The 126,507-nt window shown below is 45.8% G+C and overlaps 3 protein-coding genes and 1 pseudogene across 5 annotated transcripts; 3 read left to right on the top strand and 1 right to left on the bottom strand.

The window, feature by feature from the left end:
• Window positions 1-14,290: 14,290 nt before the first annotated feature.
• Window positions 14,291-14,678, top strand: LOC122440965 (annotated as a pseudogene).
• Window positions 14,679-46,563: 31,885 nt separating this feature from the next.
• SNAP47 (synaptosome associated protein 47) lies at window positions 46,564-113,775 on the bottom strand. 3 transcript variants are annotated; one of them, XM_043467062.1, is made up of 5 exons: window positions 113,471-113,775; window positions 103,136-103,680; window positions 75,424-75,914; window positions 68,863-68,987; window positions 46,564-50,126 (listed from the first exon to the last, which is right to left on the bottom strand). In XM_043467062.1, exons 2-5 carry the CDS (start codon window positions 103,633-103,635, stop codon window positions 49,980-49,982), a joined length of 1,263 nt encoding a protein of 420 aa, XP_043322997.1. In that variant the 5' UTR covers window positions 103,636-103,680; window positions 113,471-113,775; the 3' UTR covers window positions 46,564-49,979. The 3 variants fall into 3 exon arrangements, with proteins under 3 accessions (XP_043322997.1, XP_043322998.1, XP_043322999.1); XM_043467063.1 differs by having other exon boundaries at window positions 103,136-103,438; XM_043467064.1 differs by having other exon boundaries at window positions 103,136-103,360.
• Window positions 113,776-113,884: 109 nt separating this feature from the next.
• On the top strand, window positions 113,885-119,072 carry JMJD4 (jumonji domain containing 4). Its single transcript, XM_043467061.1, has 6 exons — window positions 113,885-114,409; window positions 114,641-114,806; window positions 116,822-116,947; window positions 117,251-117,518; window positions 118,032-118,178; window positions 118,635-119,072. Exons 1-6 carry the CDS (start codon window positions 114,145-114,147, stop codon window positions 118,935-118,937), a joined length of 1,275 nt encoding a protein of 424 aa, XP_043322996.1. The 5' UTR covers window positions 113,885-114,144; the 3' UTR covers window positions 118,938-119,072.
• A 138-nt stretch (window positions 119,073-119,210) lies between these two features.
• LOC122440608 (protein yippee-like 5) lies at window positions 119,211-125,609 on the top strand. Its single transcript, XM_043467065.1, has one exon. It carries the CDS (start codon window positions 124,526-124,528, stop codon window positions 124,889-124,891), a length of 366 nt encoding a protein of 121 aa, XP_043323000.1. The 5' UTR covers window positions 119,211-124,525; the 3' UTR covers window positions 124,892-125,609.
• Window positions 125,610-126,507: the final 898 nt, after the last annotated feature.

Raw genomic sequence — 126,507 nt, 5'->3', positions numbered from 1 at the left:
TCAGTGATGCCATCCAATCATCTCATCCTCTGTCATCCCTTTCTCCTCCCGCCTTCAATCTTTCCCAGCATCAGGGTCTTTTCCAATGAGTCAGTTCTTCCCATCAGGCGGCCAAAGTATTGGACTTTCAGCTTCAGCATCAGGCCTTCGAATGAATATTCAGGACTGATTTCCCTTAGGATAGACTCATTGGATCTCCTTGCAGTCCAAGGGACTCTCAAGAGTCTTCTCCAACACCATAGTTCCAAATCATCAATTCTTCACCACCCAGCTTTCTTTATGGTCCAACTCTCACATCCATACATGACTACTGGAAAAACCATAGCCTTGACTAAACAGAATTTTATTGGCAAAGTAATGTCTCTGCTTTTTAGTATGTTGTCTAGGTTGATCATAACTTTTCTTACAAGGAGCAAGTGTCTTTTATTTCATGGCTGAAGTCAGCATTTGCAGTGATTTTGGAGCTCAAAAAAATAAGGTCTCTCACTGTTTCCACTGTTTCCCCATCTACTTGCCATGAAGTGATGGGACTGGATGCCATGATCTTAGTTTTCTGAATGTTCAGTTTTAAGTCAATTTTTTCACTCTCCTCTTTCATTTTCATCAAGAGGCTCTTTAGTTCTTCACTTTCTGCCATAAGGGTGGTGTCATCTGCATATATGAGGTTATTGATATTTCTCCCAGCAATCTTGATTCCAGCTTGTGCTTCATCCAGCCCAGCATTTCTCATGATGTACTCTGCATGTAAGTTAAATAAGCAGGGTGACAATATACAGCCTTGATGTTTTCCTTTCCCAATTTGGAACCAGTCTGTTGTTCCATGTCCAGTTCTAACTGTGGTTTCCTGACTTGCATGCAGATTTCTCAAGAGGCAGATCAGGTGGCCTGGTATTCCCATCTCTTTCAGAATTTTCCTCCGTTTATTGTGATCCACATAGTCAAAGGCTTCGGCATAGTCAATAAAGCAGAAATTGATGTTTTTCTGGAACCCTCTTGCTTTTTCAATAATCCAACAGATGTTGGCAATTTGATCTCTGGTTCCTCTGCCTTTTCTAAAACCAGCTTGAACATCTGGAAGTTGACGGTTCACGTACTGTTGAAACCTGACTTGGAGAATTTTGAACATTACTTTGCTAGTGTGTGAGATGAGTGCAACTGTGCAGTAGTTTGAGCATTCTTTGGCATTGCCTTTCATGGGAATTGGAATGAAAACTGACCTTTTCCAGTCCTATGGCCACTGCTGACTTTTCCAAATTTGCTGGCATATTGAGTGCAGCACTTTCACAGCATCATCTTTTAGGATTTGAAATAGCTCAACTGAAATTCCATCATCTAGCTTTGTTCGTACTGATGCTTCCTAAGGCCCACTTGACTTCACATTCCAGGATGTCTGGCTCTAGGTGAGTTATCATACCATCGTGATTATCTGAATCATGAAGATCTTTTTTGTATAGTTCTTCTGTGTATTCTTGCCACCTCTTCTTAATATCTTCTGCTTATGTTAGGTCCATACCAATTCTGTCCTTTATTGCTCATCTTTACATGAAATATTCCCTTTGTGTCTCTAATTTTCTTGAAGTGATCTCTAGTCTTTCCCATTCTATTGTTTTCCTCTATTTCTTTGTACTGATCACTAAGGAAGGCTTTCTTTGCTCTCCTTGCTGTTCTTTGGAACTCTGCATTGAAATGGGTATATCTTTCCTTTTCTCCTTTGCTTTTTGTTTCCCTTCATTTCTCAGCTATTTGTAAGGCCTCCTCAGACAGCCATTTTGCTTTTTTGCATTTCTTTTTATTGGGGATGGACTTGATCCCTGTCTCCTGTACAATGTCATGAACAATGTCATCCATAGTTCTTCAGGCACTTTGTCTATCAGATCTAATCCCTTGAATTAATTTGTCACTTCCACTGTATAATCATAAGGGATTTGATTTAGGTCATACCTCAATGGTCTAGTGGTTTTCCCTAATTTCTTCAATTTAAGTCTGAATTTGGCAATAAGGGGTTCATGATCTGAGCCACAGTCAGCTTCCGGTCTTATTTTTGCTGATTGTATAGAGCTTCTCTGTCTTTGGCTGCAAAGAATATAATCAATCTGATTTAAGTATTGACCAACTGGTGATGTCCATGTGTAGAGTCTTCTCCTGTGTTGTCAGAAGAGGGTGTTTGCTATGACCAGTGTGTTCTCTTGGCAAAACTCTATTAGCCTTTGCCCTGCTTCCTTCTGTACTCCCAGGCCAGATTTGCCTGTTACTCCAGGTGTTTTTTGACTTCCTACTTTTGCATTCCAGTTCCCTATAATGAAAAGGACATCTTTTTTGGGTGTTAGCTCTAGAAGGTCTTGTAGGTCTTCATAGAACCGTTCAACTTTGGCTTCTTCAGCATTACTGGTCAGGGCAAAGACTTGGATTACCATAATATTGAAGTCTAAAGGGACAGTATTAGACCTCCTTAGTGGTAACGAAGCAGTTCTATATCCTGATGGTTGTTGTGAGTCTATTAATGACATCCAATTGCAAAGAACTAGATGCATGCACATGTGAACCATACTCACACAAATGTAACATTTTAAAAAGGTCAAGATTGATTAAAGTCTGTAGTCTAGTTCTCTGTATTGTATCGATATCAATTTTCTAGTTTTGATATTATACTAGTAAAAGATGTCAGTCTTTGATGAAATGTACCTGGGTCACTTTAATTGCACAATAAAAAGTAAGAGGGGACATAGGTACACTTGTGACTAATTCATGTTGATGTATGGCAGAAATCAAACTAATATTGTAAAGCAATTATCCTTCAATTAAAAATTAATTTTAAAAAATAAGTAAAAGAAAAAAATGTCTTTCCCAAAGAAGTACTTTTAAAACACTTATATAGATATCAGTTAGGTCTAACTGGTCCATTGTAACATTTAAAGTTTGTGTTTCCTTGCTAATTTCTGCTTAGTTGATCTATGCATAGGTGTGAATGCCACAGCAATCAGAGAAGAAAAAGAAATAAAAGGAATCCAGATTGGAAAAGAAGAAGTAAAACTCTCACTGTTTGCAGATGACATGATCCTCTACATAGAAAACCCTAAAGATTCCACCAGAAAATTACTAGAGCTAATCAATGAAAATAGTAAAGTTGCAGGATATAAAATTAACATACAGAAATCCCTTGCATTCCTATACACTAACAACGAGAAAACAGAAAAAGAAATTAAGGAAACAATTCCATTCACCATTGCAACAAAAAGAATAAAATACTTTGGAGTAAATCAACCTAAAGAAAAAAAAGACCTATATATAGAAAACTATAAAACACAGATGAAAGAAATCAAAGATGACACAAATAGATGGAGAAATATACCATGTCCCTGGATCAGAAGAATCAATATAGTGAAAATGAGTATACTACCCAAAGCAATCTATAGATTCAATGCAATCCCTATCAAGCTACCAATGGTATTTTTCAGAGAACTAGAACAAGTAATTTCACAATTTGTATGGAAACAAAAAACTTCAAATAGCCAAAGCCATCTTGAGAAAGAAGAATGGAACTGGAGGAATCAACCTGCCTGACTTCAGACTATACAACAAAACTACAGTCATCAAGACAGTATGGTACTGTCACAAAGACAGGAACATAGATCAATGAAAAAACATAGAAAGCCCAGAGATAAATCCATGCACCTATGGACATTTCTCCAAAGAAGATATACAGATGGCTAACAAACACATGAAAAGATGCTTAACATCACTCATTATCAGAGAAATGCAAATCAAAACCACAGTGAGGTACCATCTCACGCCAGTCAGAATGGCTGCTATCCAAAAGTCTACAAGCAATAAATGCTGGAGAGGGTGCAGAGAAAAAAGAACCCTCTTACACTGTTGGTGGGAATGCAAACTAGTACAGCCACTATGGAGAACAGTGTGGAGATTCCTTAAAAAACTGGAAATAGAACTGCCATATGACCCAGCAATCCCACTTCTGGGCATACACACCAAGGAAACCAGAATTGAAAGAGACATGTGTACCCCAATGTTCATCACAGCACTGTTTACAATAGCCAGGACATGGAGGCAACCTAGATGTTCATTGGCAGATGAATGGATAAGAAAGTTGTGGTACATATACACAATGGAATATTACTCAGCTATTAAAAAGAATGCATTTGAATCAGTTCTAATGAGGTGGATGAAACTGGAGCCTATTATACAGAGTGAAGTAAGTCAGGAAAAAAAACATCAATACAGTATACTAATACATATATATGGAATTTAGAAAAATGTTAACGATGACCCTATATGAGAGACAGAGAAAGAGACACAGATGTAAAGAACAGTCTTTTGGACTCTGTGGGAGAAGGCGAGGGTGGGATGATTTGAGAGGGTAGCATTGAAACATATATATTATCATATGTGAAGTGGATCGCTGGTCCAGGTTTGATGTATGAGACAGGGTGCTCAGGGCTGGTGCACTGGGATGACCCTGGGGGATGGGATGGGGGGGAGGGTCAGGAGGGGAACACATGTGCACCTGTGGCTGATTCCTGCCGATGTTTGGCAAAAACCACTACAATATTGTGAAGTAATTAGCCTCCAATTAAAATAAATTAATTAATTTTAAAAACAAACCTAAAATAAATAAATAAATGCCTATATTATCAGAAAATAAGAAAGCAAAAAAGTAAGCAAAAAGATTAACTTTTAAACTTTCAAAATATTTAAAGGTCATAAAGTGGCATAAGTTAAAGCTCACACTATCCATGGGATTAAAATTAATCCCATAAAATTAGAAAAAATTATTATTAGCAATGAAGTGCCAGTAATAACAGATATCATGAAATGTTGGGGTATAAAGAATGTTGAGCCATTAGAGATGGCAAATGTTTTTAGCTTTCCTTCCTCTTTAATGCGTGGTTTTCCATAGTTTATTGATTGATATACATTTATATTAATATATCACCACTACAAATAATGTTTTAGTGAATTTTCTTATCATATGTCTTATTATGGTAAGGTATACATAATTTTTAAAATCACTTTTAACAATTTAAAAGTATACAATTAAGTGGCATTAAGTACATTCACAATGCTGTGCAACCATCACCACCATTTATTTCCAAAACTTTTTCATCACACCAACTAGAAACTGTGTATCCATTAAATTATCTGTCACCCTCCTCCTCCTCCCAATCCCTAGTAATCTCTCTTCTACTTTCATGTCTATGAATTTGCCTCTTCTAGGAACTCCGTATAAGTGGGATAATATAATATTTGCCATTTTGTGTCTGGATTCTTTCAGTTAGCATAATGTTTTCAAGGTTTATCAACACTGTAGCATGTATCAGAATTTTATCTCTATTTAAGACTGAATATAATATTCCATCATATGGATATACCACATTCTATTTATCCACCCATCAACTGATGGACACTTGGGTTGTTTTCACTTTTTGACCTGAGGCAGAGAGTTCTAGGATAGCTTGGGTGAGGCAGGTAGTTTTGAGGCATGAGGGTTGCAGGGAGCTCTGAACTTTCCTGGGAGGCAACCAGGGCTTTTGTTTGGTTCAAACTTAGAGTTAAAATAAGAGTTGGGGGGAAAGGCAGGCCACTCAAGCTCCCAGCATGGTAGGTCCACCTTGCATCTGCCTTGTGGGGACACCACGTAAATATCCTTTTATTGGTGAGGTGGCCATGGGTAAGCGGAACTGTGGAGGCCTGAACCCTGAATTTTAGGTGAGCACGGAGGTTATGGGAGGATCTGCTGAGAAGATCTGAAAGCTCAGAGGCCCTAATTGTGGGTCAGCCAGGAACTGAGTCAGTACAGAGAACCATGTTCTGGCGTCCAGCTGAGCCAGAGCTGCTCTAACCAGCTCAGAATCTGCATCAAGTCTGCTGCTAGGACCCTGGTCAAAGGGCTCCTGCAGCACCTTCATGGGTCAGAGTCCTTCAATCAGAGCAGAGCAATGGACAGCACAGAGAAGAGACCCTGCCTCACAGGCCAGTGACCAAGACCTGGGAGCCAGGGGCAGCAGGGGCAGATACACGCAGATCAGCCATCTGCCTTTGAACTTGGAAAAATAGGGGGCAGACATCTGCAATCAAAACGGTGTCTGATGATGGGATACTGAGGGCCAGTAGCTGGCTATGCTGACTTCTTCCTGGTGCTTTCATCCCTGTTTTCCATTAAGCCTCCATGAGTCCTGGGAATTGGGATTGGAGCAGCAGTGATGACAAAATGCAGCATCATTGCAAAGACATCTGCTACTTTGGGGCTGGCAGAGGGACTTGCCAGGGCTGCAAGGGTTCTGTGCACTGCGCTGGCCTGTGCCCTCACCCAGGACACCAGGCAGCTATTCACGGAGCTGTCAGAGACTCCTGTCCCTAGGGGCTGCACAGACAGGCAGTCCAGGCCTCCTCTTCCCTCCTCCGACCCCTCACCTGGCAGAGTTCCCTCCCCAAAGGCGTTCAGAGATGAGCATCGCATTGTGAGGTGGGGCCCAGCCAGGTGCTTATTGACGGGAACTCCTGGCTGCCTTCCGAGGAGGAGCCAGGAGCCAGGTCAGCCAGAGGTCTCAAAAGGCTGCCGCCAGGCAGGCTAGAAAGGCCGGGCAGTGGCATCCGCGGAATGTTCTTTAATCCGCCTCCCGGGTTAGCCAGCCACGGGTGAGGCCCCCTCCCCTCCACTGCTCCAGCTCCACCATCTCCCAACTAAGACTGTCCCAGTTCCTCCACGACCAGGGAGAGGCCCCAACCCTCATGCCCATCACTAGGGGGATAATGTGTAGATACAGGTGGAAGTGGATATGGACCCACTTAACATACAGAAGTATGCTCCACATAACCAATACATCCTTTCACAGATATTATCTCAACTCCCTAAAAAAATCACAGTTTTCTACTTTTACAAATGATGCCACATTCTTGCACTCACAACACATATTCCTGTGGGATGGATTTTTTGAAAATGGCAGTTGCTGGTTGGAAGGACAACATATTTAAAAGTTGGTGGGCACTGTCAAATTCCCCTAAAATGACTGTTCTAGCTCAAACTCCCACCAATACCCTGCCAAGGACTTTCCTAGAAGAATCTGGGCTGCTTGACAACATTTACCAGCAGTGCACACAGTTGCACATCTCCATGGCCAGCTGAGTATCGCATATTGTTACATTTGCATGTTATTACTTTTAAAATCTTTACTATTCTAACTCAAGTGAACACTCTGGTTTATACCCGCTTTGGGATTTCTTGCCATCTAAGAGTGATTTTATGTTTTTAGGTGAATGAAAAAAATATATTATGATGTGAACATTACATGAAATTCAAATTTCAGTGTGCATGAATAAGGTTTTATTGAACTGAGTCATGCTCAATCACTTATGCTTTTCTGAGACAGCCATGAAGGTAAGGGTTGTGACTGTAGGGCCCAGGTCTCTGGCCCTTCAGAGAAAAGATTTGCTGACCCCTGACACAGCTCATGAAAACCGTAAGAATTCACTGTTGTTTGTGAGACTGGGTCCTCATGTGAAGGCTGCTCCTTCCATCCCCCATTTCCCCTACTGAACCCCTAACTCTTTCCCACAGGCCTGTTCCTTCCACCCCGCGTGTCTCCTTCCCTTCCCACTAACTTCCCTGCAGGCCTACCCCCTGCCACCCAAGCCCCTCCTACATATTTCATGTCTCCTTCCATCCTCGTGGGGAGGTCCTATGCCTTCAACCCTAATGCCCCCTTTTAACCTCTGACTTTCACCCACAGGCCTACTTCTTCCATCTTCCGTGTTCCCTCCTCTTCCCTTCACTGTCCCCATAGACCTGCTCCTTCCACCCCGGGCTATCCCCTACTAGTACTTCCCAACCCTGCGTTATGGCTCTTGCTCTGTCCACCTTGGCCTGGGAGTCCACTGTGGACTCTCTGAAAATGGAGCCCACTGTGTCCATAGACTCTCCTGACTGCTCTTTCCACTTCATGTGCCTATTTCTGCAGAGCCACCCTGGCCTCCAGCTAGTACAGATGATGCCCCGGGATGGGACGACTCAGGCCATCCACAGGAACCTGCCCTGTGGAGGCTTTCTGCTAGGCGACCTCTCCCAGGATTAATATTGAGGATAAGGCTGGGCCTCCTGGGCCTTTGTCAGGGTGGATGGGGTGTATGAGCTGCAAGGTAGGCTCAGATCAGGCTGACCCTGATCTCCCGAAGTCACTGTCTGAGGCCAGCGTAGCAGGAAATGTCATAAACAGTACTGGGCTCCTGCACAGGGACCAAGGCCCACCAAGGGTCTCGCCCTCTGTGTCCTCTGCCCACCCTTGCCCCCATGAACTCCATGCCAGACAGACCCAGGACATACCTAGAGGCCAGAAAGGAGAGGCCTGGTCCTGCAATAGGTCCTGCATGACTGTGAGTGGCCGGAGCATCTCAGGTCCAGGCATGAGTACCAGGAGTGGTCATCACTGCTCCTCAGGCCTGATGCAGGTCTGATCCATGCCCCTCTATTCAGAGCCTGGACACAGACTGGGCACATCAGCTCCCCGCTGCCCCCTGCTAGGAAGCCCCTGCATCACGGCTGCCAACCTTCCCAGAAACAACCCTACACAGACAGACCTGTGAATTGCTCCTGAGTGCCCTAACATGAGGGGAAGCTGCGACTATACTAAAAGGAAGTGAAGCAAACAGGAACAAGCAGAACATCCAGGTCTCACCCTGGGGAGCACTCACGGAAACCAGAGGGGCACGGAGGGCCAGGTGGGAGGTACCCAGACCAGGAGCCAGGTCAGCCCTGTTGAAGAGCTTTGCTGGGGCCTGAGGACAGTCCCCCTGGGCAGTGACCTCAAAGAGAAGCCATCTGGAGGCCTGGCCGAAGGATCCCCGGCTACAGTCTGTGTGGAGGAGCCCTGGACATGAATCTCTTGTGGCTCACCTCCCTGGACCTCAGTTTCCCCAGCTGTAAAAGGAGGGCTAACAAGTCTTCCCCGGGAGATGACTTGAGCAGAGAGTACGTGGCCTGTGCTCCTTCCAGACACAGCTTCCCCCTCCCACAGCTGGTTCCCATTAGAACAAGGCTTGGATCCCACTGGTTAAGCGAACTTGTCAGGCAAATGAGGAAACCTGATCCTTCACTCATTCCACATTCCAGCCTTGGGAGCAGGCAGGAGCAGCATGCTCCTGTCTCCTCAACCCTGCCCTTCTGGACCTTGACTCTCAGCCGGCTCCAGAGGGCAGACAGGGACTCTTCTCAGGAAAAAGAGCCCTGGATCTGGCCCATTCCAGTAAGAGAGCTATTTGGAGACCACCTTCTTATAGCCTCCTCCTCTAAATGGCAACCCACTCCAGCTTAATCCTGTGGAGAAGAGCCTGGTGAACTGGAGCTCCATGGGGTCGTAAGGAGTCAGACATGACTGAGCAGGTTACAGCACACAGCACAGCTTTTGGTAGCCTAGCTTTTGGGGCCACTGGCTTTTGACTGGATTCCTGTTGACCTAAAACAAATAGATGCCAGCTATTTCTCCAGCAAAGATGGGTTTATCTGGGATCAATAGAGAATTGAAATTCAGGGTCTGCAACCATGGCAGGCCATGTGCAAGTTCTTGCTCAGCCAGGGGAGGAGAACTGTTTTATAGAGGGCAAAAGAAAATCTGGAGGGTTACACTAAACAATGAGTCTATGACTTTTCATTGGCTGAGTTCTGGCCAGAAATAGAGAGGAGTTTTTCTTCTTCCTCTTGGGCTGTATTGCTGTCACAGAGAGGGAGAGCTCCTCTTTCTGGTGGCCCAACTCTATTTAAGTGAGGTTTCTGTTCATTAGTTTTTCACATTTCTCCACTTTTGAACTTTGAAAGTATCACAGATCAAGAGTCAGCTTTTCCAGTTTCAGCAGCTTTTTGTCCCTCAGTGCGAAGAAGGACCTTTCCTGGGTTGAGTGCCCCGTGTTGGAGGGTAAGTACAGAGGTTGGAAACCTATTGAGGTTACACTTGAGTAACAAGGAAGGGTAAGAGGCCTTTTTTTATCCAAAGTCCATATGTTATCAAGAGTATATCAAGGAGATTCAGATTGACATATATACACTACTATGTGTAAAACAGATCACTAATAAGAACCTACTGTATAGCCCAGGGAACTCTACTCCATGCTGAGGTTGTGACAAACAGGGGATATATGTATACATATAGCTGATTCGCTTTGCCGTGTAGCGGAAACAACACAGCACTGTAAAGCAACTAAACTCCAACAACAACAAGAGATCAGATGAAGGCCCAGTCTGAATATCTTAGGAAGGTTGTCTGTTCAGGTGTCATTGGCTTCAATTCCAGGGAATACTTCCAGGTCACCAGATGATGTGCAGGTCCAGTCAGTTGCTTTCTTTACGTGTGTCATGTGAATCCAAGGATCTATTTCTTGGAGGGTTTTGGCACAAGAGTTGGTTAGAAATATTTAGTGGGGCCTTTTTAGTGAGGTTGAAAAGAGTCCTTCTGGAGGTGTCTTTTCCAAGAGAAAAAGTCTCCAGGTTTGATGGTATGATGCTTAAAGTCTTCATCTCTTGAAAATGCACTGTGAAAAGATTGTTCTATCAAAACATGGCAATTTTAAATGGAAACAATTAGGTCTTTGCCATACTGGAGTATCTCCCCTTTTATCAGTAGTGGGTAAAAAGTGATAGGAGGTAAGTACATTGGGCAGGCATCCTGTGACTATCTCTATGGGTAATAGTTCATGAGTTCCAAAATGCTTTTGACATTTAGAGAATCTCTATGAATGTTACCAGTTGAGTCTTAATAGCGCCACTAGTGCATTCAAGTAAACCAGAGTACTGAGGGTGGTAAGTGCAGTAAAGGGGCTGCTTCAATGGCTCAGCAGGTAAAGAATCCTTCCACAATGAAAGAGACACTCTTTGACCCCTGGGTCAGGAAGAGTCCCTGAAGGAGGAATGGCCACCCACTCCAGTATTCTTGCCTGGGAAAAAACCCGCATGGACAGGGAAGCCTGGCAGGCTACAGTTCTAAGGATAGCAAAGAGTCAGACATGACTGAGCACACACAGGCATGCAAGTCCACTAAAAGTGTCATAAAACCAGCCAAACTGCTAGAGACCTGTTGAAGGACCTGACCCATAAAATGGGTGCCTTGATCACTATGATTCAAGAGGAATTCCTCATGTAGGATAATTTTTTTCCAAAAGAGTTTTAGCCACAAGAGGTAGTAGCCTGTCTGCATGGGAAAGCTTCAGTCCAAAGTGAAAACTGACCATGATTAAAACATACTTATATCCACTCGACAGAGAAAGTTATATGAAAGCCATCTGTTGCTGAGTCGGAAACACGTCTATTTGCAACCCCATGGACTGCAGCAGCCAGCCTTCCCTGTCCTCCACTATCTCCTGGAGTGTACTCAGATTCATGTCCACTGAGTCAGTGATGCTATCTAATCATCGCATCCTTTTGCCGCCCTCTTCCCCTTTCGCCCTCAATCTTTCCCAGCATCAGGGTCTTTTCCAATGAGTCAGCTCTTTGAATCAGGTGGCTAAAGTTTTGGAGCTTCAGCTTCAGCATCAGGCCTTCTGATGAATATTCAGGATTGGTTTCCTTTAGCATTGACTGTTTTGATCTCCTCGCTGTCCAAGGACCTCTCACGACTCTTCTTCAGCACCACAATTTGAAGGCGTTAGTTCTTCGGCACTCAACCTTCTTTATGGTCCAGCTCTCACTTCCATATGTGACTGCTTTGCCAGAACTCAAATGGTCCATTAGGCAGTTAAAAATGCCCAGGAGCAGTATGAACAGGCTTCCTTGGACTGTGTTTTGGACAAGCAGGGCAAGTGAGGTCGGTGCTTTTTGCAGCCTTGTTAATGCTTCCCCACCAATACAGATTCATGATTCTTTTTTCAGTAGATCAGTGGATTACTGCAATGTACAGTGGTGAGGAGTGGGAATTTTAGAGTCTCTAGTAGGATTGGGCTGTTATTTGGATTGAACCAGAGCTTTCTCTTTTTATTGAACCAACAGTTGTTGGATTTCCAATCTCATTTTTTCCTTTCTGAGGCCAATTATTGGGCTTCTCGAGCCAGTTTTTCTAAGTTTTCCTTTGGGGGAAATATTCCTTTGGACCATGACAGAGGTTTGGCTGCTGTTGGTTCCTTTAAGGACAACATTCCTTGCAGAAATGTCAGCAAGGTGATTCCCCTTAGCTTCCAGAAGCCAATTTTAGGATGCCCCAGAATCTTAATAATAGCTAAAACATCAGGTACAATGTTTTATCCAGTAATTCCTGGACCTAGGGGCCATTTTAAATTTTATTTCTGCTGGAAGTAAGGAAGTCACGTTGCTTCCACAATATCCCCGAATCATGGGCTACTCTGAAAGCACATCTACTATCACCACAGATATTGGCAGTTGGTCCTTGGCTAAAGCCCATGTAAGAATGTATCAGGCTGAGGTAGCCATAGGTAAAGATGCTGCCTCAACAACATCAAAAGGAGTTGCAATAGCATACCCAGCACAATACTTACCACTGTTACATTTAACTTTTAAAAAAAACAAAAAAACTTTTTTTAATAAAAGGCTGCTACTTTTTTTTTTTTTTTTTTGATGCTGTGTGCAGACGTTTCTTTAGTGGCAGCAAGCAGGGGATATTCTCTACCTGCGGTGCATGAGCTTCTTCTCATTGCAGTGGCTTCTCTGGTTGCAGAACATGGGCTGCAGGGAGTGTGGGCTCAGCAGTTGTGGCCCGCAGGCTCTAGAGTGTGGGCTTCAGTGTGGCACACAGGCTTAGCTGCCTCATAACATGTGTGCAATCTTCCTGGATCAGGGATCAAACCCACGTTCACTGTATTGGCAGGAAGATTCTTAACCCCTGGTTCACCAGGGAAGTCCCAAGGCTGCTACATTTTAATCCTGAATTATGTGATTATCCCCAGAAAGGCAAAAGAAAAATGTATAAACTGATGACTATCTGGCATTATAATATAATGATATTATTTCTAAGATGATATTAAATCTCATTTTAAAATTTACTTTTTATTAATTTTTATTGGCGTATAGGGGCTTCCCAGGTGGCACTAGTGGTAAAGAACCCCCCTGCCAATGCAGGAGACATAAGAGGCCTGAGTTTGATCCCTGGGTTGGGAAGATCCCCTGGAGGAGGAAATGGCAACCCACTGCAGTATTCTTGCCTAGAGAGTCCCATGGACAGAGGAGCCTGGCGGGCTACAGGTCACTGGGTCACAAAGAGTTGGACACGACTGAAGTGGCTTAGCACACATGCATAGCTGCTCTGCAGTGCTGTGTTAGTTTCTGCTGATGGCAGAATGAGTCAGCTGGATATACTTATATCCCCTCTTTTCTGGACTTCCTTCAATCCCATTCCTGAGCATATACCCAAAGAAAACCGTAATTCAAAAAGACACATGCACCCGAATATTCACTGCAGCACTATTTACAATTGCCAGGACATGGAAGCAACCTAAACGTCCATCCAAAGAGAAATGGGTGAAGGTGTGGAACAGGTATACAATGGAATGTTACTTAGCCATAAAAGGAACAAAATCATGCCATTTGTTGTGGATGGACCTGGAGACTGTCATACACAGTGAAGTAAGTCAGAAAGAGAAAAAAAATATTGTATAATAGTACTTATATATGGAATCTAGGAAAATGATACAGGTGACTTTATTTGCAAAGCAGAAATAGAGACACAGATGCAGAGAACAAACATGGATACCAAGAGGGGAAGGAAGGGTGGGATGAATGGGGAGATTAAGACTGTCTGTCATAAACTCACTACTATGTGTTATAAAATAGATCAGTAATGAGAACCTAGTGTATAGCACAGGGAACGCTCCTCAGTGCTCTGTGGTGACCACTGTTACCTTTTAAATAAGAACTCCGAACCATGAGACTCAGCATTACCCCGAGGAGCTTCATCACAGGGGTCAGGAGGTGACCCATCAGCATTCAGCAACTGAAGAAGAGGAACAGGGTTAAAGTCATCTCAGCATAACAGCAGTACAAGAGGAGCAGTTAGCAAAAGGACTTCACAGGATGTGCGGCAGCTGGCTGAGAAATGGTAAGTGTGATGAAAATCCAGGAGGGCTTCTACTGATTGAGGTACAAAAGTGGTTAAAGAAGATCCCACAATGATTTTCTCAGTGGCCTTAATCAAAAAAGCAATGGCAGTAATGGCCATAAGGCAAAGTGGGTTATCCCCATGTGGCCAGGTCCAGCTTCTGGCTATAATACTCTATGGGTTGCTCTTTCCCTGGAGGCGGAGGCTTCAGTGCATTCAAGATTCGGCTCTGCCCGTAATCCACTGCCATGGCCAAGGAAGGCATTGCTGCTGGAGGTGTCATGGACATTCATACTGCTCTGCAAGAGGTGCTGAAGACCGCCCTCATCCACTATGGCCTAGCACATGAAATTCACGAAGCTGCCAAAGCCTTAGATAAGCGCCAAGCCCATCTGCGTGTGTTTGCATCCAACTGTGATGTCAAGTTGGTGGAGGCCCTTTGTGTTGAGCACCAAATCAACCTGATTAAGGTTGATGACAACAAGAAACTAAGGGAATGGGTAGGCCTCTGTAAAACTGACAAAGAGAGAAAACCCCCGTAAAGTGGTTGGTTGCAGTTGCGTGGTGGTTAAGGACTATGGCAAAGAGTCTTGGGCCAAGGATATCATCGAAGAGTACTTCAAATGTAAGACATGATGAAATTAAAAAACTGGGTTCTTGTTTAAAAGAAAAAATGCTCTTTGGGTTGATGATGGTTCCTTTGTTTTTGGGTGAGTACCTCAAGGGCATTCCCTTTCTTTTCACATACAAAAAAGAAAAATGAATCTGATAATTACTATGCCCAAGAGTAAGGTTCATCAAACTCTCCTTTAAGGCCTTAAAGGTTATATTATTCAGTTGTTCCCATAAAATTGGGTAGGGGTTATTATTCTTTAGTTAAAAAAAAATGCAGAGGTTTGGCCATAAAACAGAAATTTGGAATCCAATTTCACTAATAACTGACTACGCCCAAGAAAACCTTGCAGCTGGGTTTTGGGAAACTTAGGACACCATGAAGCCTCTCTGGATCAAGGTGTAGCCCTTCTTCTGATATCAGATGCCCTAAATATCAAACCTGGGTTTGGTCAAATTGCAATTTTTCTTTGGTGATCTTATATCCCTTTAAGCTAAAAATTTTAGCAAGTGGAGAGTGTCTTCCTGTGAGGAGGCTTGAGAAAGAGAGCAAAGATGCAAATCATGTACATATTGCAATTGAATAGAACCTCTTGGAAACCTAAGTCATAGAGCCTTTAGGATTTGTGAGACTCCCAGTAAAACCCCAAGGCATTACTGTTCCAGGTGAATTAATTTTCTTCCCAAGTGAAGGCAAAAGGTATCAGCTAGCCCTACCAACTGAAGTGTGGAAGAACTGAAGCACAGCACGAATCAATTACAGTAAAGAATTGGCTTCCAGGGGGGATGGACGTTAGGACGAGGGTTAGGAACAACAGGGTGTCAAGGGATAACAATGACAATGTTGTTTATTGCTCAGAGGTTTGGACACACCTCCACCCTTGGCCCTTAGGTTTTATCACTGGTAAAACAGGAGTGCTACAGGGGCTAGTCCAGGAGATAACAAGGCCTTGAACTTGTAAGCTTCTATAACGGGCTTTATGCCTTTAAGGGCTTCTTATAGTGCTATATATATACATTCTTGGAAGAGGTTTTGAAGGATATATTTGAATCTTGATGGGAGATACGTGTGAATTTTTCCAAAATCAGTTGGACATTTTGCCCAAAGGAAGATGGTACCTAATTCAATAAGGACAAATTATCAGTGTTTCCAGAATCAGCTCTGCCATCAGAGACAGAGCAAATAAAAGGTGTCAAAAGGTCATTTAATTTACCTGATAGACCACTTTGATGACTGCTGCCAAGTTCTGGAATTATTTTCTCTTTTTCTGAGAAAATTCCAGCATGATACTTCTTTAAGAAATCTCAGCCTATTGCTGTCCACCTGGAACTATCACAACATTGTTAATCGTCTATACTCCAGTGCTAAATAAAAAGCAAAAAAAAAAAGTCTTGGCCGAATAAGTAGATGGGGCAGAGAAACTAAAGAGAAAAGGGTGTGGACCTTTCATAGTGCTTAAGCAAAAGGGACTAGGTTCATTAACAGGAACCTGTAGTGGTTCATGAGAGAGCCCCTCTATTTAAGCTGCTTTGGGACTCCAGGGTAAGGACCGCTTTATTGTAGTAGGTTGAGTACTGAGAGTGTGGTTCTCTCGTCAAGTAGGACTGGAAGAGACACATTCCTAATCTGAACAAGTATTTCTGCATGTTGATTAAGAGGATACATCAGGAAGTGCCTTTGTAGTTCCTTCAAACTTGTCGTTGAAAACTGGAGGGACGTTGGAAAGATTCGTTAAAGGGCTACAGGAGCCTAAAGCACCTAAATTTGTAACAATCTCTTTTCCAATATCATGCGTGTGTGCTGTCACTTTAGTCGTGTCTGACGCTTTGCGACCCAGTGGACAACTGTCCACGGGCTTATCCCAGCAAGAATACTGGAGTTGGTTGCCATTTCCTCCTCCAGGGGATCTTCCCAACCCAGGGATCAAACCTGTGTCCTCCTGAGGCTCCTGCATTGGCAGGCAGATTCTTTACCACTAGCACCACCTGGGAAGCTGTCTTCCTTTTAGGTGACTCATTTAGAGTGTGATAAAGTTTGTTTTCCTGATTAACTAAACGTGGATAGGCATAGTTTCCCATTCTGTCCTGGTTCATTTTACTAGAAAAGAAAGAGTTGATTCAGTCCATTAATAAACATAGAATTAAAAGCTACCCTGGTGGAATCAACATCTGAAGGAAGACCAGAATTTTCTTTAAAAATAATCTGAAGTAAATTATAATAGTCATGAAGATGTTCTTCAGATATTTGTGTTCAAGCCTGACTTTTATTCTAATCAAAAGGCTTTGAAAAAGCCCTAGGAATTATTTGATGAAGCTTCCTAGTGATTGTTAGCAGGCCGATCTCCTGGTTGTAACACTAGAGCCCTTTCAAGGTTTTCCCAGTTAGCAGTTCTCATCCATTGCTGGATCTGACCCTCAATGACAAGCACATGAATTAGCCAACGTAAGTCAGAGAAACCAGGATGGTAAGTTTGAATGACTATATTAAATTCCTCAGAAAATATCTGAGGATTTTTGGTCACTTTGGGAAATTCCTTAACTATGATTCACAGTTAGGCTTTAGTCTAGGGAATATAAGAAATTAAGAATTTAGCCTCTGGGTCCTCAGAGGCTTAATTTTAAAGGAACAGATTCTAACAACTTCAAAGGAAAGGGGAGTGGAGAGAGTTTCAGAGAAAAAGGAAATTTGGTGAAAGAATTACGATAGGAGAATTGAGAGGATGGCTGCAAAGTACCAATCAAAATAGGCATTCCATTCAGTTTGGAAAGTTTTAGAGCTATGATAGTCTAACTTGGTTTTAAGAAAATTAATTTTGGGGATTTCAAATTTTCCCATAATGGTTATTAATGTTCTAAATTGTATTGGTTAAGTTTGTCCATTTAGTTAGAATTGTGCATAAGGAAGGACTGTGGTTTTTAAATATAAAATTACCCCAAGTCCCTGTGTCTCGGGACAAGCTCAAAATATATAGGTAACTAGCATCCCATTTATTAGGATTTCTTCTCTAGAGTGGAAGAATGATTTTCAAATGACCAAACAGCCTACGGCTCAAACAGCTTACAGTTCAAACAGTTTAAACATTTCAGATAGCTCAGGCAGCTTGCAACTCAAATAGCCTGCAGGCCTAATACCAGCCAGTTCTAAGGAAACAGCTTTGTCCTGAAGGAGCCAAGCTGAAGGTTTAGCCCAGTTCCCAATGGCCAACCCCTACGACAAATGAATAGGCCAAAGGCTAAACTGGCACAGCTCCAATGAATTAGCCTTCCACTCTCCTCCCCACCTCCATCCCATTCCCAAAGGAATGTGAAGACTAGCCAGTTCCAGGGGAAACAACCCCAGTTCCAAAGGGAATTTGTCGAAGGCTAGCACATGATGCCAAAAATGAGTACTCATGTACAGAACAGGCCTTAACCAGAAACGATAAAACTTTAAATTGATCTCAAATAAAAACTGGAGAGCTTCAAAATACAAAGACAGCATGAATTTGAATCCAGGAGAAAGATGTATCTTCAAGCCCCAAGGTCAGCAAGAAAAGCCATGAGTGACAGTGGGACCCTACACCTGTTTGCTTCCCAGCTCTGGAGCCTTCTCTACCCCCTTATGGGCTACCAAAATGTTGACTGCCAGTTATTTCTTCAGAAAAAATGTGCTTACTTGGAATCAGCAGAGAATTGAATTTTGCGGTCTGAAACCATGTCGTGCAAGTCCCTGTATGGCTAGTGTAGGAGAACACTTTTATAGAGGGGGAAAGGACCTCCGGAGGGCCATAGTAAACAGTGTCTGTGATCTTTCATTGGCTGAGTCCTTGCCAGGAAAGAAGAGTTGCAGGGTACAAGAGCTCCCCCTTCTGGTCTCTTGACTATTTAATTAAGGTTTCTGTTTATTACTTTTTTTTTACAGCCCTAAGAGAGGTTGGGATGCTTGCCCCTGTTCCAGGAACCAAACACCACCCTGTCCCCTTACTCTGAGAGGGCCCACCCCGTGATAAGGAAGAGCAGAAGCTGCCCCAGGACCCCTGGAAGCCCACCATTCTTGTGCCTATAGAGTTACAACTCAGCACTGCACACATCTCTCCACCTGCCCCAGCCTGTCTTCTTTCCCCATTCTGCCTACCCGGCCTGTGTCTGCCCCCAGCCTGGCCAAGCCATGGGGCAGTCTATTGCCCAGGACCCCCGAACTGGAATGACCAGGACCCAGTGTCCTTGCTTGCTGCAGAGCTCCCTGCCCCACCTGCCTGGAGGCTGCTACATCTTTCCCATACCACTGTGGGGGCTCTTTGGCATTGTACAGGTGAAGGTTAAAGGGACAGAGAAGAACTGACCCCAGGGAAGCTGGTCCTCAGGACCCGCCATACGTGCACAGCAGGGATTGTGGTCATGCTTTGCACACATGTGTGAACTGCGTGTGGGTACCATGTGTGGGTACAGGGGTTGGACCTTGTGTGCTTTTCTTGGGGGGTACTTGGTGCCTTGACCCTGGCTCTTAGCCCCTAGATTGACCTGGTAATGGGGAGGTTCACACTGGCACATCCCTCCAGAGAGCAGAGGCCTCGGTCACTCCCTCTGAGGCCCATGAGGGAAACTGCCATGAGTATTCATTCTCTAGAACAGGAAATGAAGCTTGCACCTGGCCAAACATGCTGCTCCTCCTGGGGCACAAGCCCAGGGCTCTCTGGCCCCATGGCCTCCTAGTGTTGCACTAGGTCTCACGGGAGAGAGAGCTGAAGACTGTTTTAGGTCCTAGGACCTTTTGTCTTCAGGCACCGGGGCTCTCGTAGCTGTAGGGGAGGACCTGAGGCAGCCCAGGTTGGGTGACTGGTGATCCTGGGAGGTCGTGGGGCTCAGGGCTCTGGAGACAAGAGCCTCCGGGCTGTGTTGAAGGCTGACGCCACCAGGGACTCAGGAGGTGGGGTTGGCCTTGGCCCACCGCGCCGCACAATGGAAGCCAGTCAGGACCCCTCCTTGAGCGGGACTCTGCAGGCCCAGGTCCACCCTACTCATGGCATTCTGCGATCCCAGATTACTTAGGACCTGGCAGGGCAGGGTCTCTAGCTGCCAAGTCCTGAGACCTCTTGACTTTCAACTAAGGATCGCCATTTCCCTCGGGTACCCACCTACCTGTCCACGTCACTTGTGCTCTGGGCATGTGCCTCTTACTGTTTGGACCCTGGCTCCAGGCCTCTGCCTGACCCTGGTCCCCACCCCCTGACTCCTAGGAGTCTGTCTGCACCAATCCATAGCGGTTCTGCTCCACACCCTAGGAGGCCTCACTGATGTTGCAGGATGTCCACCTCGAGGGTTTTGCTGGAGCCCCTACCCTTTATCAACCATCTAGAGCATTGGTCCATACTGGACACACAGGCAGGCACTTGGGAATGCACACCCATGCTCGTGTGTATGCACTGTGCACACATGTTCACACCCTTGCACTCACACATGTGCAAACAAATGAACACTTGCATATGCACACACATGCACTTGTATGTGCACTCACACCACACACTCACACCCTTGCACTCACACAAGCCTTCACTCACACTAACACACTTGCACGTGTGGGCACAGCGGCACACATGCAGTCAAGTGCACACAGTACGCAGCACACACACATGAGGATGTTCATGGATGCACTCACCTGCATGAACACATATTCATTGCACACTCTGGCATGCTTGCACACATGCAATCATATGTACACATTACACCCACATACATGCTATCACACACAAACACCTGCAAATATGCGCACTTGTACACATGCATGTATGCACGCATTTGCACATGCACAGGCCCACTTACACGCATGTGATGACATTCACAAGAACTCATAAGAGTTCAGGTTCACTTGTGCTCTGGCCACACCAGCTGTGCCCACCTTCTCCCATACAAGCCATCCTCTTTCCTTCTCTGGACTTTGAGTTTCAGTTGCCTCCTGTACCCTACCTGTCCCCTCTATCTGGTCAGCTTGTGGTAAGCCCACAGGGTCCAGTTCCTAAGAGCTTCCACTGTGCAATGCCAAGCTTCTCAGGTGAACCCCTATAGCAGTGGTTGTCTGTCTGCATATGCCTCTTGAGGACAGGACTGCTCCAGACATATAACGCTACCCAGAAAATACCTGCCTAGCTTAATCAGTAGTGACTTACCCTGACTGCCCTCTGCCAGGGGCTCAGGCCCAGACGGGAGTAGAAATGATGGGCTCAGCCCCTCATGGCACTAGGTCACCCTCCGCTACAGGGTCAGCAGCCGGGGTCAGACCACAGAAGCGGTCGGGCTGGGAGCTGAGCCCGTGGGTGTGGCTGTCAGAACTGAGCCTTTATGTATGCACACTCGCGCTCACCAGCAAGTGCTGCATTCCCAGAGCTGGGGCTTCCCCATAGCCCCAGGGCTGCGACGGGGCCACACTTCCAACCAAGATGGCCATGGATGGGGGCGGCTGGACCTGTGCTCTGGGCCTTGAGCATGGAGCAGGGACCCAGGCCCAGGAAAGGGCCAGCTGCATGAAGGGGGGAGGAGGGGGAAGGGGGAGAAGAACTCAGGGCCCTCATTAGTGGGGCACTACTCGGGATGGACACAGGTAACCGTGGCAGAGAGGGGCCAGCACAGATGGCCTTAAGCCACAGCTGGAATGGACTCAGAGTGAAGCAAGTCTAACCCCTCTTCTTGCAGATAGAAGACGGAGGTCCAGGCAGGGACAGTAAAACAGAGGTAAAGCTGAGCAGAAGCTCAGGACCCAGACACCCAGGAAGAATGGGGGTCCTGGTGAGGCTGAGGGGACAGCGGTGGTTCAAACGCAGGGCAGGTCATCGCATGGGGACAGACACAGGACCAAGGGATGGTGCTGGGAGTCCAGGGACACACCGAGCCTCTATGGCCAACGGATTTCACCAGGAATACAAAGATCATTTGGGGTAAAGAATCTCATCCGCAAATGATGCAGAAACAGCTGGATGGCCACACACAGAGGATGGAGTTGGACCCCAATCTCAATTAACCACCCACCCAGTTAACCGAAACGGATCATAGATGTAAAGCTATAAAACTCTTAGGAGAAAACACAGGGATAAATCTTCATGATCTGGGATTTGGCAGTGAATTCTTAGGTATGATGTGTAAGTAATAAAAGAAAAATAAGATTTCACCAAAATAAACTTTTGTGTATCAGAGGATATTATTAACAAAGTCGAAGACAATGCACAGAATGGAAAAAGTTTTGCAAATCATACATCTGAAAAGAGTCTAGTATGCAGAATTTAAAAGGATGTCTTTCAATTCACCAACAAAAGGACAAACAACCCAGTTAAAAATGGGCAAAAGACTTCAACAGACACTTTAAGGAAGATATGACAAATGGTCAGCAAGTACATGATACGAAGTTCATTATTATCAGTCATTAGGATCATACAAATTAAAATCACGACAAAATACTACTTTACATCTGCTGAGATACAAAAAAAGGAGGAAAGTAACAAGTGTCAGCAAGAATGTGTAGGAATTGGAATCTGTGTAACTGCTAGTGAGAATGTAAAGTGGTGCATTCACTGTGGAAACAAGAATGGTGGTTTCTCTAAATGTTAGAGAATAACCATATGATCTAGCATATGGTTATTCCTTAGGATTCCTAGGTAGTGGAATCTTAGGACTGAAAGCAGGGACCTGAGCAAATACATATACACCCTTGTTCACAGCAGCGCTATTCACAATAGCCAAAAATGCAAACAGCCTACCCATCAGTGGATAAGACATGCAGTGGAATATCACTCAGCCATAAAAGGACTTCCCTGATGGCTCAGATGGTAAAGAATCAGCCTGAAATGCAGGAGACCCAGGTTCAATCCCTGGGTAAGGAAGGTCCCCTGGAGAAGGGAATGGCAATCCACTCCAGTATTCTTGCCTGGAAAATTCCAGAGGAGCCTGGCAGGCTACAGTCCATGGGGTCGCAAAGAATCAGACACAACTGAGCAACTAACACCCACACACACACACACACACACACACACACACACACGCAGAGGAATGAAATATGACACATGCCATAACATGGATGGATCTCAAAAATATTGTACTAAATGAAAGACACCAGGTGCAAAAGGCCACATATTATTTGATTCCACTTATATGAAATGTCCAGAGTAGGCAAATCCACAAAGACAGAAAGCAAGTTGGTGGCTGCCAGAGACCAGGGGGAAAGGAATAGAGAGAAACTGCTTACTGGTGTTTTATTTGGGGGTAACAAAATGTTCTGAAACTAGATAAAGATGGGACTTCACAAGACTGTGAATGCACCAAATACCACTGAACTTGAAATGGTTACCTAAAAATAGTTACTTTCATTTTATACAAATTGGACTGCAAGGAGATCCAACCAGTCCATCCTAAAGGAGATCAGTCCTGAATATTCATTGGAAGGACTGATGCTGAAGCTGAAACTCCCAATACTTTGGCCACCTGATGCAACTAACTGACTCACTGGAAAAGACCCTGGTGCTGGGAAAGAGAGAAGGCGGGAGGAGAAGGGGACGACAGAGGGTGAGATGGTTGGATGGCATCACTGACTGTATGGATGTGAGTTTGAGCAAGCTCTGGGAGTTGGTGGTGGACAGGGAGGCCTGGCGTGCTTCAGTCCATGGGGTCACAAAGAGTCGGACATAACTAAGCAACTGAACGGAACTGATCACCTCAATAAAAAGTGTAAGGGCATGTGGAGTAGTTGGGGGTGACCAAGACAGGGTACACAGAGAGAGTGCAGGAGAACAGGGACAGAAACTGTCCCGTAGGAATGAGGGGACCACCAGGGGGTCCCCTCAGAAAGCCTGTTGACAGCCCACTCAGTGTGGGCCGCAGTCCCGAGGGGTGGGCCCTCTCCCATAGCACCTTGGCCTCACCAGCACCTCTGCACCCCAGGCCCCACAGGCGAGGAGCTGGAGAAGAGTCAGACAGGGCCAGGCCACAGCTGCCTAGGGGAGGGTAGAGAGCCAGGGGGCAGAATGGTGGGGGGAGTGTCAGCAAAGCTTTCCCACAGTGTTGGCTTGCTCCAATGGACACCAGACTGCTGCCTGAGGGTGGGGCCCAGGCCTTGGGAGCCCCTGGCCCCTGTGCCCAGCGTCAGGCCCATCTAGGTCTGCCAAGAGCCGTCTCCCACCCCAGGCAGGCGAGCTGGCCATGGAAGCTCAGTGCTATCTGCCTCAGTGCCTCTGGGCCAAGCCTCAGGGGGAGCTCAGAGGAGTCCACCCTGGCCAGCACTCTGAAGCGCCCTCCCCTCCCAGGGCCCTGGCCACTGTCTGGCCTTCTCAGCAATCTCCCTTGGCCCCTCCACCACACCCCACGGCCCCGGGCCACCCCCTCCACTCCCTACTGCAAGTGAGTCCTCTAGCCCACTGTACCCTGACCCCAGTCCTGAAGCCCATGGCCACGGCACACTGCCACAGTGGGTGACCACTCCCTGACTGTGCGGCTCATATGGAGCGAGGAATACTTCTGTTGGTCTTTCTTCGGGGGATGGGTCTTAGCAGCTAGGTTCTTTTGCTTCTGGAGAAAGAGGTTCACATGTCACAGGCCTCAGAATCATTAGGCTCCAGATTCATATCTCTGGGACCCATAGGGTTCTGGCCCTGGCCTGTTATTGAAACCCATGTGAAGTCAGGGTTGGGGGCTGTCTGAGCCCTCACTCTGAAGGGCTGAGCCTCAGGGACTGGAGGCTGTCACTCCCTCCCCTGCCATCTTAGCTGCATCCCTGAGCACTTTTCCTTCGTGACCCAGAAGTTCCTGCTGCTGCGCTGGGCGCACCTGCTCAGGCTCCTCTTTCAACTGACTCTCTGAGTGAAGGGTGTCCAGAAAACCACCCCTGCCCTCAGCACCCCACTCTGGATGCTAAGACAGGCTTACTCCAGAGAAACAAGATGAGATCCTGCCACTCCCGTTCTTGAAGTCTGTGGAGGATATGTGAAATCAGACACTTTGATTATCTTACCAGCCGGGACTTTCCAAGACTTTCAAGAAATGATACAGAGCCAGAGGCAGCAGCATTGGGTGAGACCCTAGACAGCAGCCCACCTCTTTTCAGGCCTTCTGAGGGATGAGACTCTGGGGTCCAGTGGGCCAGGGGGTTACACGGAGGAAGAGTCTGAGCTAAGCTCTGAGAGAAGGAGCTGTCCAGGTAGGCTGGGGTCTTGGTCAAGCTTCTATAGCAGGAGAGGGTAGGAGCAGGGGGGCCAGGAACTGCTGGCAGAGAGAGATAGGGTTCCCGCCTGGGAGGGGTCTCTGGTTAGATGGGGCAGGGCCAAGAGGGGCTGATGAGTTTAGCATCCTTGGGGTGCAGAACCCAGGCAAGAGTGGGGCAGGGCCTGGGTGGGACATGGTGGCCAAGTTGGGGCTGCAAGACCCACTGGCCCAAAGGACCAGATGCTGGGGGTACCTGGGAGATCTGAGCTCCTGACCACCTGGAGCAAACTTGAGCCTCTCTCCAGCTGGTGGCTCAGATGCTGAAGAATCTGCCTCCAGTGCAGGAGACCTGGGTTCAATTCCCAGGTTGGGATGATCCCCTGGAGAAGGGAATGGCAACCCACTCCAGTATTCTTGCCTGAAGAATTCCATGGACAGAGGAGCCCAGTGGGCTTCAGTCCATGGGACTGCAAAGAGTCAGACACAACTGAGTGACTAACACTGTCACTTTTCACTTTCCTTCTGGTACAGTTAGTTCTCATTCATGCATCACCCTCTCATTCATTCAGGAGTCCCATTCCTGCCCAGAGAGAGTGCAATCAGCCTGGGGCATAGGAAACCCTCCAACAGCAAGAGGGGGCAAGTTAAAGGAGGTTATGTGTATGTTAGTCCCAGCCAACCCAGGGGCTGCCTAAACACATGAAAACCCCCCACTGCAGAACCCAAGCATGATTACCTAGGAAGCAGCATAACTCAAGGCTGGAACTGGCTGTGGGCCTGTGGCCCTCCTGTGAGTCATCTCTGGGGCCCCAATGGTCCTGGCCCACCCCAGGGGACAAGAGGGCAGCTCCACCCTTCCTGGGAGCAGCAGGCCTGTCTGGTTCCAGTGATGTCATGTGGATTTTCCAAATTACGTTTTCTGGATCCATCACACGGGTCAGAGGAGGCATGAGGAACAGGCGGGACCTGGGCCCTTCCCTCTCTCCTCCAGACCACAGCCCAGGCCCTGAGGTTCCACTCCTGCTGCTCTGCCCCACAAGGCCTGCCGGGTGCCCCTCCAGCATCTGGGGACCTGAGTCTGGATTCTGCCAAGAGGAACTGGGATTCAAGGTGACTTCCCAGTCCCTGGGCCTGGCCTCCCCTGCTGTCTCTGACTAGGGAAGTTCCAGCATGTCTTCCTGAGCCAAGGCCCCTCTGCCACCCCCTGCAAGCCCTGTCACAACCCAGCACTTCATGGGCATCCAGGCTGCACCCCTTGGTCAACACCCAGAGTCCCACACTGGACAGGAGCTCCCAGGCCTCCCCTTCCTCACTGCAGAGAACCCTACTGAGTGCGCACCTCTGTGTGGGAGTGCGCACATCCTAGATCCTGTTGCTCAGTCCCTTCTAAAGACATCACAGGCAGATGCCATGAGTGGAAGCCTCCAAGCACCTCACAGGTAGGTCTTAGGTATCAGGGGATGATAGGGATAGGAGCACGTCTAGAGGGGGAGGTTCCCGGGTCGCAGTTGGGAGGCTAGAGTGGAGAGGACGGTGAGGATGTGGGAAAGGTGTTTGTTTTAGGATGATCTAAGGGTGTATGGGTAAACTGATGAGATGATCTAGGACAGGGATTGTCATGGACCACGTCTGGCTGCCACCTGTTTTATAAATGAAATTTTATTGGAACAACCACACCCCTTTGCTTTCATTTTGTCACTGGCTGCTTCTACTCCACTGCGGCAGAGTTAAGTATGTAGTAACAGAGACCATAATCAGCTCGATTAAATTCAGCGGGGGCCACTGGAGAGGCTGGGAAAGATTCGCAGGATCTGCTCTTGCGCTAATTAAAGGAAAACGAGTGGTTGATGAGCTTTGGATGGAAACAGCCAAGTGTGACGGCTGAGCACCTTCACGTGGCCCCTGGGGGGCTGTGGCTGTGACTCAGCTCAGCGAGCTGATGCTCAGAGACCGAGGCATGCATGTGCAGGCCTTGGGCCTTCTCCTCTTCCAGGACCTCTGCTCCTCCTCACTCAGGCTGCAGTGAGGCCCTATGGGCACCTGAGGTGGAGGCTCCAGCTCAGTCATCAGTAATATCAATAGTTTTGGATAAAGTCTCAGATCCTATGGGTTTTACACTGCAGTTGTTGGGTGGGGACAGATAAGGATTTAAACAAACAGGGGAACCTCAGACAGGATGACTGCTACAGAGACCCTGGCGGGACCCTAATCAGACACCTGCCCCATGAGAAGCCTATTCACCAGGTAGGTAGCTACCTTCGTTTTTCTGCTCCCCCACAATAACCTTTCCAGGCTGTCAGATGGCATCTGCCAGTTGAGAACTTACACCTGTTCTGGTCTGAGGTTCTGCCTGTGGTTTCTATTCCTACTGTGTGAGTGTGGAGGCTGGCCTGACCAGGAAAACAAGCTCACCTCAAGGGCTCAAGAAGTAGCAGGCCCTTACTGACCAGATGGCCAGGCTGGGAAGGCCTGGAGAGGGAAGGAAATGCCTGGAACCACAGGGCTGCCCAGCTGGGACAGGTCTCTTGGCTACCAATCATTGCTCTGAACAAAAGGGGCAGATATGGCGACACAGGGGGTGTCCCAACATGAGCCCCCCGCCCCCATCCCTCCTTAAAATGCCCTCTCTGATCTCCAAACCATATCTGGGCCTAAGAGAACAGCCCACAGTGTGCGGCCAATGGCCTTTGTTAACACCAAAGCCTCCGTATTCGTCTGGGGCACGAGAGACGCCAGACACAGGCTATGGGAGCAGAGTGCACCCACAGAGGCCTCAGGAAGGAATTCTGTTCTCTCACCAAGCGGCTCGGACACGTGCCAGGCACTGCTTGGTGCTGCTCACAGCAGGGCTTGGGGGGCGGTTCCTGACGGAGGGGCCTGTACTTCACATGCAGACACCATCTAAAGATGCCAGGACAGGTGACTGGGCGTGCAGCCTCTCACCTGCAACATGCAGGATAATCACACAGACCTCAGCCCAGGCACATGGTGAGTGATGCTTTCTGTTAACTCATTCCTACCTCCAACCTGATGTCACTATACTTTTCCCAAATTTTCTTTCTTGTAACTTATTTTGTGAGATATTTTATGCATCCTTTACAAGCTGCTCCAAAACTAAACAACAAGGTGCGCTGAGTATATGGTGTGTGTGCCTGTCTGCACGGGCCTGCAGGTTTCCGTGCGTCTGTGTGCGTCTGCACGTTTCTCTGCGTGTCTGCGGGTCTCTTCATGTGTGTGTCTCCATGAGCATCACGTGCCTGAGTCTGCCGGCACATGTGTGTCTCTGTGTATGTATGTCTCTGTGTGTGCACATGTGAAGAAATAACTGCGCAATGACATCTGAGTTGCTGGGGGATGATCCCAGAGCAACTCTCCCACATTGATTTTAGTGAGTGAGCACGTGCTCCAGGAGCCCAAGTGATGGAAGGCTTGCTTCCATGGAGTGGCCACCAAAGGTAGCTGAGACACAGTCTCCTCCTTCTGGGCCCAGTTCCATGGGAAGTTTGTGTGACAAAACCTTGAATATACATAAACACTGCACAGCAATACAAATGTTCCTGACATCACAGGAAGACAGGAGACTGGCCAGCAGCCCATGGTGGCCATTGCTCCCCAGGGCATGTGTGGCCAGAAGGTTCTTCTGACGGCCCTTGGAGCATGGATTTCTAGACTCACACACTCTAGCTGTGTCTACAAGTCAGAGTTTTGCCTGAAAATAACCTCCATTTCCTGATATAGATTAAAAAGTAACTAGGGAAGAAAACTATATTTCCAGCATAAATTTCCCCTCTTCTTTCCTTTCACAAAGACTATCTGCTAACATAGGTTTTGAGAATATCACTCCGAGGTGTACTAGAAAGCAAACATCAGTTTTGGAGAGGAGGTGCAGGCTCCCACCCTACAGGGTACCTGGTGAGAATGTGTCTGCAGGATTACTACTGCAGATGGTCCTTTGGGAATTAGTGTTTAATGGTCAACCCATAAATGAGATAAAAATTGCAACTGAGGAACAATCCCAGAGAGGAGGTCATGGATTTCAAATAAATCTATTGGTGATACGTTTAAACTGTGACTTTTACAGAGGTAGTCAAGGAAGAGGCTGTTTTAGGGCCAGTCTCAGCTACAATTTATTTTGTTGGTTTTACAGTAAATTCAATGTTTTGTTTTTAAGTTTGCCTTGCAATATCAAAACAGTGATCCAGAAGCTCCAGGGAAGGAAAACTTGTGTTGCAAAGCTCCACACAGCTGCTTGTATTTTTAATTATAAATAACAAAAGTCAGCAAGAAGCACCCAACACTTGCAAGGACCATGGAACCATCCCTAATCCATGCACACATTTAGTTCCAATGTGTGTGGGTCACGGAAGAACCAAGAGAGCTCCAGAAAAGCAGTACGCAGTTAGCACCTTAAAGAAGGACTCCAGACAGCTCTGCGTGGAAGGTGGCAGGTGGAAAAAAACCCACTTCTCCCGTAAACTCTTCAGCTAGCCCACACCCACCCAGAGATACGACGAAAGTAGGTATTTACATGCCCGCTTGGCCTTGGCCCAGCCTCCTGAGGTGACTTCACCCAGTTTCCCGGTTTGTTTCCTTCTCCACAAGACAGAGTTTCCTAAGCTTTTTTCCAGTTTTAAGTGTTCCATATACATGTTTTTATTTTAAGCCAGCATGATCCTTTCTGAGAGAAAGTAAACACAAACCATTAATTTGTTGACTGGTACATTATCTAGTTATAATGGCCCCTCATTATTTGCAGGGTCTGTATTTGTGAATTTTTCTACTTTTTAGTGTTGGTTTCCTTAAATTTTTTGAAACTTATTTGGCCCCTTTCAGTGAAGACCTGAAAACACAGGACTGGGGCTGGGGAGAGGTGCCTGACCTGGGCGGGCTGGTTCTGCCCAGAGGATGGACTCAGAAGCCATCTGCCCTATGGTCCTTCTCAGGATAAGACTGTGTGTTTTTGGCTCTCACCACGGCGAGGCCCTGGGCAGCCTTGGGGACAGTTCACTCTACCTCTGCAGAGCCTCAGCTCTGCCAAGGGTGGGGATGAAACCAGGCGCTTTTCTTCCTCCTCAACCCTGCTCGGCTGCCTCTCCTTCAGCTCTTGCAGTGTCGTCCATCACTCAAAGAGAAGATGAGCCAGGCTTAGGACAGGAGGATGGACGGCAGCCTCCCTGTCCTCAGTGGAAACTTGGCCCAAAGCCTTGCGCTGGCTGTGGGAAGCACTGCATGCACTGCAGTGAGGAACTGGAGAGGAGCTGACCGCACTCAGGGAGGACGGGGTCTGAGGGGTGAGGGTGTGAGTGTCCTGCTGCCCCTCCAAGTGACGAGCTGGGTGTAGGCCACCTGTAGGGGCCACCGTCTCCACTGGAGCCTGGGCCTAGGTGAGATCGTGTAGCTGCCTCATTGAACCTTCCCTTCTCCCATCCTTGCTTCTCAACCGGCTGGGAGTCAAAGCCTGACCAGCTCGAGTGGCAGCCGCCGCGGGGGCAGGAGGATAGGATGATACGGAGGGTGGGCCCAGCGGCCGGCTGCCCTGGGCTCCCTCTCGGGATAAGACTGTGTGTTTTTGGCTCTCACCACGGCGAGGCCCTGGGCCGCCTGTGGCCAGTTCACTCTACCCGAGGAAGATGGACTCCTGCTGGCCTGCAGAAAGCATGGGGTTCCACAGCTCCTGTCCTTCCAGGAGAAATTCCACGTCTGACCCAGCCTCGTCAGTCTTCCACCGCTCGCCCCAACTTTCCCTGGGTGGTGCGTTGAGAACAGGACTCCCGGTATCACATGGGGCCTCGGGCCTCTCGAAGCCAGCCGCAGATGGGCCGAAGGGGGCCCCGTGGTGTGCACACCCCACGCCCTTCTAGCTAACCCTTGGGGTGCTCTGATGAGGACACAGTCCCTCCCCCATGCAGGGAGGAAACAGCTGGGGTGGGGTTGGGAGAGCACAGGAAACTAGTGTGCCTTGCTTGAGAAACCCAGGTGGGAGGTTTGAGTTCTGTGAAGTCATTCTGGCTAATGATTTCTTTACCACTGCGCCCCTCCAAGGGAACTATGTGGACCTTGCATTCACTAGGGTCCCTCAGGTCCCAGGATGAGAATGTGCCATCGTAGTGTTCATGTAAAAGTCCAACACGCTGAGAAGCTTCTCCCAGGCGTGCAAAAGGTGCAGGGTCTTTGACTGAAGCAGAAGACTGGGAGAAGAGTAAAAGGCCCCAAACCTGGTGGGGCCTAGTGGATAGGGCAGACTGCTGGTCTTTCACAGGGACAGGATGCTGGGGCCTGGGACCCACACTGGCGGGCCCCTTGGCTGGAGAGATGCAGTCCGAGGATTCGCCGTTGCACTCTGCGCTGAGGTGGTACCAGTTAACTGTTGCATGAGGAATCACAGAGGATGAAAAAGAGAGTGATGCTCACTAGCGCCAGCACAACCTGGCTGTCACCAGAAGGAAGGCTTCAGCGTCAGACGGAAGGACCACACATCTGGGTGGGAAGCTGGAGCTCACCTGGAGCACACGCACCACATGCTGGGTCTGGAGTGGGCAAGGAACAAGAGTTGGCCACACACGTGGAGACCAAATCCAGTCCCTCCGACGGCAGCGCTTCCGCCCCAGGCATGGGTTTTCATCTCCCTGAGAGACACCACTTGCAGTGAGAGTGGTGGCTGCTAAGCGTCTAGGGCACACCACCCAAACGAGCACCATTGCCTCTCCACCGCCCCGGCTGAGAACACTCACATTTCCTAATTCACATGTTGCGACTAATGTCCTGTGGGTGGCAGAGGGGAAACTTTGGAGTAGACAGCCCCAGATGCCCAGGGCTGCACAGCTTCTTGGGGAGGTGCTGCCTGACGACAGAACGGGACATGGCTGACCTCAGCCACTGGGAAGCAGAGCTCCTTGTCCTGGCACAGGGCACCCTGGGCCAAGCTCCCAACCCTTCTGGACTCGCTCACACACCCACCTGCACACACTCACACCCCACCCCCTTCATATGCACATATACCCACACTCAAACCCATGTACATACTTATGTATACATTCATTCACATGCATGCACACACCCAAACTCTTGCATACACATATACATACACCCGTGCACATACACATACACACACATATACATACACCCATGCACATGTACGACTTCGCTGATAGCTCAGTTGGTAAAGAATCTGCCTGCAGTGCAGCAAACCCTAGTTTAATTCCTGGGTCAGGAAGATCTGATGGAGAAGAGATAGGATACCCACTCTAGTATTCTTGATCTTCCTTTGTGGCTCAGCTGGTAAAGAATCCACCTGTAATGCGGGAGACCTGGGTTTGATCCCTGGGTTGGGAATATCCCCTGGAGAAGGGAAAGGCTATCCATTCCAGTATTCTGGCCTGGAGAATTCCATGGATGGTATAGTTCATGGGGTCTCAAAGAGTCGGACATGACTGAGCGACTTTCACTTTCACGCACATACACTCATACACACCTAAACTCACACACATACCCTTGCACATACACCTCCAAATCCACTCACACACCCTCCATTGCACACACCTGACTCCACAGTGTACACACACACCCCACACACACACACACTCATGTATCCACACTGCTTGTCCTGTGGTGTGTACACACACACACACACACACCCCCAAACACACTCTCATGTATCCATACCACTTGTCCTGTGGTGTGTACACACACCCTGCCACACACACACACACACACACTCATGTCCACACCACTTGTCCTGTGGTGTGTACACACACATACCCTCCCCCACACACACTCTCTCATGCACCCACGCCGCTTGTCCTGTGGTGTGTATACACATACACACCCTCCCCCCCACACACACATGCTCATGCATCCACGCCGCTTGTCCTGTGGTGTGTACACACACACGCACGCTCATGCATCCACGCCGCTTGTCCTGTGGTGTGTACACACACACACGCACGCTCATGCATCCATGCTGCTCGCCCTGTGGTGTGTCTTCATCCAGCATCAGGAACACCGACAGCAACAGCACCAAGGAGCTGGCTGAGCTACAGGTCACAGCACTGTCTCCCACTGGCTCTCCTGCCCTGGAGCCAGGCCAGCCCTCCCTCTTCTGCCTCACAAGGCTGTTCCCACTGCGTGCTTGGACAGCCCTGGGCATGCATCCCCAGACCAAACCCAGCTCTGGAAAGAGGAGGAAAAGAAGCCAGTGCTGAGCAGGGCTCCTGGTGTGTGTAGGATCCTGGTGACCAAGGCCCGAGGCGCTGGAGGTCAGAGACTGACGAGGCCACAGGCTCGTCAGAAGATGGGACCCTCGGGAAGGAGCTGGAGCTCCCTACAGTCAGCTGATGTCTGCCCAGCCCGCATGCAGACACCTTGTCTGGAGGGCTCCACAGTGTGAGCGGGTCCCGCTGTGTCACCTCAGTGACTGTTTCCAGAACACCGCCAGGGCTGCACCCCATCTCCCTGCCTAAGCTTGGTGCCTGCAGGGTGCGGACCCTTTGCTCCCCCTACCCTGCTGCTTACCAAAGACCTCCCTCCTAAAGAAAGGGAGCTCGGTGGATCCTCCCTTCCGACCTTCCACACCTTCAGACTCCAGCTGCTGGGAGGTGCCACCTCAGCGCTACATGCTGCCCCTCTATCACCTGTCCCCTCCACTTGGACACCCTCCCTCTGCCCATGTCCAAACCCCCTGCCATCTGACCATTCACTGCCCCTGCTCGGTCCCTTCTGCCTCGCTGCAGCTGTGAGCTCACTCTCACGCCTTCCCAGTGGTCTGCAGACCAGTGGGGCTCAGGCAAGCTCATGTGCAGAGGTGACAGAGCTCAGCATATGAATGAGCAAAATATTAATACTCCCCGCACAAAATTTTCATCTGGATCCTTTAGCACTATACAGATAGCAGGACTGTATTAAAATAGGCCTCAGACTGTACCTAATTTTTATCAGACTCTGAACATAAGGAAAGAATTAAGCTTTGAAGGAGGTATCATTTCCAAATTTAAGCAGATTTTTGTTTTGGAACTTTCTCCCTTGAAAATTACCGAAAGCCAAAACTGACAGGCATGCTTTCTTCTGAAATTGCAGAGTAATTTATTTATTTATTCAGGCCATGTGCTCGCTGGGATGGCATCTGGAGATAAACATCTGCTTTTGGTGAGAGTCTGCAATTTAGTCATGCCAAGCACACAGCAACTTCAGCCGTGCAAACGCACAAAATATCTGGCCCTCTTTCTAAAATAAGGGACTGGTCAGAGGTAGGGGCCGAGTGTGGAGTCCTTCCACATCCTCCTGTGGCCGAGCTGGCCCCAGGCAATGGGTCTTCTTTATAGCAAGGGGCCTTAGGAATGCCTACCCTGCCCTCTCCCCAGGACCCTATCCCAGGCCTTCTGCTTTCTGCCTCCTCACTCCTGCAATTCCATGCTCACCACTCCCCTGCTCAGAGACACACCCAAGCTGAAGGCTTAAGGTGTGGGGCAATAAAAAGTAACCTCTCCCAGTGGCATACCCCTCAGAGGCTCTCCCCTGTCCCATCCATCTGATCTTCATGTAGCCAGGACCCTAAGTGGGGTTTGGTACGAACTGTGTGCCACGCATGCCCTTAGGGGTGCAAACGGTGCCCACTTGACCCCTGGGAGGCCCCACTGGAAGAGTGGAGAAGCCCAGCTGCAGGCGGGTATAGCTGATACACCCGGACCCTAATGAGGGCTCCAGTATCACCTCTGGGCCTGCCTCGGCTCACCCTGACTGCCAACACGCTGCAAGCTACCTGCCTGATCTCCTGTCCCCCAACATGGAGTCCCTGTAGCCCCAATGCAAAGAGGAGAGGGAAGACTGTAGTCCTGAGGGCTTGCGAGTCTCCATCTCTGTCTCCCAGAGACGCGTTTCATGGCAATTTTCATAAAGTCTCCCAGGCACTGATCAGGCGAGCTTTGCTCCATGCAGTGAGTCAATCCATCCCAAGGTCTGTCAACAGCACTAGTCCTCGGCACACACAGAACTTCAGACACCCCGGCTTGTTCTCTCCATTCTGTCTCATTCAGAGGGGGCTTCCTAGTGCCCTGGGTGCCATCAGATGACCTCCGCCCCATTGTGGCCTCGGCCCCTCTCTCCGTGGATGGAAGAGCCTCTCTTCCCTCCCAGAGGCCAAAGGGGTTTTGTTGAACAAAGTGATGATCTCAGGACCAGCCAGGAGGGCCAGACTTGTCTCAGGTTTAAACATGAGCAAATTTGAGTTAGGGACCCTCTTGACTGATTGGAAAAGACTCTGATGCTGGGAAAGATTGAGGGCAGGAGGAGAAGGGGATGACAGAGGGTGAGATGGCTGGATGACATCACCAACTCAAAGGACATGAGTTCAAGCAAACTCCGGGAGATGGTGAAGGTCAGAGGAGCCTGGCATGCTATAGTCCATTGTGTCACAAAGAGTCGGACATGACATAGCGACTGAACAACAAAAATACCATTTTTCTAGATTCTACATGTATGCGTTAACACATGATGTTTGTTTTTCTCTTTCTGACTTACTTCACTCTGTGTGATAGTCTCTAGGTCCATTCATGTCTCTGCAGACAACACAATTTTGTTCTGTTTTATGGCTGAGTAATTGATGGTGATTGCAGCCATGAAATTAAAAGATGCTTACTCCTTGGAAGGAAAGTTATGACCAACCTAGATAGCATATTAAAAAGCAGAGACAGGAAAAAAAAAAAAAGCAGAGACAGTACTTTGTCAGCAAAGGTCTGTCTAGTCGAGGCTATGGTTTTTCCAGTGGCCATGTATGGATGTGAGAGCTGGACTGTGAAGAAAGCTGAGCGCCGAAAAATTGGTGCTTTTGAACTGTGGTGTTGGAGAGTCCCTTGGACTGCAAGGAGATCCAACCAGTGCATCCTAAAGGAGATCAGTCCTGGGTGTTCATTGGAAGGACTGATGTTGAAGCTGAAACTCCAATACTTTGGCCACCTCATGTGAAGAGCTGACTCATTTGAAAAGACCCCGATGCTGGGAAAGATTGAGGGCAGCAGGAGAAGGGGACAACAGAGGATGAGATGGTTGGATGGCATCACTGACTCAATGGACATGGGTTTGGGTGCACTCTGGGAGTTGGTGATGGACAGGGAGGCCTGGCGTGCTGCGGTTCATGGGGTCTCAAAGAGTCGGACACGACTGAGCGACTGAACTGAACTGAATATTCCATTTTATATATGTACCACATCTTCTTTATCCATTCCTCAGTTGATAGGCATTTAGGTTACCTAGATAGCATCACCAACTCAATGGACCTGAATTTGAACAAACTCCAGAGATAGTGGAAGATAGGGAAGCCTGGGGTGCTAGCCCATGGGGTTGCAAAGAGTTGGACACAGCAACTGAACAACAAACACCCTCTTGTAACAAGCAGGTATAAGATGGGCTGTTGAACCACAGCATTACATGACGTTACATGATGTACAGGTCCCTATGGCCATTTCTTAAAAAAAAAAAAAAAGGCAAGGCCATCTCCAGCACTGTCAGGAGTGCCCTGGCTTCTGAACACCTCCAGTGATGGGAACATGTCAGAAATGCTTATGTCCCTAGTGGGAAGGAACTAAACTCAGGGGATCCTGCTTTCAAAACAGACAAGATGCAAGCCCCAGAGGGCAGGGTGCTCTGAATTTGCTCTCCCATCAGGCAGCATCAAAAACGCTTGGCCAGCATTAGCCTGCCTGTCTCACCCATATAACTGCAGTGTGCAGAGAGTCGAGGGACCCCAAATGAGCAGAGTGAGCTCCATCAAGGCCTCACCACTCTTCCTGCTGTCTTCTCCCTTCACACTGCCCTGCTGACGGAGCCAGCTGCACCCACAAACAGCAGCAAACCATGATGTCCCCTCTCAGACTTCCTGCCCTCGTCACTGGCAACTGGACAGTGCCCTACTCACTCTGTGGGGGTCCTGGGTCCACTATTACTTCCTCTCTCTCCTGACTTTACTGCTGTAAACACCATGCACCACAATGGAAACCATTAAACTCAAAACATGCTGAACATGGGGAACAAATAGGAACATTTCCATAGATGGGGCTGGTGTCCAGCTGACCATCTGCATTTTAAGTCCCCTGCTGTACCTCCTGGCCCACTGCAGATTCTGGTCTGGCTGTCACCTTGAAAACAGCCTGCTGGAACCACAGCAAGAGGTTCCTTCTGCAACGACAAGGGCACCTGACCACCAGGCTGAGAGGGTGAGTGGGTTTCCTCCCCACAGCTGCAGCCCTCATGACTGGCTTCATCATACTCCTTCTGTCCTCAAATGTGTGATGGAGGAAGGGGACTTCTCCCAGGACCTCAGCATTAAAGATCTCCTGGAAAAGGGGTGGCTTCACAAAGCCCTTTGTTCACTGTCTCCTAGCTCCTGAAGCCACTGGGAGGACATCTCACAGCCACCAGGGGTGGGGGAGTCTCACAGATAAGCAGATAGGAGGTAATGGCTTGGGCCAGGGGCTCTTGCTGGTTGTAACAGTGCGCCTTTAGAATCCATATGTTATAGATGCAGAAATGAATCTTCAGAGGTGGGAAGTAACTTACAGAAGTCCTACAGACAGACGGCAAGGAGAACAGCCCTGTGAGTTGATGCATCAGCTTCCTGGGGGTGAGGAATGGGTGATGGACCACCGCTTTCCTGGATGCAGGAAACAGACAGGGGTAGATCCTAAGACACCCTCAACATTCCTGCCCCTGTGTACACACAGGCTCACCCAGTTATTTGATCAAACACTAATAAGGTGTTGTTGCATAGAGATTTTGTAGATAGGATCAGGGGACCTTAAGACAGGAAGATATCCATGTGGGCCTGACCCAATTACGTGACTTCCTTTAAAAGTATTTTTCTCTACCTGGGTGCAGAGGAAGAGTCCTAGGTTCACAGCATGAGAAGGATTTGGCCTGCTTCTGCTAGTGTGCAGATGGAGGAGGCCGTGGGGCAAGGAGCATGGGTCACCCCCAGAGGCTCAGAGCAGCCCCACTGAGAGCCGGAAAGGAAACAGAGACTTCGGTGTCACCGCTGCAAGGAGACGAACTCTGCCAGCAACCTGGATGAGCCCCAGATGCGCCCAGATGAGGGTGCAGCCTGGCTAACACCCTGATTTCAGAATTCTGGCCTCCAAAGCTGTGAGAGGAAATTTCTGTTGTTTCAAGCCACCCAGTTTGTAGCACTTTGTTATGGCAGCCCTGGGAACCAAATACAGATTCTATTACTTGGGAGTGGTACACCACTGCAACGAATACCTAAAAATATGGAAGTGGCTTGAGAATTAGGTAATGCCTTGAAAAGTTTAGAGACACATGATAGGAAAAGCCTAAACTGCCTTGAATAGACTATTGGTAGAAATATGGATGTTAAAAACTCTGCCAGTGAGTGCTCAGAAGGAAATGAGTAACATGTTATTGGAAACTGGAGGAAACTTATTATAAAGTGGCAGAGAACTCAGCTGAACTGTGTTCTACTGTTGGGTGAAAAGCAGAACTTATAAACGAACACAAGAAGATTTCTAAGCAAAGTTTTGAAGGTGCAGCCTGGTACCTCCTTGCTGTTTATAGTAAGACTTGAGAAGGAAAAGATAAATGGTGGAAGGGACTGTTAAACAGAAATGATGAGCATCTGATGATTTGGGAAACTCTCAGCCTGTTCAGATAGCAAAAGAGGCTAAAATTAGGAGATTCATGGTTAAGAAGGTGTCCACTGGTGAGAAAGCCAAGTGTGCTGAAGAGATTTAAGGGTGTGACTCAACCATCTCAGCAGAAGCAAGGAACAGAGATGGGGTTACCCAGGAAAGATCTAATGGACGATCTTCTTGTCTATGGTGTGGAACCCCATGACAAACACAGGAGACCCACAAGTTTTTTGAGAATGTTAATCAGCAGAAACACTGCCAGCTGGGACTGAAAAGAATGAAGTGGAAAAGGGCTATTGGACTTCTAAAACTTTACAGGCAGGAAACAGGCTGATAGAGCTACTGAGCTATTGATGTATTCTACCCTTCAAGAAAAAGGAAGAGTGTGTTGGGCCCAGAGGACAAAGCCTTGAACCACAGAGGATTATTCCCAGGTCTTGAAACTGAATGGAATTTGTCTTGCTGGACTTTAGTACTGCTTGGGACCAGAGAGTGCCATCTCCTCCCCTCTTTCCCTTATTTTTTTTTCCAGTGGTCTTTGTTTCTTAGAGTGGTTTTACATTCATAGCAAAACTGAGTGCAAGGTATAGAGAAAGTAATCCATGGCCTCACATACACAGTGTCTCCTACAACCAAAATCCCACAACAGTGGGGCACATGTTATAATCAGCAAGCCTACACTGACAATCTCTATCATCCAAAGTCCAAAGTTTACATGAGGGTTCCCTCTTGGTGTTACACACTCTATGGGTTTTGACAAACATCACCTTATTTTTTAGCAGTATCATACAAAGTAGTTTCACTGCCCTAAAAATCCTCTGTGCTCTGCCTAACCCATCCTGTTCTCCACCACGCCCCCACCCCCAACCCCTGGGAACCACTGACCTTTTTACTGCCTCCATGGCCCTGCCTTTTCCAGAACATTATATAGTTGGAATTATATAGTATGTATATTCTCAGATTTTCTTTCAGTTAGTTAATATACATTTAAGCTTTTTCCATGTCCCTTCATACTTCATAGCTCATTTCTTTTTAATGCTGAGTAACATTTCATTATCTAGATGTACCACAGTTTATTTGTTCGTTTTGTCCTTTGGATTACAGTCCTTATCAGGTATGTCTTTTGCAAATATTTTTTTCCCAGTCTGTGGCTTAACTTCTCATCCTCTTGACAGTATCTTTCACAGAGCAGAAGATTTAAATTGTAGTGAAACCCAACTTATCAATTCTTCCTTTCATGGATCATGACTTTGGTGTTGTATCTTTCCTAATATCTAGGTTTTCCCCTATGTCATCTTCTAGGTATAGTTTCGTGTTTTACATTTAAGCCTGTGATCCATTTTGAGTTAAATTTTTCTGAACAAAGTCTGTGTCTAGATTTTTTTTTTCATGTGGATGTCCAGTTGTTCCAGCACCATTTGTTGAAGAATATATTTGCTACATTGTGTTGCCTTTGCTCCTTTGTCAAAGATTCATTTACTATATTCAGGTGAATCTACGTCCGGGTCTTCTACTGTCTCATTGATTTGTCTATTTCTTCAACAATACCACATTGTCTTGATTACTATCGCATTATAGTCATCTTGAAGTCAGTCCTCGGACTCTGTTCTTCTCATTCAATGTTGAGTCAGGATTATAGCCATCTTGAAGTCAGGTTATGTCAGTCCTCAGATTCTGTTCTTCTCATTCAGCATTGAGTTGCCTATTCTGGGTCTTTTGATTCTCCACATAAACTGTAGAATCAGTTTGCTGATATCCACAGAATGACTTACTGGGATTTTGATTGGAATTGCATTGAATTTATAGATCAAGTTGGAAAATACTGATATCATAACCATAGTGACTCTTCCTATCCATGAACATACAGTCTGTTTAGCTCTTCCTTCCTTAGTATATTTTAATTTCTCTCATAGAGCTCTTACATATGTTTTGTTAGAATTCTACCTAAGTATTATATTTGGGGAGAGTGTGCTAAAGTAAATGACATTGTTAACTTCAAATTCCACATGTTTATCAATGGTATCTAGGAAAGTGACTGACTTTTGCATATTAACACTGTACCCTGCAACTTTGCTATAATTGTTTATTAGTTTCAGCAGTTTGTTTTGGTCAATTCTGATCTTCTACATAGAAAATCATAACCTCTGCAAGCAAAAAAAGTTTTATTTTTCCTTTCCAATCACTATACTTTTTATTTCCGTTTTTAGTTTCATTGCATTAACTTTCAGAACAATATTGGACAGGAATTGTGAGAAAGAACACTTTTGCCTTGTTTCTGATCTTAGCAGAAAAACTTCAAGTTTCTATTATGTATAGTATTTGCTTTAGAATTTTTTGTAGTTGTTCCTTATGAAGTTGAGAAAATTCCCTTCTGTTCCCAGTTTGTTGGAAGATTTATTTTTTTTATCATGAATGAGTATAGGATTTATCACATGCTTTTTCTAAATCTATTGATATGATCACGTGATTTTTCTTCATCTGTTGATGTGATGGGTTATATTGATTTTTTAAAATGTTGAACCAGCCTTGCAAACATGGGATAAATCCCACTTGGTCATTGGGTATAATCATTTTATGCACTGTTGGTTTGGTTTGCTAACATTTTTGCTGAGGATTTTTGCATGTATTGGTACCTTGTAATACTTTTGTCTGGTTTCGTATTAAGGAAATGCTGGCCTCATAGAATGAGTTAGGAAGTTTGCCCTGTGAGCTCATTTCTTTAATAGATACAAGAAGGGTTGTTGCTTTTCAGTTTGTTCAGCTTTTAACTTGTTAGGATGGAGAAGTGACTTCCCAGCTCCTCTCATGCTGGACAAGAAACAGGAACTCTGGTGACCCTTCCTAACTTACATATCCCCTTCCCCCCTTTTGGAGCAGGAACAGCCTATCACTTATCATATGCCTGTCCCACTACTGTATTTAGAAGCAGATAATCTGTTTTCTGGTTTCACAGGTCAGAGATGGAGAGAAATTTTGCCCCAGGATGGACCATACCAAGCGTTTCACCAACACTAGATGTAAATGATTCAGATGATGAGATCAGAGCTGATGATATTTAGATGAGATTTTGGATGAAGAGCTGTTATGTAATGGGTTGAGACTTTCGCAGATGTTGGGATGGACGAATATATTTTCTATGTGGGATGAATGTGAATTTAGGAGGAACAGAGGACAGATTATAATAGGCTGAACTACTGCCCTCAAAAGATATGTCCAAGTTCTAATCCCAGGAACCTCTAAATATGACCTACTTGGAAAAAGTGTCTCTACATATGCAGTTAGGTTATAAATCTTGAGATAATCAGATCATACGGGAGTTTTTAGTGGATGCTAAATCACTGACAAGTGTCCTTTTAAGAAAGCAGCACTGGGGATTTTGAGGCAGAGGCGATGGGAAGACGCGGTGGAAATGGAGAAATGTGGCATCAGAGTGGAAAGGCAAAGACTCTCCCCTAGAGCCTGAGATCAGGGCTCTGCTGACACCTTGATTTCAGAATTCTGAACTGTAGCACTGAGAGAGCTTACGTTCTGTTGTTTCAAGCCACCCAGTTCGTGGTATTTTGTTACAGCAGCCCCAGAAGACCATGCACCTCCATCTACTCTTCTGTACAGTTTGCAGACAGGCCAGGTAGTGGGGAGATCCTATCCTATGCTGTGAGGTCTGTGAATGAAGGGCTGGGTGATGGGGAGGCCCCACCCATGCTGAGGTCTGTGGGCTGTGAGAGAGAGCACATGGACACCCCACCCATGATGATGTTCCTGTGCTGGGCAGTGTGACAAGGCAGAGCTGAGCAAGCAGGAGTGGGTGGATCTGTGAGCAGCCTCGGGCTAGTTTATGATGCCAGGAGGGCAGAGTGCTTACTTCACAGGACCCAGAGGTCAGAGTGGGCTTGAACAAGATGCAATGACCCCACACTCCAACAAGCACACACAGCAAGTGAGGCTGCAGCTTCAGGCATCTCATTTTGGGTTAAGCTGACAGGAGAGGGAGGGACCAAGAAGGCCTCCCCATCTATTGCTTCAGCCCCCTCTGTGACCCTCCCATGCGGAAGCAATGTTCTACATGCATAAGCCAGCTGGGAAGAGAGGTGGTCTCTAAGTTTAGCAAGCAGCTACTGCTTTCAAAAAGAAACCAATTTTCTATGACATGGGGCATAAAATGGGTGGATTTGGATCTCTAAGTAACCCTGGTTTGTTCAGACCACACCCCATGACCTGGGACACTTCCCTTCTCTCCACACTGTTCTTCCTGTGGGTTCACTCCTGTTGGGCGTCAGGACCTCAGCAGAGTCTTGACTAGACCCGGGGTGGGTGTTAGGTTATTTGTTTCCTCACTTGTCAGAAAGATAAACAGAGCTCCCCTCTGGGGAACTTCTGTGAGCAATCTGCAAGGCCAGCAGGCTTGAGCAGACTCGTGCGTCTGATTCGCAGATGAGCCACTTCCTGGGCACTTAGGAATGGGATCCCTGGTCTCACCTTCTGACCCACTTCCATCATCTTCATTCCTCACCTCCACTCACAAACTGTGTATCTCAATGCTGCCATCACATTAGGAAACAAACTGCCCTCTAGAGCATCACTTCCACTGGAAAGTGCAGCAGAAGGTCCAAACAACTACATATAAGGGACTTTACAAGGCTGTGCATTCTCTGCTTGTCCTCACCTTCCATGGTAGGAGAACCCAGTGCCTGCACCTCGCCTGCACTCCTTTCCAGGGCATCTGCCCTGAGCCTCTAAAAAAGGGTCCAGCCTCATTAATCCCAACCAGCTCCATAGACCAGAAGTGGGAACAGAACAGCCACTGTTCGGTGGAAGCTGCCTGAGGGTGGAGGAAGAGGCCTGGGCAGCAGACTTGGGCTGTCTGGGAGGGCCCGATCCTCCTTTATGGAGAGCTGGGTTTCTGCACCCTGCCCTTCACTCATTCTAGGGAACATGCCCTAGACCTACCTAACCCTCCAACCTCCAGGAGAGAGAGATGGCGGAAGTGAGTTGCCATTCCCCAGCTCACACTTCCCTCACCGGGGTGAGAGGGAGGGACAGAGGCTGTGTAGAAGATGAAGGGAACATCCCGAGGTCACTGAGGACCCGGTGCTGCCTCAGACCTGGTGGGAGAACACACTGGACAGAGTGGCACCAGTGCACCCAGGACAGGAGCTGCTCGTGGTGGGATGGCCGGAACACGGCTGCCTGCCCGCCCAGCGAGAGCCCAGGACGCGAGTCAGGCTCCACGGACACAGCCTCGACCACGGCCGTGCGCACCGCGCCCCACTCCTGAAGCCAGGGCCTCCTCGCCTGGACGCTGCACAAGGGCCTGGAGCGGCTCCGGGTGGATGAGCAGCTCCTGCCGTCTTTGAGTTGATGCCCCTGCCGCTCCGTTTCTCACCGAGGAGGCTGAGGGATGAGACTTCTGGGAAGCAGGACCACCCTCGTCTTCAGACTAGCTGAAGGACCAACCCTGTGGCTTTTTACTTTCAAAATCAATCAGGGAAAATTACCTCCTGGGCAAACCCACTGCTGTTCTGTTTCCAGATGGGTGCCAAAATCTTGAGATACTATGTGGCTGTGGAAATCAGTTGCAAATGCGAAAACTGATTACAATTTGCAAGTTGTTTTCAAACCCATAGCTAATAATTAAATCAGGAGCAGTGAGAGTGGAGGGGACTCCTCATAGGTGAGGCCAGTGGGGCCGTGGAAGCTTGCAGCATGGTCTAATGCCATGACTGACATCCCATTCAATACAACTTCCTCCAAGAGGGCATTTCATCAAACCCCAAACCAAAGCCCCCCTCCCCAACTGACTGCCTGTAGTCAAGTTTCCTGTGTTACTGGAAAATGTTTCTAGGATTGACTTCTATCTTTTTCTCTCCTAAAATTTCTGTGTATGCTATTCTGGGGCCTCCAGAGATTACTCGTGGAAACCACTACCTGCCATCTCCCATCTCATTCTGTCTCTACTGTCCCCCATTTCTGCCTCATAAAGGAACGGGGCTAACTAGTGCCATCAATGCAGGCTTTGAAGCTCTGAACAGCTGGGCAGAGTCGAGAAACAAGGTGGTGGGCATCTCCCAGCCTGACTGGTCCTTGTGTTGTAAGCAGCTTTGCTGCGAGCAGTTTGGTCAAACTGTAAGGCAATTGTTCCATAAAAGATAATTTACTACAGTCTTGCAGAGCATTAATTCTTGATTCTTTAGCTAATTTAGATACAGCAGCTTGTCCTCTAATGCTTTCTTAACCAAATTATGCAATATTAGAAGCTGGAAGGAAAGAAGAATCAAGGACCTCCTATTCCCCTCAACCCCAAAATACATGGTTATGTGATTCCTCACAAGCATAAGTTTCTTAAAAATGGTGATGTTATTTGATAACAGAGTACATGATGTAGCTAGAATTTTGGTATTTGGCACAGAATCTGTCTTAGATGATTTGGTTAAATATTAATATAAGGACTGGACATATGATGGAACATTTAAATATAGTCCAGGTATGTATTACCAATTATACACAATATATTGATAATAGCATCCTTCATCCGTTCACTTACTTCCAGAAAAATGTCAAGAGATTTCAGATTTTTTTATATCATAAAGAACTTAACAACTGACATTAGATCCTAAATCCTTAAATGACTGACTTTGAAAAAGGAAGTATCATCACTTTCTCTAAGTTACACCCAAATACAACTATAACCATGAATCTACACACATTTTAAAGATTTTGTCATTAGTTTTTCATGTTTCATTATATCATTTTTGCCTTTTTATCTTTTATGGCAAAAATACCCAAAACCCTCCCAGCCGCAACCCTAGACTCAGTGTTGGCCACCATGAACACCATTGTTCACAGCAGCAGTGCCGTGTGAAGGGCTCCAGCCGTGCCTGAGTTTGGGGCTAAGGAGGGAAGTGAGATGCCCTCCAGACAATGCTCGAAGACTCTGATGTGAAACTTCAAAGGAACACACCCATCTGGCAGGTGAGTGCAAAGTCCTGCAGTCTGTTCTCCTACGACTTGCAAGCCAGGGACATGTCTAAGTGTTCAGATAGCTGAAAGAAGAAAATCAAAACAAGAATAACATTTTGGAACACATGAAATAAATGAAATTCTAACCTCACAGGTAGTTTTAATGGAACATAGCATGACCATTTGTTCCTAAGTCCAGGCTGCCTTCATTTAACAGTAGACCTGAGACATTTCAACAGATACCACATGGCTTGAAAGATGAAGTATTTTTTACCTGGCCTTTTACTGAAAAAGTCTGCTGACCTCTGCCCTAAACAAACAAAAGAATCAGCCATTTTTGATGAAATGTCAAAGCAGTTTCATTTCAGCTCAGTATCGGTCTCACAGCTGCATTAGATGTGGGTCTTTATTTTGCCCACCTTTATAGAGTGTAAAACTGAACTTAAAGAATTACATGTTTTAAGAAGTGCAAACACCTTATAAGGTGACAACAAACTTAACACAGTCCATTTCCTCAGTAAGAGGTTAAAGGGCAAATAGATTTTGTTACTCACATGTGTGAGCTTGACACCCCCCACCCCCCCCCACAAACCCGAAGTCAGTGTTAGAGGACAAACTCCACATCAGGAAAATAAAAAACAAAATAGGAGACACAACAGGTCCTGATCCAAACACCGGTGGTGATGACAACGGGCTCAGCATGCCTTTCCTGCCACTCTCCAGGGGGTCTACTCACCTGGTAGGATCCACTTGGCTCCAGCCATCACGACACTTACCACCTAGGCCGCCTGAGGATGGCAGGAGAGATCCCAGCTGACCTGCTCGTCTCCTTCCCTTGGTACTGCTTCTAGGAGCGTCTCAACAGCTGTCCCCCCTCGTGGCCTTCCCATGTCTAAAACATGGAGGCAGAGCCAGTGCACCATAATTTGAGGGAGCAGTGGGAGGTGGAATTAGTTCCCCTGGGGTGCTATTCCCCTGGGGTAGGAATTACTCCCCTGGGATAAGTGTGTCGTGGGAGCCAGCGCCTGGTTTTATAGAGTTCTTGGCAATTTTGCTTCAGCCTTGGTGACTAACCATTTGGCAGATGGATTTTCTGCTACGGGAAGGTGTTAAGGTTAGAAAATTAGTTCTGGGGTCAAGGTTTAAAAAAAAATAGCATAAAATGGTCTTTGATGGCTTTTTATTATTATTATTTTTAAAACACTCTTAAGTCTCCACATCAATTTAGCTATTCATGGGCGAGAAAGGGCTCAGAGAATAGATCTCTAACAGTACAATGTCTTCTGTACCACACACCTTCATGCTCAGGGTATCTGGTGATGGATAGAGAGAGGGTGAGGCCCACAGAGCGCAGGGCTTGTTCCTGGCAGGGGATCACCGGCAGAGTCCTGGCCCCCGCTTTCCAGAGGCCTGTTAGCAGCCGAGGTGTCTATGGGCCTGATGCCAGGGGAGTTATCTATTTTCAGGATAAGCAGAGGCTGGCTGGCTGCTGGAGACTGAGCTGGGGACCTCTGACCAGTGCCCACCTGTATTCAGAAGAGCATCACGAGTGGCACAGATTCGTGCTCATTTCAGCTGCTCAGGGCTCTCCAGAGCTGGATGCAGAGAGCAGGTCTGACGGCGGGAGGGCACTGCTCACTAGAGACACCTGGGTGATGCATGCACCCTCAGACGTTCTGACTCCAGGCCTGGGCTCAGTGTGTGTTGTGTGCATGTCTGTCTGTCTTCTCTGAGTCCCGGGCATGAGCCCGGTGCGTGGCCATGGTGAGAACCACGTACTCTTGCCCAGGGGACACATCTTTGAGGGATGCCATGAGAAGCTACGGTATCTGGGTGCAGCCTACCCACCTGCACTTGCCCGTACCCAGGGCACACGTGCTAAAGCGCTTCAGTCGTGTCCAACTCTGTGCGACCCCAGGGACTGCGGCCCACCAGGCTCCTCCCTCCATGAGATTCTCCAGGCAAGAACACTGGGGTGGGTTGCCATGCCCTTCTCCAGGGGATCCTCCCAATTAAGGGATCAAACCCGTCTCTCCTAAGTCTCCTGCACTGGCAGGCAGGTTCTTTACCACTAGCGCCACCTGGGAAGCCCACCCCCAGGGCACAGGCTGCCTTTCCTCAAGTGTTCCTCCAAGTTCCATGGGGATGTGATCCAGCGGCTGCTGCCTCTAGGCATGGACTCTCAATAACTGTCCTTGCTGACACACCTTCACGTCTGCTATGTTCTCCCTGACCTCCCTGGTATTATGCATAAGAAAGGGTGGCATGGGGCTGAGACCCCATGGAATGGGCATGAGCTCTGAGCTCATCCATCACTTGATGCACAGGAAAGGTCAAGAGCAACTCTTGGTATGAGAGACCTTGAGAGAACAGGCCCACTTCTCATTTTGGAGGTTAGTAAGTAAAAACCAACTAAGACAAACAGAGACTAGGAATATAATTTACCAAACTGAATAAAGAAAAGAACTGAAAGACCCTTATGACCATTACTTTCTAGAAATGCTACTTTCCATGTCTTTTTGGAATGACACAAGGCTGGGCATCCCTAGGTGTCACAAAATCCATGCCCACTGGGAGTCTCAGACCTAATGTGGAAATGGGGTCTCCGTAGACATCATCAAGGTAAAAAGATCTTGAGGTGAGATGACCCTGGATTAGGCTGGGTCCTCATAAGAGGGAGGCCAGGGAGATCTGAGACACAGAAAAAGATCTTGAGGTGAGATGACCTTGGATTGGGATTGGTCCTCATAAGAGAGAGGCCAGGGAGATCTGAGACAGAAGTGTGGGGAGATGGCCACAAGACAGCGGAGGCAGAGATCCTGGTGATGTGGCCACAAGCCCAGGGCCACCTGGAGGCACTGCTGACTTGAAATGGCACAAACGATCCTCTCCTAGAGACACCAGGATCGCAGACCGCCCACACCTCAGTCCTGAATTTGTGGCCTCCAAACGTGCATTCCTCCTGCTGTAGGCCCCCTGTTTGTGGTACTTTGTTAGGGCAGCCCCAGAAAACGAACACTGTATCTGTGACTTCGTTCCTGAAACCATCCAGGACTCAGCACGCACGGGGAGTGGGGCAGCAGGGCCGCACAGGGCTTGCAGGCAGCATCCCTGGAGGGCTGCAGCAACAGCTTCAAAGTAACATCCGTACAAGGCCTAAGGGAGCTTCTCGGGCAACGCTCCTTGGGCTGTTATCTCAAAGCAGCCTGGACGTGGCCTGTTGTGAGCATGGGAGGATGTCACCCACTTCTCTACTTTCCCCTCATCTTCCCATGAGGGGTTCCCAGGCACACACTGTGCTGAGTCTCTCAGCCGTGTCTGACTCTGTGCGACCCCATGGACTGCAGCCCGCCAGGCTCCTCTGTCCATGGGGATTCTCCAGGCAAGAACACTGGGGTGGGTTGCCATGCCCTCCTCCAGGGGATCTTCTCAACCCAGGGACTGAATCCAGGTCTCCCACATTGCACGTGGCTTCTTTACTGTGTGAGCCCCCGGGAACGCACTAAGACACCCCAAACCAAGCAAACAGGCATCAATGCATAGCTTCAAACAACATTCTAATCCGATCCCCCCTCGGGATGGGGAATACGTGTAAATCTATGGCTGATTCATATCAATGTATGACAAAACCCACTGAAATGTTGTGAAGTAATTAGCCTCCAACTAATAAAAAAAAAAAAAAAAAAAAAACAACATTCTAAAACTAGCATTTCTGTCTCTGGATAGTAACGGGGCAGAAAATCAAAAACTAACACCATTTAAAACAGGTGCAATCTGTGCTGTTTTCACGTTTGACTGAGAACTGAGCAGTAAGAATATCTCAGGTGTCTAAGGATGATCTCGATGTGTACCAGCTGTTCTCTCAGCTTCTGTTAGAACTTACAGTGTAACCAAAAAGAGACTGACCTGTCCATCAGAGAAAAACGGAACCAGGTGAAGGCAGTGGGGTCTGTGCTGAGCAGGCCGTGCAGCAGAGGCAGGCTCAGGACTGAATGTGGTTCTGGAGGAGAGATTTTCCTGACAAAGGATATGCCTGCAGTGTTCAAACAGGCGGAAGTTTAGAAATAAGTAGGTTTCTCTCATAGACACATAAATCATCCTTTTCATGGTTATCAAGAACAGAGACAGGATGAAAATACAGCTAGCTGTGCAGTGGAGACCCGGACTGAGGCCATGCAAAGTGGTCCCTGAGGCCGGGGTCCAGCTCACCCTCAGAATGGAGACAGCTTGCTGCCGTGGCCACCTCACAGGGCTCAGCCTGTGTTTGAATGTGTGTGTGCTCCTGACTCCCCAGGCAGCCTGAGAGGGCCATGTGGGTAGGCAGCTCACCGCATCTGCAGGCAGAACTCCTCCCATGCACTTTCGGCTCCCTACAAAGGAATCCCTTGGTGGCAGCTACGATCACCCCAGGCAGCTTCCTCGGCAGCCCTTCATCCTGAGCAGCTGTGCACCTCCCGGGACAGGGCACCTGGAATGACTTCCCAGGGTCTTCATCTCAAAGGAAGCATGCAGGATCTGAGAAAACGTACTCAGAAGTGACTCTCATCAAAAGCAGTCATCTCTGTGCTTTCCTGCTCTCCTAAGTCAGTTTCCTCATTCGCCGATTATGCTTGTCGATGGTTAGGGTGGCCCGGTCCACAGCCGCAGTGATTCCATCCAAGGCCTCATCCTGTCTCTCCAGCTCTGACTCGGTGTCTAAGGCAAGACCTTTGAGCTTCCTCAGGATCTGCAAGGGAAGCACAAGTGATAGGAGAGGCTGCCTTTTCTCATGCTCTCAAAAACAGATGATATATCTTTCCATTACTTTCATAATACTTCAGAAAATTTCTAAGTTAATGGGGATAATGAACACTCTGAGCACAGAGTCAGAGCCTCCAGCTCTGACCCTGACTTTGGGTCTCAGCTCTGCCATTTTCTGGCACTGACCTTCAGCGAGGTAGAGCTGTCGGGAGATGATGCATCTGCTGTCTGGCCCTGCTCCAGGCCATAAACAAGGAGACTGACCACACAGCCCGAGGAGATACATCCCTGAGGCACTGCTGTTTCCAACCCATGCTTTTTCCGCTGACCGCCTTGCTGAGATTGTTACCACATCCACGTGGAATTCCTGCAAACAGTAGTGGCACGGGGCAGAACCAGGAATCTGGAGGCTACAACTCAGACCTGAGTTCCAGCTCTCACCTAATCACTGTTTCATTTACCTTTCTGCATCCAAGTGCCTAACTGCAGACTGAAGTTGGAAAAACAAAGTTTAAAAAGAAAGGCAACCCCTTTTCTATGTCTGTGTGCTTGATATATTTCACACACATATACAAAAGGCAGAATGAAACAGCAGAAATAACCAGAGGTGATATAGCAGGTACACACCATAACCCCCGGGCCTGCTCAGAAACGCCGGGAGACGGCCCTGTAAGCGCAGGCCCCGGCATCCTCTAGGGAGGCAAAGGAGGCGCCAGCGAGCGCAGACACACGGAGGACACACAGAAACGCCATGAGCGCGCAGTGATGCCACAGGCCAGGGCGCTGCCCACAGTGCGGAGGGCTGCTCCAGCTCCCAGGCCGAGGGCATTGACCAGGCTGGACGGCAGCTCCTTGCCCCCATTTCTGGGACTCACGTCATACGTCATATAGTTTTATACACTAGTTGACAGCAACACTGTATCACAATGCACCGTGAAATGTACTTTAATTATATACCTACTGAACCGGGCTTTAAAAATGTAATGTCTTTGACAACAAAAAGGAATGACTTTGAGAGAAATCTTAATGACCAACTACTTGGAATAAATATTAATACTGTTCCTCTTTTAGAGAAAGGTTCAGGAAAAGGAAGGAACTGCACAATCTGAATTAAGATGAGACCTTGGTGCCCAGTTTACTAACTCCCAATGGATCAACCTGCCTATGGATCCATTCAAAGTCCTTTATCACAGGAGGATGGATTTGACGATGAACAGCCGAACAGCCCGGGTGAGCACCAAAGGAGGAACGCAAATGCAATCCTACTGATAACATATCACACTCCAGACTGAAATCCACTCCCTCAACAGGTCCCACCCAGAGACACGGGCAAGAAAGCTCTGGGTTCCATAGGTGGCCTGGAATCATCCTGAGTAGCGCTACTGCCTGGGACAGGAGGCCACACCTCAAGAAGAGCAAACTGCACCCACGTGGTGTCTCAGAAGGCATAGTAGTACCTGTGAGGTCACACGAATCAAAAAGGAATGCCTGACCGACCACCTGGCCCACCACCCACTGCCTGGGAGAACTCCTCCGTCTGATTAACAAGAAACAGAATAGGCAGGGAGATGGTCAGGAGGATAATAAGATCAACTCCTTCCCTAAGAACGGTGGGGCTCAAATGAGATCACAAATGTGAACAAGCTGTGAAAACTATAAAGCGCTATGTAAGGTGCCGCCGCCAAGTCTTAGAACGCTCAGACTGAAGGAGCCCAGCAACACACCCCCGCTTTTGGAGGGGAATGTGGAGATGAGGCCCGCTGACATCATCTGAAGTTATACGCAAGTTATGACAGAAGCAGGATTGACCCCATCTCTCTTCAAACAAAGCATCATCCCAGGGATCTTCGTCATGAGAAAGAAGAATAAATCCTGATCCAAGTTAGCAGTCTCAGACACTACCTTTTTGCGCCCTCTGGGAGCTGGTGGAAACTCCATCAGTTGAGTCACTTGAAAAACTGGACAGAGCTCTGGAAAGTATACTGTGGGGTCAGTCAGCTCTGGAGGGGATGGGCTAGATGACCTAATACAGGAGGTCTTTTCCATCTCTCATTTCTATGATCTCATATGGCTGAGGCCCAGACAGCATAATAAAAAAGTTGCCACTCACCACTAAGTTAGGCAGGTCCTTCCATGCTGTTCTCTCTGGTCACCTGCTCCTTCCTCATTGCCTCCATTTCAGTGCGACCATAAGGCCATTCTGCCAGAAACCTGCACAGAACATCCCCTTTGTTTCACACCTGCATCCTATCTGACACCTCTGAGGAGGTCCCTCTCCTACACTGAGCGACTAGGCCACACAGACCCTGTGACTCTTTGCAACCTCTACATCCTTGTCAATCACATCAAAATGTGGCCTAGTTTATTTTCAACTGAACTGTTTTTCAGGACTACCGTGTTCTAAACTGTAAACAACCACTGTTTGCACATGCACTGATGGCAGGAGATGGGCTTTCAGCAAGGGAGCCAGATGTTCCCTTCAGTGCAGATAGTCAACTGATTCCTTCTGCTCTGATATCAACAGTGCACACGGAAACCAGGACACAGAACTTAGAGGAGATACTCAAAGTCCTCCAAAACCCAAATCCAAATTAGTGCCTGTTGGACAAGCACTGCTGATGATATCGCTTTCTCATCCCAACAGGCAAACACTCTCAGAGGAAGGTAAAACTGGGGATTAGAGTGCGTGTGTGTGTGTATGCGTGTGAGCCCCGCTGGGTCTCACTCTGTGCAGTCCTTTGGACTCTAGCCCGCCAGGCTCCTCTGTCCACGGGATTCTCCAGGCACGAATACTGGAGTGGGCGACCATTCCTCTTCCAGGGGGTCTTCCCAACTGAGAGACTGAACCAGCACTGCAGGCAGATTCTTTACTGCAGAACCACTGGGGAAGCCACACAGATAGATGACCTATATGTATGTTTGTGTGTTTATATAAATGGCTTTGTTTTCTGTGTTCTCATTCCCCAGTTATCTGAAATAAGAACAGAATTTAGGGGACCCCTGCAACATGCCCTAACTATTCTCTGTTACTCCTCAATCTAAGTCTGTTTCACAGATGAAGCTGAGATGGGTGGGTGACTTGCTCGACTTCCTGGGGTCTTGCTCCTACTGTGGCCCTGACAACCGCTGCATGGACGAGATGTCACGGCCACGACTCAGAGATGGTACCACTGAGACACTGAAAGAATGGCAACAGGGCTCTCGCCAGGGACAGGCGGTCGATTCACATATCCTAGAACCTGTGCCAGCTCTTAGAGCCCCGAGTGACTATGGAAAGATAGCCAATTAGGGAGAGCCATACTCGAAATTTCAGGTTTTTTAATAAAAAGTAAATAATATAATTAATTTAATAATATATTTTATTTAAATCAAATAACCCAAAACATTATCATTTAAACATGTGAGTAGGGGCTCAGTTGTCTCCAACTCTGCAATCCCAAGGACTGTAGCCAACCAGACTTTACTGTCCATGGAATTTTCACGGCAAGAATACTGGAGTGGATTACCATTTCCTTCTCCAGGGGATCTTCCCAACCTAGAGATCGAACCCGTGTCCTTGGCGTCTCCTGCAATTGGCAGGTGGATTCTTTACCACTAGCACCACCTGAGAAGCCCCCCATTTAAACATGAAGTCAATAAACATTAATGAGAGACTTTATATTCCTTTTTTAATGAAGTTCTCACAAGCTACTTGCGAGAACTTGGACCAGCTGCTTTTTAAGTGCTCAGTACCCACACATGGCCAGTGGTTACTGCGCCAGGTAGCACAGGACCATATCGCCAGGCGATAGCACTCTCACCAAGGACCACTTTGTGTGATGGATCCTGTGTGTCCTACACTCCCATGGCCATCTTTCTCTAGAGGATGAATCAACTGCCTCTTTTCCAAAATGAAACAGTGGCAAAAGCAAGAACACCTATATTCTTGAGTCTCTGCTTCATAAACACAGTAGTAAAAGGCACATACAACTTATTTTGTGAACAGGAGGAACAGCTGACATGCCTACAAAGGTTGAGCATTTTACTGAGTGTATGAGTCCAAATAAAGGCTGGTTCCTGTTGAATTTCATTTGGAAAAAGTTTCACTGAGATGGTCTTAAAAGTAGTACTCGTTCTATGCAGCCAGTTGAGACCCTTGGTTGGTCTGCCAAAACTGCACTCGAAATTAATTAATACTGCAAAAACACAAGTGAGATCTTTATAGCTACTAAGTCTGCAAAGAAAATTACTGAGTAAACCTTCAAACTACTAGTACCTCTGGAATATTGGTTCAGTGTCTTTTTCCTTTAAGAAAGGGATTGAAGTAATTAAATGGCATCGTGTGCATTCCATATAACATGGGATGGAAAGAATGGAGAATATGAAGTCTGGCCAAACCTTAAAAACAGTTGTTACTTCTGTGGCCCAGGATGACAAGCTGTCTAGTCATCAATGCATGATGTTGCCAGCCTCTAGAATATCAACGGGGCTCTCAGACGAACCTTCACTGGGCTCTGACTCAAAGACCAGGGTCAAAATGGACTCATCCCCAAGTCTCTGCTCCACTAATAAATAAACCCAGCAGCCAGCCATCGTCCAGCTACATTTGTACCTACACAGAAAGTATGTGATTAATAGTACACTGAGTTTAGGGAAAACCTTGATAAATTCCCAAGAAATATATAGTGCACATAAGTACAAGTTAAGACAAAATAGCATGTATGCCAGTATATCTGGGAGTGGCATCTTGGGAAATAACCACAGAAACGCTCAATGCTCTTCAGCTCAGGGGTCACAGGCGCTCAACAAAGCCAGAGCAGGAGGCTTGGTTCCCCACAGGCAGGATGCTGGCCTCACTCACGAGCCTCAGTAACCAGGAAGTGGGAGAGCCGAGATGACTCAGGCGGGAAGCGGGAGGCACCACATGGTCCCCAGGACAGAGCAGAAGTTTCTGTCTTCTCTGGAAGAGGAAGACCTTCTGCTTGGCCACATGCTACAGTGACCTCCATCTCTGCAACGTCACAGAGATCCTTGAGCTTCCTAACCATTTTCACTTTGTTTATAAAAAAGAAAATAAATCCTGGAAAAATGGCTCACCCAGTAGAGGAAGTTCCCTTACCAAAACAGATGCATGCTCACACCAGCCACCAAGGTGTGAAAGCCTGAGAACCAGAGGTCCAAGCTTTGCTGGAAGTAGAGCCTCCAAGCGGTCCTGGAACATGCAGGCTGTGCTTTCACTGTGTAAGGACATGGCCTTAGTGTTTCTACAAAGTCTGTAATATGCTAGTTGTTGCCTCCTTACAGTCTGAGAAAGGAAGTGTCTTGTTCACCCTCACAATGAAACTCCAGGGTTTAGACTATTAGTATATTTAAGTACCTAAAATGAGTAGGAGAAGGAATGGCAACCCACTCCAGTATTCTTGCCTGGGAATCCATAGGCAGAGGAGCCTGGTGGCCTACAGTCCATGGGGTGAGGGCGTGTCACAACAAAGAAGTCGGAAATGGCTTAGCGACTGAACAACAAAACAAACAGTTTAATATTAGCTAGACTGTCTGCCTTGATCTTGTTATTAAACTGACCCACTGAAAAACTGAATTTTCTTGCAGTAAGAAACTAGCAACCATTTAAGAATAGAGCTGGGATAAATCAAGCTGTCTGCAGTTCTACCATTTGGGACTATTAACATGCTGTAGAGAAGGCAAAGAGGGAAAAATTGGCTCCCTCTCAACCAAAGCTCTCGAGGCTGTACAGAATATTCTAGGCTACAATCTGTCACATTCAGCACTCACAGGCCACCCCTGTACCCCGTCCTGTCCTCTCTGCATTCCCTGAGGTCCTGAGGGTGATCTGTGATGCACAGGGGCAGGAAAGGGCTCTCTTTGAAGAAGCACCCCTCTTCACAACCCCCTCTCTGCACAGAGGGTGGAGGAGTTGAGCATAAACCTGCGTTACACACCAGGGCTGTGTCTGTACAACAAGACTTTGAGAGCTGAGTCCTCAGGGATCTGTTAGTCCTCACTTGCAGTCGGCTGAATAGCACAGTTACAGACACCCGCTATGGCCCACAGCGAAGATGGCCCTGCTAGCTCACGGTCTGGGCAAGGAAAGCACCTCCCAGGACTACAGAGAAGTCCTGGGAACCAAGCTGCTATCAGACTGTAAACAGAGCTTCCCATGATGAGAACCACGTTTTTAAGAGAGGAATGGAATCCCTACCAAGTGAAATGCTCAATAAACTGAAGGTTCATCTTACATTAGGAAGTAAATGCCTCAGTGGGGACTTCTCAGGATATGAAATAAAGAGAAAATGCATCAGTTTGGAAGTTCTTCAGAGCTGATTGGGTCACAAACATTTGGGGCCCCACTGGTAAATCTGTTTAGAACAGAATTCTGCTCCATATAGTACCAGCCTCACCTTTACCTCAAACCCAGCAAACCTCAAGGAGGGACCCTGTTTTGTAAAATGTGATAGTAGCACTTTTTCTGGGAAATGTGCAGCCTGCTGAAGGCCACACGGCTCACTTGGCAAAGGCACTTACTGGCCATGAGAAGCTATGTTTCCAACAGTTAGTCCCCAGCCGTATATGCTACAGATGGGATGGACAGACGTACGCTGCCCAAGGCCACGAAGCTTCCCCAATACTGTGTCCATGTATTCAGTCCAATTTTACATTTAAATACTGCATAAAACCAACTTTGTAGCCTGAACCAAAAACCACCTAATACTAGTTAACTATTTTTTATAAGTTAAAAAAGATGCTGGTAATGGATGAAATATCCCAGCAGAAAATCAATAAGGAAATGAAAGACTTGAACACCATCGGCATCCAACAGATGTACAGAGCATACTCCACCCGAATCAGTGGAGCCCACAGTCTCCTCAAGTGCACACAGAACATCCCCCAGGAGAGACGATATGGCAGGCCTCAAAACAAGCCTCGGACGTAAGACTGAAGTAACAGAGAGTACCTTCACAGTGGAACGAAACAAGAACTCTGGAAAAATAAAGAAACCTCACAAATATGTAGAAATTCAACACTCTTAAACAACCAATGGGTCCAACGGGGAAATTAGTAAACTCTCTAAGATAAATGAAAATAAAACCACAGCATTCTAAAACAGTGGCAAACTGAACCCAAGTATAATCTACCTCAGAAGGCAAGCGTGGCTCAGACTTGGAAAATCAACTCACGCAATATACCACATTGTGAGAACAAACAGAAAAAACACACATAATCAACTCAACTGATGGAGAAACAGCAATGACAAAACCCAACATCCTTTCATGATAAAAACCTCAGAAAAGCAGGACTAAAAGACAGCTCCCTTCTATGATAAAAGAAACTTAACCTATCCTTCTGAAACTATTCCAAAAAACTGCAGAGGAAGAAACACTTCAAAAAGAAAAAAAAAAAAAGAAGAAAATACTTCCAAACTAATTCTATGAGGCAGGCGGATTCTTTACCGCTGAGCCACTGAGGAAGTCCCCCCTTCACTGTTGGTGGGGATGTAAACTGGTATAGCCATTATGGAGAACAGTTTGGAGGCTCCTTAAAAAACTAAAAGCAGAGATACTATATGATCTGGCAATCCCACTCCTGAGCACATACCTGGAGAACAATCAAAATTCTAAAAGATACATTTCTAAAATTGTTAGTTCTAGCTCTGTGGAAAATGCCATTGGTAATTTGATAGGGATTGCATTGAATCTGTAGATTGCTTTGGAAAGCATAGTCATTTTGACAGTATTGATTCTGCTAATGCAAGAACATGGAATCATCTCTCCATCTACGTGTGTGGTCTGGTTCCTTCCACCAGCGCCTTACAGTTCTCTGCATGCAGGTCTTTGTCTCCTTGGTTACTGCTAGGTATTTTATTCCTTTTGTTGCAGTGGTGTTGCAGGATTGTTTCCTTAATTTCTCTTTCTGATTTTTCACTGTTGGTATATAGGAACACAAGGCATTTCTATGTGTTAATTTTATCTTATGACTTTACTAAATTCACTGATTAGCTTTAGTAATTTTCTGGTGGTATCTTTAGGGTTTTCTATGTGTAGTATAACATCATCTGAAAACAGTAAGAGTTTTACTTCTTTTCCAATCTGGATTCCTTTTATTTCTTTTTCTTCTCTGATTGCCATAGCCAGGCCTTCTAAAACCATGTTGAATAACAGTGGCAAGAGTGGGCATTCATATGACCCAGCAGTCCCACTACTGGGCATATACCCTGAGAAAACCACAATTCAGAAAGACACATGGACCCCAGTGTTCATTATAGCACTATTTACAATAGCCAGGGCATGGAAGCAACCTAGATGTTCACTGATAGATAAAGATGTTGTGGTAACACAGTGCCATATTTAAAACAGAGATCCAATAAGGACCTACTATACTATACCGTGATCTGCTCAGTATCACGTGGCAGCATGGATGGGAGGGGAGTTTGGGGGAGAAGAGATACATGCACATGTGTGTCTGAGTCCCCTCACTGTTCACCTGAGTATCGCCACACTGTTAGCTGGCTACAACCCAATACAAAATAAAGGGTTTTTTAAAGTTGTACATATACATAATAGAACATTACTCAGCTATTAAAAGGAATGAATTTGAGTCCGCTGAACTGAGGTGGATGAACTTAGAGCCTATTATACAAAGTGAAGTCAGTCAGAAAAAGACAAATATTGTATATTAACACATATATATGGAATCTAGGAAAATGGTACTGATGAGCCTATCTACAGGGCAGGAATAGATATGCAGATGTAGAGAAAGGATGTGAGGACACAGCGGGGGAAGGAGAGAGTTGGAAGAATTGAGAGTAGCACTGAAATATATACATTACCATGCATAAAACAGATTACTAGTAGGAAGTTGCTATACAACACGGGGAGTTCAGTCCAGTGTTCTGTGACTACCTAGAAGGAAGGGGTTCTGGGATAGGGTGGCAGGAGGGCGGCTCGACAGGAAGGGGATATACGTATACTTACGCCTGATTCATGCTGTTGTATGGCAGAAACCAATACAACATGGTAAGGCAATCATCCTCCAATTAAAAATAAATAAAAGATACATGTACCCCAATGTTCACTGCAGCATTATTTACAATAGCCAGGACACAGAAGCAACCTAAATGTCCGCTGACAGAGAACTGAATAAAGAAGAGGTGGAACACACACACACACACACACACAGATACACACACACACACAGATACACACACAAAGGAATATTACTCAGCCACTGAAAAGAATGAAATAATGCCATATACAGCAACATGAATGAACCTGGAGCTTACTTTACCAAGTAAAGTCAAACAAAGAAAGACAAACATCTTTCTTTGATATTTCATATGATATTGCTTATATGCAGTGGTGGTTGTTCAGTTGCTCAGTCGTGTCTGACTCTTTGCGACCCCGCGGACTGCAGCATGCCAGGCTTCCCTGTCCTTTACCATCTCCTTAAGCTTGCTCAGACTCATGTCCATTGAGTCAGTGATGCCATCCAACCAACTCATCTTCTGTCATTCCCTTCTCTTCCTGCCTTCAATCTTTCCCAGCATCAAGGTTTCTCTAATAAGTCAGCTTTTTCCATCGGGTGGCCAAAGTATTGGAATTTCAGCTTCAGCATCAGTCCTTCCAATGAATATTCAGGATTGATTTCCTTTAGGATTGACTAGCTTGATCTCCTTGCAATCCAAGGGACTCTCAAGAGTCTTCTCCAACACCACAGTTTAAAAGCATCAATTCTTCAGCACTTAGCCTTCTTTATGGTCCAACTCTCACATTCATACATTACACAGCTTTGACTATATGGACCTTTGTTGGCAAAATAATGCCTCTGCTTTTTAATATGCTGTCTAGGTTTGTCATAGCTTTTCTTCCAAGGAGCAAGTGTCTTTTAATTTCATGGCTGCAGTCACCATCTGCAGTGATTTTGGAGCCCAAGAAAATAAAGTGTGTCACAATTTCCACTGTTTGCCACAAAGTGACGGGACCAGATGCCATGATCTTCGTTTTTTGAATGTTGAGTTTCAGGCCAGCTTTTTCACTCCCTTCTTTCACCTTCATCAAGAGGCTGTTTAGTTCCTCTTTGCTTTCTGTCATTAAGGGTAGTGTCATCTGCATATATGAGGTTATTGGTATTTCTCCCGGCAATCTTGATTCCAGATTGTGCTTTATCCAGTCCGGCATCTCTCATGATGCATTCGGCATATAAGTTAAATAAGCAGGGTGACAATATACAGCCTTGACGTATTCATTTCCCTATTTTGAACTAGTCTGTTGTTCCATTTCCAGTTTTAACTGTTGCTTCTTGAACTGCATACAGGTTTTGCAGGAAAGGTGACCTGGTATTCCCATCTCTTTAAGAATTTTCCATGTGGAAAATTATATGTAGAACCCCCCTCAAAAAATGATACAAATGAACTTATAAACAAAACAGAAATAAGCACAGACTTAGACAATGAACTTGTGGTTACCAGGGGAGAAGGGTCAGGGGGAGGGAGAGACTGGAAGTTTGGGGCTGACATGTACACACTACTATATTTTCAAATAGATAATCAACAAGGACCTACTATATAGCACAGGGAACTCTGCTCAGTATTCTGTAATAAGGTGAATAGGTAGCAAATTTGAAAAAGAATAGATACATGTATAACAATCACTTTGCCATACACTTAAGACAAACCACAGTTAATTATGCTTCAATATGAAATAAAAATTTTAAAAAGTAGGAGGTATGACATGAAGATATGACAGACGGCAATCATGATGAAATACAAATGGAGTATAATATAGGAGATAAATGAAATATTGAGAACATATGTGATGACTAGAAAGAGAAGAGCCTGTAATAAAGTAAAAACTTAGAGACATTTTTAAAAAGGCGCTTATGAAAAATTCAGCGAACAGGAAACTCAATAGGGAAGGACTGAAAGCGTCTGCAGATCAGGAAAGACAAGAACGCCTGCTTTCACCACTGCTACCCAGGACTGCCACGCACTGAAGTCCTAGACAGAGCAAGCAGGCAAGAAGCAGCAGCAGCAGAAGGCATCCAAACTGAGGAGGAAGAAGTGAAACTACCTCTACTGTCACACGTAACTAGGAACCTGTGCTAGCGCTCATTTGGTTCGACTCTCTGTGATCCCATGGCCTGCAGCCCGCCAGGCTCCTCTGTCCCTGGACCTTTACAGGCAAGAACACTGGAGTGGGTTGCCATTTTCTACTCCAGGGGATACTCCCAGCCCACACTTCTCGCATCTCTTGCCTTGACAGGCAGATTCTGTACCACTTCACCACCTGGGAAGCCCCATTTTCATATGACATGATCCTGTACATAGAATATCTCAAAGAATGCACAAGAGAGCTAGAAGAACTCATTAACAAGTTTAGCAAAGTTACAGGATCAACACACAAACATCAGGTGTGTTTCTATACAGCAGCAATGAAGAATCTGAAAAAGAAATTAATAACCCCTACAAGGAAATAATATGGCAGCTAATTAAAAAGCTAAACATAAAACTATTCTACAACCAAGCAATTCTACTCTAAAGTATATGTACAAAAGAACGAAAGCAGAGACTCAGACACTTGTGCATGAATGTGCATGGCAGCAGTATTCACAATGGTCAAAAGCTGGAAATAATCTAAGTGTCCATCAGTGACGAAGAGATAAACAAAGCATGTTTTATCCATACAATAGAAGATCATTCACCTGTCAAAAGGAGAGAAGTACTGATTTATGCTACAAGATGCATCAGCCTTGACAACAGTAAGCTAAGTGAAGAAAGCCAGAAACAAAAGGGTTACAGTACTTACAGGAGGTCCCTGGGCTGTGCGCAGCAGCTCAGTCATGTCTGACTCTGTGACCCTATAGACTGTAGCCCAGCAGGCTCCTCTGTCATGGGACTTCCCAAGCAAGAACATGGAGTGGGTTGCCATTTCCTACTCCAGGGGATCTTCCCGACCCAGGGATTGAACCCGCATCTCCTGCATTGGCAAGTGGATTCTTTACCACTGCACCACTTGGAAAGCCCATTGGAGGGTCCTAGAATAGGCAAATTCATAGAGATAGACAGAAGATTAGACATTACCAGGAACTGGAGAGAGGTGAAATGTGGAGTTACAGTTTCACTATAACAGATTCTGTTGGGGTGATAAGAGAGCTCTAGAAATGAAACCATCAGTGGTGATGGTTGGGAAACATTTTTGAATGTAATTAATACTATTTATATAGTTAAAATAGATGGGAAAAAAGTTTTTTAATAGTTAAAATGACAAAATTTTATTCTACATATTCTACCACAATAAAAAAACACGGTTATAATATATATAACCTTCCACAGCCAGGTACTCAATAACAATATAATCTAACACTTGATTTTAAGACTTGAGGTTCATTCAAAAGCTGACCAAGAACACAGGAAATCATGTTCTGAAGGGTGAACAAGTCATCCTCCAAAATGGAATGCCTGAGCATCTGTTTCTTGCCCCTTGGCACTCTACTTTCTACACCACCAAGCAGCTGCTCTAGAATTTGTTCACTGAGATGCTGGTACATTCTGGAATCACAAAAACTTAAGAGTTCCTTATCTGGCAGCTTCTTCCCTATCCACAGTTCCCAGGGGTAGTAGAAAGTACAGAATACCACCCCAAGATTCATGCACGTGCGCATCTGGACCCAAAGGACAGGTGCCGCCCCCATGCGGCTCAGGTTTACACCACAGCCTCCACGTGGAGGAGGCCCAGTGCGCCCACACAGCTTTCCCGCCAACTGCAGAGGATGCGCAGCCGCACACTTGGACTGGCCCTCGTTCTGAGCAGTCACTGTCACAGGCAACGAGGGCCTCTGCTAGTGGCGACCACGTCCCACATGGCGGGAATCCCGAAGGCTGCCATGGAGGAGAGCCGGCTGTCCCAGGCAGTTACAGGGGCACCAGTGAACCACAGCAAAAGCAGGCTGGGCTAGGGAGTGGGGGCGCCACGTGTCTGTCTGTCTAAGCAGTGCTCATGGACATTGGAAATAAAAGCAAAACTAAACAAATGGGACCTAATGAAACTTAAAAGCTTTTGCACAACAAAGGAAACTATAAGCAAGGTGAAAAGACAGCCCTCAGATTGGGAGAAAATAATAGCAAATGAAGAAACAGACAAAGGATTAATCTCAAAAATATACAAGCAACTCCTGTAGCTCAATTCCAGAAAAACAAATGACCCAATCAAAACATGGGCCAAAGAACTAAACAGACATTTCTCCAAAGAAGACATACAGATGGCTAACAAACACATGAAAAGATGCTCAACATCACTCATTATCAGAGAAATGCAAATCAAAACCACAACGAGATACCATTACACACCAGTCAGGATGGCTGCCATCCAAAAGTCTACAAGCAATAAATGCTGGAGAGGGTGTGGAGAAAAGGGAACCCTCTTACACTGTTGGTGGGAATGCAAACTAGTACAGCCGCTATGGAGAACAGTGTGGAGATTCTTAAAAAACTGGAAATAGAACTGCCATATGACCCAGCAATCCCACTGCTGGGCATACACACCGAGGAAACCAGATCTGAAAGAGACACGTGCACCCCAATGTTCATCGCAGCACTGTTTACAATAGCCAGGACATGGAAGCAACCTAGATGTCCACTGGCAGATGAATGGATAAGGAAGCTGTGGTACATACACACCATGGAATATTACTCAGCCGTTAAAAAGAATTCATTTGAATCAGTTCTAATGAGATGGATGAAACTGGAGCCCATTATATAGAGTGAAGTAAGCCAGAAAGATAAAGACCATTACAGTATACTAATGCATATATATGGAATTTAAAAAGATGGTAATGATACCCTATATGCAAAACAGAAAAAGAGACACAGATGTACAGAATAGACTTTTAGACTCTGTGGGAGAAGGCGAGGGTGGGATGTTCTGAGAGAACAGCATTGAAACAAGTATACTATCAAGGGTGAAACAGATCACCAGCCCAGGTTGGATACATGAGGCAAGTGCTCAGGGCTGGTGCACTGGGAAGATCCAGAGTGATGGGATGGGGAGGGAGGCGGGAGGGGGAACACATGTAAATCCATGGCTGATTCATGTCAATGTATGGCAAAAACCACTACAATATTGTAAAGTAATTAGCCTCCAACTAACAAAAATAAATGCGGCGGGGGGGGAGGGGGGGAAGCAGTGCTCATGGTTACCAGTGACCCAGCTAACCGACAGAGCAGACAGGAAAATCAGGAATGAATATTTAGAAGTAAGGCGTGGTGTTTTTCTGTAACTGAGCTTTCCTTTCATTGTGGCAGATCCTGCAGTAGATGCTAGGTATTGGAATACACCACAAGTCAGTTCCTTTGCTTTTCAGAAGTGGAGACTGGGGCCAGGGGAGCGAAGCAGGCTTCCCAGGACCACAGAGACAACAGGCAGGGCTGGGACCAGTGCCAGGATGCCAGGTTCCTAAGCCAGGGCTCATTCTAGGCCATATGACCTTTCATTGAAATGTCCCCTGTATGTGGACAACAAAAGTTACTAGGTACCTTTTCCTCTTCTAATGGTTTAACATTTAGAAATGACATGGGATATGAAGTCAGAAACATGTATTAGTAATTCACAGTTAGAGTGACATATATTTAAATAAACGGCCTACTTCGTTTCTAATATTCAGACTGGTATCAAAGCCATAAATAAAAATACTAACCTTCTAACTGTGCCCCATAATTAACAAATGAAATGAACTGTCTGAAAAAGATTCAGAAGACAGCAGAGGATGATAACAAGAGAACCTGAGGAGAATGAGTAAAAACCTGAAATTATCTCATCTCTCCTTATTTAAAAATCTTCACTGATTCCAAAGTACTTCTAGGACAAAATCCAGACTCCTTTGAGTGGACATGTCCAGCTCCCTGTCCCCAGACCCCTCCACAGAGCCCCCTCCAACAAAGGTGTTGGCACACCCTCCCAGCACTGGTCAGTGGTCCTACAGCTGGTGGAAAGTATGACCGCTGCCCTTCTACTTTTGAAGGCCTACCAGTTTAGCCATTCCCACCTCCATCCTAAGAAGTATCAGTTCTAGAATGTGCATTTCTGAGGTGTGGTTTAGTCTACTGCCACAGCTGATGAGAAGCACCATGGATCATCACCCCTCACTCATTATCTCATGACTTTGTCCTGACAATTATTCTAGGAAACCCAGATGTGTTGTCTTCTCCAAATAAACAAGTAATACACTGAAGCCAGGGCTATACTATCCCACTAATTCAGACATTTATTTTAGGCTAAAGATCAGTTATGCAAGAAATGAAAGATTCTTTTTTTTCCTGATTAGGAAAGGAGACATGAATTGGGACAAATTTAAATAACTGGGGAAAAAAAGTACAAGGAAAAAGACCAGAATGGTGGAGTTACTGAAGACGAAATGTATTTTATCATTTCTACAAAAAAGAAGAAAAAAGAAAAATAAGATTATCTTGTAATAAACCATAATGGAAAACAATGTGAAAGAGAATATAGACACACACAACATACAGAAAGAGAAAGAGAGAAAAGGACATTAATTTCTTAAGATAGTTAGCAAGGAGAGAGCCATAGCATCCTTTCTGGCCTTGAATTATTTCAGGAACGATCCAGTCAATTACCAGTGCAGATACATGTGGAACTTGGCTCAGCTAATCAACGCAGACAAAAGGCCCGGCCCTCACTCATCTCCCCGGCACAGGCATCCGCAGGACTGCCTTTTCAATAAACTCTTCTCCTCATGCCAGCTGACGAGCTAAGTTTTCCAGTAAACCAACTTTCTGACTGAACTGAATGAATCACCTCCATTTTTAATTTTTGTGTTTTGCACTTATTGTTTATAAAGATACCACATGCAGCAGGCAGGCTAAATGCCCAAATATAATCAAACAGAAAGTTCAAAACTATGACCTAAAATCTTGCCATGATCCCGCACTCTGTGCAACCCTTTTTATTGGAAATGATGAAAGTATCCAGGGCAAGTCTTCCTTCATTGCTGTTATGCGGCCGGGGATGCTGAAGAGCCTGATAAACCGTTAAGACCAGACCCGAGTCGGCTTTTCATTCCGATTCCGTCTTTGGTGAAAGATGGAGGAAGGGTGAAAAAACAACACAGGAGATTAAGAAGTTATGAAGAAACCTTAGATAAAATTGCTATGTCCTGAGGACAGAACCATGCCGTTTTTGTCTTATCACTTCCAAATGCTGTATCAAACACATGGGAGCCACAGATTTAGTAACGAAAGAGCAGTAGTTCTGAGGCAGGAAAGGTTAGCACATCAGACGCTGGAAATGATTCACGGGATTCTGCCAAACCCCTCTGAGGGACTCTGATTCCTCTCCCAGCCTCCTCCACCACGTGCCCTCCCACAGCGGATGGTGGAGAGCCACAGCTACGCGGCAGATGGGGCCCAACTGTAGCCCACATGCCGCTGCAGAGGCCCAGCACAGAGGGAGCCGGCACAGTGCGCTGAGCACGGCTGCTCCCTGAGGAAGTCACGGCGCGTCTTCTCTCTAGCACCCCGACTGCAGTTTAAGTCACCAAATCCATTTCCACGTAATGACTCTAATAGCATCTGCAGCAGAAACCACAGATGAATGGAGGGAGATTTTCTTGCATTTTCATTTTCCCTAGAAATTTAACTCATTCCTACCTATGCCTGAACTTCAGCTACACAGCTCAAAATTCTTCTCTAAATATGAAACATGTGTTTTACCTCAAAAAGACAACCTCGTATGAAACTACGTTCTCCCTGCAGGGAAGGAGAATGAGACAGCTAACTAGCACAAAGTCCTGCCCCTCCTGTGGGTAGGTCCTGCCAGCCCAGCCGCTCAGGGATCACCACGTCCTCTGCCCCAAAGCCAGCATCCTGATTCATGACGATGGCATCTGCTGTTCCCAGCACGGACGCCACAGGGCTCACTGAGACTTGTTGATGACAGTCAGGACCAACCACATAGACACAAGCTTTCATGGGGAAGAATGGTGATCCCAGTGGTTACTGAGGAATCTTATTCTACTCTTAGCTGTTCATGCATTCATTCTGATCTCTCCCATTCTGTCTATCTAGATTTTAGGGGAAGAATACATTGGACATGACAGTAGAAATTGTTTATTTGAAATTGGAAGGACCCTCTCAAACTACATGGCCACCAGTAGAATTAACAGATAAGATTCTTACATTTCCCATGAAAAAGCCATGTTCTTGCTCCAGTCTCAACACAACTGTGGGACACAGAAGAGCTCATCTCAGCCACAGACATCTTCACTGGAGGGTGAGAAGGGACCCAGATCGTACCACTTCGAGGCCTATATGTACTCTCATTCACTTTCACGAGAACAGGTTAAGTTTGCCTTCATAGTACAAAGCTTTCTCAAGTCGCAAGACAGACAAGATCTGCAGTGTTCTGGAGTCAATAAGCCTATCAAAAGAAGGGATTAGTAAGCTGCAAAATTTGCTAGTTGCAGCTAGAAAGCAGCATGTCTATGTGTCGTTACTAAAAGTGATTAAGTTAGATCAGAAGGAATAAGTGACAAATGACGTATGTTTAAAATACCCCATTGTAAAAGACAAACACTTTTTCCCCCAAAAGGAAAAAGCTGAGCTTAAAGGAGTCTATGCCTATGTAGACACATAGAATAAAATTATTTAAAAACAGGTTTAAAAGACATACAGTCTTATATGCTTTGATGAAATTTGTGGGGTGCCACCAACAAAATAGTCTCTCTAAAATGAAGCCTGAATCTGATGGAGCCTCTAGAGCTACAAACTGACCTACAGGAGTACCAAGGCAGAAAGTAGACAGCTCACCATCTGCTGGGAGGTGGGAAAACCAAGTAAGTAATATCTTGCAAGTTGAAAAATTTTGACAGAGAAACAATTCAGCTTTTTCATCAAATAAACTGCAAAGGAAGAAGAAGAGATGACAGAGGAAAGTTGTGAATTAAAGGCACTTCACTAAATGCAACACAGGGGTCTTATGAGGATCCCAATCGGAACAAACATGTGACACATTTTTCTAAATGAGGGAACTAAGGGAAAACTGAGCACTGGCTTGATGTCTGATGGCACCAAGGAATCTACCTTTTACTTTTTTAAGGTGAGTATGGTATTGTGCTAATTTTTTAAAATAGTTCTTTCTTTTAAAGCTACTGAAACATTTATGAATGAAATGACACATGTCTAGGTATTTGCTATATAGTTATTAAAAAAGGAGAAAGAAAAGGCCACTGTGTTGTCCAGCATTAACATAGGAAGGTAAATTGAAAGTATTTCTATCAAATATTGTTCAAATTTCAATTTCCTGGAAAAACAGTGGCAAGCCTTCTCAAGGACCAGCGTTCAGCACTTGAGGGCAAGTGTCCTCGACTATACACGCCCAGGGAGTGCACACACACAGGTGCTGCACATGTGTGCACACACCACACACGCACACACGTACACATACAAAGCCTATGTGTGCACACACACACACACACGAGGCAAGACCACTGTGTGTGCACAGGAATGCTATGTGTATCTGCATGCCACAAAACACAAGGAATCAGAATGGGCAATGCCTTTATTCTTTCTCAAGCCACAGGGAGCTGAGTAAATCAGGTGGATATCCCAACATTTCCGTGTAGGCGAGAGGCAAGCATAAATCAGTGGAAAGTTGTTTTTAGGCAAGAAAGACAAGTAAGTTGCCTGCAGGGGAGGATATAACACTATGAATGCACATTACCTGTCCCAGCTCCTGGGTGTCTTCCTCAGAAATGACTGGCTCGGTTGTCTGCAGCTGAAGTGGCCTCCCTTCCTGGCTCCCTGAGGAGGACTCACACTGCATGGCTTGGTCCATCAGTCCAGATGCTGAAATACAAAGTCAGAGTGGTATTTTCCAGAAGGTGTGAACAACACAAGCGCATTCAGAATTTTAGAAAAAGTGGTGTTTAAGACCATCAGAGCTCTTTAGGTTGACAGAGTGTTTTCACAGCCTTCTATGGGTGTAGAGCCTCTGGGCTTGCCGGAGCACTAAGTGTGGTGAACTCACTTGGCTGAGCCTCTGCTTAGTTGACTGAATGTGGAACCTGCCTGAGCCTTGCCTTCAATCCCAACCCAGAGCTGCTTCCTTACCTGACACTGACCCGAGTGTACAACACGGTAAATACTCGGGATCTTGTTCTATAACTGGCTTTGAGAAGAAAGATCTTTTATCCAGGAGTGGATGTTATTTAGTCACTAAGTTGTGTCCAACCCTTTTGTGACCCCATGGACCAGGTAGCCCACCAGGCTCCTCTGTCCATGGGATTTCCCAGACAAGAACACTGGAGTGGGTTGCCATTTCCTTCTCCGGTTTATTAATCCCGGTCTGAGAACCAGCATCTGGATTCCAGGACCAACTCCTCTGAGCAGCAAAGGCACAGATGTGACACACCACTTCATTCCGAGGACCCTCAGGGCAGTAAGCAGCGCTGCCTTCTGGCAGAGTGGCCTAGAGCAGCTGATAAGTGCATTGTTAGGAAAGGAAATTCACCTTGGGGTCAAGTTCGTGCTGGGCCTGAGGAATAGGAACACAGCTGGTAACTCTAGGGTATGCTAACTGCACAAGTCCCTCCTCCCAGGGGAGAGAACAGCACCTCCAACAGGTACACAAATACCCCCTTATTCTTATCTGTTAAATAATTTCTTACACACTAACACTCTCTGAAATTCCCTAACTGAGCAGAGAAGACATGAGGATGAGAGCATGTTTCTTGAGATACCAGAGAGGAAGTCTCGGTCAGATAGAGTGAGCTCAGGCACCAGCTGATGCAAAGTAAAACCTGCATGGGGGCAAGGGCAGGGGTTCCACACTGCAGACCTGAGCACTCCCCAGAGCCGTCTCCTCTGGGAAGGAGGGCCTATGAGAGACTGCCCGCCTTTTAACTACGCACACCTGTGAGAACTGCAACCAGCACAGCACTGCTACACTGTCACATACACCTGGGGAGTCTGACGGGGTTTCACAACACGGAAACCACGGTACACACCACGCACGCCGCTGTGCTTTTCTGTTCTTTATATGAAAGCTGCTAGCAATCAACCAAATTGATCTCACAACCCGAGTTCTACGATCTCCAAGGTGCCACTACTCCATCATCCTAAGGGCTTACTGAGAACTTTCCATAGCCTATAACTCACTGTTGGTTGGTCTTACAAGACCTAAATGTCACTAAGATGTTACCTAATAAAAAGCACTTTTCTAACACATTAGCAACAGAACACCATCAGAGCTAAGCTGGACAACAGAGGACGTGTTCTACTAATTATCATCAGCCTAAAGGAAAAGCTAACTAACGTACACGACCTTAAAATGTTACCAGTGGTAACAAAGATGGCCAAGTGCACTTCTTTTGTCTATGTTACCAGTGGTTCTCTGGCCTAATGGGTGAAGGTGAACGCCTCAGTCAGCCTATACCCTTCTCCCCAGTCTGCTGCCTGACCCTGCAGACCCCTGTTCCTGCCACCCTACCCCCTGCCCCCCACACACCCCACTGCACATGTCATGCAGAGAGATGTGCCCCAGCCCACGTCTGCAGACGTGTTCTCCACTCAGCCCTTTCATCTCAGCAATTGTCCCGCATCTGTCCTGGTACCATTCAGCTTACGCAGTGACGGTGACTTGCTTGGCACTGCGCTGCTACTCCTCTCAGCATCTCTGGGAACGAGGGTCTCCCCGGCCAGCTTCCCTGGGAGCGAGGCCCACATCTAGTCCACACTTGCGCACTGTGCCCAGCGCTGGGCTCCCTCACTGTTACTACAGCTGTTTGACAGCCAGAAACACACCGCTTTTAAATCTTTAACAAACGGGACTGAACAACCAGAAAATCACAACCGAGGACTTTTCTTCCTGGAATGTGCTAATCAGAGATGTTTCTCACAATGACCTGTGGCCTCACCAGGGTCCTGCCTGGTACAAAACTCGGCCGCCCTCAGAACTGTGTGCTGAGACCTGGGGTGCTGACTCAGTTACTTAATGCTCTGAAATATCTTCTGAAAAAAATTAATTTGATGCAGTATAAGATGGTTTTTGTCTCAGAAGTCAACAACATTAATAGTTAAACAAAATAACCACAAATTGTTCAAGCAATGTGAGAACTTACAGATGATCCCACTTTCTAAGGACAAGGAGGCATCAAGGGGAGCCCTGAGCAAGGACTGGGCTGGCAGGGGCAGCGCTGGGACACAAAAGTCACCTTTTGCATCAGACACAGACTGGTCACCTCACCGCAAGTTCGGAGCAGACACCACCAGGGCCTGCTGTGCGAGCAGAAAAACTGCTTCAAGTCTGTCTAGTCACGAGCAAATCCTTCTCCCTGTCCTTGGGCCCCAAATGCCCCACTGATAACACAGGAAAATGCCTACTCTATCCAGCACCTTATATAACTGGAGTGGGAAGCCCTTTCAGAAAAAAGCACAAAATGCCCCATGTCCTCAATGTAACAGGAGGTATGAGAGACAGAAAGCTGAAACGGAGAGAGAGAGCAGTCTCAACTAATTACAGTTTTTAAAAAACTTACTTCGCAAATTTACAAAATTATATGGTATACAGCTTGGACCTGTGGGTCCTTGGAAGGGATCAAGGGGTTGAGGGTCAAGCAGTTCTCTGAGGGTCGGTAGATAGTCAGGGGTCACCACGTCCTAATAACCACACGGGGCCTGTTTGCAGTCAGGGCAGTGCTCATGTCCTAGTGACCACATGCAGGGCTCTGTCGGTGGTCAGCCTGACAGCCGTGGCCCAGGGACCACATGGAGTCTGCTGGCGGTAGGCACGGTGCTGTGTCCCAGGGTCAGAACTTCACTGCTTCAAAAGACGGTCCTACATTAATGACCCTGTGCAGAGACTTCAATGCCTCAGAAGTTTACCTACCATTTTACAGAGATGCATGTGCTAAGCAAGATTTCTACAGGGTCAGTGAATGGGAAACCAGTCTTCTTAAATTAGATGGTCAGAGGAGGCCCCCTCAGAAGGCAACAGTTAGCAAACAGTGAAAACAAAACTCAGTACCAAAAAACTCCTTAAAAATGCTATGCACGGACCATGGTCTTATGCTAAGAGCTCTGTGATCTTCCTCCCCAAACCCACCACCCCAGTGGATCATGAGACAACATGAGACAAGGTCCAGCTTGGGAAAAGGCTACAAAGCCTAACCACTATCAAGATCATCAAAACAAGGGGAGTCTGAGAATCCGTAATAGTCAAGATGAGTCCAAGATGAGACTCCGAAATATCATCTGGGATCCTGGCTAGGATTCTGGGACAGTAAAACTTAAGGAAATCTGGATAAAACATGGAGTTTATTGAATAAAGATGTATAGATAGGTTCATTAGTTGTGACAACGAACAATACTGATGTAAGCTGACGTGAACAGGGGAGACTGGGCGTAGGAGACACGGGAGTACTCCTCACAACTTTTCCTCGAGTCTGAAACTATTCTAAAATTTAAAAGATTATTTTAAAGATACTGTGCAGGCAAACAGCAATTTGCAACTGCTCTTTCTTAAGGTGGAATCTTCCCACCTGCATCATTTCCAGCCCTTGAAGCCCAGGAGACTCTCCTCCTCCCCCAGTCCCAGCCTGGCCACCCAGGCCCTCAATCTGTCTACACTATACATTACAACAAAGGTCTCTGGAAAGTTCTTCTGGACTCTGGTTCTTAGCAAACATTGGTCCACCGTTACTAGATCGCCACCTTCTGGCCACACATTTTACTAAAATAGGTCACTGAGGAGAGAAATACGTTTCTGAGATGTCAAAGTCAGGGTTTCTATCTCCACTGTCTCTGCTGTTTCCCATACAGAAAAGTAAAAACATAGGTGCTGACAGATGCAACAACAAGAAAGCTCACAGTGAGAGGTAAGTTCTCATTACTGGGCTTGACAGGACCACCGTGAAGTTCCAAGCAAACAAGATATCCTCTTGTTTACTGAACTCAGCATGCTGGCTTCTTCCAAACGTAACTCCTCATCACCTGCATTCCTCCAAATCCACAGCTGTAAGGTACACGTGCCTTGCTGGGCCAGGCAGCTTCACAAGGGGAGGATGGCACTTCATGCTCAGTCCAGACTCAGACACACTGTAGGGATCCCACCCAGAAGCTAAAGTTAGCACTGAAATGAAAACCAATCTGTCACGGTGGATGTGGCTCAGCTCATTCCATATATATACAGTCCGTTACTGGGATGGGTGAGGCCATAGTCCCCAGTTATTCAATCCAACCCTAATCTAACTGTTGCTGGGAAGGTGTTTGTAGATGCGGTGAAAGCTCTCAATAAGTTAACTTTAGGGGAGGGGGTCTATGCTAGACAATCTGGTGGGCCTGGTTCAATCAGCTGACAAACCTTAAAGGTATAATATCTGCAGCTTCCCTGAGAAGAAAGGCATTCAGCCTCTGCTCAGCAGCCTCAGTTTGTGAGCAAGAGGTCCATTTTCCCCTTCCAGATGGGCGGCCCTGCACATCTGCACTGCTTAGCTTCCAGCAGTCTGATCACCGCGGCAGAGGCCCTGGGGCTCACTCCCTGCTCCTCTCTAGCCCCACCTGCCACCTGCATGCTTCGAGTCAGAGCTTATCATCCCATCCTCCTCGGGGTCTGCCCTCCACGACAGCGAGGCCCAGCAAGCTTGCACTCTTCTCACTTGCACAGCATGACCTTCTGTGCCACACAAGACATGTTCCCATCTGCCACCTCATCTGTAACCTTCTGTGCCGTGTTCTCTCTCTGAAACCACCGTGCCTAACAAGACCCACACATCGAATGTGGGAGAGCCCCATGAGAAGGAGGGTTTTCAGGACTACAGGAACCTGGCATCATACCTGGTGTAGATGGATTCTTCAACAGCACTGTTAAAACCAGTAGCCCACAGTGCTCTGCATCTGGTCCACCAGGCAGGCCCTCCTTCGTCCTCTCACTGCTGAGGCTCCCCCAGAGGAAAACAGCAGTGACGAGGACCCAAAGACTTGGGTTATCAGAGGAGCTAACCAGACTGAGCTCGCAGATGGCCTTTCCTGAAGGGTCCTTCTGGTCAGCATCTGATGTTGGCCAGTACAGTCTACCCTTTTTTGGCCCTTTTATATAAACAGATTACATATTGAAATCAATCACTTAAGAGGAAAAGGAAATGAACTGGAACAGTAACAAACATAGCTCTTACAAACAAACTCTAACAACTAAACTTAATAAGAAAAGATTATTACTTATTAGAAAAATCACTATAACAGGAAAGTAAGGTCACCTGTAATGTTAGTATTAGAAAATACAAGAATACTTTATGACTTTAGGATTTCTTAAGCAGGGCTCAAAAATAAACATAAGGGGAAAAGTGGTGGATCTGACCACAGCAAAATTAGAGGTTTCTTTCTGTAATGGAGGCTGACAGTCTGGGAGAAGTACTTGTAGCTTCTAAATCAACGAGGGGTGAGTATCTAGAATGAATAATGAACCCCTATAATTATATCAAAGAGAAAAAAAAAAGCCTAGTAGAAAAACTAAGACAAACAGAATGAGCAAACCACAGAGAAAAATCTGCAAGACCAAAAAGCAACTAAAAAGTGTCTGATATTTCATATCACAATCAAAAAAATAAAAATACCATCAAGATACCACTTGGCACCCTCACATCCACATGTCCTGCCACACACACTGGACCCTGGGGCCAAACTCAGCTATACCCTCCACACCCCAAAGAGACCTACAAGAGGATACTGCAGCCACACTGCCAAGAAAAGCAAAGGTTTCACAGTCTTTGTAGATGCTAAAAATCACACAAAAAACTATGCTGCACAATTATCAAAAATTCTGATATCCAAACACACATCTGGAAAGTGGGCTTGGAAGATCTCAACTAAGTGCCAAGAAAACCAAGAGTGATGCAGGGTCTTGGGTGGAGACACACCAGAGCAGGTGGAGATGATGCTAGGTAGGACCCTAAAGTGTTGGTTCTCAAATCAAACAGAGGAAAGAGGTGAAAACATCTAACTTGGGAGCTTTCCTTCTTCTGAAAGTGTCACCAAAACCTTTCTGACCTACTTGGAAACCACAGCTCTAAAGGAAATGATAAAACTGAGTGATCTGATATTGAGAGGGTAAATACTAAGAAAAATGGTTTGAAAATATTTTTATTTATAAGCAAATGGGCAGTTGCTAGTGAGCTGAAACCAGCAGTTGCTCTATGTGATGCATCATGCTAAGTATGCACCACAGGTGTGCTGAGTTTAACTGTGACTTTACAGGTTCTGTGCACAGACTCTTTTGACGGTCACTCACCTGCGTGCCAGACTGAATAGCCCTTCTCTGCTAGGGAAGAGGTTCCAGTGCTTCTGAGCATCATGGCGACTTCTAATAACTCGATCTTCTTGCTGAACTGTACTTCCAAAATGGGGATAACCTCTGGCATCTTGGCAGATATCAAATGATAAGTTATGTCTGGCTTCCCAATGAACCGCTGGCGGATGCTAATTTCATAAGGTGTGTGGACCTTGATGTCATCTACATCTTCCCTTTCGAATCTGTGCATGAGCAAAGAATCTGAGTTGTAGATTTCCAACCCAGAAACAAGGACAGTGAGCCTTCCTGGTTTAACATGAGATTCTGTTCTTTGGGAAATAACAGCAGGAATTTGGATCACTATCCCTTCTTTTCCAAAAGCTTTGGAATTAGCCACTGAGGTGTCCCACTTGGGCTTTGTTTCCGGTGGTGTCTTCCAAAGCTTGGAGCTAAAGGGCCACCAAGAAGGAGACTCCAGTTCGGTCAGCAACCTAAAAAAGCAAACAAAACACAGAAAGTAGACAATCAGTTGTTAATTTTTTTTTTTTTTGAAAATTGCTTTGACCTTTATAAAGAATGTTACCATTTTATAGTTTTCTTTTCCACAAGCACTCCAAGAAGCAGCAAAAACAGGAATTATTATCCTCATGTTTTCAAAAAGAAAACTGAGGCTAAGAGCAGTGGGACATTTGTCTACAGATACAAAGATCACCAGGAGTAGACACACAAGAACATCTTCTCACTAGAATACTGCTCTTTTCACACTTGACCTGTGGTAGTTTTGACCAAAACAAATCCTGATCATAACCTTTAGAGAGCCATCTAATAGAACTTTCTGCAGTAATCTGCATCACTTAATCCAGTAATGGAGACACGTGGCCACTGGGAACCTGAAATATAGCTAACGCAAGGATGAACTGAATTTTAAACTTAATTTTAATGTGGCTAGTGGCTATCTTATCGGATAACACAGCTCTAACTTAACCACTAATACATCAAGAGATCTATCTAAAAAGTCAGTAAGAAAGGAAAACAGTAGAAGCAAGAAAGGAAAAGCAAAGGAACAAAAGAGCAAATCAAATACACAGGATACAAATAACGAGATAGAAGAATTATCACAGCCATATTAGTAATCATACCAAATGTAAGTGGACTAAATTCTCTAACTAAAAGGCACATGGTCAGTCTAAATAAGACACAATTATATCTTGTTGACAAGAAGTAACGTGAAATATAAAGACATACGACAGACTGAAAGTAAACGGACTGGAAAAGTAAAATAAAAAAATAACATGCCAAAAATAAACTTTAAGACAAAAAATGTTACTGGGAAAAGAGGGACAATGCACAATAATAAAAGGGTCAATCTAAAAAAAAGACTTAATGACAGTAAATATGCATGCATCTAAAAACAGAACTTCAAGATTCATTAAGCAAAAACTGACAAAACTAAAAGTAGCTGCAGGTTTTAACAAATTTCTCTCCATAACTGATACAGCAAGAAGACAAAGGTAATTAGTAAGAATATAGAAATTTTGAACAATATTATTCAACCACCTCAACTGATACCTCCAAATGCTGAATGCACTCTCTGAAGTATATTCAGAACATAAACAATAACAACAAAAACAATATATTATATAACGGAGTGGTCAAGATGGCACAGAATGAACACCTTCACTTCCTCTCACAGGTAAACCAAAATTATGACTACTTACAGAGGAACTATCAATGAGAAGGACCTGAAGACTAGCAGAAAAGGTTTCCCAAAACTAAGGATATCAAGAAGGAACTACAGTGAGACAGGTAGGAGAAGTGGAGTTGCAGGATAGTTAAAACCCACATCCCCAGGTAGGTGACATACAAAAGGGTGGGCAATCACAACTGCAGAGGTTCTCCCCAAGAAGCAAGGGGCCCAAGCTCCATGCTGGGCTCCCCAGCCCCGGGGTATTACACCGGAAGATAAGCTCCATAACAACTGACTTGGAAAGTCAGCCAGTCTTGTGTAAGAGAGAGCTAGAGGGCTCCAGGAAAAGAGAAAGCTTCTCTTAAATGACACAAAGTATCACATGCTCAGAGACCCAGCAAAGAGGGAGTAATTTCAAAGGAGTCTAGATCAGAGCTACCCCTTACACTTGGAGAAGCCTGCCAGGGAGGTGGGAGGCCGCCAGAACGCCCCCTGGGGACACAGACGCTGGCGGCAGCCATTTACGGGAGCTATTTAGGTTCTGTCATGAGGATGCTGATGCTGGCAAGGGCATCAGTGGATGCACTGCTCTGGAGTCTAAACTATTGGCACTGGAACACGCTCTACCCACCAGCAGGTGGCCAACAGGCCTGGGACCTCCCACGCTGCCCAGCCGTGACCCTGACAACCAGCAGGCAGAGACCCAGTCCTGGACCAGCAGAGCTGCAGCCAACCACACAGGAACCGGGCACCACCCACCAATGGAAAAGAATCAGCTCTGGGACCCCAGGCCCGACAGGCAACTATACTGGGAACAGGTTCCACTCATCAGGCAGGCACCAGCCCTAGGAGTTTCAAGGTCCCTGCTTCACATACTGGCAGGCCAGCACCAGTACTGGGGCTTGCCAGATCTTGCAGACAGGAGTCCAAGACTGGTAGGCCCCAAAGTCAACTATACTGGGACCAGACACCACCCACCAGGAAACTAAAATATTTGAAGTGAATGAAACTAAAAACATGATATACAAAAATATAGTGGAATGCAAACAGAGCAGTCATGAGAGGGAAATTCATCTCTCTCAATGCATATATTTGAAAACCTCTTGTTGTTATTCAGTTGCTCAGTCATGTCTGGCTTTTTGAGATCCCACAGACTGAAGCACACCACCAGGCTTCTCCATCCTTCACTATCTCCTGCTCACATGCTCAAACTCATGTTCATTAAATTGGTGATGCTATCCAACCATCTCTTCCTCTGCTGCCCCCTTCTCCTCCTGACCTCAATCTTTCCGAGCATTAGGGTCTTTTCCAATGAGTCGACTCTTCCCATCAGGTGGTCAAAATATTGGAGCTTCAGCTTCAGCATCAGTCCTTCCAATGAATATTCGGGGTTGACTTCCTTTAGGATGGACTGATTGGATCTCCTTGCAGTCCAAGGGACTCTCAAGAGTCTTCTCCAGCACCACAATTAAAAATGATCAGTTCTTCGGTGCTCAGCCTTCTTCATGATCCAACTCTCACATCCAAGGATGTCTACTGGAAAAACCATAGCTTTGACTATACAGACCTTTGTTGGCAAAGTGATGTCTCTGCTTTTCACTCGCTAGGTTTGTCACAGCTGTCCTTTCAAGGAACAAGCATCTTTTAATTTCATGGCTGCAGTCATGGTCCGCAGTGATTGTGGAGCCCGAGAAAAGAAAATCTGTCACTGTTTCCACTTCTTCCCCTTCTATTTGCCATGAAGTAATGGGATCAGACACCATGATCTTAGTTTTTTGAATGCTGAGTTTTAAGCCAGCTTTTTCACTCTCCTCTTTCACCCTCATCAAGAGGCTCTTTAGTTCCTCTTCACTTTCTGCCATTAGAGTGGTATCATCTGCCTATCTGGGATTGTTGCTAATTCTCTGAGCAATCTTGGTTCCAGCTTGCCATTCATCCCAACCTGGCATTTTGCACAACGTACTCTGCATCTAAGTTAAATAAGCTGGGTGACAACATTCAGCCTTGACACACTCCTTTTCCAAGTTTGAACCAGTCTGTTGTTCCATGTCCAGTTCTGACTATTGCTTTTTCATCTGCATACAGGTTTCTCAGGAGACAGGTAAGGTGGCCTGGTATTCTCATCTCTTTAAGAGTTTTCCACAGTTTGCTGTCACCTACACAGTCAAAGGCTTTAGCATCGTCAATGAAGCAGAAGCAGAGGTTTTCCTGGAATTCCCTTGCTTTCTCTATGATCCAACAAATGTTGGCAATTTGATCTCTGCTTCCTCTGCCTTTTCTAAATCCAGCTTATACATCTGGAAGTTCCCAGTTCATATACTATTGAAAGCTAGCTTGAAGGATTTTGAGCATGACCTTGTTAGCATGTGAAATGAGCACAATTGTATGGTTTGAACATTCTTTGGCATTGCCCTTTTTTGGGACTGGAATGAAAACTGACCTTTTCTAGTCCTGTGGCCATTGCTGAGTTTTCCAAATTTGCTGACATATTGAGTGCAGCATTTTAATAGCATTATCTTTTAGGATTTTAAATAATTAAGCTGGAATTCCACCATTCCCACTAGCTTTGTTCGTAGTGATGCCCCTTAAAATCCACTGGACTTTACACTCCAGGATGTCTAGCTCTACGTGAGTGATCACACCATGGTTATCCAGGCCATTAAGACCTATTTTGTATAATTCTTCTGTGTATTCTTGCCACTTCTTTTTAATCTCCTCTGTTTTTGTTAGGTCTTTGATGTTTCTGTCCTTTATCATGCCTATCCATCTCTGCACGAAATGTTCCCTGATATCTCCAATTTCTTGGAAGAGATCCCTAGTCTTTCCCATTCTGTTGTTTTCCTCTATTTCTTTGCATTGTTCACTTAAGAAGGCTTTCTTATCTCTCCTTCATATTCTCTGGAACTCTGCATTCAGTTGGGTGTATCTTTCCCTTTCTCCCTTGCCTTTCACCTCTCTTCTTTTCTCAGCTATTTGTAAAGCCTCCTCAGACCACCACTTTGCCTTCTTGCATTTCTTTTTCAATGGGATGGTTTTGATCAACACGTCCTGTACAATGCTAGGAACCTCCACCCATAGTTCTTCAGGCACTCTGTCTACCAGATCTAACCCCTGAATCTATTCGTCACCTCCACCGTATAATTATAAGGGATTTGATTTAGGCCACACCTGAATGGCCTAGTGGTTTTTTCCCTATTTTCTTCAATTTAAGCCTGAATTTTGCAATCAGGAGATCATGAAAACTTCCTAGGAAGGTTTAAAACCAGTGGTCTAAGCCTCTACCTCAAAAAGTTATAAATTATACACAGAAAAAGTAGAAGGAAAAGTAGGAAACAATGAAAAGGAAAATAGAAAAATTACAAAACATTATCTTTGAAGTAATTTTAAAAATTAAACCCCTAGCAAGAAATAATAAAGAAAAAAAACTGAACAAGAGAGGGAACAAACAACCTGAAAAATAAAATATGCTTAAATAATTGTATATTCATCAATTATTACATTGTTAAGATGGCAAAACTCTCCTAAAATGACATATCCAACCCAATTACTATCAAAAGCCCAGCTGGTTTTTGTGTAGAAACAGGCTAGCTGATCCTAAAATTCACATGAAAATGCAAGGGACCCAGAATAGCCAACAATCTTAAAAAGAAGAACAAAGTTAGACTCTTATTATCTGATTGCAAAACTTACTACAAAGCTATAGAAATGAAGATGGTGTAGTGCTGGTATAAAGTTATGTCTATGGATCAATGAAATAGAATTCAGAGCTCAGAAACAAACCTTGACATTTATGGGCAATTGATTATCAACAAGGGTGACAAGACAATTCAATGGGGAAACAAGTCTTTTCAACAAACGTTGCTGATACAACTGGATATCCATAGGCGAAAAAAAGGAACTGGTCCCGTTTCTCATGCCATTTGCAAAAATGAACTCAAAGTTAATCATATATAAGATAAATGTAAGAGCTAAAACTACAAAAACTCTTAGAAGAAAGTACAAGAGTAAATCTTTGCAACTGGGATTAGACAAGAGGTTGTTAGACATGACACCAACAGTGAAGCAATATTAAGAAAAAAATAGATACATCACACTTCATCAAAATTAGAAATTTTCATATTTCAAAAAACAGTCAAGAAAGTGAAATGACAATCCACAGAATAGGAGAAAATATTTGTAAATCATCTATCTGATAAAGGGACTTATATCCAGAATATATAAAGAATTCTTGTAACTCTAGAATAACAATAATAAATGGTCAAAGGACTTGAAAACAATATATACATATGAACAAAAAGCACATGAAAAGATGCTCACTATTGCGAGGAAATGAAAATGAATACCACAGTGAGATACCACTTCACACCCACTAGGATAGCTATAATTTTTAAAAAGGCAATAACAAGTATAAGTGAGGATGTGGAGAAAATGGAACTCTCATACATTACTGGCAGGAATGCAAAATGGTACAACTATGTTGGAAAACAAGTTCTCAGCTTCTAAAAATGTTAAACAAAGACCCAGCAATTTCCCTCTCAGGGGAAACGAAAATATGTACCTATACAAACACTTGTACATGAGTATCCACAGCATCATTATGAATAATAACCACAATGTAGAAACAACACGTGTATCGTTGGGCAGGGACTTCCGTGGTATCCGGCGGTCAGGATCTGGGGCTTTCACTGCGTGGCCAGGTTCAGTCTGGGGACCTCAGAGTCCACAAGCCGTGTGGCGCCCTCCCCCGCAAAGGACTAAAAACTAGTCACTGGGCAAACAAAATGTGACAGATCTACAAAACAGAGCATGACTCTGAAACACAAATAGTAAAGTGCATCCTGCAACATGAATGAGTCTCAAAAGCCGCAATACTAGCCGAAAGGAGCCAGGCGCACATTAACTCTCCGGAAAGACAAATCCATACAGTACACACAGGGAGCAGGCTGGTGGCGACCTGGGCTACGGTAAGAACAGAATGACGCGCCTGGGTTTGTGGCCACTTTGAGGCTGACAGTGCCCTAAAACTGGACTCCAGTGACATCTGTTTAACTCTGTAAAGTAACTAAAAACCACTGAATTGTTCACATAAAATGAGTGAATTTTATGGTATGTAAGTTAGAAAGCTGTTCTAAAACATCTACCCAGACAAACAGCAGTAAAACATTAGAACATTTAGAGTAGGGAGAAAAAACCATTAGCCACAAAAGAACAATAAATTCTCTTTAGCAGTAACATATGCAAAGAGGACAATGGAAAAACATCTTCAAAATGTTAAGCTAAATTTGGCTTAATTGTGAAGAGCCAAATTACCATTCAGAGTGTCAGTAAAATAAAGGCATATTCCAACATATGAAGACTGAGACAATACTACTTACTCACAGAACCCAATAAAAACATAATGAATTCTAAAAATTCATTATGTAATCCTTATTTTACCACAGAATGTGAGGAAGTGGCAAAGACCTGATTGAAGGATGGCATGGCTGTTGAATGAGTATCACGGAACCAGGGCTCTTAGCTCCCTCCCAAGAGGCAGCTGTAAATAAGCCTCTGGAAGCCAAATGCACCAACAAGACTTTCTCCAGCGACTCCGAACTTCTGTGCCTCCCCTTGCTTCTGCTCTGTAGTGTGGGCTTCACCTGGAACCTGTCTGCAGACCATTCACCCAAAACTTATATTTAAAAGGTAATAAAAGGTGACAGGAGCTGTCCATGAATACCTAAGATTATATGATTTAAGGTTTACAATCCTAGATATTACTCCCTGCTAAATTATTGGATTAAAAATGTCACAACATGCTTAAAGATGGAACAGCTTAAAGTTCAGTAGTATACTAATTGCAACAGGTTGAAACTCAGAATTCATTATGTTTTTATTGGGTTCTATGAGTAAGTAGTATTGTCTCAGTCTTCATATGTTGGAATATGCCTTTATTTTACTGACACTCTGAATGGTAATTTGGCTCTTCACAATTAAGCCAAATTTAGCTCAACATTTTGAAGATGTTTTTCCATTGTCCTCTTTGCATATGTTACTGCTAAAGAGAATTTATCATTCTTTTGTGGCTAATGGTTTTTTCTCCCTACTGAAATACTTTTAGATCCAGGAATTCAAAATGATATTAAAAATTATAACTGAACATTTTTTGACAATGATAAAGAACAAAATCATTACTTTGAAAACTGTTAAATACAGAAAAACAATGAAATTTGCTCCAGAATGAAATGGTCACATGAAGGGCATCATCTATTCATAAAAGCCATATAGTTAGTGAGTGCAGGGAAGATGGTGGAATAGGAAGCTGCAGGAATCTGTCCCTCCAGCAAAACAAATAAACTGGCACAACTATCTGAAGCTACCTTGGAACTCTGGGTCAAGGAGAACATTTGCAGCATCCAGCAGGAAGGTGATGCAGAGACAGTGAACTTCAAGCAACTTCTGCTTTCAAGCAGTAGTAGCTACCATCTCCCACCCAACAAAACCATAGCTCGCAGCTGTGGAACAGCAGCAAGTATTCCTATTGTGGCCTGTCAGAGCCAGGGTGGGCAACAGTGACCTTCCCTCCAAAAATTGGGATTGCTGAGTTCTGACTGGGGCTTTCGATTGCTGAGAGGTTGGCACAGAGATCTCCACCACCATGGGCTGAAGTGCTCCCCAGGCAGGAGGGAATTTAAAGAAACAAGACCTATTTATTTTGTCTTTCTTGGGAGCTTCAGTGGCCACACTTAACAAGGAATACATGCTTTGCAAATATAGTCTGGAGTAGTCACAAAAAGTCAGTTCCAACCCTCAATAAGCAAAAACCACCAACCCCTGAGGTATAGAAGAATTAGATTTCCAGAGTGTTATCAGTCAGCTTGGGCTGCAACAGACTGGTAGCTTAAGCAACAAATATTTATTTCTTACAGTTTTGGAGGCTAAAAAGTCCAAGATCAGAGTTACAACAGATGTGGTTTTTTGCTCAGAGCTCTTTCCCTGGCTTTCAGTCACTTTCTCTCCAGCTTCTTCCCCATCTGTAAAGACACTAATCCCATCAAGGAGGCTACACCCTCATGACCTCATCTAAACTTTACCTTCCAAAGGCCCCACCTCCTAACACTGGTGGTTTAGACTTAATGCACAAATTTCAGGGACACATACAGAGTCCATAACAGATTACAAAAATATAATCTTCAGAATGTGTAGTTCTAAAGAGAAAATTATAAAATATACAAAGGAAGAGGAAAATATGGCCCATTCACAGAAAATAAAGAAAGCCCAGACATTTGAATTATCAGTCAAAGACATTATACCAACTGTCTTAAATATGTGGAAAGAGCTAAAGGAAATTATGGACAAAGATCTGAAAGAAATCAGAATAAAAATATATGAGCAAAGAATCTCAATAAAAAGAAATTATGAGAAGAAACCAAACAAATTTTAGAGCTGAAAAGTAACAGTAACTGAAATAAAAAACTCACTACAGGAAGTCACCGGCAGATCTGAGCAGGGAGAATAAAAGATAAGCAAAATTGAAGGTCAAACATTTGAAATCTTCTAGTCTGAGGAGCAAAAAGAAAAAAAGAAGAAAAATGAACAGAACCTAAAGGAACTATGGGACACCATCAAGCAGATCAACACATGTATTACAGGAATTCCAGATGGACAGAAGAGGCAGAAAATACATCTGATTTGAAACTTCTCAAACCTGGTGAAAACCATGAAAAGACACATCCAAGAAGCTCAACAAACTCCATGGAGAATAAAAAAGAAGCACATTATGATCAAACTGCGGGAAGTGAAAGACAAAAACAAAAATTTAAAGCGGCAAGAGTGACTCTCCATATACAAAGAATTCACAATAAGTAATAGTCCACTGTAATCAACCCACCAAGTAGCTGACTGAACACCCTGGAGAAAGATGCCACACTGGGGACTCAGCGTTGATCTCTGCTGCTATTGGATTGCACGGCAGTGGCCATCACCAAGCTGGCCTTGATAAGTGGAGTTCATGCTTCAGTGCCCAAACATAGCCTCCTCCACCCTGTTGCCACAGCCGTTGTGTTCATGGGCCCACTGGGCAATAACAGGATGGATTGGAGAAACAGGCTGACTGGTGTCCAGAGAACAGGTCTTCCTCTCTGTTTGGTTACTATAACTCTCTTCTGCTGAGGAGACGCTTTGGTGACCTTTCACGTGGGGCACATCTTCACCTTTCTGCCCATTCAGAAAGATCTATTCATACAGTTCTACCCCAGACCTCCTTGTCATCAAGTTTCCAATCATGTTTCTTCCAGTCCCTGAACCTCCAGCCAAACCACTTTGCCACTACCAATCAGTACACAGTTCAGCAAGCAAACTGTTGACCAGAATACTGCTTATCGTCACTAATCCCAGAAGAGGACTCCAAACACCTCCCCACAGCACCACAGTATTGGAATCAGCATGGAACACAACACACTTAAGCACCGGATGGAGCAACGCCTTACTGAGCTTTATTTGCACAGAGAAGAGACAGAGCCAGATCAGTTCCAATAAAGGGCCTAGGTCCCTCATGGCCAGCAGGTCCCTCCAGCAGCCAACGGACAGCAACTGGCTCATGCACACCCCTCAGTGCCCTAGTGGAAGGACCCTTCCCCTTCCCCCACGGAGCCTGAAAAACTTGAAAGACTGGATGTGCTTGAGAACCACTAATGTGTAGGCTTAAGGAGAACAAAAGATCACTGGTAGAGATTGTAACAAGGAAAGTTATTCCCCCAGAAGCATGGCACAGGTTGTGGGGGTTTTTTACCTCTTGATGATAAAGTGTTCTAGCCTCAAGGTCCACTCTTAGGAGGTCAAGTAGGGGTAAAAGACTGCATACACAAGACTGCGTTTCCCAACACAAATGAACCAGAAGCACTGCCTGTGGTTCTGTCCACTGGATTTCCCTTCACCACTATCCTGTAGAAGGTCCCAGAGAGAGACCGTCATGCTACTACTGTCTGCTTCTGGGTAGTGCCTACACATCTTGCAACCAGGCCCCAGTGTTTCCTCCTCAGGCAACTGATTGCAGGGCACTCCCCAAGTAGGGGATGGATTATAAGTGGCTGGGAAACAGAAGGCAGTGTACCAGAAAAGGGTGGGAGGAGCATGCATGTGGGCCAATTCCTCACGCATCTTAACCTGTGCCTTCAGGGCCTACTTGAGCCCAATCTTTTGTATCCCACTTTTTTGTGGGATACATTCGATGACGGGGTACTGCTAAGTATGCCCAACTTCGTGAATGGTGAGTCAGATAACCACCACTCAAGATGGGCAGCTGAACTTGTAGAGTTGCTTGGTGGCCTGTGGTTGTGTTCTGTCTCTACTAATGCCCAGTAGCAGGCCAAGAGCTGATTCTCAAAAGGAAAGTAGTTATCTGCAGAGGATAGCAACGCCATCCTCCAAAAGCCTAAAGGTGTGTATAGAAATTCCCTATAAAGGTTTGCAAAAGGCTCCAAAGAGCACACCTGTCTGCCACTCACACATCATATACCAATGGATCATATGGCCCAAGGGGCAGAGCAGCTCTGTGGCGGTCTGGACCTGTTTCAGAGCCTTCTCTTGTTCTAGGCCCTGCTCAAAACCAGCAGCTTCTCAGTCACGTGGTAAATGTGCCAGTGTAAGACATCCAAATGAGGAATAAGTTGCTTCAAAAATGCTAAGAAGCACTGTGCCTCCTTTTGTAGGAAGAGTCAGATGCAACAACCTACCCTTCACCATAGACGAGATGCTGCAATGAGCCACGGGATTTCTAAAAATTTCACTGAAGTAGAAGGCCCTTGAATTCTGTCAGATTTCCCATCCTCTGATATGCAAATGTCTTATGAGTCTAGAGTAGTTGCTCCTTCTTACTCACTAAGTACAATCAGCGTTAACATCATGTCATCTTGTGGAAGAGAAAGGCATCAAGACCTTTGTGAACTAAATCATGACACAGGGCTGAAAAGTTGGTATACCCCTGAAGTAGGACAGTGACGGTGTACTGCTGGCCTTGTTAGCTGATAAAAACTGCTTCAGGTGGTCTTTACTAACAGGGATGGAAAAAAAAACACTTACCAGATCCGATGCTGCATACCAGGCACCAGAGGATATGCTTGTTAATTTGCTCAAGTAGTAAAACTACATCTGGAATGCCAACTGCAATTATAGTCACTACCTGGTTAAGTTTAAGATGTCCTGCAAGACCCATACTTCTTTTCCATAGCCAAATAAGTGAGCTGAATAGAGATGGGGTAGGACTTACTATCCAAGTTCTTGACGGTGGTACTCATCTCTATAATCCCTCCAGGAAAACGAAATTGCTTTTGGTTTACTAATTTTCTAGGTAGAAGCAGTTCTACTGGTTTTTACTTAGGTCTTTCCCACCAGAGTATCTCTCATTCCACAGGTCATGGAACCAGTGTAGGGATTCTGCCAGTTCCTGAATATGTCTATTCCAATTACATATTTCAGAACTAGGAAAAATTACCACAGAATGGGTCAGGCATCATCTCACTGTGAGATGAACCTGAGCTAAAACTCCATGGATCACCCGACCTCCAAAAGCCCCTAGATGAACCACAGTGATGTTTTGGGTCTCCAAGAATCAGTTTTAGTTCAGAGCCAGTGTCTAGTGTGAAAGCGCTTAGTCGCTCAGTCATGTCCAACTCTTTGGGACCCCATGGACTGTAGCCTACCAGGCTCCTCTGTCAATGGGATTCTCTAGGCAAGAGTACTGAAGTGGGTTGTCATTTCCTTCTCCCTAGTAGTCCCTGAAAATATGATTATTTCCTTTTCTCCAGCGCACAGTCACCCTGGTAAAATGCCATAGGTCTCTCTGGGGGAAAGCTGGGATAAAGAGGAAGAGTACAAAATTTGATAGCATACTGAGACCCTTCCACAAGGGAACGGACCCACCTTCCCCATCATTCAAGGTGGTTCAAGTCTAGAAATCAATTAAGAAGCTATGACTTTTTAAAAAAATATTCAATTTAGATGTTGTTCACATTACCTACAACTCTTCTGCTTAACAGATTGAGTAAGAATTGAGTCAACTATTTCTCTTCCAGGGGCACACGATCAATTGGCCAATTGATTCCCAGGCCTCTGGGAATCAGACTATTCTCTGACTGCTTGTTTTGACTCTGCTGTCCACTACGGTAACTACCCCCACTTGTCTTTGGTGATTTAAGTGCTACCACTTAGCCCAGCCACCCCAAAATCCAATTATCCCTGCTCATTTAAGGACCCCTGTTCGGTGGCAGCAGTTCCCACTGTAATTTCTGGCCTTCAGAGAAGAGCAACCACACAGCTCTTTCAAGGATGCTGGACTCCTCTTAAGAATTTATTTCCCACAGTCAAGGTGAAAAGTGTGTCTTCGTGGACCCTGTCAGGGTAGATGAGGAGATCTCACGTAAGACATCTACTCTACGATTCCAGGCTTCCTCAGTCTTCCTCTGGGCATACGTCCTATGCGTCCTCTGAGATGCTCCCTCCGGACCATACCCGGCAGTTCTGGCCTTCCAAACTTCATTCAGTGCAGCCTGCCTCTCAGTCCGCATCTCACCCCCCAGCCGTGAGAGCCCTTCCAACTTCTCGAGCTGCAGCAACAAGTCCAAGATCTCAGTTTAGCAAGCCCCCATTTCAGTAAACTCAGCCACATCCAACTCCATATTCCTCTCACCATTGACCCACACCCAAGACATCCATCCCCACACTTATTCTTAAGATCTCTGTCTGTAAAAACAAGAAAAATCGTGTAGTTCTTTCAAAGTGTCATGCACCTCCTTTTGTAGGTCACACTTTGGGCTTCGTCTTTTGGGATCTGCTGAGACTTAAGCCTAACAATATACCAAGAAGCAAAGAGGGATGGTGAGGGTAGGTCTTGAGGAGAATCTGCATTGTCCTGCGAAGCAATTATCTCAGCAGATTCCTCAGGCAAAGTGTGGCTAATCACCTCAGATAGGGATGGAAGGGCTGCTTTTACTGGCAAAGAAGACACATCAGAATTTAGGGGTTCTATTCTTTCAGTTTCATCAGGATCTTTCCATGTGTCCACATTCTAATTTTCAGGATCACATTTCATTCCTATGAATAGCCTTTGTTTAACAGCAGACACCACGCAAAGTTGGGATTTCAATTTACACTATGATTCAATCACTCACAGGATGACACTCTGGATCTGACTTTCAGAAATCTCAGTTGTGCAGCTATGGGAGCTACGGTGTTCTTTCTGGGCAGATACAGAAGTGTTCAGGTCACTATGGGACACCCTGAACTCATCCCTTCCTTTCCACACTTTGTCCAGTGGAGTTAGAGCAGCCAGCCAATCTCATTACCTATTAGTGTGTCAAACATGCTATTAGGGGAAAAAAAAAGTTGTTAGATATCAAATGCACGGTCACTCAGAGCCTTTTACAAATATTTGATTATGAGCATCCCATGATGATATTCTATGTATCACCAATGCCACATCATCAGTGCCTCCTATACCATTTGAAATAAGGGTTATTAGTCACTTTAAATCTAACCAGATTATATTTCAAAAATTGTAAAATTCCAAAAACTCATCTTCCCTCAGCACAAAAAGACAATGAAAGAGGAAGGGGAGCAGGGAGATAGAAAGGGAGGCAGAGAGGGGCAGAGATACGCGGCAGGGGTTGGGGGAGAGAAAGGGAAGGGACCATATTTTGGAAAGACTATTGAAGGCCCTCACCTGTGGGCTGTTGTGTCTGACTCTTTGCAACCCCATGGACTGTAGCCTGCCAGGTTCCTCTGTCCACGGAATTTTCCAGGCATGAATACTGGAGTGGGTGGCCATTTCCTTCTCCAATGGTTGAAGACACTGTAACTGCATAAATCTAGGACTGTCATGGGAAGATGGGGCCGACATTCTCAGACCACAAAGCACTGCTCTCAAACACTGTGACCACACTCCTTTCAGCAGAATCAAAAATTTCACTGTACACCTCAGGCCTTCCCACACAAAAAAATAAGACAAGGCTATCCATAACAACCCAAGAAAAAAGAGAATAGAGCATCCATGAAGTAATAACAGGCTGCTATTCAAAAGAAACACTTGGGAAACAAAAAATAATTCTTAGAAATTAAAAATATGATAACAGAAATAAACGGTAGGAAGATAAAATTCAAGAAACAAACGAAAAGAGACTGCTTCAAGATGGACGAGTAGAAGGAAATGTGCTCATTTTCTCCTGTGAGGACATCAAAATCACAACTAGCTGTTGAACAACCATCGACAGGAGGATATCTGAACCCACCAAAAAAAGATGCCCTACGTCCAAGGACAAAGGAGACAGACTTCCACAAGACTGGGGCAAACAGACTCCACTCTTGCGAGAGCACAAGTAAAAGCTCGCGTGTACCAGGACCCAGGGAATGGAGCCGTGACCCCACAAGAGACTGAGCCAGATCTAGCCGTGAGTGTCTGAGGGTCTCCCGTGGAGGCATGGGTCCACAGTGGCCTGCCGCGGGGACAGGAGCACTGGCAGCAGCAGTCCTGGGAGGCACGTGTTGGTGTAAGTCCTCTTACAGGTAGCCATTAGCCCTACCAAGAACCTGTAGACTCCAACACTGGGTCACCTCAGGCCAAACAACTAAAAGGGAGGGAGTGCAGTTCCATCCACCAGCAGACAACAGGATTAAAGATTTACTGAGCACAGCATGGCCTTGTCACCAGAGCAAGACCCAGTTTTCCCCACAGCCAGTCCCTCCCATCTAAAAGCAGGCACAAGACTCATCCTCACTCACCAGAGGGCAGACAGAAGCAGCAAGAAGTGCAATCCCATAGCCTCCAGAAGCCACAATCATAGAAAGCTAACCGAAGTGAAAAGAAATGGGATTATGCCCCAGGTAAAGGAACAAGATAAATTACCAGAAAAACAACTAAATGAAGTAGAAATAGGCAACCTTCCAGAAAAAGAATCCAGAATAATGACAGTGAAGATAATCTAGGATCTTGGAAAAAGAATGGAGGTAAAGACTGACAAGATGCAAGAAATGTTTACCAAAGAACTAAAGAACAAACAGAGATATACAATACACTAAGAATAACTGAGGCAAATGAAAGGATAGATCTGGAAGACAAAATGCTGGAAATCACTGCCCCAAAACAGAATACAGAAAAAAAGAATGAAAAGAAATGAAGGCAGCTTAAGAGACCTCTGGGACAACATTAAATGTGCCAATATTCACATTACAGGGGTCCCAGAAGAAGAGAGAGAGAAGGGACCCGAGAAAACATCTGAAGACGGTAATAGCTGAAAACTTCCTGAAGATGGGAAAGGAAATACTTAACCAAGTCCAGGAAGCACAGAGAGTCACAGGAAGAATAAACCCAAGGAGGAACACACCGAGACACATAGTAATCAAACTGATCAAAATTAAAGACAAAGATAAAATGTTAAAAGCAACAAGGGAAAAAAGACAAAACAACACAGAAGAGAAATCCCATATAGTTATCAGCTGATTTCTCAAAAGAAACTCTACAAGCCAGAAGGGAATGGCATGATATATTCCAAGTGATTAAAGGGAAGAAACTACAACTAAGAACACTACCCAGCAAGATTCTCAGATCTAATGGAGAAATCAAGCTTTCCAGACAAGGAAGAGTTAAGAGAATTCAGCACCACTTAACCAGGTTTCCAACAAATGCTAAAGGAACTTCCCTACTCAGGAAACAAAGAGAAGGAAAAGATCTTCAACACATAAACCCAAAACAACTAAGAAAATGGTAATAGGATCACATATATCAATAATTACCTTAAATGTAAATGGATTAAATGCAACAACCAAAAGACACAGACTGGCTGAGTGAATACAAAAACAAGACCCATGTATATAGTTGTCTACAAAAGACCTATCTCAGGCCTAGGGACACTTATAGACTGAAAGTATGTGGATAGGAGAAGGTATTCCATGCAAATGGAATTCATAAGAAAGCTGCAGTAGCAATACTCATATCAGACAAAACAGACTTTAAAGCAAAGACTGTTGTAAGAGACAAAGAAGAACACTACATAATGATCAAGGGTTCAACCTAACACAAAGATATAACAACTATAAATATATATGCACCCAGCATAGCAGCACCTCAGTATGTAAGGGAAATACTAACAAATACAAAGGAAGAAATCAACAGTAACACAATAATAGTGGAGGACTTTAATACCCCCACTTTCATCAATGGACAGATCATCCAGACAGAAAATTAATAAGGAAACACGAGCCTTAAATGACACTTTAGATGAGCTGGACTTAGCTGATACTTATAGAGCATTTGACCCAAAAGCAGCAGACTATGCATTCTTCTCAAGTGCACATGGAATATTCTCCAGGACCAACAACACCCTGGGCCACAAGGTGAGTCTTGGTAAATTTAAGAAAATCAAAATTATATCAAGCATCTTTCTGATCACAACACTATGTGATTAGAAATAAATTATAATAAAAAAACAAAACTCTAAAAACCACAAACACATGGTGGCTAAACAATATGCTACTCAACAACCACCAGATCACTGAAGAAATCAAAGAGGAAATAAAAAAATACCTAGAGAAAGTGAAGGGCTTCCTTGGTGTCTCAGGTGGTAAAGAATGTGCCTGTGATGCAGGAGACCAGTGTTCAATCCCTAGGTTGGAAAGATCCCCTGGAGAAGAAAATGGCTACCCACTCCAGTATTCTTGCCTAGAGAATTACACAAAGGAGTCTGGCAGGCTACAGTCCGTGGAATCACAGAGTCAGACACGACTGAGTGATTAAACACATACACACACACACACACACACACACACACACACACACACACACACACACACACAGACAAGTGGAAACAAAAGCACAACAGTCCAAAATGTATGGGATGCAACAAAAGCAGTTCCAGGAAGGAAGTTTATAGCAATACAATCTTACCTCAAGAAATAAGAAAAATTTCAAACAACCTCGCACCTAAAGCAACTAGAGAAAGAACAAACAAAACCTACAGTTAGGAGAAGGAAGGAAATCATAAAGATCAGAGCAGAAATAAGTGAAATGAAGACAAAAAACGTGGCAAAGATCAATGAAACTAAAAGCTGGTTCTTTAAAAAGATAAACAAAATTGACAAACCCTAAGCAAGACTCACCAAGAAAAAAAGGAAGACTGAAATCAACAAAATTAGAAACGAAAAAGAAGTTACAAGTGACTTCGCAGAAATACCAAGGATCATAAGAGAATACTATGAACAATTGTTTGCAAATAAAATGGACAACCTGGAAGAAATGGACAAATGCTTAGAAAGGTACAGTCTCCTTTTACTGAACCAGGAAGAAATAGAAAATATAATAAACACACCAATCACAAGAACTAAAAATCTCTTGGGCTTCCCTTGTGGCTCAGCTGGTAAAGAATCCACCTGTAATACAGGAGACCTGGGTTCAATCCCTGGGCTGGGAAGATCCCCTGGAGAAGGGAAAGGCTACCCACTCCAGTATTCTGGCCTGGAGAATTCCAGGGACTGTATAGTCATGGGGTCACATGACTGAGTGACTTGCACTTTCACTTTCAACAAACAAACGTCCAGGACCTGAAGGCTTCACAGGTGAATTTTATCAAACATTTAGAGAAGAGTTAATACCTATCATTCCGAAATGGTTCGAAGAAGTTGTAGGAGAAAGAAAACTTCCAAACTCATTTTATGAGACCACTATCACTCTAACCAAAAGCAGACAAAGATACCACACAAAAAAAGAAAACTACAGGCCAATATCACTGATGAACATAGATGCAAAAATTCTCAACAACATACTAGCAATGTGTATCCAACAATACATTAAAAAGATAACACACCATGAACAAGAGGGATTCATTCCAGGGATGCAAGGATTTTTCAACATCCACAAATCAATCAATGTAAAACACCAAATCAACAAAATGAAGAATAAAAATGATGAAATCATCTCAATAGATTTGGAAAAAGCTTTTGATAAAATTCACCACCCATTTATGATAAAAAATTCTCCAGAGAGTGGGAATAGAGGATACATACCTCAACTTAATGAAGACAATATACAACAAACCTACAGCTAGCATCATACCTGACAGTCAAAAGCTGAAAGCATTCCCTCTAAGATCAGGAACAAGATGGGATGTCCATTCTGGCCACTTTTATTCAACACAGTTTTGGAAGTCCTAGCTCCAGGAATCAGAGAAGAAAAAGAAGTAAATGGAATCTAAATGGGAAAAGAAGAAGTTAAACCACCACTGCAGATGACATACTATTCATAGCAGATCCTAAAGATGCTACCAGAAAACTACCAGAGCTCATCAATGAGTCTGATAAAGCTGCAGGTTACAAAATCAATACACTGAAATCTGTTGCATTTCTATACACTAACAATGAAAGATCAGGGAGAGGAATTCAAGAGGCAATTCCATTTACTATCACAACAAAAAGAATAAAGTGAAGTGAAGAAGTGAAGTCTTTGCGACCCTGGGGACTGTAGCCCGCCAGGCTTCTCTGTCCATGGGATTCTCTAGGCAAGAATACTGGAGTGGGTTGCCATTTCCTTCTCATACCTAGGAATAATCTACCTAAGGAGACAAAAGACCTATACTCCAAAACCCATAAGATGTTGATGAAAGAAATCAAAGAGGACATAAACAGATGGAAAGAAATACCATGTTCGTGGATTGGAAAAATCAACATTGTCAAAATGACTATACTACCCTGGGCAATCTACAGATTCGATGCAATCCCTATCAAATTATCAATGGCATTTTTCAAAAAACTAGAACAAAAAATCTCAAAATTTGATGGGAGACACAAAAGACCCTGAATAGCCAAAGCAATCCTGAAGAGAAACAGAGCTGAAGGAATCAGGCTCCCTGACTTCAGACTATACTGCAAAGCTACAGTCATCGAAACAATATGGTACTGGCACAAAAATAGAAATACTGAAATATTTATCAATGGAACAGGATAGAACACCCCCAAATACGCCCATGCACCTATGATCAATTAATCTATGACAAAGAGGGCAAGGCTATGCAACGCTGGAAAGACAATCTCTTCAACAAATGGTGCTGGGAAAACTGCACAGCCACAAGTAAAAAAAATGAAATTAGATCATTCTTTAACTCCATACACAAAAATAAGCTCAAAATGGATTAAATACCTAAATGTGAGACCAGACACTATGAAACTCCTAGAGGAAAACACAGGCAGAACACTGTCTGATATAAATCACAGGAACATCTTTTCCAATCTATCTCTCAGAATAATGGAAGTAAAAACAAAAATAAACAAATGGAACCTAATTAAACTCAAAAGTTTTGCATGGCAAAGGAAACAATAAACAAAATGAAAAGACAACCCACAGATTTGCAAATGATGTGACAGTGGGCGATCAGTCTCCAAAATTTACAGAGAGCTTATGATGCTTAACAGCTTCAAAACAAACACCCCACTCAAAAAATGGGCAGAACACCTGAATAGACATTTCCCCAAAGAGAACACACAGATGGCCAAAAGGCACATGGAAAGATGTTCAACATCACTAGTTATCAGAGAAATGCAAATCAAAACCCCAATGAGATATCTCCTTACACCAGTCAGAATGGCTATCACCAAAAAATCCACAAACAATGAATGCTAGAGAGTGAAGTGGGAATGTAAACACCTGCACTGTTGGTGGGGATATAAACTGGTACAGTCACTATGGAGAACAGCATAAAGCTTTCTTAAAAAACTACAAACAGAGCTACCATATGACCCTGCAATGTCACTCCTGGGCATATGTCCAGAGAAATACAGGACCCAAAAGGATACATGCACTCCAGTGTTCATAGCAGAACTGTTTACAACAGCCAAGACTTGGAAGCAACCTAAATGTCCACCAACAGAGGAACAGATAAAGAAGATGTGGTACATATCCACAACTGAATATTACTCAGCCATTAAAAAGAGTGAGATAATGCCATTAGCAGTATCATGAACGGACCTACAGAGCATCATACTGAGTGAAGTAAGTCAGACAGAGGAGAAATACTGTATGACATCCCTTATATGTGCAATCAAAAAAGACAAGTCCTTCATGGGAAGGACTGATGCTGAAGCTGAAGCTCCAATACTCTGGCCACTTGATTCGAAGAACCGACTCGTTGGAAAAGTCCCTGATGGCGGGAAAGACTGAGGGTAAGAGGAGAAGGGCACGACAGAGGATGAGCTGGTTGGATGGCATCATTGTCTCAATGGATGTGACTTTGAGCCAACTATGCAAGATGGTAAAGGACAGGGAAGCCTGGTGTGCTGCAGGTCATGGGGCTGCAAAGAGTTGGATACAACTTAGTGACTAAACAACAACAACAGAAAAGAAATGATACGAATGAACTTACTTACAAAACAGAGAGACTCACAGACTTAGAAAACGAACTGGTGGTTGCCAGGGGGAAGGGATAGTTAGGGAGTTTGGGAACGTCATGTACACACTGCTATATTCAAAGTGGATAACCAATAGAGACCTGCTTATAACACATGGAACTCTACTCAGTGTTGTATGCCAGCCTGGATGGGAGGGGTTTGGGGGACAATCGATACATGTATACGTATGGCTGAGTCCCTCTGCTGGTCACCTGAAACTACCACAACATTGTTAAATTCGCTATACCCCAATAGGGCTTCCCAGGTGTCACTAGTGGTAAAGAACCTGCCTGCAACGCAGGAGATGTTAAGAGACACTGGTTCGATCCTTGAGTTGGAAAGATCCCTTGGAGAAAGAAATGGCAACCCACTCTAGTATTCATGCCTGGAAAATCCCATGGACAGAGGAGCCTGGCAGGCTAGTCAATGGCATCACAAAGAGTTGGACATGACTGAGCAACTTAGCGCACACACACCCCAATACAAAATAAAAAGTTTAAAATTTGAAAAAAAGAAAAAAAAGCAGAGCAAAAGGATGAGGAAAAAGAAAAATGAGAACAATATTAGAAATCAGTTCAGAGTTCAAGAAGTCAGATAACAAAAAAGGGGGAGTTCCAAAAGAAATACATTTAAAAAACTGAGGTGAAAAAAATTTCAAAGAAATAATACAGGAAATAATAGGCTCACTGAGGGTCTACCACAATCAGCTTCAAAGGACCCATGCCAAGAAGAATCAGGAACCACAAGACCACCACTCTAGGAATACCAGTCAGCTGCTCTCTGGATAAATCACCACAGAGCTACACAGTCTGGTGCCTGCAGGCACCCTTCCTGTTCAGGTATTCATATTTTAATTCTGTATTTTTCCTACAGTATTATTTTGCATGTTAAAAAATCATATAAGTGGTATCCTGCTGTACACATCTCTCTCTGCAACTTGCTTTGTTTTTCAAACAGTGCTTTGGGATTTATTCAAGTTGATATCTAATATATAACAGTTAATATGAAAAATTAGTCTATTTTGTGACTAAAACATAGCTTATATGCCCAATCCCCTTGAGAAGCAATTGACTGTAACTGCTCACTACTGTCCACAGTCCTTTATGAAAGTTCATGTCCGCACATGCTGTGCCCAAGAGCCAGCATTTCCCAGATGACACGGCTGAAAGGGAAAGGTCAGTTATGGGGTCTGTGCACCTCTGGCTTCACCAGGTATTGACAATTGCTCTCCTAAGTGGCTGAACCAATTCACATTCTGGACAGAAACATCAGAGTTATTATCACCCCACATCTGAACTAACAGCTGGTGTTACCCACTAATATACTTGTTGGTTTAATTTACCTTTCCTTATTACTAGAGATGTTGAACTCCCTTTTCACTGATCTTTTGGGATTTCTCAATTGAGAGACACTGTGGCAGAGACTACTCATGATCCCTATTATCCATTCTCCAGTTTTTCCTTTGATAGTGAAATATCTGAGTAACCTCTCACAATCACCCAGCTCCTTTGTTTGTGAGTGTAGTTATGAGATTAAGTCCTGCCAGTAGGACATGAGCAGAACTGATAAGTGCGATTTTGGGGTCATCTTCTTAAAGACATGGCTGTACACCCTGGGCTCCCTCTCTGTTCCCCCTTCCCATTGGCTGGGAATGATCAACGGCACCAACTTCTGATGTAGTAATGGCGCCATGTGATAAGATAGGAGGACGTTCTAGCCAACATGCAGCCCCAAGTGATGGCGTAAAGCAGAGCTTTATATCTGCCTGGGATACCTACCTTCCTTTGGACCATCGTATTAAACTTCTAGCTTTTATCAACCACAATATTTTTGGATCTCTGTTATAGTGGCTTGTTAGTCTAAAATCCAATCAACGACCTTTGCTAACTTTTCTGTTGAATTGTCTTTTTCTCATTTGGCCTTTAACTAATTAGATATTAATCTTTTGTTGGGATATGGGTAGGTATCACAAGTACTTTCTTCCTGCCTCAGGGTCATCGTTCCACTTTGTCTTTTGTCAAAAGAAGATTTACAAACCACCCAGTTGTTCTCCAAAAGGATTATACCAATTGTCATTGTGATTATATTCTTTGCAGCCAAAGATCGTTAAGCTCCATACAATCAATAACAACAAGACCTGGAGCTGACTGTGGCTCAGATCATGAGCTCCTTATAGCAAAATTCAGGCTTAAATGGAAGAAAGTAGGGGATACAACTAGGTTATTCTAGGATGACCTAAATCAAATCCTTTATGATTACACAGATGAAGTGACAAATAGATTCAAGGAATTAGGTCTTGTAGAAAGAGTGCCTGAAAATTATGGATGGTGGTTTGGAACACTGTACAGGAGGCAGTGGCCAAAACCATCCCCAAGAAAAACAAATGTAAGAAGGCAAAGTGGTCATCTGAAGAGGCTTTATAAATAGCTGAGGAAAGAAGAGAAACAAGAAAGGGAAAGACATACCCAATGAATACAGAGTTCCAGAAAATAGCAAGGAGAGAGAAGAACCCCTTCTTAAACGAGCAACGCAAAGAAATAGACGAAAACAATAGAATTGGAAAGACTAGAGATCTCTTCAAGAAAAGGGGCGATATCAAGGGAACATTTCATGCAAGAATGGGCATGATAAAGGACAAAAACAGTAAGGACCTAACAGAAACAGAAGAGAGTAAGAATAAGTGGCAACAGTACACAGAAGAACCACACAAGAAAGTTCTTAATGACCCGCATAATCACGATGGTGTGGCCACTCACCTAGAGCGGGACATCCTGCAGTGTGAAGTCAGGTGGCTCTTAGGAAGCATTACTATGAACAAAACTAGCAGAGCTGATGGAACTTCAGCTGAGTTATTTAAAATCCTAAAAGATGATGCTGTTAAAGTGCTGCACTCAGTATGTCAAGAAATTTAGAAAACTCAGCAGTGGCCATAGGACTGGAAAAGGTCAGTTTTCTTTCCAATCCCAAAGAAAGGGCAATGCCAAAGAATGTTCAAACTATTCTACAACTGCACTCATTTCACAAGCTAGCAAGGTTACACTCAAAATCCTTCAAGTCAGGCTTCAGCAGTACATGAACTGAGAACTTCTAGATGTACAAGCTGGGTTTTGAAGAGGCAGAGGAACCAGAGATCAAATTGCCAACATTTGCTGGATCGTGGAGAAAGCAAATGAGTTCCAGAAGAGCGTCTAATTCTGCTCCATTGACTACACTAAATCCTTTGACTGTGTGGATCACAACAAACTGTGGAAAATTTTGAAAGAGATGGGAATACCAGACCACTTTGCCAGTCTCCTGAGAAACTCGTATGCGGGTCAAGAGGCAACACAGACACAGACAATGAACTGTTTCAAAATTGGAAGAGGAGTATGACAAGGCTGTACTGTGTCATTCTGTTTATTTAATTTATACACAGAGCAGATCATGTGAAATGCCAGGCTGGAAAAATCACAAGCTGGAATCCAGACTGCTGGGAGAAATACCAATAACCTCAGATAGGGAGATGATACCACTCTAATGACAGAAAGCAAAGAGGATCTAAAGAGCCTCTTGATGAGGGTGAAAGAGGAGAGTGAAAAGCTGGCTTGAAATTCAACATTGAAAAAACTAAGATTATCACATCCTGTCCCATTACTTCATGGCAAACAGAAGAGGAAAAAGTGGAAGCAGTGTCAGATTTTACTTTCTTGAGCTTCAGAATCACTGCAAACTGTGACTGCAGCCATGAAGTTAAAAGGTGTTTGCCCCTTAGAAGCAAAGCTATGACAAACCTAGACAACATATTAAAAAGCAGAGACATCACTTTGCCAACAAAGGTCCATATAGTCAAGCTACGATTTTTCCAGTAGTTATGTACAGATGTGGGAATTGGACCATAAAGAAGATTGCCCGTGTGTGTGCTAAAGTTGCTTCAGCTGTGTCCAGCTGTTTGCTATCCTATGGACTACAGCCTGTCAGGCTCCTCTGTCCATGGGCTTCTCCAGGCAAGAATACTGGAGTGGGTTCACTCACATTCTGCAGTGAATCTTCCCGACTCAGGGATCGAACACATGTTTCTTATGTCTCCTACATTGGCAGCTTGGTTCTTTACCACTAGTGCCACCTGGGAAGCCCAAAGAAGGCGAAGTGAGAAAGTGTGAATTGCTCAGTTGTGTCTGACTCTGCAATCCCATGGACTGTAGCCTGCCAGGCCAGGATTCTCTGTCCATGGAATTCTCCAGGCATGAATACTGGAGTGGGTAGCCATTCCCTTCTCCAGGGGAGCTTCCCAACCCAGGGATCAAACCTGGGTTTCCCACGTTGCAGGCAGATTCTTTACCTTCTAAGCCACCAGGGAGGTGCTGAAGATTTGATGCATTCAAACTGTGGTGTTGGAGAAGACTCTTGTGAGTCCCTTGGACTGCAAGAAGATCCAACCAGTCAATCCTAAAGGAAATCAACCCTGAATATTCACTGGAAGGACTGCTGCTGAAGGTGAAGCTCCAATACTTTGGCCACCTGATGCAAAGAGCCGAGTCAATGGAAAAGACCCTAATGCTGGGAAAGATTGTAGGCAATAGGAGAATGGGGCAGCAGAGGATGGGATAGATAGATAGCATCACCAACTCAATGGACATGAATTTAAGCAATCTCTGGGAGATAGTGGAGGACAAAGGAGCCTGGCCTGATACAGTCCATGGGGTCGCAAAGAGTGAAACACTACTTAGCAACAGAAAAACAATGACAGAATTCTTACTTTTAGTTGTTATTAATCTGATCATTAAAACCTAGATTTCCATTATTTTAGTGTACATTTCTTTGATTTCCAGTGTAGATGAACATTCTTCTAAATCTCTGATCTCAATGTTCTAAGTTGAAGCTATTTAATAGGTGTCTCTATTCCTACCGGACTGTTGTGTTAGTCTAAGAGCGTTGCCTGCTGTAACAAACAACTCCCAGAACCTCTGGGCCTAGCCCCAGTAAAGGACTATCGCTTGTTCACATTGCAGTCCAACTGAGGGCTCAGATCAGGGTTCTGCTCTGGGAGGCCACTTGGGGCCCTAAACTCTATCTAACTAATGTTTCTGTCCTAGCGCCTCGAGTCCTGAAGGATTCCAGCAGATAAAAGGGAAGACAGTCTCAGAGACTGGGTAGGAGAGCTTTTAGAGTCTAGGCCTGCAAGTGACCAACATCACTCCTGTTACAACTCAGTTGCATAACTCCTGAACTGCAAGAAGAGTGGGAAAATGTCTAGCCTTGTTCCCATGAGGAAAGCTCACAGAGGTCTGATGATGTTATATCTCATTCACCATAAGCACCCCCTCTTAAGGATAAGAAGCAGGGCCCAGTTCCCTGCAGCTCTAGCACAAAGCCCTTTACCACATAGTGCTTAGAAACAGCAACAGGTGGAGACTCCAGAGTGTGGTCACTCAGAAGCAAGGGTCTCGCAAACAGCAGTCACGCACCCCTGGTCTGAGAGGCGGAGGACCCACACTCAGGGTCCATCCTGAGATTGTCACCGCACCCTGAGCTCTCAAGCAACCATTACAGACACCAGGGAGGGAGAGGTCACTCCTACTAGACTCAGAGATCCCTGGCTTATTTTACAGGTCATATAGTTAGCATAGCACTTCTCAAAGTGTGGTCTTTGAGACCCTCCAAAGGAGTCTGGGAGGTCAAAATTACTTCATACAATACCACAGTGCTACATAGCTTTTTACTCTCATTCTCTCACAAGTGTAGAATGGTGTTTCCAGAGACTTGTGACATCACATGTGACTTGTGATGGCACAGCAGACTGACTGCAGAAGCAAGCGTGAGAATTCAGCTGTTTATACTAAGTTTTATTTTAAAGAGAGGTGCAAAAAATCTTAAACAGTGACACTCCTCTCACTACACATTTTGCTTTATAAAAGTTATTTTTCATTATTTTTAATTAAAAAAATGTTATTTATGTTACTAGAAGCCTGGCATGCTGCAGTCCATGGGGCCGCAAAGAGTCGGACATGACTGAGCGAATGAACCGAACTGAGGACATGGATTTATCGTTGTACGTTTTAAGTGAATAATTATTTAATGCCTTAGTTTTTTAAAAAATATGGTACATATTGGTATATACAACCCACATAAACAAAAACTCTTTGGGTACTCAATTTTTAAGGAGGATGAGATGGTCCCCCAGACTGAAGGTTTGAGAGTGGTTTCGTGCAGTGGCTAAGATGGCAGTTTCTGAAGCCAAAATGCTTTAGCTCAAACCTTGCTGCTATACAGGTATGAAAAAAAAATTAAGATAAACTATGCCAACAAACTTAGTGTTCAGGTGACCTTGAACAAATTACTTGGCCTCTCAGCCTCAGTTTCCTCATGGACAAAACGAGGAACAACATGCTCTTCTTGGCTTATCTGGTGACTGCACGAGGTAATCCCCATAAACACTTAAAACTGTCCTTGGCACGTACTGCACACTCCGTGAGTGCTGGCCCTCATTTATTTGTTTGCCCATAGCAGTCAGCTCAGTGCAACTGTCCAGAACAGGAGTACAGCTTGTGTTTTCAGAAGTTGAATGTGAAATAAATAGAAGATGATGGAAAAGATACCATACCACAGCCATTCCAAGGTCAGGTGAGGATTACAGTGTTTGCTTACCTGTCAGCCACATCCAGGTCAGATTCCATCTTGTCCAGGCCTCTGGAGATACTGTCAAGTTGCTCGCCCTGATGGTGCAGGACTCTGGCTGTGTCTTCCAGACGCTTCTGGGTACAGGCCATCAGACAAGTCAGCTCCTTCCCCTTGGTCACGGAGGAGGAGGATGCCTCAGCAGCAGCTCCTGACTGGGACAACAGCAGCTCTCTCCAGAAATGTTCGATGATGCTGAAAACGGCATTCCGACTAGGCTGCAAGGAACTGAACCAGTGCTTGTTGCGGTCCCTCTCCAGGATGGTAATGGAACTGAAGATAAAATGAGAAGCTTCTTTCTTGATCTCAATGATACTAGAAAGGGGAAAGCTGACAAGAATTTCTCTAGTTTTATCAGTCATAAATTTTAGTGAGAGAGAAGTTAATGAAAGTCTTCCAGGGACCCATCGCTTTTCAAGTTCTAAATAATAGGAGCATGGCCAGGTTTGGACGCAGATGTCTCTGCTCATCTGGTTCCTAGGTCGGTGTGCACCACAGCCAAGGTCACTCTGCCTCTGAAGGAAAGGGCACACATTAGTGGGTGGGCGAGCCTAAACCAGGACTTGGACACTTGGACCAGAGACATCGGGACACCGACACGGAGGGCGTGATCTGGATTCTGAGTCCACGGGAGACTCTAGCACATGGCCAGGCCCACACCTACAAGGACTCTCACACCACCTGTGGCAGGCAGGAGGGAGACTGCACCCGACTCAGGAGAGAAGTAAGGGCTGGGGCCAGACTCGTACTTGTCCCAGAGCACCAAGGTCCCCAGGAGCTCTGCACCACAGCACCCTCACTGCTCATCCATAGCCAGATGTGACCGAGGGAAGAAAATCACTGGAAACGACTGCCAAGGATTCTTCACAAGAACACCACTCTGGCTGTGATGACTCCTACCGCTATACATTCTACAAGCTTTTAAACTAACACTCTTCTTTTGAAATTTTTATGTTTACTTAGTGTCATACAGAAAATAATCCTACAAACTTTTTCATTTATGTAATCCCAACTAATTTTATAGAGTTCCATGTAATTATATGTGCATGTTTATATATAGTTTTATATAGTTGTATGTAACAGAGGTATACTATTCATGTCTACAGTTTGCATTTACCAAGGCATTTTTTTCTTCTTTGGACACGCTACACAGCTTGTGGGATCTTAGTTCTCCAACCAGGGACTGAATCCAAGCCCTCAGCAGTGAGAGCGCAGAGTCCCACCCGCTGGACCAGCAGGGAATTCCTTATCAATACATTTTTTTCTTTTTTTGGACACAACACACAGCTTGCGGGATCTTAGTTCTCCAACCAGGGACTGAACTCAGGCCCTCAGCAGTGAGGGCGCAGAGTCCTTCCCACTGGACCAACAGAGAATTCATTATCAAAGCACTTAAAAGTCATGAATGACAGATCCGAAACAGCCCTTGTAAAACACTCAGTCCAACCCTCTCATCATACAGATAAAGAATATAAGGCCAAGAAAGGATGAAGACTTTGTACCGGGTCAAACCACAAGTTTTAAGACCCCCAACATACTATGCTGGGCAGAAAAGAAACAACAACATCCTTGGCTCACAAAGCTTAAGAGTCCATTGGAATTCTATAAACTTCCTCACTGAGTTATATTCTAAAGACTCAAGACTCTTCAAAGTAATTATTGTACTACACGCCACATCAAACAACACAAGGCTGGACAGCAAAAAAGGGAGTAGCTACACCTGAAGAACTTTCACTGAATTGAGAGTCCTAGTTATAAAGAAATAAAGTGACTTGAGATTAGGAAGAGCATCATCAACTATGACGTGAGTTAATGCGAGAAAACAAAAAACCCACAGCTCATAGGTTATAGGCATAAAAAGAGATGTAAAGAAGTCTTAATTGGACTACAGTGGCATCTAATGGGTCTCCTGCCTTTGGTGCTCCAACACCACCTGCTGCTACTGAAATCTTCCTTCCAGAGTGAGAGCGGCCTTACCCGCCCTCGGCCTCTTCTCCTCGCTTTCTGCCTTGTGGGGCCGTACAGAATTCATGCACACTTGCTGTACATGTTAAACGGTAGGATGACCACTTGTTATTTGACTGCAAGCTCTCAAAGGGCAATGATCATATTTTATTCATAATCCTAACCCAGGAAATACTTTGTGACTGAATGAGTGAACAGATACTCACGGTTTATGGTATCTGTCCAGCTGTGACCCTCAGCGTAGTTGTGGTCAGTGCTCAGGGTGGCCTCACCCTACTGCTCAATACTCCATACAAGGTGTGGACGTTACATCTTCACGGTGTTTCTCCACATATTATATCAAAAATTGATATGAAATCTTGTGTCATGAAAACTGTCCAAGAATATCTTCCTTGTCACTGTGGACAGTGTCTTCCTCCTGGCTGAGAGCTCTGTTTCCTGACTGGGATAGTAAGCTAGTGTCCCTTTGAGGCAAGGGTTGGACAGGTTTGCTAGCAGTCCCCTCATAAGCTATGACACAAACCTGTGGTATGCGCAGCATCCCCTTGGGCCTTAGAAGTTAGGGGGCACAGGGGCAGATGTACACACGAATCCTGCTGTGCTACACACAACAGGCCCTTTCTCTCTGACCAAGGGCCTCTTATCTTCCTCTACATCTGCAAAACTAAGGCAGCCTCACTCTCAAACCTATAAGAAAGTCTCAGACCCTTCATGATTCCCAGCAGTGATGCACACCACAAGATCATTCTACTTTGGGGTACGGGTTCTTCACACCAGAATCTCTATTAAAACTAAGTATTTAGGAAGTAAACTCCACAAATCAACTCTATCAACTCATAACACCCTAAGATGTTTCTATTGACTTAAGGGAATCAAGACTTTCCCCAAACTTTAATTCATTTTAAAAATAAGTACATAAAAAAAATAAAATAAAATAAAAATAAGTACATGAAAAGCTCAAAAACAGGAATCAGAATGGTAGTTATAACCAGGGAAATGGGGGCCTTGAGGAGGGCTCTGCAGTACTGGTACTGTTCTGCTTCTTGCCCTGGGTGTATTCATTTTGTGGTAATTCAAGATTTGTGCTTTTTCTCTTCTTATGATTTGCTTATTTTTCTGCGTTAACACTTCAATGAAGGATTTACTAAATATTTACTAATAAAATAAAATTTTATTAAAATTAATAATAAATGTACACATGAGAGATGTACCAAAACTAAATTTCAGCTGGGTATTACAATTTCAAAAACATTTGAAATCACTGCCTTGGGTAGCAGTACATCTGGAAGACTACAACACAAACCTCTCATACAGATAATGGCCAGTGTTCCCACTCTGTGTATGACCCTTCCGTGTGTGACTCAGCACTCCTGCATCCACTTCCTGATCTGTAAATGGAGGTAACTATACCTATCTCATACTGCAGTGGTAAGGCTTAACTGAACCGATATGTGAAAGGTGCTGAGAAGAGTACTTGGCACCTAATATACGCTATAAGTGTAATTATGAATACTACAAAGTATCTACAGAACTAACTCTGTTCATCTATTAGGTGTGAACAGCCTACAGTTTTCTCTTGATCCCATTTCTTTAATGACCGCTAAAACATCACTATACTCAGAATCTGCATTTGGTCTCATTAGTTTCCACTATCTGATCAGAGTTGGCTACAGACAACACCTGAACAGAAAAACAAACATGACAGTGAAAAAGAGAAGAAAAGAAAGAAGAATGTGCGTAGCATACACAAAATTAAGGTGTCAAAACAACTTGATTCTATTACAAGAGAAATAAATTTAACTATGTTAATCAAATTGAAGCACTTTCCAAATATAGTCTAGAACTTCTCTTAATCACAACAGCAAGGGCTGGCCCAAATTTCCCAGTTATGCGTATGTGCCTATCAAGCCCTGTTACAACTACAAAGCCGTCCAATTTACTAGCTCTACTAATTACTAAAGCCTGCAATTAGGACAAGCCTAGAAGAGAGCTGCCATATTAAGGATGAGAGTTTTGTCATCACTACAAAGTAAGACATGGCACTTGGAAGTGATAAATATAAAGGGACCACAGAGATCATCTCCAATTCACTTCATTCAACAAATGAATGAGCACAGTCCTATCATGGCAAAAGCTCTAAAAGTCCACTGACAGGACTTTCCCGGAGGTCCAGTAGTTAAAAATCCGCCTGCCAATGCAGGGGACACAGGTTCGATTCCTGGTCTGGGAAGATTCCACATGCCACGAGCAACTAAGCCCATGTACCACAACTACTGTGTGCCTGGAGCCCTTGCTCTGCAGCAAGAGAAGCCACTGCAATGAGAAGCCTGTGCACCGCAACGAAGAGCAGCCCCCCCACCCACCACCATCACAACTAGAGAAGGCCCACACACAGCAAGGAAGACTTGGTTTAGCCAAAAATAAATAAATAAATAAATGATTTTTTAAAAAATTAAAAGTCCACTGATGGCTTGGCTAATACTTTCAGGAGTATTAGCATCTTCAAGTGTTTTCTCTGAGTGTCAATTCTGAGAAAGCAACAGCCTTAGGATCTACATATTTAAGGAGACATGAACCCAAGAATCCATCGTCTTAGCCAACATGATGATGAATGCCAGACCAACACTAAAAACACACTGAACAAACAGACAACCTCATAGTCCCAACTGGGCAGGGCTCTGTAAATGATCCAGGAAACCCATGCTCTTATGTCACTGGAAAGCTAACGAAGATCTCCTCAGCTGTTTGAAACTCCTGACCTTCTGTACCAAAGACTGGTGTCGTCTTCTTTGCAGGCTTTATCTGTGAGCTCCCTCGCAGGTCCTCCCGGCACACGCTGGGATTGCGCAGAAGCACAATGCAAGGGGCAGAGCAGCTGGGAGGGTGCCTTTCCCCTTAAACAGTGGCTCCCACCAGACAAAGGAAACTGCAGAGCCACAGGGCCTTCATCAGACCTTTCTCCCCAGAAAGGACACTCACCCAAGCACTCTCAAACAGACATAAAACAGACTGTGGGGCCTCTCCCAGGACAGGCAAGCAAGGGAGGTGCAGGCCTTCAGCGTGTTATGACTGACACATCGCCGTCCCTCCTGAGTTGTAAGGACCCTGGCAAGCCACCTGCACGACCTGCTAGCACCGTCTTGCCGTGAGGCCACGGGGCAGTCATCCAGATGTGAATAAGAGAAAAGACTTTTACTCTGAGAATCAGGGGAGGACTAACCCCAACAATTTAACCATGTTTTTCAGTGTTTCCACGTCCAAGACAAGGTGCCTTGGCCTCAGTCACTAGTGGGCTCATGGCTCTGGTCAGGCTCACAGCTCTGAAGCTGGCAGGACCCCGGTCCTCCTGACTGAAGAAAGCCTCCTGCCACTGGGCCACTCTGTGCCTGCCATGAGAGAGAGCTGATGAGGGCCACATCTTGTTTACTGCCCATCCCCATACTTAAGACATTGAGTTAGCATGAAAACTGAATTTATATTAACAATTACCTGACTTCAGCTGTCATTCCTGAGTATGTACCTGGGAGGTATTCCTTGAACACTGAGATTATGCACAAATTCCCCAAAGAATTATTGAGTCTGCCACTGCAGCATCCAAGGAACTATGCTGCAGTTCCAACGCCAGCTCCATCAAATTTTATGACTGTGGAAAAGTTATTTCACCTTCTGGGTCTCTGTTAACCATTAAAATCACTAAAAGACCTATGGACAACAGCAGCTCTAAACTATTCTAAAATTCAAAAAGAAAGAAAAGAGGAAAGAAAATTCAAGAGAAGAACAGAAACATTTCTCTTTCCTGTAGTATATAGAAGAAAATATGAGAAAAGTACTTAGGTTTGAAGAAAACCAAGGAAAAAGCAAAAGGAGAAACCTGTAGCCACAACTTTTCCTACAACAGATTTCCATGGCAGCCTTCCAATCAGACCAAAATAAATGACGATTAAGTGGAACAGCCAAAGGAACAACATTCCCGTGTGCGTTAGAATGACCCCACACACCCCCTCCCTGTCCCTCAGCTGAGGACTCAGATACCACACCTGTCCCTGGGTGTCTGCCTTTTCTCTCTCCACGCACAGTTTATGGGAAGCAGTGTCCCCACTCCCTCAAAGACCAGGTTCCAGTTCTCTTGATCCCAACCTCCTCCCCTCCAGCAACAATAACTTCTCTGTCCCTTCACCACTAGGATAGGGCATGCTTTTTTTTTTCCCCAAGGGCCAAGTAGTAAATATTTTAGGCTTTGTGAGCACATGGTCTCTGTTAAACTATTCTGCTGTTGCATAGACTATAAGTAGCCAGACAGTCCCCACAGTCCACTTACTGTTCCTCCAAGAGACTCCAAATGTGCCCCTGTGCTTGGCCACCAGCCAGGATTCTCCCCCTCCAGACAGGCTCCTGCCCCTCTGCTCACGGACACGTCTCAGCCCAGGCCTCCAGGTGGCCAAATCTAAAGCACACATCTGTTCTAACCTCTGTCCAACACACCTGCCCACCTCCTGAGAGCCATCATCTCTTGGATTCTTGGATACCATGCTCCCCTGGTCTCCCGCCCCCTGGAGCCTGTTTTCCGTCTGCTCTGCTGGTTCTTCCTCTTCTATCTGACTGCTAAATGCTGGAATCACCAGGTCACAACCTTGGTCCTCTTAATCAATACTCTGTTCTTAAGTGAGTCAACACAGTTTCATGGCATTAAATATACCTTCCAGCTGTTGCCTGGCAAACTTTCCTGTCCAGCCCAGACTCTCTTGAGACTTGAGTACTGCCTGGGCATTTCCACCTGACCATCTAATAGACATTTCCAACTAAGCAAGCCCCTCCATCTGCTCCTGCATTTCAGTGAAGGCAGAGCCAGGTGAGTTCTCATAGATTCCTCTTCCTTATCCCTCTCAATCCAGCAGCAAGTCCCGGCAGCTGCATCTCACACCTGCCCTCTGCACTCCCCACCCCCACAGCCACAGCACTAGGCAAGGCTGTCACCACTGTCCTGGACAACTTCCCAACGGACCTCCTTCTTTCCCTCTGCCCCCACCACTCGGTCTCTATCCAGTAGCTGGTGCGACAACCACAAACAAAATGAGAAAAGGTCACTCTTCTGCGGAAACCCTTTCCCGTGTACCCTGAGTAAAGTCACCAGCTAAGTCAGGTAGGCTTTGGTAACCACAGCCACACCACTCAGGCCAGTAGACAGAGCCTCTCTCTCTGCTCTGCTCCTCAGGGCTCCCTACCTGCGGCTCTTAGGACTCTGAGTGGCCAACTCCACCTCACTCTCCAGATCTCTGTTCCAGGGGCATCCTTGCCTCTTCACCAACCACAGCACTCACAGTAATTCCAAAGAGCCTGTGATCGTGTTTACATGTTGACCAACTGGATCAAAACACTGGAGAAGGCAAACACTACAAGGAGGGTGCCTTGGGGACAATACTGGTGCATCACAGGAACCCAGCGAATATGGGATGAGTGAACTACAAATCATATGATGTGAAAACACACTTGTGTCCACTGGGGACAGTTTTCTTCTTTCTATATGCTAAATTAAGTCACCATTCTATGCTAAGTTCCTGAAGTCCTTATTTGGTCCTCGCCTGCCGTAACCTGGAACCCACATCTCCAGAAAAAACACAACACACCTGCTGACCCTATGGCTAGAGTTGAATCAGGGAGGGGAGGTCATGGCAAGGTACCTCAAGAGTGTCTGAGACTAATCCACACAGTGATGCTCTTGGGGAAGAAATGAGTGGTCACAGGGACTGAACTTACAACACACTGCAGTTCGTATAATGGATCTCTTTTAGCACTTCCATCAGACCTGTGTCCTGGAGTAGACTCAGTATCAAGTAAACACCCTATTTTTAGTTAATTTCCAATGTAACAGACCAAGCAACATTTTACACACCTTCCAATAACTCCTGACCATAAGAAGGATTAGAGTCAGAACAGTGGGAGCAGTGTCTCCGGGCACCAGCGGTCAGTCTTTTCCATTACCTTCACCTCCTGCTCCTCAGAGGCTCCCACTTTCAACCTGGGAGGTTTGGGGTGTTTCATTGCAATAACATAGCCTATTCACAAGGCATGCACCATCTTCTTAACTTCTCAGAGCTGAGAACTAGGATTTTATGTTATTCCCACTGCATTTCCCTCAAATGCTAACTTTTAAATTCCCCTCCTGCCATTTTTCCTCTGGCCCTCTGTGGGGTCTGTCATTGGGGTATGATAAGGCATGCCATGCTCCCAGATCTGATTCAGCTCTGGGTGGGGCTCAGTAATGTGCACTTCCCACCAGTGCCCAGGTGATATCAGGGCCGCTGTCTAGGGGCCTTGGAGGAACACAGACCTGTGTTCCAGTCCCAATACAGTTCTCAATAGCTATGTCAGAGCCTCATGCATACAATGGTGGTAACAGGGTCAACACTAGAGAGCCATCATACAAACTAGAGAAAATACAAGACAAAATGCCTGGCCCAGGGCAAATGCTCAAGAAAGGAGACATGCTCTCCTACCCGGAGCTACTGGTTCAGTTGCCCCAACAATCCTGGGAAGCATGGGGACCTGCTGGCCTAAAGCATCCCCTTACTTATAAAACTTAGTCGCAACCGCAGAGCTTCAGAAGCTAGAATTCTGGAATTCTTACCAGGCAATGTCTATCTGAACTTAACATTTCCCTTACAACGCAAACTTTGAACCATATTTCCCAAATCTTTAGACAATTATGAACACTCTGCTTCCCATACTTTTCCTATTTGCCTTCCATGATCTGCACTTACCACAGCTAAAAATCAAATAATTAAGGAACATCCAGTCAATATGTGGTAAAAAACTGACAACTGTTCATCTTTTTTAAAAAGTTAAAAGCCAAAAAAAAAAAGTTAAAAGCAGCAAAAGCTTACATATGTAAATTCACTTACATATAAAATAGACTGTGTGTGTGTGTACAGAGAGGATTATAGCGAAAAAAACAAATGAGTGAGTACATGCCTGGAAGGATAACTCTATATCAAGAAACGAAAAAATGCTCATCTCTGGATGGAATTAAGGGTGACTCTTATTCTCCATTTTAACTTCCCAGGGCATTCTAACTTTCTGCCCAACACTGGGCCAATGAAGAATTCCACAGCTTGACCATGTGAGGTACAATAGGACAGACTGGGAAAAGTGCACAGGATCACACACCCTCTCACACTGCTCTGCCTGCCACAAACTCCTCACCACCTGTCCCATCTTACCCGTGTGTTCTCAGCTCCCACTTTAGACCCCTCCTCTACCTGGACTTCAGACGCTCCCTAACTCACTTTCTTCCTAGTCCCCCCCTCTGCCTTTCCCCACTTCTGGTTCTTGTTGTTCTCCTGCATAAGCTTTAAACCCCTTGGAAAGAGTCTCCACCCCCCAAACCCCTCTCCAAAGCTCAGAGCCCCAATATCCCCAGAGTCTCCCTTATGCCACCTATAGGATAAATAAGATTACATCTTCACTGTTCAATAAAGGGGAAGAAGTTGCTCTTTCTCTACCCTTTGAGTGTTTCTTTTAGTCAGGAATGAAAAAAACTCAGTGTTCAGATTTTACAGGGCACAGTCACCACCTGCTGACTCAGAGCTGTAAATAAACAGGGACCTCCAGAACCCAGGCAGGAGTCTCTTGTCAGGCACAGACTTTCCTCAAGGCGATGACAGAGCTCTTCACAATTCTTTCTCTGCTTTTTGTGTGTGAAATGTGTGAAGTTCTGTCCAACTCTACTCTCTTGCAGATGCCTTAAATGTACGTAATCTGCTCAAACAGTAATGAAACTGTTTTCTTCTCTTCCATACTAATACGGGTAGATCTGAGTTGAAAGAACATGTATTTCTCCAACATGCTGAGACCCTGACGTGTCATCCCCACTCAAGTCCCCCTTTTTTGTTCCTCATTTCAGGTCTGGTGTGCACAGTCCCGTATTTCCACACCTTCACTTCAGACCCTCCCTATTCTCCCAGTATCCCCTCCAGGTTCCCACCACCCCGTCCAGGTCCCAACCATCCTATCCTGGTCTACACATCCCCTCCATGTTCCCAGCATCGCCCTTGGCCCTCAGCACTCCCCTAACCCCCAGCAACCCCACCAGGTCCCACCATCACCGGCAAATTACAGCATTCCTTCCAAGTCCCCATCATCTCCTTGGGCCTCCACCATTTCCCTAGCCAGGGCCTCTCCACCCCCTCTCCATCCCCTCCAGGTCCCCAGCATCCCTTAAAGACCCCCAGCATCCCTCAGATCCCACTGTTGGCCCTTGTACCTCTTTGTTAGCCCTACCCACATCCCACCAACCTTCCGCAGTCCTTGAAGGTTAAGAAAGGAAAGAAGAGGAGTCCTTACCTCGCTGGTAGCGTCAGGAGGGATTATGCCGGAAGAGCACAAGCCCAGCTGCAGACTGGAGACACCGCTTACTCGAGTCGCTGGGAAGACGAGAAAACGGCGAGACTCGGGGCCGGCGCCGTTCGACAACCTTTGAAGCCCCGGGGTACCCGAAGCTGGGTCGAAGCTGCCGCAGGCCGTTCAAGTACCCGGTGCGGGCCGCAGCATGAAGCGAGCATGCGCGCAGGGCCTGGCTCGCCGTGTTTCAGGCTCCGGCAGGAACTCCAAGTGCAGACTCTTGGTTCCACTTGACTGCTCTGGGACTACCGCGGGCTTTGCTGTCTGTACTTCCCCGGTTTCTCCCAGGCCGGCTGTGGGCTGTGAGCCACGGACGCCTAGAGTGTTTACTCCGGAAGCAGTTTTAGCAAACACTTCCTTTTTTCTCTTCCCAGTTTAAAGAGCGGAGACGTGAGAATGCGCGAGTGGGATTCTGGGCTTCCGCCCTTCGCCGGCCCACGGCGGGGAGGCCTCACCGCTGGTTCCACCGTCCGCACCAGCCCCTCTGTCCCCGCCGCTCCTTCGACATCCCCCGAGCCCGGCCCCGTCCCCAGCAGCCCTCCAGACTCCCCGTCCCCCCGCGGCAGACTCCCAGCCCAGGTTACCCTGCGCCCCACGGACGCAGAACCTGGCCCGGGATGGACAGGGAGACGCGCGTATTCGCCGAGAGCCACTTCAGAGGCCTCGAGGGGCGTCTCCCCAGCAGGGTTTGTCTGAAACTGGACCGCGTGGACTTCATCGAGAAGCCGGACTCCTTTTCCTACGCCGACTTTTTCAAGGGCTACCTGCTCCCCAACTTGCCCTGTGTTTTTTCCAGCGCCTTCACCGAGGACTGGGGTAGCAGGAGGCTCTGGGTGACACCCAGCGGAAAGCCCAACTTCGATTATCTGCTTCAGAACTATGGTAAGGACTGGGCAGGAACACCCTGGAGTGCAAGCAGAGGCCTAGACTCTGACCTAAGTCAGACTGTGAGGGCGCAAATGAGGAAAGCCACAGAGGGCTTGAGGGAGGCAGGGCATGAGAAGAATTCACTGGAGACGGTGTAGCAGTGAATTGGAGGGCGGCCAGGGTCAGGGAGGATGGACAGGCTGGAGGACTCTCAGAAAAGTCTTTTGCCTGACCCTTTCCTTTCAGGAGACGTGGTTGTACCTGTTGCAAACTGTGGGGTCCAGGAATACAACTCCAACCCCAAAGAACACATGCCCCTCAGAGACTACATCAGCTACTGGAAAGAGTACATTCAGGGAAACTACTCCTCTTCACGGGGCTGTTTATATCTCAAAGACTGGCATCTGTGCAGGTAAAGGGGCCTGGAATACTGGCCACAGCACTCCTTCTCAGTTCTGAGTGAGCCCTGGCTGCACACAGAGGAACTGAGCTTTAACCCATTGAGGAATTTAACTTGATCTCTTCAGCCTGGTTGAAAGTGTCATTCTCTCCAGTCATGGCCATCTCACTATGCCATCACAGGCTTGGCTGCTGTGAAGAATGTGGGCCTGGCAAAGGCGCATATGGCTGTGGTTACCCACCTCTTCGTTGTCAGTTTTGCCTAGAACCTTCCTTGTCAACTTCACTTCCATCTAGCTGGCAGCACCCAGCCTTTGCCTATCCTCTCAGGCACCCCTGGGACCAGCCTCCCGTGTCCAAACCTACTTCTCCCAAGTCAGACCTTTTGTCATTCACCTTGGTTGCTGCCAGTCTCCAGACTGCCCTGCCTCAGGTCCTGCACGCCACTGCTAGGCTCACTAAAGTCCAGATGAGCTTCCCAGCAGGACTGTGTCCCTCCCATTTAAAAATCTCCATCACTAACAAGCAGTGGCAACTGTTTATTGAGGCCTTCCAAGGTCTGTCCCCACCTACCACACACTTCTTCCACCTGGAGCGCTCGAAGGAGGTTGTCCTGAGAAACATCTCACTCATGTGGGCAACCCCACCCCATCTGTGGTGTTCCCGCTCTCTGAGGTGGTCCTCAGGTTTTGTAGCCATTTCCCCTGCCAGGGTTATGCTTTTCACAAGCAGGGAAGGGGTCCTACGCAGACCCCCACTCTCTGGCACAGGGCCTTGGCACAGAGTAGGTGCTCATTTAATAAATGAGTGAACAATCGAGTTCTTGTTTCACTGATGCAGGAATTAAAACTCCCCCCCACCCCCAAAAAATGAATTCAGGCCCTTGTGCTTCCCAAGAGCAATCCAAGAGTACATGAAAGGCATCAGCAGCATCCTGCTCACAGCTTGCCTTGGTACTGCCTGCTACACAGTTTCTTACCTGGCAGACAGAAGCTAAGATGCAGCCACACTCTGGCCTTGGCCTCAGGAATTCATATTCCAGCAGCCCAGATGGACTCATAGACTCAGACGCTCATGTCCTGTGAATTTGTGCTTCAGATAAGCAATGAGTGGTTTTTACATACTTATCCTAGAAACTTGTTCATTGTTTATTTGAAATTCAGTTTTGACAGAGTGTCTTGCATTTTCCTGGGCAACCCAAAAATAAAAAGAGCAAAGGAAGAGCTGCATCAGGCAGGCAGGCAGCCACAGGGGAGAGAATATCTGAGCAGGGTTGTGAAGGGTGAGCAGGCGTCTGTTAGCGTACAGAGGCATGGCAGCGGTGGAATCTGCATGGTGTCGGGGAAACTACCAGTGGTTTGGTACTACTGAGGCTGTATCCTAGCATGGCCTCTGACCAACAGTGTTGTATGACTGTGTAGCTGAATGTGCACTCTCCCTTGGGCTGGTTTAGAGTGTTCCTCTATTTGGGATCCCATTGGTTGGGTTGTCGGGTGAACCAGGAGAGTGAAGGGTTGAGAGACAAGGCAGAAAGGACCTTGGTGTACCTGGGCTATCCTCACATCTGGCCTCATGGCTTTGGATCTGCTTGATAGAGTCAGTGGTGTGGGTAAAAAAGTGGAAGCTCCCAAATTCGGGAAGCCATCATGATGCAAATGATGCCTTTATAACCCCAGCTCAGCCAGAGGCTGAAATCCTGGAATGGGTGTGGAAGGGGCCCTAAACATCTAGGTCACTGCCTGCACAAGTTGTCTAGGTTGTGTCATAGCACCCCCAAAACCATTTTATCTGCTTATATCTCTGGTTCAGTCATTTGGGCAGGGATCAGCTGGGGTCATCTGGTGGCTGGGCTATGGCTGGGTGGTCTGAGGTGGCCCCACTCCTGGTGGTTGGTGCTAACTCCAGAAGGCAGGTCAGGGTCATTCACATAATTTCAAAACTCTCATGATATTTCATGCACTCAGGATGTGGGTGCTGGGAGGTTGGCTTGTAGCCACTTATGCTGCAGCTTCATGCCACTTTCTAAAGGGACTTCTCGACAGAAGACGTGTTCACCCTGCCCATATACTTCTCATCTGACTGGCTCAACGAGTACTGGGACGCCCTAGACGTGGATGACTACCGCTTCGTTTACATGGGGCCCACCGGCACTTGGTAACTGCCTGTCTGCTCCCATCCACCATCCTATGCCCCTGTCCCCGGTCACTCTCCTGAACCTTTCTGTTGGTCTGTTGGCTTTTGCCCAAAGCCTCTCAGAGATCCCTGTTAGCCAAATGGAAAGAGCTCCTGCACCTCCTTTGTGATGTTCTGGGGCTGGAGAGGTTTGGCCCTCCCACCTGGCTCACAGGCCAGGTATGAGAACTGGGGACCCCTGAGGCCTCTGAGTCTGGCCAGTCTATTCCAAAGAAGCAGAGCCCACATCCGAGCCACATGGCACCAACAGGAGCTCTTGCACAGGTCGCCGTTCCACGCCGACATTTTCCGCTCCTTCAGCTGGTCCGTCAACATCTGCGGGAGGAAGAAGTGGTTCTTCTTCCCACCAGGGCAAGAAGACGCCCTGCGGGACCGTCATGGTGGCCTGCCCTACGATGTGACCTCCCCCAGCCTCCTGGACAGCCACCTGCACCCCACGCGAGATGGCTGTGGCCCGCCGCTGGAGGTCACGCAGGAGGCCGGCGAGATGGTGTTTGTGCCCAGTGGGTGGCACCACCAAGTCCACAACCTGGTAGGCGGGCGCTCCACACCCACGGCCTGCGGCCCGATGAGTCAGGGAGCGGGCCGCGGGGCTGCCCGGGGCTGCCCCGCAGCTCGCCTTGCCTTCAGCACCTTCCCAAATGCGTCCTGCAGAGTGGGCAGGCTGTCCCTCTGGGAGAGCCTGGGTATGGGATGGGGCAGGCCATGGGCAAGAGTGGTGCTGCATGTAGCCATGTTGGTTCCTGCACACAGCACCGCTGACGGCCCCCAGCCTCTCTGCCTCCGTACATGTTACTTTCTTGAGTGACAGTGGGCAAGGGGTCCACACACGTGGGGTTGTCCCAGCCTTTGGGGAGCCCCACTGTGGGTTAATAATTGTGGATTAGGATGATCCCAGCCCCAGCTCCCTCTTCTCTGCTGGCTCCCAGTGGGAGCTCGGAGTGGCTCTTCCCAGCTGAGGAAGTCTGAGTGGATCTCAGGACAGGGGGAGGGGACAGTGCCCCCTGTGGGATCATGAGGACAGCCTGCGCCCTGCCCCTTCCAGGAGGACACCATCTCCATCAACCACAACTGGGTCAACGGCTGTAACCTGGCCAACATGTGGCACTTCCTGCAGCAGGAGCTCCGTGCCGTGCAGCAGGAGGTCATTGAGTGGAGGGACGCCATGCCTGACTGGCATCACCACTGCCAGGTGGGACAACGAGTGTGAGCAGTAGTGGGGGCACCGGGTGAGTGAGGCTTGCCACAGCTATGTAGGAGAAGGAGGTGGGTAGGGGCCCACCTGGGCCAGGACCACAGCTGGGGCAAGAATATGCTCACCAGGCCCGGGCCTCAGCCAGGGAAAGGTGTGGAAAAAACCCCGGGGCAGCCTGCAACCTAAAGGGAGGTGTGGTCTCTGAGGTCAGAGCTGCGGTCTTAGGGGCCCAGTGGCAGCTAGGCCTACCTATGTGAGTGAGGGTCTGGGGCTTCCAGGCTGCAGGACTCAGACCCATTTGATCACTGACCGACCCCCCGGTGTGTCTCTACATCCTCAAGGACGGGACTGTGTGTCAGGGCCCTTTGCAGCCTAGACTCGGTATAGGGTCAACAGAGCTTGCCCAGAGCTATGAGTGAGCAGCAGCTCACTGGCTGTTTCTTTCTGACCCAGGTCATCATGAAGTCCTGCTCTGGGATTAATTTTGAAGAATTTTATCACTTCCTGAAGATCATTGCTGAAAGGAGGCTTCTCCTCCTTGCGAAGGGGATGAGCCCTGGCCAGGCAGAGGGTGGCGCGGACACTGGATTGGGCCCCCAGCAGGCCGCATTTGACATTGGCCGCATAGCTGAGGTGCTGGAGTCCGTGGTGGTCCACCCTGACTTCCAGAGGGTAGATACTAGTACATTCTCACCACGGCCAGAGGTACTACTGCAGCAGCTGAAAGAGGCTGTAGCTGCCACGACGTCCCTTTAGTGCATGCTCTGAGGACTGGCTGAAGCACGTCTTTGGGGAATGCTGGAGGCACCAGTGTGGAAGGCGGTCATCCTGCTCCAGGATCCCTTCTGGAAATAAAGCTCTGCCCTCCTGTGTGGCCTGGGACCTGTCACCTCCCCGTTGAACTGTCACTTGAGTGTCCCAGGCACAGTTCCTGCTCTTAGGGGTCTGGTATGTCCTGGCTCTCTTTTGGCATCCCTGGGGCACTGACACCTGTCCAGAAGATCCAGGCTCCTTGTCCTTGTGAGGCTCAGCCAGGACTGGGAACTGGATCTTGTGAGAGGGTGCATGGGGAAGTGTTGGTCATTTGAACCCAGAGCAAGGAGGCTAGGAATGTGCTGGGGACTCGGGAGTGGGCGTGGCATGTGGCCAGGTTTACTTCCCCCCACCACCCTTCCCTCAGCAAAGGCTAGCACCCATGCTGACAGCCTCCCATCCTCAGCAGTGCAGGGCCCCCCCTGCAGTAGCACCACATCCCTGCATGAGTCCACACATCTCCCACTAGAAGAGGGCCCTCGGTGTAGGGTAGAGACTGGATCCCAAGGCGGACCCAAGACCCAAGACCTGTGTCTGCATCCCACGTTGGAATCACTGTTTAAAATAGAGCGTTCCTTCCCTCTTCTGGCCTATGATCCTCTCCTCCCCAGCAGGATCCTGATGTGTCTATTAGAGCTCCAGGCCTCATGTGCTGTCCTTCATGCAGGTCTCCCAGATGTCATAGGTACATCATTCAGGTGCTCTTTGGGCCCTGGCAATAGGGCAAGGCAAAGTCTGTCCCCCTCCTGCTTGCTACAGCAATACCTTGCCCCTGCAGAGACTTTGAGCCCTCCCTTGCAGCTGCACACCCAGTGAGGGAGAATGCCTTGTCTGAGCTCTCCCTGTGGGCCAGGTAGGGCCCAAAGGCCTGCTGGAACCTGGGTCTCTTCCACACCTCATACACCATCCAGCTTAACTCACTGCACACCCACTATTGGCCATCTAAAGTCACTTTGCAAACTGTTTGATTCAACAACCACTCTGTGTACTCATTCTGTCCTGTCTAGAATTTATCATTGCACTCCTTTCACACTTGTCTGTACCATCCAGTTTCCACTTGTTGCACACCCATATTATAGGCAGTAGTCACAGTTTCAGGATTCTCCGGAGAAATGGAACCAATAGACTATATGTAGAAAGAGAGGTGTTAAGGGCTGGTGAGTGTGAAATCTGTGTGATAGGCTGCAGACCCAGGGAAGAGCTGACATTGCTGTCTTGAGTCTAGAGGCTGGAAACTCAGGCAGGGCTTCTGTGATCCAATCTAAAGGCAGAAATGCTTCTTTGGGAAACCTAGGTCCTTTGCTGTTAAGATCTTAAACTAATTTGGTGAGGTCTACCCACAATTTGGAGGGTAATCTGCTTTAAATCTCTTGAGTTGAATGTTAATCACATTTTAAAAATGCCAACAACATCCAGACACACATTTAGCCAAATAACTGCACCCTGACCTGACCACACTGGCACATAAAATGGACCATTGTAGTCACTCCTCACATACTCACTGGTCACTCTGCTTCATCCAGTGCCCAGTTCTTACATGCCCCCTCTGACATTCACCAATATCTCCTTGCACACTCACTGTGTAATTAAAAAGCCAGTGACTCATTTCCAGGTCACTTTGCAAATCTGTTTGCCATCTGGAGTCACTGCATACCCTCCATGTGCAGTTCACCAATGAGTCTATGCGTGTGCATCCCACTTTCACTCCAGCACACTCTTGTAGCATTTAACAATCGCTCCTCCCATGCTCGCCATCAAATTTTCTACTCTCACACTACTGTGTGCCAGCCTATAGAGTCTTATTGCACACACACTGGGGCCAGGTTATCAACTGCCCCTCATGCCCCTCACTCTTCCAGCTTCCCCTCCGACACAGCCATTGTATGCCATTTAACAATGCTTACACACTCACTGCAGAGTAACTACTCTGCACGTTTCTGTGAATTTATCAGTCTTTCCTTGCACATTAGTTCTGCACCATCCAGGTTCATCAATAATCAACTCCGTTATGGTCATTATGTGTAGTTCAACCATTGTTTGCTCTATCTTGCTCCTCCTGTGTCTTCTTGCACTCCCACTTGCATTTAACAGTCACTTTGCACAAATCCTCTAGGGCCTGGCAGAGGTGAGCCCTACTGTGTGTCTGAGTGACAGAACCATCAGGAAGGAAAGGGTAACTCAGAATTGCCCCACAATTCATCTGTTTCTTGCCTTTAAAGGCTGTATATTCAGGGGAGGGTATTGAAAATATGTGACAGTATAATCTGAAGGCTGTGTAGGATCCCAGGGGCTCCCTCACTGTGCCTGATATTAACTCTTTTGTTTCCAATCCTAGGAGAAGCCTCAGGAGGGCACTCAGGTGAGGGCAGGGCAATGTGTTTCCCATCCAGGTTGGAAGCAGTCTAGTGTTTAACTGGTAGAGCCGTGTCGGTGCTGTCCATGGATTGTTGGTCCTAGTGGTATCCCTCCTCCCTGCCTATCAGGCTGCATCTTTCAGCCCTTTGTACAGGAGAGGCTGACATCTCCATGACATAACCAAGCCCCAGGCAGAGAAGAGTGGCCATGGTGTACCTGATACGGGCCTGGGAACCATCTAGGACGTTTCTGTGTTAAAGTTTGCAGCGATGCTGGGAATCCTTGTACACAGGCAGCACTACACAGGAGTGCTGGTAGAATGACATCACAAGTCTTTCCCTGGAAAAGAAATAAGCAGGAAAGGGAATCCTGAGGTCAGAGGAGTATTCCAACTTATGTGAAGTACTGACCTTGGGAAAGTGGGGTGATGGAAAATCTTGCCTGCTCTCAGTTTGTTTGCTAATAACCTTCCTCTGCCTTTTTCTTTTCCATGTTGTATGTTTTCTCTTTTTCACAAGTTTCTCCACTTAGGGCTTACAGAATTGCAGAGTTTGACCAACAGTTTCCTAATCGGTGGTCAAAAGATACCTCAGTAACAGAAGCAGAAAGCTCTCCCTCCATAGTGTAGAAATCAGCCATTGTCCTGGGGTAGGTAGTGATCCTGGCAAGAGTTAACTTTTAAAGATGCCTGCATTTCAGTGGTTGTTGCTATGCCTGTGACAATACCTTCAGCTTCCAAATCTCCCAAGTTCTGAGGGGCTTTCTCAGCTCCTTGTCCAGTTTAATGATACTGAAACAAACATCTCTGTGAAAGATGGACGTGGACATGTCCTTCAGAGAAGGATAACTGATGCTGCTTACTTCTTCCACATAGAATAAACTGATGGCCCTGCAAGACTTACTGAATGAGGAGTGAGAGTATCTGTCTCTTTTTAAACACAAAAAAATGAAAGAACAGAATCACAACTCCTGGGCTATAGTAGAAAATGGGATTTTAATACAATATTCAAGTGCAGCTTTGGCTATTTACAACAATAGTAAACTTTTTTTTTTTTTCACCTTTTATACAAAAAAAGCAGTTACTATCTCACCTTCTCTGAAATCTTCCCACTGACCCCTTCTCCTGTGGTCTCGTAAGTCCTTGGTGCTTGGCACTTGCAGTGGCACCAGAAAACATCAGTGGGATGAAGATGAAGAGTAAGGTATGTGAAGTGGGGTCTCTCCTCTGCTGGGGGAGGGGAGTGGGTAAGACTGTCACTTTCAGTTGGCCTTGATAGAATCTCTGAGATTGCATTAGCCTGAGAAAGTGGTGAGTAGGACCAGGATCCCTGGGAAGGTCGTAGGCAGGTGCTGTGAAATAGGAGAGAACTGCAGTTGTCTGACCCAGTGGGTGAGTGAGGCTCTGGGGAGCCTGTGGGCACAGCTGGCAGTGAGTGGTACCTGTGAAGGGCACTGTGCAGAAGGCAGTATCTGGCAGCAGGCAGGGCTCTGTGCCCATTGGCAGTGCTCAGCTCAAGTTAACTAGCCTTCTGGTTCCCAGAGAGCAGAAGGCTCCTAAGGCAATAAAGTCCATGGGAGGCCAGGTTAGCTTGTGAACTGCCCAGCCAGAAAAGAGGTTCAGTGGTGAGACAAGCCTGGAGGTGGCTTGGTCTGTCAGGTTGGGAACACGGTGTCTGGTTGACCTGGGCCACTTCAGTCTGGAAGTTTTTAATTCATTCTGGAGAGGGTGATCCTGAGGCTGGCTACTGTCAGGAATCAGAAGATGCCCTTTGTGAGCCAGAGAAAGAGCAAAGTAAGGCTAAAAACTAAGAGCAGAGATGAATATAATAAGAGAACAACATAATGGAGAAAACAACAAACTAAAAATTGTTTCTCTGGAGAAATGAAAAAATTGACAAACATTTAGATAAATTGACTAAGAAAAAGGTAGAGAAGACAACTAAAGTCAGAAACAAAGTTGGGGTTACCCAGAATGACCCTGGGTGTCCCATCCCTGCTACTGTTGCTTTGCTGAGTGCAGTGGGTACAGCCCATCCCACTGGTAAAGTCAGTGCTCTTAACTATAATCCAGACAAGAAACCAGAGAACAGAAAACAGCGGCTCCCTGGGCCCTTCATGGGGCAGAGAAGTGGGACATGCAGACTCCAGGAGTGGTGAGAAGGACCTCAATCCTCCCTTGTCTCCATATTACCTTCCTCTGGCCCTGGATGTCCAGCTAACTCTTGAGACCTCACCAAGCCTGGGCAATAAACCTAGCTCCACTTCCAAATGAGGACCCCAAGCCTCCAGCAAAGGTGGTCATGTCTCTGGACTTAATTGTTATGAATTACATCTGGTTGTAAGTCACCCATGCCCTCAAGCTATTCTGCTTGGAGGACTGCCAGTGTCCTCAGCCCAGTGGGCCATCATTGGAGGACCAAGTCCAAAAGACTACTTCTCTTGGAAGTGGAACACTTGGGGTCACTCCATGCACCCAATTTATAGAGGAGGAAACTAAAGATTTCTGTAGCCCCCTCCACACTAAAGGATTTTGCTCAGATGCCTATATCAGTAGACACAAGACCCCAGGCACTGTCCTGCCCAGGATGCTCTACAGGTGTCCCATTCCAGAACCCTGGGGGACCTCTGCCTATCAGCCTGCTATCACTCCCCCTCCCCATGCTGTGGGCCTGTGGACAGGCTGCCAGGAGATTAAATGTCCCTACCCCATAAGAGAGCTTCCCCTAACCTCTTTTTCCTCTTATCACCTTAAGGTGTCCACTCTTCCTCTGGCCCCCATACCTATGGTGCCCACCTGGAAGTTTCTATGTGTGTATTTGAAGGATACTTGAAGCAATATGGCCCATTAAGGAGAGGGTGAACAGGGATCTGCCAGATTCCTATGGAATTTCATTCTTAAAACATAACCCATGGGAGTGGTTGACTAAGGGTATCAGGATAAGAGTTAGGCATAAGAGGTAAGAGGTTGGGGTTAGGGATCAAGTGTAGGACATTAGGATCAGGGTCAGTATTGAAATCTGGATCAAGATTGAGATCTGAGATTAAGATTTGAGTTTGGCTGACTAAACCTGAAGACTCTGGTGGCTAAGGGGCTTCATCCCAGCTGAGAAGTGAAAAGCCGCAGGCGGCCGCAGACTTCACAGCCGCTCGGGGTTTTTAGAGCTTCAGCTTTAAAAATGGGCAGGATTTTCCTTGATCATATCGGTGGTACCCGTCTGTTTTCCTGTGCAAACTGCGATATGATCCTGACCAACCGTTCGGAACTCATCTCCACTCGATTCACGGGCGCCACTGGCAGAGCATTTCTTTTTAACAAGGTAGTTAACCTACAGTATAGTGAAGTTCAAGATCGAGTCATGCTCACTGGCCGCCACATGGTTCGAGACGTGAGCTGCAAAAACTGCAATAGCAAACTGGGATGGATCTATGAGTTTGCCACTGAAGACAGCCAGTGTTATAAGGAAGGTCGTGTGATCCTGGAACGCGCTCTAGTTCGAGAAAGTGAGGGCTTTGAGGAGCATGTACCATCTGATAACTCTTGAAGAAAAAGAGAGAAATCCATCTTTTCCCAGGTCTCCTTCACTGAAAACAAAAATCTACTTACATACACTGTCACCTTAGCATCAGAGTCGGATTCATGAACTGCGGAACAAGAGGTTGTGAGAATCTATGATGGAACCTTCCTTTCTTTCCTTTTTTCTTAAATTTTCTATTTTCCATTCAACAGCAGTGTGTAGAGAGAATATTATGCAGATGCCTTTTTTCCCCCCTGTGTTTACATCTTGAGGCAGAATAGTCTATCTGCAGCTACATGGTGGGCTATGTGAGGAAAAAAATCTGGGCTATTAAGAGTGAAAAAGTATTTTATGTAAATTTTGAAAGGAAAATGTGTCAAGAGCATGGTTTTTAAATTTATTTGGGCTTCATTTTAAGACTTTTTTTTTAAAACCCAGTTATTTCACTTGATTTGCTAGCTTCAGAGAAGAGATCCGAATTTGTGACCAGCGCTAAAGGTTCAGTGTTAGTATTGCTTGTGCTGGCCATTGTGCCATATTCTTGTTGGAGATGAACCGTAGCATCAGAGCCCATTCTTCCTTGTCAGTCTTGACCCAAAGATGTCACCGTTCCTAGTTGTTTGTCACCACATAATTGGTGTTGATTGGAAACTTTTCCTGATATGGGGCAGAACTGCTTGGTTGTCTTTTCCATGTAACTTAAGCATAGTAATATAAATAAAGTAATAGTTGGAAAAAAAAAAAAGATTTGAGTTTGTGCTTGGATTTGGGTATGTAGTTGGGTTAGAGAGTCAGGGTCAGGATGTAGATTAGGGTCAGAATTAGGAATAGAGTAAAGGTCAAGGTCAGAGTCAGGATTTGGCTTTGAGTCTAGGGTTAGGATCAGGATAAGAGTCAAAGTTTGGATTAGGTTTTAGATTTGGGGATGGATTGGGGGTTAGGGTTATGTTTAGGTGTTCAAATTAGGGTCAGGGTTAGGTTTAGAAACAACTTTAAGTCTCTATAAACACTTCACATATTACAGAATTATCACTTCCATTAACAAAACACTGTTTGGAACACAGCTTTTAAGTAGCTTCTAGAAACACCTTTATTTCAAGTCCCTTAAATACTTCACTACAGGCATTATAGAATGGGTAACACTTCCATTTACTGATGGAACACTATACCAATTGCAGGTTTCAGTGACTATTTAAAAACCAAGTCTCAAATATTTCACCACATGCACTACAAAATGGGTATTATTTAATTCATTGAAAGAACACTGTGCTGAAGGCATCTTGCCAGTAGCTTGTAAGAAACATTTTTATTTCCAGGCAACCAAGGTCAATCTGAGACAACTGTTATGGAAGTTAATTGAATGGCAACTCAGAACCTGAGGACAAGTCTCTGATAACTCAGACAGACAGCTACTCAACCCAGAAGGTAGGCATCCTAGGCCAAGGTCAAGGCTGAGACACTAAAAAGATAGGTGATCCCACTCCTGGGCATACACACCAAGGAAACCAAAGCTGAAAGAGACACGTGTACCCCAGTGTTCATCACAGCACTATTTATAATAGCCAGGACATGGAAGCAACCTAGATGCCCATCAGCAGACGAATGGATAAGGAAGCTATGTTACATATACACAATGGAATATT

Source organism: Cervus canadensis, chromosome 4 (assembly GCF_019320065.1).
Source record: "Cervus canadensis isolate Bull #8, Minnesota chromosome 4, ASM1932006v1, whole genome shotgun sequence".
NCBI lineage: Eukaryota > Metazoa > Chordata > Mammalia > Artiodactyla > Cervidae > Cervus > Cervus canadensis.
The sequence above is the reverse complement of the archived record's forward strand: the minus strand, read 5'-3'. Positions and strand labels throughout refer to the sequence as shown.

Excerpts from the sequence above, each read along its gene's own strand:
- JMJD4 (XM_043467061.1), top strand. The coding sequence starts at position 114,145 with ATGGACAGGGAGACGCGCGTATTCGCCGAGAGCCACTTCAGAGGCCTC. Across the intron at positions 114,410-114,640 it reads TTATCTGCTTCAGAACTATG|GAGACGTGGTTGTACCTGTT; the intron begins GTAAGGACTGGG and ends CTTTCCTTTCAG. Across the intron at positions 114,807-116,821 it reads AAAGACTGGCATCTGTGCAG|GGACTTCTCGACAGAAGACG; the intron begins GTAAAGGGGCCT and ends CACTTTCTAAAG.
- LOC122440608 (XM_043467065.1), top strand. The coding sequence starts at position 124,526 with ATGGGCAGGATTTTCCTTGATCATATCGGTGGTACCCGTCTGTTTTCC.
- SNAP47 (XM_043467062.1), bottom strand. The coding sequence starts at position 103,635 with ATGAGCAGAGACATCTGCGTCCAAACCTGGCCATGCTCCTATTATTTA. Across the intron at positions 75,915-103,135 it reads GACCTGGATGTGGCTGACAG|GTTGCTGACCGAACTGGAGT; the intron begins GTAAGCAAACAC and ends TTGCTTTTTTAG. Across the intron at positions 50,127-68,862 it reads ACACCCAGGAGCTGGGACAG|ATCCTGAGGAAGCTCAAAGG; the intron begins GTAATGTGCATT and ends CTTCCCTTGCAG.